Genomic DNA, 140502 nt, shown 5'->3' with positions numbered 1-140502 from the left:
CTTTGGATTTCCTCTTTTGAAAAATGTCTATTGAGGTCCTTGGCCCATCTCTTATGTGGGTTGTTTGTTTTGATGTTGTGGATTTTCTTGATCTCTTTGTAGATTCTGGTTATCAACCCTTTATCTGTTGCATAGTTTGTAAATATTTTTTCCCATTCTGTTGGTTGCCTCTTCACTTTCCTGACTGTATCTTTTGAAGTACAGAAACTTCTCAATTTGATGCAATCCCAAATGTTAATTTTGGCTTTGACTGCCTGTGCTTCTGGGGCCTTTTCCAAGAAGTCTTTGCTGGTACCTATATCTTGCAGGGTTTCTCCAATGCTCTCTAATAATTTGATGGTGTCGGGTCGCAGATTTAAGTCTTTAATCCATGTTGAGTGAATTTTTGTGTAAGGTAAAAGGTAGGGGTCTTGCTTCAGGATTCTGCACGTGGAAATCCAATGTTCCCAGCACCATTTATTGAATAGACTGTCCTTACTCCAGGGATTGGTTTTGGATCCTTGATCAAATATAAGTTGGCTATGGATGTTTGGATTGATTTCTGGTGTTTCTATTCTGTTCCATTGGTCTATCCATCTGTTTCTGTACCAGTACCATGCTGTTTTGATAACAACTGCCCTGAAGTATGTCCTGAAATCTGGTATTGTGATGCCTCCGGCTTTGTTTTTGTTGTACAAGATTGCTTTAGCTATTTGAGGTCTCCTGTGTCTCCATATGAATTTCAGCATCATTTTTTCCAGATCTGAGAAGAAGGTCTTCTGTATCTGGATTGGTATTGCATTGAATGTATAAATTGCTTTTGGGAGAATGGACATTTTGATGATATTGATTCTTCCATTCCATGAACATGGAAGATTTTTCCATTTTTTGGTATCCTCTTCTCTTTCTTTAAGGTTTTGTAATTTTCATCATGGAGATCTTTAACATCCTTGGTTAGGTTTATTCCAAGGTATTTGATTGTTTTTGTAGCTATTGTGAATGGCATTGATCTTAGAAGTTCTTTCTCAGCTGTGGCATTGCCTGTGTATACAAAGACTGTTGATTTTTGTGCATTGATTTTATACCCTGCTACTTTGCCAAACTCTTCTATGAGTTCCAATAGTCTCTTAGTAGAGTTCTTTGGATCTCCTAAATAAACAATCACATCAACTGCAAAGAGGGATAATTTGAGTTCTGCCTTCCCAATTTGTATCCCTTCAATTTCTTTTTCTTGCCTAATAGCTCTGGCTAAAACTTCAAGAACTATATTGAGTAGGAGTGGTGAGAGTGGATATCCCTGTCTGGTACCAGATCTCAGTGGAAATGCTTCCAACTTTTTTTTTTTTCTTTAATGCTTCCAACTTTTCCCCATTCAATAGGATGTTGGCCGTGGGTTTTTCATAAATTGCTTTGCTTGTATTGAGGAATGTTCCTTCCATACTCAGTTTGCTTAGAGTATTCATCATGAAAGGGTGTTGTATTTTATCAAATGCTTTCTCAGCGTCTATTGAGATAATAATATGGTTTTTCTTCTGCAGTATGTCAATGTAGTTTATCAGATTGATTAATTTTGAATGTTGAACCATCCCTGCATACCAGGGATAAATCCCACTTGGTCTGGGTGGATGATCTTTCTGAAGTGTTGTTGCATACTACTGGCCAGAATTTTATTGAGGATTTTTGCATCTATGTTCATCAGGGATAATGGTCTGTAATTCTCTATCAATGCTGCATCGTTTTCCGGCTTAGGAATTTAGGTGATGCTGGCTTCATAGAAAGAATGTGGAAGGATTCCCTCTTTTCGATTGTTCTGAATAGTTTGAGAAGAATTGGAGTTATTTCTTCTTTAAATGTCTGGTAGAATTCAGCAGTGAATATATCTGGTCTTGGGCTTTTCTTTGTTGGGAGGGCCTTTATTACTGTTTCAATTTCTGTCTCAGTTATGGGTCTGTTTAGGTTTTCTATGTCTTTATGGTTCAATTTAGGTAGGTTGCCTGTGTCCAGGAATCTATCCATTTCTTATAGATTTCCCTGTTTGCTGGCATACAAGTCCTTGTAGTAATTTCTGATGATTCTTTTTATTTCTGTGGTGTCTATTGTTATGTTTCCTTTTTCATCTCTGATTTTATTGATTTGGGTCTTTTCTCTTCTTTTTGTAGTTAGTTGGGCCAATAGGGTGTCAATTTTGTTTATTTTTTCAAAAACCAGCTCCTTGTTTGGCTGATTTTTTTGTAATTTTTTTTTTGATTCAATCCTGTTGATTTCTTCTCTGATTTTAATTATTTCTCTTCTCCTACTAGATTTGGGTCTGGTTTGCTGCAGATTTTCTAGATCCTTGAGATGCAGTGAAAGCTCATCTATTTGGCGCTTTTCCAATTTCTTGACGTAGGCACCTATTGATATAAACTTTCCTATTAATACTGCTTTTGCTGTATCCCATAAGTTTTGGTATGTTGTGCTGTTACCCTCATTTACTTCCAGAAAATTTTTGATTTCTCTTTTGATTTCTTCTATGACCCATTGTTCATTCAGGAGCATGTTGTTCAATCTCCATGTGTTTGCATATGCTCTAGGGATTCCTGAGTTGCTAATTTCCATCTTCATTCCTTTATGGTCTGAGAAGCTGCATGGTATGATTCTAATTCTTTTGAATTTGCTTAGACTTGCCTTATGGCCTAGTATGTGGTCAATCCTAGAGAAGGTTCCATGTACTGCTGAGAAGAATGTAAATTCTTTATTGTAGGATGAGAAGTTCTCTAGATATCTGTTAGATCCATTTGGGCTATAGTTTCGATTAAATATGCTGTTTCCTTGTTGATCTTCTGTCCAGTTGATATGTCTATTTCTGAAAGTGGAATATTGAATTCCCCCAATACTATTGTATTGGGGTCTAAGTCTCCCTTTAAGTCCCTTAACAAATCTTTTAAATAAACCGGTGCCCTGTAATTAGGTGCATATACATTGATAATCATTATATCTTCCTGTTGAATTGATCCCTTAATCATTATATAGTGCCCATCTTTGTCTCTCTTAACAGTTTTTGTGTTAAAGTTTATGTTGTCTGATATTAAGATGGCTACGCCGCTCTTCTTTCATTTCTGTTGGCATGGTATATCTTTTTCCAACCTTTCACTTTCAGTCTGCATGCCTCTTTGTTAGAGAGATGTGTTTCTTGTAAGCAGCAAATAGATAGGTTTTGTTCCTTAACCCAATCAGCCAATCTGTGTCTTTTAACTGGACAGTTCAGGCCATTAACGTTCAATGTGACTATTGATAAGTAGTAACTTTGCCCTGCCATTTGCCAAAGATAAGTTCTAATATATGCTTTGAATTCCCTGTGATCTTTTGCTGTGAGCTTTCCTTCCTTTACCTTCTTTCATATTGATGACCGTGTTTCTGTGTTTCTGTGTGTAACACATCTTTAAGCATCTTTGGTAGGGCTGGACGAGTAGCGACAAATTCTTTCAATTTCTGTTTGATGTGAAAGGTCTTTATTTCACCTTCATTCACAAATGATAGCTTTGCAGGATACAATATTCTGGGCTGGCAGTTTTTCTCTCTTAGTACCTGGGATATGTCTTGCCATTCCCTTCTAGCTTATAGGGTTTCTGATGAGAAGTGTGCTGTGAGTCTGAGTGGAGATCCTCTGAGAGTAATCTGATGTTTCTCTCTTGCACATTTTAGAATCTTTTCTTTATGTTTCACTGTGGTGAGTTCGATTACAACGTGTCATGGTGAGGATCTCTTTTGGTCATGTTTACTAGGGGTTCTATGAGCTTCCTGTACTAGGATGTCTCTGTCCTTCTCCAACCCCTGGAAGTTCTCTGCACGTATCTCAGTAAAAAGGCCTTCTAATCCTTTCTTTCTCTCCATGCCTTCAGGAATTCCTAGAACCTGAATGTTGGGTTTTTTAATAGTATCCTGTAGATTCCCAACAATATTTTTTAGATTTCTAATTTCTTCTTCTTTTCTTTGGTTTGACTGTATACTTTCCTATGCTCTGTCTTCTAAGTCTGATATTCTCTCTTCTGTTTCACAGACTCTGTTTTTAAGGCTCTCTAATGTGTTTGTCATTTGATCTATTGAGTTCTTCATTTCATTTTGATTTCTCTTCACTATTACACTTTCCTGTTCTACTAGTTTCTGCATTTCATTTTGATTCCTCCTTAAGATTTCATTTTCTCAAAGGAGATTTTCTATCCTGTCCAGTAAGGAATTCCGTAGCTCAGGTACTTGTTTTTGAAAACTTCTAATTGTTCTTATAATAAATTTTTTGAAATCGTATCTTGCATTTCTTCCATCTCATCATCTTCATAGTCTTGGCTTGGGGTGTCTTGTTCATTTGGGGGTGCCATAATGTCTTCCTTGTTCTTGATTCCTCGGTTTCTGTGTTTGTTGCTTGGCATTGTGGAGATATTCTTTGGATTCTTCTTCCCTCGCTGTGGTGTTTTTCTTGTTATACTATGACTGTATTAAGTGGACTGTCTGCTTTTGGTGGATCATTAGAGGCTTGAGATGGGTGTGGTCTGAGAGCTCTGTTTGGTTCCTCAGGGTTAAGGGTGTGCCAAAGGCGACACTCCCAGATTAGGCATGGTAAATACCTCTTTCTTTCTTTCTTTCTTTCTTTCTTTCTTTCTTTCTTTCTTTCTTTCTCTCTCTCTCTCTCTCTCTCTCTCTCTCTCTTTCTTTCTTTCTTTCGATTCAGAAGGGAAGTAATTCCGCACAGGTGAGCAGAATTGGAGGTAGTTAGCAGGCAAATGATATATCCACAGGAGCCAGAGATCGGGAGCTCTTTCCCAAGGACCACACAGGGAATCAGTTCTGCCCTCAGTGTGGGCTCAAATTCTCCTGCTGTCTCCCACTGGGTTGCCAAGGTTACCGAATTGTAGTGTCTCTGGAGAGTACTCACGTGAATTCCATGAGTTCTCTCCTCCACTGTCTCTTTTTTCACAGTCTCAGTTCATTAGCACCACACATTCACTAGGTCTTAATCTCCTGTTATTTCAACCCCCCACCCACCCACCCAGAGTCAGGTTTTTCTGCTTGGCTGAGGGCGGGTGCAGTCCTGAGGATGCGCCGCTTATGACATATGTGCAAAATGGTTCCTGCTCTTTGTTTTGCTCGCCTTTGAGAGGTGAGTGGAGAGAGAGAAACTTGTGTCCGTACCGGTCACTTTTTTTTTTTTTTCCTCTCTCTTCTAGTTAGCCTGGTGAACTTTTCCCCACAGGGTTTCAAGCCTCATTTCCTCTAGTCTCCTCTTTCCACTTTCCCACTGATGTCTCGGGCTATTGAGATTCGGCTCACCTAGTGTTCCAGCGCTGGTGTGTTGATTCTGCCGCTGGTGTCCTGAGACGTGGGCTCCCATGCCCTCCACGCAGGGCCACCGTGAATCACTAGTTCCAGAAGAGTTTCCTCTGCTGGTTCTTCCCCTACTCTTCCTTGAACCTGCAGAATCTCCACTTTTATTAAACTGTTTCTTCCCAGACTATCAGTGTGCTCCGTTTCTATTCCGCCGTATTGCCCCTCCCAGTTTTCTTTTTTTTTTAAGATTTATTTGAAAAACTGAGTTACAGAGAGAGATAGAAACAGAGGTTTTCCATCCGCTGATTCACTCTCCAAATGACTGCAATGGCCAGAGCTGTGCTGATCCGAAGCCAGGAGCCAGAAGCTTCATCAGGGTCTTCCATGTGGGTGCACGGGCTCAGGGACTTGGGTCATCCTCTGCTGCTTTCCCAGGGGCATTAACAGAGAGCTGGATTGGAAGTGGAGCAGCTGCTGGGATTCGAACCAGCACATACATCCAGTGTTGCAGCAGTGGCTTAACCCACTATGCCACAACGGAGACCCTGCAGAATAGTGTTCTATAAATGTTCATTTAACCAGCTCTGAATAAGTTGATGAATTAATTCACATTGCACATTTGAGGCACTACATGCTAATCAAAGCTTAGAACTGACAAAGTCAGGATGATTTGAATAAAGGAGGAACTTTTCAGGTTTGTCTGTTTTTCATAGCCTCTTTCAAAGGCCTGGTGGTGAGATCCACAAGCAAGTGTCTAATACACAATAACTCTCAACAAATGCTAGCTATTACTTTTAGGCAGATGCCTATAAGGTCTGTGTAAGAGGCACTGCTAGGTCTGATTCCTTCTCCTTTTCAGAGTGCAGACAGATAGCAGTTTTGAGAAACGTCTAGCAAGATGGAAAGTGGTTGCCAGTAGGTGCTAAGCTGTTGCCCAAATGGTCCCTGTTCCTTTTAACAGTGATTATTTCAGCATCAATTGAAAAGACTCAGTCCTACTGGATTTCCCAGTCCATACTGTCCCCACCCCCTGAAAAGTCTTAACATGCTTGTTTCCTGGCAGCACCATTTTGTATTCAATTGGTTCCTGTTGGGGATTTTCATGTACTTTTCCTCTTTATTTTTCTTCCTGTTTCTCAAAATAGGAATGAAAAGATGAAGATGAACAGTTTTAGAGCACTTCAATGACCTTACAGAATTAATATGAATTCTTGAAAGGCTTCCACCCTTACTAATCCTTTACACAACAGTGAGGGAGCTAATGAGAAGAGACTGGAAGAGGCCCTGAGGCTTCCAGGCTGCCACAAGAATGTGTTCCTGCCTGTTCTGACTCCTTTGTGTCCTTGCCCACTATTATTTCCATCACAAGAAGCATTTTCTTCTTGGTTCAATTATTGAGCCCTTGGCCACATGTCTCATCCTACCTGCTGGGTTGCAAATGACTGCTTTATAGATGTGTGATCCTCAGCTTCTTAGACCCCATCTCTAACAATGTTTCAGCTCCACTGAGAGCCACAATCCTTGAGTCTTCCATCCTTTTGCTGTTTCTATACCCCACAATTCTCCCACCTTACTCAACTTACCTTCCACAGCCCATCATTATAATCACCCCTTTGCTGATACCTTCTATTCTGTTCTCTTCTTCTCTTTCTTGATCAAATTTGCTTGGAAAACCCTGGAATCTGGCTAAATCCAATGCTCCACCTACTTTGTGACCACACACACGCAGCTAAATGCACCTGGAAAATAACAACTGCCCCTGTGGCCTGGCCTCACACTATCTCCCACAAGCTTGAACAGAGTCCACAGGGCAGGCAGAAAAGCTGTTACAATTCCGTAGTCCTAAGTTTCTTATCTAATCTCCCATTTGCTTGTGATCCATACTCACTCCTAGCTCCTCAAACCTCTGAGATTGCTTCTTCCCATCTCACTTTTAGCTGATGATCTTCTTACTTCATTTGAATTTCCGTATGTTTCTACTACTACACCTAACATTTTATCCACTTTTGTACTTGAATTTCCTCCAGTTACAAAGACTGAATTTTCGATCTATTCATCTGGTTAAGGTCAGTCTTCAGTTGGGTACCCTGGATCCCACCATTTCTCACCAATCCAGGGACATCCTTCCAGTATTTCACCCTTGTTTCTCCCATGAGTTTCTCCTTTCTACTGGATCATTCACATAAGCATAAAAAATTGCTGTAATACTCACCTTAAAAATAAATATTTCCAGGATGGTATTGTGGCTACCGGTTAAGATGCTGTTATTTTTTTCCATCTTTGTTTATTTTGTTCACTGCCATATTTCTATTATCTAAAACAGGGCTAAAATGCAGCAGCATTCAATAAATATTTGATGAATAAATGAATGGGGATAATGCATTAAATTAATTCTTTGTGTGATGGAATCGATGTTTTGTCGGAGCATTTCCAAGCTTTCCCTAGAACCTCTCTCCCCATCCTTGTAGTTATTCTTGGAGCAGCCAAGCACAATGTAATTCTGACCCCCTGGCTTCTGTTTATGGGCCAGGGATGGACACTTGAAGTCCACTGTTTCATCCTTGGGATTTAGGTACTTGTACTAAGGGCACCGAGCCAGTCATCAGCACTCCAACATATCTTTCTGCAGTTGTTCCAGGCCTTGGTTTCAGCCAAGGGGACCAGATACAGAAGATATCTATCAAAAAGGGGAGACTAAGATGATGATCAGAGAAAAGCAAAAGTGACAGGTGATGAGAGAAGCCCCACAGCACTCTTTTCCCCATTATCAGTTGTTCTGTAGATGCAGGCAGATCCCTGCACCTCTTGCTACATGAAGGAGAATACCAGCTCAAGGTCTGCCGCATTTGCAGGTGATTAACAAGTACTAAGCAATTCTGAATCTGGAGGGGATCATATCTGCTCTGTTTAACGTCAACTTTTTCACAACAAATCAAACCAAGCTAAACTGCAAAAATGAATACATTTTTATAACCTTTTGACATTTAAAACCCATTTAACAAAGAAGGATTCTGTTCTTTATCTTAGAAGGCAGCCTGACACAGTGGAAAGACAATTTGCTTAAAAGCAGGACACCCAGCTCTAGTCCAGCTGTCAACTTGGGATGGTTATCATCCCTCTGAAAACCTCAATTTGCTTATCTGTAAAATGAAGATGCTAGATGGCGTGGCCTACAATCTATATTCCAAGACTAGATTTTAGCAGCTGCAGTCCAGGGCTGGCACTGTGGCATAGCTGATACCAGCTTCCCATATGAGCACTGGTTCCAGTCAGTCACTCCACTTCTGAACCAGCTCCCTGCTAATGCACCTGGGAAAGCAGTGGAAGATGACCCAAATGTTGAGGCCCCTGCCACCCATCTGGGAGACCTGGATGAAATTCCTGGTTCTAGGCTTCAGCCTGGTCCAGCCCCAGCCTTTGTAGCCATTTGGTGAGTGAACCAGTGGATGGAAGATCTCTCTCTTTCTCTCTCTATATGTATGTATATATATATATATATATATATGTAAATAACTCTGCCTTTCAAATAAATAAAATAAATCTTTAAAAATAGAAAGAAGTTGAAGTCCTTTATGACACAGGGAACTCTAAGGAGGCATGTCATTTTCTTTTGGTAAGTTATTTCAAACATTTATCTTTACAGCTGTGACATTATTGAGCCCTTCCATATGTGGGAGGAATCTTCATCTCATAAGTCTTGGTGGGAGATAGAACTTGTTGCCCACTATAGATGTAAAACCACCCATGTAATCACTTTACCATTTCTGTTGTGCTAGAACTAGAGTCTATAATGGCAGCTCAGACCATCAGACCTGGCCTTCAAGAGTGCATTGGGAGCTTGTTGCTCAAAAAACAGACGCTGCAAAAAACCTATTCCAGAGGCAAGTGGCAGCACAGCTGCTGCAGCCTCGTGTTACCAGTTGTGACCTCCTGGGTGAAGGCTGAGGGTGTGTGTGGTGGTGCCAGCTTGGCATCCAGTGTTGGTGGAGGCATCATAACATCTTTGGGGTGCCAGATTGGGAACACGATGGCTTTGATCCTAGCTGGCTCCAGGCTCCATGTCCCCTCCTGCTTCTTTAGTCTTGCTGTGGTTTTCAGCTGCCCACATCCTTTCCATGAGCTCCTTTTTATCTTAAATTGATCCAGTCCTCCATCCATGGCATCCCATCCCCCATTACATGAGGGGAGAAGGGTCCTAAAATGAATTTCCCACCTGAGTCAATGTGGGTGGAGATTAGCAAATGTGGTATAAGGCTGCCTAGGACTTCTGCTGACTTTGCCTCTGTCCAGGTAGAACAGAAGAGCATCACAAGAACAGCAAGGCCAGCAAGGAGCTGGGAGATACATTAGTGCATGGTTCTTGCTTTCAGGAGGCCAAGCTCAGTTATTAAGGAAAACAACTTCTAACCTTCAGACACTCAAGACCAGAGGTGGGAGCACTCACAGCTCTCTGGAGTCATTCTCAGGATTTCTCTTAACTGCATACACTGCCTTTAGTTGGTCTGCACATCATTTTGTTTACATTTTTTTTCAATTTAAATCACGTTTTTTGTACCCATGAGTCCAGGATTCTTATTTGCTATCTCTTTGCCCCACCTAAATATTCTTATTCCTTGTAAGCGAGGGATTTAAGCAGCCTGCATTGGAATCCGTAGGTGTTCTGATATGGGATGCTGGGGTTACAAGCAGCAGCTTAGTCCTCTGTGCCACAACACAGGCCCCAATACTGTAATGTCCTAATTGGTAGAGGAGAAGATCTACAAGCTGTGAGCCCTCTAAGGGAAAACACAAAGCCATCAGAACTCTTTAAGTACTCCCAGAATACATACTCCTAGCTTGTTTCCTCAGAAGCACCAACTTGGCCTCCTTGGCCTTTTGCAGGAAATGGAAAGAGCACCTTTAAGAAAAAACAGCAAGTGAAAACACCTTATGTGGGCTCTAGACAAGTCCAGGACAGTAAGATGCAAATTTTCTCAGCCACTGGGCTCTAGCCCTACTCCAAGAAGCTGACTCTGATCTTTCCAGCCCCATCTAACTCTGTTGCTCATCCAATCACCATTAAACTACAACACATTCCTTAATGGTAAAAACACCAATACCTTTTTATGGGTAGCTTCTCAGTGCCATTTTTTTTCTCTCTTAGAAGAGTCCCATGAAGTGGGCAGAGTAGAAATTACCCTCCTTTCAAGATTCCTTTCATTATTTCAACAAATAGACTATGAATGCTTTTGGCTCGCTGTCAACTCTTCTTGGCAGTGGGGTACAGCAGAAAGGGAGAACATTCCTGCTCATATTAAGTGTTAAAGTGATCATATAGCTAGGATTAAGTGTTAAAGGGATCATATAAATAGCATCAAGTGTCTGCAATAATAATAGATAGAATTAAAAAGGAGAGAATGTTCCAAATGGGAAGCAGTCCACACAGCAGACTCATTGAATGACAATCACTTTGAATAGAATTCTGACCTCAGAATTATCCCTTAAGGCATTGTGGTCTGGCTGAAAATCTCATGAGAGTATTTCAGGTGTGGAAAGCCAAGACACTGCAGCAAAAAATGTCCTACGTTAAGAATCTCTGTGAGTGAGACATCATTGGAAAGAATCAGCCATCAAAGGATGTACGTTTCTCTGAAGGGAGAAGAAAGCTTCCACTTTGCTTATGGCCTTGTCTAAATACTATCAGAAATTGTGGATTCAAAAGGCTTCCATAGCCTTGGCAGCTCATGTCAAGAGCCTTGGATGATTACTGATGTCATACATAAGAGTGCTAATTGTTAAATTAACAGCAGAAGTCACTCTGCAACTTACTTACCATGCAGGACCTCTGTCCTCAAAGAGTTGTATTATGAGAGTTAACTGTAAAATTTGTTCTGTTTTGTGTGCGTGTGTGTGTGTGTGTGCAAATTGTTGAAATCTACTTAGTGTAGAGTTGGCCTTCATGTACAAAGTTAATTGAAAATGAATCTTAATGGAGACTGGGACTGGGAAGGGGACAAGGAGGAGGGGTAGGATTGTGGATGGGAGGGCGGGTATGGTGGAAAGAATCACTATATTCCTAAAGTTGTACTTAAGAAATTTATACTCCTTAAATAAAGGGTTTCTGTGGGGAAAAAGGGTTGCATGCTGTTAAAATAATCAATTTTATGTTATGAATATTTTCACAAGTTTTGAAAAAAATGCTTGATCTAATATTCATTTAACCTAAATGTTTACATTTGGGATACAGTAAACAAGTAAACAAACAGAAGTGATATTAATGTTTATGAAACAGAAAGCTCAGAATGCATGGTAGAGTGCCTGGGGATGGAGTTTAGTAGGGTAACTTTTCGTACATGGATCCAGAAAGTCTTCTGTCAGAAACTGACCTGAAAAAGAAGCTGTCTGACATGTGAAGGATAAATTGTTGCTCAAAGGCATGGAGGCAAGAAGGAACTTGGTCCATGGGAGATGCATGAGGCCAAGTATAAGAGGCCCTGGAGAAGAAGTCAGAGGGCTTGCCCAGTTCACATATCTGGGGACATAACTTGCTATAAAGTCTGTGGTTTTCATGGTAGTATTGGTTTATTGTCTAGTGAGGTCTGACAATACTTGAACTGGGTGCTATGGTTTACTCTTTTTTTTTTCTCCTCTACAGTTGGGACTTGCATAATTTTTTTTTTTTTTGACAGGCATAGTGGACAGTGAGAGAGAGAGAGAGAGAGAGACAGAGAGAAAGGTCTTCCTTTTGCCGTTGGTTCACCCTCCAATGGCCGGCGCGGCCGGCGCACTGCAGCCAGCGCATCACGCTGATCCGAAGCCAGGAGCCAGGTGCTTCTCCTGGTCTCCCATGGGGTGCAGGGCCCAAGCACTTGGGCCATCCTCCACTGCACTCCCAGGCTATAGCAGAGAGCTGGCCTGGAAGAGGGGCAACCGGGACAGAATCCGGCGCCCCAACCGGGACTAGAACCGGGTGTGCCGGCACCGCGAGGCGGAGGATTAGCCTATTGAGCCACAGCGCCAGCCAACTTGCATAATCTTTGGCTAAATAGTCCAGTGATTTGGCTGATTTAATCAGGGATATGAATTCAGGACTTGTTGAACTTAAGGTGACATCAAGGAAAGTAAGTGATTTCTAGGGATCCTTCTATTCCCAGTCCTCAAGATCAGCTGATAAATTCTACATTGATAAGACAGGAAATTAACTAGAGAATTTGCTGTTCTGCCCTAACCCTAGCGGTCTGGTGGGACTGGTTCATCAGCTTCAGAACTTTTTTTTTTTTTTTTTTTGATTTATGTATTTGAAAGGCAGAATTACAGAGAGAGAGGAGAGACAGACAGAGAGATCTTGAATCCACTGGTTCGCTCCAAAAATGGCCACAATGGCTGGAGTTAGACCAATCCAAAGGCAGGAGCCAGAAACTTCTTCTAGGTCTCCCACTTGGGTGCAGGGGCCCATGCACTTGGACCATCTTCCATTGCTTTCCCAGGCACATTAGCAGTGAGCTGGATTGGAAGTGGAGCAGCCGGGACTTGAACCTGCTCCCATATGGGATGCTGGCTCTTCAGGCAGTGGCTTACCTCGCTATAACACAGTGCCGGCCCCCAGAACTTATACTCAGGTTAATGTTGGTGTCAATACATTCTGGAAAAGTACATTAGAATGTATTCCACTCCCTACTGAGGAAATCCCTGAAAAATATTTTAACAGTATAGTTAAATAATGACCCAGATCTCTGCTAATATGCCTGGGAAAGCAGCAGAAGATGGCCCAAGATGCTGGTCCCTTCACATCTACCTGGGAGACCTGAAGGGAGCTCCTGGCTCCTGGGTTCAGCCTGGCCCAGTCCTGGCCATTGTGGCCATTTGGGAAGTGAACCAGTGGATGGAAGATCTCTCTCTTTTAGTCAGGCACGTTTAGATTATTTCTAGCTACTGTGATTATTTACATGGTTGGGTTAACTTGAGTATTTTTTTTTAATTCATTTCTATTTGTTCCAGCTGTTCCCTTTTCCTCCCCTTTCTTTCTCTGCTTCCTGAGTTTTTTTTCTTAAGGTTTTATTTTATTATATCCTTTGTTGGCAAATTAGATATAACTCTTACCTGTTTTATTTTAATGGCTGGGTTTGGGGTTTTTGTATTTGTCTCAATCATATTCAAGTCTTTTTCTAAATGACATTTCACATCAAGTATTTGGATCTTACAAGAGTATATTTCCATTTTTCTGCCCCTGGCTTTTGTGCTTTGTTGTACATTTAATGTTTCTGCATGTTATCAACCCCACAATGCATTGTTATTATTGTTGTTTTAAATAGTCAATTATTTCAACAAAGAATCAAATAGCAGTATAAATGGCTTCATATCTACTATTTACTCTTTTCCCTGCCCAGAGCCTTTCTTGCTCACCAGCTCCTTCAAAGCAGTTTTAAAGAAAGCATAGTTGGGGGCTGGAGCCATGGCTCACTTGGTTAATCCTCTGCCTGCAGCACCGGCATCCTATATGGGTGCCTGGTTCTAGTCCCAGTTGCTCCTCTTCCAGTCCAGCTCTCTGCTGTGGCCCGGGAGGGCAGTGGAGGATGGCCTAAGTGGCTTGGGCCCTGCATCTGCATGGGAGACCAGGAAGAATCACCTGGCTCCTGGCTTTGGATCAGCGCAGCGCCAGCAGTAGTGGCCACTTGGGGAATGAACAACGGAAGAAAGACCTTTCTCTCTGTCTCTCTCTCTCACTGTCTAACTCTGCCTGTCAAATTAAAAAAAAAAAAAAAAAGAAAAAAGAAAGCATAGTTGCAAAACTAAAAGTAAAAACTAAGTAACTCTTGGTAAAACTAACAGTAGGAATTTCTCTTTCTACTCTGGCCAAAATCAGTTTACCTTGCCTTGTTCTCAATGCTGCTGGAGAACAGCTGGCTATTTAGAAGCATATTGAGGGTTGTTAATAGCTCAGTTTTGTAGAAGCAATCAAAAGACATCATTCCTACTGAAAATCAATCACTGAGTGCCTCACAATTTGCTGAATCTTTTCCTCTATTTTCAGAAATGCATGATATTTGTAGAATATAATGCAGCTGGAATAACTTTCCTTTATCCTTCTGCACTGTTACAGTGTCCAAGAGGAGGTGACAAGATAATCTAGACACTTGTCATCCTTTTGGCTCTCAGCATTGCCATTGTACCCTGTCAATATCTTGGCAACTTTGGGATTTGGCTTTTTGAACTGCAGGTGCTATGGACAGACAGATGACCATAATGAACCTGGCAATCAGAGACCAGCTTTTGGAGAGAAGAGAAGATGTAGTCATTTCCTATTCTCCATATTGGCCTTGATGCAAAATGTGAAGCTGGCATATAAAGCTGATCCTGATCTAAGTGGGCCAGGTGCCTGCTACCATCCTTTTCACGTTTGCCAGCAGTTCTTTTCTTGGCTGGCATTACCAGAAAAGCTTGCCCTGATGCCATCAGACATACAGTGGTGTGACGACAAAATGAGACTCACCAAGGCTAACATAGGAGCATAGGTATGGGTCAGGGTGCCCTTTCCACATCCTTCTGCACAGAGAAAGCTAAATGTTGCTGCAGGAGGGCTGCCAGGCTCCTGGCTGAATATCTAATCCCATAGTTTTCAAAGATGACATAAATATATATACATGGACTGATAGGAAATATAATTTTGGCTGAAGCTGAGGAAAAGTTATACCAAACTGAATTACTATTTATGGATTGGCACAAGGTTGGCACAAGGCACAGAGCCTAAAAGAAGTTCAGAGAAGTATGATCCACATCCTGGTCCTCAACAGGTTCAAATCTGGTTGTGGAGACAAGACATAAATAACAAAGTATGATCAAGGGATAAATGAAAATAATAAAATAAATGATAAAAGAGACAACGTATTCATTGCCAAATGAAAATTTTCCATGGTGAATTCATGGAGATCAGAACAAACATAGCAGCAGTGAGGGAATGATTTTTAAGTGGGATAAGGGCTTATGAAGTAGTACAGAAATAGTGAACCAATTTGAAGGATAGAAAACAGTGCACTTAGGATAGAAACAAAGTGTTTGATGCAGAGGGAGACCAAGCTAGAGGCATAGTATTACTACCTTGTTTGTGGAAACTAAGATACTGTTGGGTTAACACAGAAGAGATGGAAAGAATGGGCTCTGAAGCTTTGTTGTTTACTGACTGTATAACCTTGAGCAAGTTATCTCATTCTCCAAATCTCAGTTACTTCATCCGTAAAATAGGAGGAGTAATATTTGCATTCTAGATTCATACATGGGGTTGTTATAAGTATTAAACAAGTGAACGCATAATAATTAAGCACATAACAGTATCTGATGCATAGTAAATCTTTTATAAATATTAGCTAATTGTAGTAGTATCAGGGATAATGAAATTTGTTGGAACCATGTCTTACAATAAAGTCTTTGACCTGAAAAATCTTAGCAGTATCCTCTTTGCAAGCAAAGCACTCAAGGCTGAAAGATTACACAAGCAGCTAATGGCAAGGCCAGTGGGCCAACTGACTCTCTCTCCTACTCTCCCTACCATACTACATTATAGCCTGTGCTTACAAAGCTAGGACAGAGTAGATGAGACCAATTAGGGGAGGAATTAGGCAGATTTGAACTCATTCTTACCTTAATTTGTTCTCATCTTTTGATTCTGGGTAAACTGTGATATTTTGTTTGGGGTTCTTTACAAGTTGCGTGCCAGCATCTGATAACCAGCTGGAGGGGCAGCCGCGAAAGCCTGGCATTTGATGGGGAAACTGCCTACTGCATCTCGCAAGGCTCTGGCAGGCAGCCGGCACCTCAGCCTGGGCCAAGCACGCCCTGGCCAGGTTTCAGGTCAGCAGAAAGTAATTCATTCTTGTGTATTTGAGGAAAGCAGGAGAATCACAGGGCTTTAATGAGCATGCTTAATTAGGGCTTTTTCTGGGGAGAAGAGAATGTGTCCTCTTGATGTCTGTCATAGGAAGAGGAGAGATGAGAATCCTAATGACCCAGGCACAGCAGGGCTCCGTTTCAACCACTGCAGACTTAGCTGTGGGGAAGCTCCATGGTGTCAGGAAGAGCCACTTCCAGTAGGGAGGCTGCCAGAGAAAGGGGGCTCTGTCTTTACAGGAAGCTGTGGCGGGAAGCACGGGTAGAGTATTTTTCCTTCGAGTCAGGATGCATTATTTGTGTTTCAGGTTTTCTAAGCGACCCAAAACACTGCAAGAGGCCTCTTTCCTGTTAGTTGAATGTCACAACTTTCTCATCTTGGCTCAGTAAAATGGGATCAAAGGAAATTGCTGGGGTGATTATTTGTTCCTAGTGGTTAGGACCCCCACATCCCATAAAAGAGTACCTGAGTTTGAATCCCAGCTTCCCCCCCGCCCAATTCCAGCTTTCTGCTAATGCACACCCTGGGAGGCAGCAGGTGTTGGCTCAAGTGCTTGGGCCCTTGCCACCTGCATGGGAAACGGATTCTGTTCTTGGCTCCTGGCTTTAGCCTCGCCCAGCCCCTGCTGTGGTGGGCATTTGGGTAGTGAATCAGTAGATAAGAGATTTTTCTCTATATGACTGTCTCTGTCTCTCTGCCTCTCAAATGAATAAATAAATAAATAGAAATTGCATATTCAATATAATTCAATTCTACAAGCATGTAATGGGTGTATATTACACACAGGGCAATGGAGGTACTTGAATATACTGTCTAAAATGAAATTGACATGGTCCCTGACTTCCTGAAATCCACCCAGAGAGACTTGTAAAGGTATGTAGCACATTCCTCTTGGGGCAGCTATTCTGTTCACAATTTCCTTTTTTCTATATACAGCCCCTAGTGTCCAGAGGAAGGAATCCTCTAGGGAAGCTATACTATGTGGATAACTCTCCAACTTTCATGATAGCAAATTGGTTCAAGGACTGAACCTGGATCTCTCCCTCTTCCTCTTCCTCTCCCTCTCTCCCTCTTCCTCTCCCTCTCCGTCTTCCTCTCCCTCTCCATATCCATCTCCTTCTTTCTCTCCCTTTCTCTCTCCTTCTCTCCTTTCTTACTTAGAAATAAGAACTAAAGAGACACAGACTGGGTGGGTATCACTGGAGTCACATCACATTTATGATAGTATTTTGGGCAGAAGGTCCATGAATTAAAAGCTAATTTTTTCCTTTCCAAATTCAATATTTGCCTATGTAATGGAAGACATGTAGCAATCATTCTCAATAATTACCCTTTACCTGAATTTGTTTGAGTTGACTTCCAGTTACCTACATCCAAAGATGTCTGATTCATATAAGTAATATGATTTAAGAGGGTGATCAGTTGAAAATCTGTGGAAAAAGCAAGAGAGAGGGGGCAGAAGAAGAAAGTAGATCAAATATATCTAAATGCTTTTCACAAATATAAAGAGAAAATACACATATAGTTATATTCATAGAACAGAGCTCAGAAAGCCAAAGATGCCATACATTGATGAGCATCTTGGCAAATATTAACAATATGGTAGAATAAAAGGAATTATACTTGAGAACCAGAGGTGATTTTCTGGTTTAGTTCTAATACTAAAAGCCAATGTGGCCTTGGACATGCTGCTTCCTCTCTCTAGTTCTTAGTTTCAGTATCTATAAAATATAGAAGAAAAATATAACCATTTCCATGGTCTGTTCTAACTTTCTGATCATTGATTGGTAGAAATGATAGATTGTGATATCCAGATAAAAAAGCAATAGTAAAAATAGGTCCAATGCCCCAAAGGATGTAGAACAAAGAAAGGATTAAAAAGGATTTATGTAAAAAAGTTATAATGGTCAACCAATACATTTGCCATAGATTTTTCCAAGTAAAGCTTAATGGGAGAATGCTAATATCTATGCAAACATATTTTGGTGTTATGCTTGATTTGTCCTCATTAAAAGAAAGTGTGGTTCAGTTCAACTCAATAAATATGTAGCACATACTAAGTCCTCAATACTGTGCTAAGCATAAGAGATTGGAAGATGAACCATGAGAATTCCTGCTGTCAATCAGGGGTTGTTTTATATTGTTAACTCTCTCAGATTGTTTCATTCATCTCCTTTTAGTGTACGTATCTGACAATTTTTCAATTGAAGACACCATTGTTGGGGCTGGTGTTGTGTTGTAGCAGGCAAAGTCACTGCCTGCAGTGCCTGCATCCCATATGGGCACCAGTTCTAATCATGGATGCTCCATTTCCGAACCACTTTCTGCTGTGGTCTGAGAAAGCAGTAGAAGATGGCCCAAGATCTTGGGCCCTGCACCCACAAGGGAGACCCAGAAGAAGCTCCTGGCTCCTGGCTTTGGATAGGCCCAGCTCCAGCCATTGTGGCTATTTGGGGAGTGAACCAGTGGATGGAAGACATCTCTCTCTGTCTGTCTCCACCTCTCTCTGTAACCCTGTACTTCAGATAAATAAAATAAATCTTTAAAATAAAGACACCATTACCAGAAATAAATATTAAGGTAATATTAATAATATCTAAATATTTTGGGTGCTCATTTAATGCTCAAAATGCTGTAAGATTAGAGTTACTATACCCATATTTTTATTTTTTTATTTTTAATTAATTTATTTTTTTGACAGGAAGAGTTAGTGAGAGAGAGAAAGAGACAGAGAGAAAGATCTTCCTTCCGTTGGTTCACTCCCCAAATCACTGCTACAGGTAGCGTGCTGCGCCGATCCGAAGCCAGGAGCCAGGTGCTTCCTCCTGGTCTCCCATGCGAGTACAGTGCCCAAACACTTGGGCCATCCTCCACTGCCTTCCCAGGTCACAGCAGAGAGCTGGACTGGAAGAGGAGCAATCAGGACAGAATCCGGCGACCCGACCGGGACTAGAACCTGGTGTGCCATCGCTGCAGGCGGAGGATTAGCCTAGTAAGCTGTTGCGCTGGCCATATACCCATATTTTTAAACAAGATTTACTCATCTTACTCATCTGTTTGAAAGGTAAAGTTATAAAGAAAGAGGCAGAGTCAGAGAGAGAGAAAGATCTTTCAACTGCTGATTCACTCCCTAGATGGCCACAATGGCCAGGACTGGGGCATGTGGCCAAAGCCAGGAGCCAAGAACTGCATCAGGGTCTCCCGTGTGGGTGGCAGTTTGGGCACCTGGATCATTTTCCATTTCCCTCCTAGACACATCAGCAAAAGAGCTGGATGCGAAGTAGAGCATCTGGGACTCGAACGGGTGCTCCATGGGATGCCAGTGCTACATGTAGCAGCCCAACCTGATGCTCTACAATGCCAAGCTTCTTATTATCCACATTTTTAGGATGAGGATAGTGAGGTTTAGAGAATGCTTTACCCAAAGTTACACTTCACCTTAGGCATGCCTGCTTTTGTCATCCATGATGGTAGCAGATAATATGAAATATTTTAGTATAGTAACTGTGTTATATCTACTGTGTATGAAGTTTGTACTATGTATGAGAAGCTGGGCTGAATTTATAGGTTAAGGTAACATTTTAGAGCCGAGAAAGACAGAATTTGGCCTCATAATTCTTTGGAACTTTCTAACCTTTGAAGTTATTTCAGAAATGAAAAATATTGACCCAAGAGGTCATAAATTCCTTACCCCTTAGATGTGTTCCCTTAAATTGGATGATCCTTAGAGAAGTTTTAAGTGGATGTGAATCCTTGTACTGGGAAGAGAGAGTTAACATGAAAACCTGGGAGATCACTTGCATTCCTGAGCTACTATGAAAATGCTGAGGTTGGCTGTTTAAGATGTGGCCTAGGGAAAAAAATAACTCAAACCGATCAGAAAACCTGTCAAGGAACATGGAGTATTACCAGGGTTAGCCACGCAATCACATGACTTTTATCTTGCACAGACTGTAAATCAATAAAATTAATGCAATGAATTTGAGCCTGGTTTCTCATTGAGAAAAGAAGGTGTGCAGTTTATCACATATGGACTGTGCAGTAGAAAGGCCTCCTGGAGCTCAAGTCAGTGATTGATTTTTGCTACTTTGCAATGCAAACTCCAATTCCATTATTTCTTTTGCAACATGACTCTCCTTGAGTGTCAGATAAAACCCAGTGGTTCAGTGTATTTCCTTAGCCAAGATCATGGCTTAAAACAGAAACAGTTGTTTGGCTACTGAACTTCTACCATCAGACTGGATGCTCCCCCAGGAATACTAAAGGCTTCTCCTGCTTAATTCATTGTCAGCCCTGGGACTTGTCATAATGTATCAGGCGAGCAAGCAGCAAGCCATTTTCTACCTTGAAAGGCCATGAAAGGGACTTCTGAATGAGCATCCCTGGGATTGTGCAATCTTAGATGCGAGCAAGTTTGAGTAAGCATGAGATTGTGTGGGGCCTGTTTGAATGATCAAAAGAGACTAAACAAGGACTGAAAAGTTAGCATTTAGTGTTTCTATTATATAAGATGGCATTTCCTTAGCTTGTCAAGTAGATCATGAGATCCAATCAACCACCACACATACAAAGGGAAACGTGGAGAAAATTAAATTGCCAAGGTCACATAGCTGGAGGAGCAGAGCTGGGCCTGGAATGAGGAGCCATGGCGTTCACATTGACTACAGAGCTCTTTTCAGTACTCTGAGGCTCACACATCATGTTCCTGTCTGCTGTGTCATAATGCTGGGGTGGAGTCTGAGCTGTAGAGCTGGGCAGTGACTGGCCTGCATGAGCCCTGGGCTGGGACAGGGAGCAGCAGGTATCTGGGCCTAAGGGACTGCTTGCGCAGTTAATTAGTAATGACTTCTCAGGGGTCCTGAGATTCCCTTTGAAGCTCTACCTTGCTTCTTTCACCAGTCAGTGTAGGATAAGCCAGGGTCCAAAGCAATGAATCCCCTTTTTAGATGCTTTGGGGACACAGCTGAAGTGTGAGTGAGATCTCCAAGCATGGATTTTCCTGAGGAATTTTATTTCTTCCCAAAGGAGAGTGAGAATAGGTTTGCGCACATACTGGAAGAAAAGATGGGGGGAAATGAGGGAACTCCAGGCAGAGTTGAAAGCAATGTTCTCCAGAAGACAAGAACAGAAGCGTCTCCCTTCTTTGCAGTCAAGTGATATGGTGCAAGTTTCCTCAGGCTCTGAGACCCTCTTCTTCCTCCTTCTCCTCCTCCTCGACCATGTCATTGCTTAGGAATGCAACTTCGGGAACCCTCAGAGAAAGAGACTGGAAAGAATCGAGAATCAAGGCAAGAATTGAGACAGTTGTGGCAGAAAGAGGTATACAAGCCCCTCAAGAGGCATTGTGGCCAGAAGTGTGAAAATTCACCTAACATCCTCATTTGGTCATAGTGATAGGGAGGGGAGAATTTTGTAGTGATGGTGAATTCTTGCATTTATTCTGATGGCATGCAGGCGTGCAAGAGCCTGAGAAATATGGATTATTAAGGTTTAGAAAAAGCAAAGAACATAACGTAGGACAAGAGGCACTGCCTCTCCTTGGTTCTTCCTTCCTCAATGTCTCAAGGCTGCTTCTTAGAAATTTTGGCTTTTCAAGACTGTTCTTGATACCTATCGATTTTTCAATAGGTAATTAATGAGCTATGCAGAGGAAAAGTACATACGACTTGACATCGACTTTAAACCTTTTGGTTTATGATATGCTTCCTCTTGAACATTTTAAAAATGCATTTCCTTGCTATCTACAAATTGAAAATCTCGTAATAGATACTGCAAAGCAGGCATCCATGAATAAGATACGGTCCCTGACCGGAGGAGCTAACAACACTAGAGATGGGAGAGAAAATGTATTCAGAGCTGCTGCCATAGAAGGCTGATTGTGGTAAGTGGCTTTAGTGGTACAAAAAAATCGTTTTAAGAACTGAGGCAGGAGGAAATGGATCTGGCGGGAAGAGCTAATATTTTTCATAGAGTTAAAGCCAACCAAGCAGTATGCTTTATTTTCATTGTAATAGAGATATTTTAATGACACACAGTGCACACAAAACTCTAATAATAGCAGAATGTTTATTTCTGTGATAATATTTGTTCAATGAATCCGAAAAAAAAATGCTGTCTTCTGATTTGGGCGCTTCTTAGTCTGCCATCAACATCATGCCCCAGAAGGTCCCCAGTCACTGACGTGAAATCCAATTCCACCAGAGAACTCTGTCTCCATTGTTCCATATGTGAGTGTAGTTATTGGGGTTTGAGGGAGCCAGAAAAACCTGCACCCCTCTTGTCATTTGGGTTCTGAACCAAGGGGATAATAAGGTTTAAGATTGAGGCATATTGGAGACCAGTATGTTATTCATATTATTATTGAGGCTGATATAAGGTAGTGTAGTTTCTTTTAATGGGATAGCAGGCTTACTAACACTGAATCCCAGAAGTAGAAAAACTTAACCATATCAACCCTGCTATGTTGAGAATACATGCACTGTTGAGAATGTAAAGCACAGGGCATGGAGAAATTGAGTAGAATGCATGCTTCCTACAGGTAATTTCAAATCTCATAGCAGGAAAAGGGAGATGAAAGGCCAAGATTGTGCAAGTTCATATCTTAGTCACGAAAAGTCAGGCACATCAGCTGTGCTCTTCCCTAGTGAGGAGTGAGTGAAGAGTGGGGAGGGTACAGGGCCCCTATAGTAACAAAGACCTTTCCTCATGGAAGTGTGGGTGGGGAAACACTTCCACATTCCCCCAGCTCCCCCAACAGTATCCCTGGGAATTAAGTTGGAGTCCATGTAGCAAAGATAATGCTTGTTATCCCCACTTGAAAGAATCAATAGCACATTGGATGAAATGCAATAAAAAAAGAACACTCAAAATCACAGATATACTTCTTTGTTCTTTCCTCTGCCTCCTAGAGGATCTATCTTCTTCTCATGTCCATTAAATCTTAGCCACAGAAAATCCTGCCTTGGTTTACTATTAATTTCTTTACACCTTAAAACTATCATTTAATGAGCAGTCATCACCGTTCAGGGTGTGATGCTGAGGGAAGTCAGATTCTTAGGACATGTGGCTAGTCCATTATTTTATCCTAAATTGTTAGGTCCTCATTCTGTTTGTGTGTGTGTGTGTGTGTGTGTGTGTGAGAGAGAGAGAGAGAGAGAGAGAGAAATAGAGAGACAAAGAGAAATCCCAGGTTCCCATTAGTCTTTTCTGTTCTTACTGAGTTCCTACTTATTCAAGACTCCATAGCTCAATTCAAATCCCCTGGATCTGCCCACTCTTAATTCTTACTGTCACAGCTAGAAAGAACTACGCATCTATTCTTTATGTAGAGACCAGCAGAATACATCTGATCCTCAAAATCCACATTACAGGCAGATACGTAAGGAAACAAAACATTCACATAGGAACAAAACGTGTCAACATGTGTTAAGAGCCAGGCAGCCTACCTTACCAGGAAACTGAGATCAGTCTCAACCAACCATGCAGTCTTGATGAGATACTTCAACCTCTTGGCTCCTTGTCCTATTTCCTGTAAAATATGGGAGCAGAATTTTATTATTTTTGAGATCAGTGGGCATGACTTAGTGGTTAAAATATTATTTTAAACGTAAAATTATGTATTACACATTTTTCTTATAAAAATTCAAGTAATACTCAAGCAGAATAAAAAGCTTAAGTCTTTTTAAAAAAGATTTATTTATTTATTTGGAAGGCAGAGTTACGGGCAGTGAGAGAGAGAGAGAGAGAGAGGTCTTCCATATGCTGATTCACTCCCCAAATGGCTGCAATGGTTGGAGATGAGCTTATCTGAAGCCAGGAGCCAGGAGCTTCTTCTGGGTCTTCCACGAGGGTACAGGGGCCCAAGGACTTGGGTCATCTTCTACTGCTTTCCCAAGCCATAGCAGAGAACTGGATCAGAAGTGGAGAAGCTGGGACATGAACCAGAACCCATATGGGATGCCAGCACTTCAGGCAGTGGCTTTACCCACTCTGCCACAGCACCAGCCCCAAAAATTTAAGCCTTATTCCCTAATCTACCAGATGTATTTTCCTCTCCAGGTGTAATTTTATGGGGCTATATTTCTATGGATTTGCTTATTAGTGTACATATCTTTGTAATACTACATTTCCCATAATCGAGACTAAGATAATATACTATTCTATAATCTTTTTTCACTAAACTATATACAAAGCTTTCTTTTTGTTTTGGCACATGACACCTACCCATCCAATACTGCCAGAGACATTAGATTAAAGATGCCATGTGCTCTATGAATCACTCCTTTTTATGAATCCTTAGGTTGATATCGTTTTTGTTTTCACAAACAAATGCTACAATAAATATCTCCGTGCATGTCTCTTTGTACATGTATGCCTGTATTTCCTAGAAGAGAGATACCCAGAAGTAGAATTTATGTGGCAAGTGTCCACATATTTAAATGTAGATAGACAACTGAATGGGTGAGATTTCAGAAGTGGTGATTGGAACTCACTACTTACTTCCTTGATGTTTTGTCTGTTCTACTAATATTCCAAAGTAATGTCCAAAATACAATTCTCATTTCCCTCTTTGATTCTATTTTTTTAAGATTTGTTTTATTTATTTGAGACAGAGTTTTAGAGAGAAGGAGAGCCAGAGAGAGAGAAAGAGAGAGAGAGAGAGAGAGGTCTTCCATCCTCTGGTTCACTCCCCAAATGGTTGCAATGGTCAGAACTGAACTGATCTGAAGCCAGGAGCCAGGAGCTTCTTCTGAGTCTCCCACATGGGTACAGGGGCCCAAGGACTTGGGCCATCTTCCACTGCTTTCCCAGGTTATAGCATAGAGCTGAATTGGAAGTGGAGCAGCTGGGTCTCGAACCGGCGCCCATATGGGATGCCAGCACAGCAGGCTGGGGCTTTAATCAGCTGTGCCGCAGTGCTGGCCCCATCCTTGAATCTATCTCTTGTTCAGTCTTTCTCACTATATAAAATAGTATACTAGAATTTCAGTTCCCAGCCCACAAGTCAGCCTGCTTTTCTTGTCCTTTGAGACCAATTCTTCTGCAAGAGTTAGTTTAGCCTTCAAAGTATAACTAGGATTCATCTACTTTCTTCAGTCACCACCATTACCACCTTAGTCTAAGCCATTATCCTCTCTGAACTAGTCTATAGCAATAATTCTCTGACAGATCTTCTTACTTCTATTTCTCCCATCCAAAATGCTTTATCTGTATGGCAACCAGAGAAATTTTCTTTTTTTTTAGAAAAAAAATTTTTTTGACAGGCAGAGTGGACAGTGAGAGAGAGAGAGAGAGAGAGAGAGAGAGGGAGAAAGGTCTTCCTTAATGTTGGTTCACCCTCGAATGGCCGTTGCCTCCGGCGGCCGGCACACTGCACTGATCTGAAGCCAGGAGCCAGGTGCTTCTCCTGGTCTCCCATAGGGTGCAGGGCCCAAGCACTTGGGCCATCCTCCACTGCCTTTCTGGGCCACAGGAGAGAGCTGACCTGGAAGAGGAGCAACCGGGACAGAATCTGGCATCCCAACTGGGACTAGAAGCCAGTTTGCCAGAGCTGCAGGCGGAGGATTAGCCTATTGAGCCACAGTGCCGGCCTAGAAAAAATTTTTTTTTATTTGACAGGCAGAGTTGGACAGTGAGAGAGAGACAGAGAGAAAGGTCTTCCTTCCATTGGTTCACCCACCAAATGGTTGCTGCGGCTGGCGCGCTGCGCCGATCTTAAGCTAGCAGCCAGATGCTTCTTCCTGGTCTCCCATGCGGATGCAGGGCCCAAGCACTTGGGCCGTCCTCCATTGTCCTCCTGGGCCACAGCAGAGAGCTGGACTGGAAGAGGAGCAACCAAGCACTTGGGCCATCCTCCATTGTCCTCCTGGGCCACAGCAGAGAGCTGGACTGGAAGAGGAACAACCGGGACTAGAACCCGGTGCCCATATGGGATGCCGGCGCCGCAGGTGGAGGATCAACCAAGTGAGCCACGGTACCGGCCCCGAGAAATATTTTTTTTAAAAAACAAACTTGATTATGTTACTTTTGGGCTTTGAATTTTTCCGTGACTTCCAAATTAATTAAAAATAGAATATAGGGGCTGGTGCTGTGGTGTAGCAGGTTGAGCTGCCATCTGTCATGCCAGCGTCCCATATGGGCACCAGTTCGAGTCCCAGCTGTTCCACTTCTGATCCAGCTCCTTGCTAGTGTACTTGGGAAAGCAGCAGAGATGGCCTCAAGTGCTTGGGCTCCTGACTTATGTGGGAGATCTGGATGAAGCTCCTGGCCCCTGGCTTCGGGCTGGCCCAGCCCCAGCTGTTGCAACCATTTGGGGAGTGAACCAGCAGATGGAAGATCTCTTTCTCTCTCTCTCTCTCTCTCTCTCTGCCTCTCTCTCTGTAATTCTGACTTCCAAATAAGTAAGTGAATCTTAAAAAAAGAAAGAATCTAACCTTCTTTCATAGCCTCCTAGACCATACATGACCTTACTGCAGCTCTCCAACCTCTCCAGCCTCATTTGGGACCACCCACTTATTATATTTTAGCTATTCTTGTTTCCATTTAATGGCCTGACCTTATTCCATTCCCACTTCAGACACTTCACACTCCCCTGACCCCGTCCCTGCTCCAGTAGGGGAGCTCTTTTCCCATTCTTTGCGCAGCAGGCTCCTTTTTATTTTTAGTTCTCAGCTTAATGTGCTGTCTTCAGAGATGCTTTCTCTTGCCTTCCTCAGTCTAGCAGCCCTGTTTCTCTGCCCCAGCTACTTTCTATCAAATCACTTCATTGATTTCCTTCATAACTCTTACTAGAATCCAAAATTACCTCGTTTAGTTATTTGTTTACTTGTTTGTTCACTGGATCTCCCACTTCCAGGTACGTTCTGTTGGGATATGGATGCTGTGGGGCTTGTCCTCCATCCCTTGCATTTTGTAGCTGCTCAGCAGATGGGCTGAATGAGTGAAGGCAGTCCTTCCAGCAGAGACAATACCTGCTACATGCAAGGCCGAGGGACAGGAGAATACTGAGCAAGATCACGACTGGAGAGGATTGAAGGTGACTGGGAAGGGTTGCTGAGCAGCAGATAACGAGAGGAAGGTTGGAAGGAAAATCCCCACCAGGTTGCAGAGGGTCTATGATGAATTTACCTTCCCTGTGCTCTGAACTCTGGTGCGGCTTGCCGTCACATCATATTAAATTGCTACGAGCAAGAACTTGTATTTGAGGGGCTGTGTTGTGCATCCCAGGATTTGACACTAGTTCTAGAGTTCTAGTTTTTGAAAGTTGCTCTTGGCACATCTGCTTTATATTTCACTCCCAAGAAAGCTCAGTATTTCTTTAAATTCACAACTTGTTCTTCTAGATTTGTCATGATTTGATTTTATATTGAAGGCTTTGAGTAGCTTTTAATGATGTAGCTTTTTTGTTTTAAACTGTATCAGTTTGAAATGTTTTGAAACTGATATTTCAGTTTATATTACATCACTTTGATTATTGGTGAATTTGGATGATTTTTAAACTTTTTAATTATATTCTTTTTGGATGAATTTTTCAAAAGATTTATTTATTTATTTGAGAGGTAGAGCTACAGACAGATGGAGAGACAGAGAGAGGTCTTCTGTCTGCTGGTTCACTCCCCAAATGACTGCAATGGCTGGAGCTGAGGTGATCTAAAGCCAGGAGCCAGGAGCTTCTTCCAGGTCTCCCATGTGGGTAGCAGAGGTCCAAGCACCTGGGCCTTCCTCTGCAGCTTTTACAGGTGCATTTTCAAGGAGCTGGATTGGAAGTGGAGCAACCAGGACTCAACCAGTGCCCATATGGGATGCCAGTGCCTCAGGTGGGGGCTTTAACCTGCTGTGCCACAGCACCGGTATCTCATGGAGAAGGCACTGATGCCTCTGAGCTTCTGTATCTGTCTGTCCTCAAGAATGTCAGTCCCCCAGGGGAAGAGTAGGGGATCCCTACTCCAGGCAGAGCGAAGACCAAGGCCTCAGCCCACCTGCCAGGCCTTGGAAGACCTTCCAGTCAGGGCACTCCCCTCCCCTTGTGCTTTGGAATCTGGCAAGAGGGGCAAGAACAGACCGACTTTTGCTATTAATATGGGAATCAAAGAAAAATGTGATGTTTTACATAGAGGGTATCTCACGAGCATTTAACTGCAGCAGAGGTGCCCATATGAACCCTGCTATATATCTAAGTGAGGCTAGTAGAGGACGTCGCGCCATAGAGAACCATTTTATTGTTGTTATGTGAACATTAAGGCAAGCAATGTAAAGCACCAGACTAGCATCAATTTTATAGAGCAGTGAACTTTCTAAACTCTAAAATCTAAGCCACACTTTCCATTCTCATCCTCAAAGTTTGTCCTTTGTTGTTAATATGTCACCATTAGATTAAAGAAGCTCAAAGTGGCTGTAATTGAGCTGTTATTTGCTTCTTATTTTAGCCTTAAGTTAGCATATTAATAAAATAGCATATGAGAATCCTGCTGTGTAAATTGTAAGCTAAATTTTCAGAATGGATTTGTAGCCTGGTAACAGCAGAGACTTTAGTGGAATATCACTAATTTTCTTCTTTATCTAGGCCCTTTGTTATTTTTTCTTTCTAGTATACAAAATAATCTTAAAATGAATTCTTCAGACTGTAATTTTGGAGACTGGAAGGAAAAAAGAGAAAGAAAGGGAAAAATGAAAGAAGGCAGATCAAAAGGAGAAGGAAAGAGAAATAAGGGGAGAATAAATAAAAGAAAAACTGGGGCCAGTACTGTGGCGTAGCAAGTAAAGCTGCTACCTGCAGTGCTGGCATCCCATATGGACTCTAGTTTGAGTCCTGGTTGCTCCACTTCAGATCCAGCACTTTTATATGACCTGGGAAAGCAGTAGAAGATGGCCCAAGACCTTGAGCCCATGCACCCATGTGGGAGACCTGGAAAAAGTGCCAGGCTCCTGGCTTCGGATCAGCCCAGCTCCAGTTGTTGCAGCCAATTGGGGAGTGAACTAGTGGATGGAAGACCTCTCTTTGTCTCTCCTTCTCTCTCTGTCTCTGTGACTTTCACTTTCAAATAAATAAATGAATCTTTTTTTAAAAAAAATAAAAAACCAAGACTTTTTTCCTCTTTTCAAGGTTCTCAATTTCCTTTTGATTCATGATAATGTTAGAATTACAGTTTTTCTTTGATAATAATCTATTTCATCTTATTTTACTAGCTCATATTTAAGGATCATTTTGAGGGGGCCGATGCTGTGGCGTGGTGGACTGAGCTCCCACCTGTGGCACCTGTGTCCCATATAGCCACCAGTTTGTGTTCCAACTGCTCCTCTTCCAATCCAGCTCTCTGTTTGTGGTCTGGGAAAACAATGGAAGATGGCCCAGGTGCTTGGGCCCCTGCACTCACATAGGAGACCTGGAGGAAGCTCCTGGCTCCTGGCTTCGGATCAGCTCAAATCTGTCCATTTCAGCCATCTAGGGAATGAACCAAAAGATGGAAGACTTTTTCTCTGCCTCTCCCTCTCTGTAACTCTACCCCTCAAATAAATAAATAAAATCTTTAAAAAATCATTTTGAAACAGTTAGAGATTGGCATAAAGTTGCAAAAATGTATTTTGAAACAATAGCACAGATTTATATAAGGTTGCACAGAGAAGTCTAGTGTTTCCTTGCCTCAGTTTTCCTCAATGCTGTCTTACTGTTTCACTACAGTCCACAAGCAAAGCCAAGAAAATTGACTTTGGTGCAGTGAGAGTGTACAATTCTGTGCCATTTAGCACACTGTAGACTGATGTGACCCCTGCAGTCAAGATACAGCACCAACCCCGTACCACAATGTTCTCCTCTTTCTACCCCTGTGTGTTCATATCTCCTCCTCATCTCTCTTCCCCATCCTTAACTCTTGAAAACAGCTAATCTGTTTCTCAGTATAATTCTGTCGTTTCAATAATGTTATGTAGATAGTGTCAGTACTCATAATAGTATTTTGAGGTTGGCTTTTTCCACTCAGTGTGATTTTCTTCAGATCCATTCTTCTGGCTCTGTGTATTAATAGTTTGAACCTGAGGAATGTGTTCAGATATTGATGGATGCTAAGATGCCCCTTACTTCAGGAAGGCATTAGTTAGATAACCATATTTCAGTTCTGGGACACAAGGAAACCAAATGGCCTAGTCATTCCCTTTCATTTAGGTCCCTGTTCTATGCACGTGCCAAGTGCTCTCCTACAAGTGCCCACTTCTCCACAACTCCTGTTCAGATCTCTCCTTCACAAAATTTCTTGCTGAATATTGTAGTTGACTGGTTTCCTCCTCTCTTGCATACCTTGTTCAAAGAGTCATTGCATACTTGCCTTCCTCTCTGTGTTTATTACATCTTGTTCTTTCCCTTATTGACTACATTGCCATATTTTTTCTCCTTTTTTAGTGTGAGTGCCTCTTGAGGCAGGGAGAATCTTCTTGCAATTCCTGCAAATAAATGACCTGTTCTCAATAAATGTTTGTTGTATTGATTTTGAGTTTAAGGAAATTAGGTTATGGGTTCTGAGTTTCTTGTCAAATGGAAATCATAAAGGTAGGCTTAAAAACAATTCTGATGCCTGGTTTGACCCTCAGGGTTTTCAATTTACTTGATCTTGAGGTGCAACCAGGCTACTAGAAATTGAAAAGCTTCCCAAATGGTGCTATAGGGCAGATCTTGAACCACTGTTTTGGCCAAGATCAAAAATCCCTGAATTAGAGGGATTGGAGGAGACATTGTTTTAGCTGTACCTGTCCACAATACTTTCTTTTGTTGTCAAAAACAAGTATTTTTTCACATTTTGATGCTTAGAAGCCTTCTACTAGGTGTGTTTTTCTCGCTGCTATGACCTGAAGCCAGGAGGCAGGTACTTCCTCCTGGTCTCTCATGCGGGTGCAGGGACCCAAGCACTTGGGTCATCCTCCGTACCCTCCCAGGCCACAGCAGAGAGCTGGACTGGAAGAGGAGCAACCGGGACTAGTAGCCAGCACCCCAACCAGGACTAGAACCCGGGGTGCTGGCGCCACAGGCAAAGGATTAGCCAAGTGAGCCAAGGCACCAGCTGCCTTCTACCGTTAACAGAAAGGTTTATGTATGAGTCAGAAGATGACTGTGTAAATCTTGCCTGTTATTTTGAGTTTATGGAATATAGTTTGCAAATAGGAAATGTGTGTTCTCTACTCTCCATAAAGTTCAAAGCACATTTCTGAGGTCTCCAAAGTATTCACTAACCAGTGGTCTCACGTTGATCAGCTGGGGAGTTTCAAAGATCCTAATGCCCAGGCCGCACCCCATACCAGGAAGGTGAAATTCTCTTGGGAAACGACCTAGGCATCAGCACTTGGTGAAGCTCCCAAGTGATTCCAACGTGCAAGCTGAGATTGAAGACCCACTGTCCTAAACAAATATGTTCCTGTTTATCTTCAAACACATGCACATTAGGACGTTTGGTTTACACGGATTCATGATTATATTAATCCATTGAAAACATAAGCATCACTTTATGCTCATACTTAAAAAAAACTTGGCTGTCATAAATGTATGCATGACATTGTGCTAGTGGCCCACTGCTTTCATGCCCACTGGTTCATTTGTTTCTCAAAACATAAAGCAAAACAAAAAAGCAAGGAAAAAAACCAGCAGTGATGATTAACTTCATACCCCCATTTTACAGATGTAAAAAGGAAAACCTAGACAGAAAAAGTGATGCAGGGCCTAGGGTGAGGCATGCAAGGCACCTGTAGGTTGAAATTTAAGGAGGCACTTACTCTCAGGGTCAAGTGCAAGTACAGGTTGGCACCTGCGTGGGGGTGCCATTTGAAGGTGTGCCCTGAAAGTGGCTTACTCTGATCATTGCGGTGGGGAAACTTCTGTCTGCCAAGAGCTGTTTGGAAATTTATAGCATCATTTGTGGGCCATGTAAAATTATCAGGTTAGAAATTAGCTTTATTGAATTTTGAGTCCTGCTGAAACCCAACCCCTATAATGTGAAAGCAGGACCCAGTCTCTTGTCTGTCTCTGGTAGCCCAAGATGTCCTTGCCTGTCCTTTCTCAAAAGGAATTCACTGATTTGAGGGAGTGATACAGCTGGCCTTACAAGGTCCTAAACCCTGGACTCAAGGAGTTATTTGCTTCTTTAATAAATAAGAAACTTGGGAGCCGGCACTGTGGCCTAGTGGGTAAGGCCATCGTCTGCAGTGCTGACATCCCATATGGACATTGGTTCGAGTCTTGGCTGCTCCACTTCTGGTCCAGCTCTCTGCTATGGCCTGGGAAAGTATTGGAAGATGGGCCAAGTCCTTGGGCCCCTGCACTGCATGGGAGACCTGGAAGAATTTCCTGGCTCCTGGCTTCAGATCCAGCTCAGCTCCAATGGTTGTGCCCATCTAGGGAGTAAACCAGTGGATGGCAGACCTCTCTCTGTGTCTCTCTGCCTCTGCCTCTCTGTAACTCTGCCTTTCAAATAAATAAATCTTAAAAAAAAATAAGAAACTTGATGACCAACATTGTCCGGAGGGGTTTATTTAGGGGAATCCCAGGTCTGGGCAGAAGGTAACTGCTACCTTCTTGTAACCCTCTAGATCAATTGGAGCCCACCTGGCCATCATAAATTCCCTACAGAGCATAGCACCACTGGCCCCTCAAAAGAAGATCGCGAGCACCACTGACTCATCAGGAACTTGGACATGAGCTGAGCATGTGCCTCTCAGCTGCAGTTTCAGTCTAAGTGAACCTTCACCCTTAGCTCCTCAGGGAACTTGGGAACTAAGCAAGAGCTGTCTGGCTCCTTGCTCTGTGCTTTGCATTACTACCCCAATGTCAGCGATTGGCTCTCTGTGCATCTGGGGTTCTACAGCAATGCCTCCAACTATTAATGCATTGTTCAGTAACACTTTCTGTGATTGCCTTGGCAGGGCCAGACCAAATGATTGTGCAAGACTTACTTGCCTATGGGCCAGACCTTCCTACTTCTGGTAGAAAATACTACAAAAATTTGTTTTAAAAAGTATATTATGAAGGGCCGGTGCTGCGGCGCACTAGGCTAATCCTCCGCCTAGCGGCGCCAGCACACCGGGTTCTAGTCCCGGTTGGGGCGCCGGCCCTGTCCTGGTTGCTCCTCTTCCAGTCCAGCTCTCTGCTGTGGCCCGGGAAGCAGTGAAAAATGGCCCAGGTCCTTGGGCTCTGCACCCGCGTAGGAGACCAAGAGGAAGTACCTGACTACTGGCTTCCGATCAGTGCAGCACGCTGGCTGCAATGCGCCAGCTGTAGTGGCCACGTAGGGGGTGAACCAACGGAAAAGACAGACCTTTCTGTCTCTCTCTCTCTCACTGTCTAACTCTGCCTGTCCAAAAAAAAGTATATTATGAAAAAAAGCTATTCATGGATATCAATTTTTTTGCCCCCAAATAAACTTACCTTTTAACTCCATTTTCTGTGAACTTTTTGAGATACTCATAGTTTGGCAGTACAGGGAGAGGTGCTAAGATCAGAATTTGGGCCACTTGTGCCTTCCTCTTCCAGCATCTTCTAGGTCAGGATATAAACACTTATATTAGAAAATGAAGAACTGTATCTGCTTTAACTTAGTGGTGTAGGCTAAATAACCATGTCTATGAAGAATCCTACACCCTCATTCTCAAATCTGTGCATGTATGATCTTTTTTAAAGAAGATTTTATTTGTTTGAAAGTTATAGAGTTAGAGAGAGAGAGAGAGAGAGAGAGAGAGAGAGAGAGAGAGAGGTCTTCATCCCATGGCTCACTTCCCAAATGACTGCAATGGCCAGAGCTGAGCTGATCTGAAGCCAGGAGCCAGGAGCTTCCTCCAGGTCTCCCATGTGGGTGCAAGGGCCCAAGGACTTGGGCCATCTTCCACTGCTTTCCCAGGCCACAGCAGAGAGCTGGATTGGAAGTGGAGCAGTCAGGACTCGAACCAGTGGCCATATAGAGTGCCGGAACTGCAGGCAGTGGCTTCATCTGGTACACCACAGCGCCGGCCCTGCATGTATGATATTATGTGACAAAAAGGACATTGCAGGTGTGATTAAAGTAAGGCTTTTGAGAAGGAAAAAGTGTCTTGGAGTAGCAGTATTTATGAAGGAGACAGGAGAGTTGGAATCAGAAGGAGACGTAAGGAAAGAGAGTGAATGGATGCTTTTAAAAAAAAAATATTTATTTATTTGAAAGGCAGAGTGACAGAGAGAAGGAACGACAGAGATTCTCTATCTGCTGGTTCACTCCCCAGATGCCTGCAACAGCTGGGGCTAGGTCAGGCTGAAGCTAGAAACCAGGGACTCCATCTGGGTTTCATGGCAGGAACTCAAGTACTTGGGCCACGTCCTCTGCTGCCCCCTAGGTGCGTTAGCAGGCAGTGCGGAGCAGCTGGGGCGCTCTGATACAGGATGCAGGTGTCCCAAGCTGCTGACTCCAAACACCCTCCCTTGCCCCCATCCCTGAAGTGATGCTCTGACCGAAAGGAGGCCTAGTGAAGGGATGCCGAGGCTCGATGCTGGCACAAGCAAGGCATTCTTTCTTCTTGGTGCCTCCTGAAGGGTAGCAGCGCTTTAGAAACCTTTGTTTTGGCCACTGAGACCCACTTTGGGGCTTCTTGCCTCCCAGAACCATGAAATAACAAATTCACGTTGTTTTAATTCAGTAAGGATTGTGGCGATTTGCTACAGCAGCAATAAGAAACCAGTCTACTTAGTTTAAAATGAGCATTTTTTTACTCTCATGAAACCACATCTGACTATAGCGTCTAATAGGATGGCTTGATGCAAACACACACACACACACACACAACCCCAAAACTCACAGATGGGTGTAGAGCTCATTATGGGTATCCTTCTCTTGCTATCTGTCCTATGGTGTTTGAGGGAGGCCTGGTCCTGCTCTGAAGAAACTATAGAACGGGTCTTTATCCGTTCTATCCCCTTAAGATTATGGTGTCTTCTCTCGAGGGAGTGAATGTTAGATAGGAAGCTAGAAACTAGCCTATGTGTGTGTGACAGGAGCCTGAAGAAAACAAGTTTCTGGGGCTGGTCTGTGGTGCAGTGGGTTAACGCCCTGGCCTGAACGACCACATCCCATATGGGCGCCAGTTCGAGTGCCGGCTGCTCCACTTCCAATCCAGCTCTCTGCTGTGGCCTGGAAAAGCAGTGGAAGATGGCCCAAGTCCTTGGGTCCTTGCACCCATGTGGGAGACCTGGAAGAAGCTCCTGGCTCCTGGCTTCAGATCAGTGCAGCTCTGTCTGCTGCGGCATACTGGGTAGTGAACCATGGGATGGAAGACCTCTCTCTCTCTCCCTGCCTCTCCTTCTCTCTGTTGAAAGTCTCACTCTGACTTTCAAGTAAATAAATAAAGCTTTTTAAAAAAAGAGAACAAGTTTCTTCAGAGAAGAAGGCAACAGCCTCAGACACAGGTCAGTAGTTTACATGGCGAAGTCCCACCCAGACCCTGAGAACTTCACAGGAGGTCTCAGCCCTCCCCCAGGGCAAGCTCCACAGGAGAATCCTCTCTCCTCTCTCCTCAGCACCAAATTGGGTATCTGGCCTGGTAACATCCTTCCTCCAAGGCAGGCACCCTAGGGGAGGCTCCTCAGTCTGATAGCACTGAGTAGGGCTCCTTGGGAGGAATTTCACCCAATTCACACTCAGCAGACCCTTTGTCCTGGAGGAGGAGGAGGAGGAGGAGGAGGAGGGGAAGGAGAACTGGCAGGAAGAACTCAGCTGCTTTCCCGTGTAAGCCCTGGTCTGAACACAGAGTGTGCACTCAGCACTCAGCTCTCTGCTGAGGCTCCCGCCTGGCCTGCCGGGTGTGTTCTCTCCATTTAACCATGTAACCTTACTTTCCCCAGTCTGAGCAACTAGCACTCTCTCCAGGCTCTGTCTGGAGAGGTACCCCCATGAAATCTTTTTTTTTTTTTTTTGACAGGCAGAGTTAGACAGAGAGAGAGAGACAGAGAGAAAGGTCTTTCTTTTTCCGTTGGTTCACCCCCCAAGTGGCTGCTAGGGCCAGTGCTGTGCGGCTGGTGTGTTGCAGCAGGTATGCTGCACTGATCCGAAGCCAGGAGCCAGGTGCTTCTCCTGGTCTCCCATGAGGTGCAGGGCCCAAGCACTTGGGCCATCCTCCACTGCACTCCCGGGCCACAGCAGAGAGCTGGACTGGAAGAAGAGCAACCGGGACAGAATCCGGCGCCCCGACTGGGACTAGAACCCAGGGTGCTGGTGCTGCAGCCAGAGGATTAGCCTAGTGAGCCGTGGCGCTGGCCCCCCATGAAATCTTGCTACCTTGCTTACCACTGCAAAAAGATAAATAAATAAATAAATAAATAGCCTAATGATTGTATTTAGCCAAAGAAGAGGGAGCTGAATGGATGTGGTTGCTAATAGGGAAGCTCATAGAAAACACCTTGGTCCTTCTCCATTACCAAGGTCTGTAATTGCTCTGGCTCTCTGATAAGGCTCTGATTAGCTTTTCACCTTCAAACCTGATTAATCAATACCCTCTAAGGAATTGGAGAAGCAGTATGGCTTGGGTCAAGTCTTAGGTCAAGCATGCTTTAATCATATGTGTTTTCCTGCCAAGCAACACAAATTGTTAAATCCATGGAAGTGGCAAGTTTGAAGTGAGGAAGACTTCTTTATTTCCTTCTAAGAAAGAGAAATTGAGAGATTAGCTGTAATGGACACCCTGGAATAATGTCTGTGCACACAGGAAAAGACACAAGGAGTACATCCTGCATTCAATTTGGCACTGGGCCCCATTCACACACAGCCAAGTTTTCTCTTCACAATTCCTTAGGAAAGCTTCAGGTTGCTTTCTCGATAGTTCTAATGCAGTAAGTTTTTCCTCCTTGGTTAGAAATGATTGCTATTTCCTAATGTATAGTCAAATAAAGTAGTTGGCTCATGTTTAGGTACTACTGTACCAAAACCAAGAAAGAATCATTGTAAATACTTAAAGCATGCTCAATACGGTAAGGCACCTACATTGTGAGAGGCATCTGGGAACTGATTCGGCACTGAAAATAGGTCCTCACTTTATCCTAGGTGTACCCTCACAGGGCAGATGGTAGACAGAGTCATTAGCATTATTACTTTTCCTTTGGTTTGCTTTTCTCTCTTTCTCCGTCTTTCTCTGATAAGCACGTGATTGAGTTTGAAAGCAATTGAAAATTAAATGGATGACTTTACTCTTTCATCAAATTAAATGTTTCCATTGGGAACTGTAAAATCTCGTTCACCAATACAGCATTCAAGATGTTAGAAGGGAGAATTTAGAGAGATTAAGAGCTAGGAAGATGATGAGATAGACTTATTTTGTGAGACAGTAAGAGTTGGAACTACAGTCATGTGCTGCATAGTAGCATTACAGGAGTGATGCATCACAGATGTGATGGTGGTCTCGTAGGGTTGTAATGGTGGGGCAGGCATTGTGGCATACAGGTTAAGTTGCCATCTGTGATACTGGCATCCCATATGGGCACCGGTTTGAGTACTGGCTGCTCTGCTTCCAATCCAGCTCCCTGCAAGACGCACCTGGGAAAGTAGCAGAAGATTGCTGAAGCACTTGGGTCCCTGCCACCCATGTGGGAGACCTGGATAGAGTTCCAGGCTCTTGGCTTCAGCCTGGCCCAGCCCTGGCCATCTCTTTAAAGATTTATTTGACAGAGAGAGGTAGAGAGAGAGAGAGAGAGAGAGAGAGAGATCTTCCATCTGCAGGATCACTCCCCAAATGGCCACAACGGCCAGAATTGAGCCAATCCGAAGCCAGGAGCCAGGAGCTTCTTCTGGGTCTCTCATGTGAGTGCAGGGCCCAAGGACTTGGACCATCTTCTACTGCTTTCCTAGGCCATCACAGAGAGCTGAATTGGAAGTGGTGCAGCTGGGATTTGAACCAGCGCCCATTTGGGATACCGGTGCTTCAGGCCAGGGCTTTAACCCACCGTACCACAGCACCAACGCCTCTCTCTCTCTTACACACTTTCTGTCTCTTCTTCTCTTTGTAACTCTGCCTTTCAAATAAAATAAAAAATCTTTTTATAATATAAAAAATAATACTGGTGCTGAATAATTCCTGTCACTTTGTGAGTTCATAACTCTCATAACATTGTCATTGCACAATGCATTCCTTATATGTTCATGGTGATGCTACTGTAAACAAACTTGTTCAGATATGTAGAAATACACAAGCACTTACCATTGAGTTACATTTTTCTATAGTATTCAGTATAGTAATATGGTGGACAGGATTGTAGCTTAGAAATAATAGGGGCTGGCACCGCGGCTCACTTGGCTAATCCTCTGCTGTGGCGCCGGCACCCTGGATTCTAGTCCCGGTTGGGGTGCCGGATTCTGTCCCAGTTGCTCCTCTTCCATTCCAGCTCTCTGCTGTGGCCCGGGAAGGCAGTGGGTGATGGCCCAAGTCCTTGGGCCCTGCACCAGCATGGGAGACCAGGAGGAAGCACCTGGCTCCTGGTTTCTGATCTGCGCAGTGTGCCGGCCGTGGCAGCCATTTGGGGGGGTGAACCAATGGAAGGAAGACATTTCTCTCTGTCTCTCTCTCTCACTCTCTAACTCTGCCTGTCAAAAAAAAAAAAAAAAAAAAAAAAAAAAAAAAAAAAGAAGAAGAAGAAGAAAGAAAGAAATAACAGGATACATGATATAGCCTAGAAGTGTTGTAGGTAATCTCATCTAGATTTGATTGAGTACCTTCAATGATGTTTGTATCTAATGACATATTTCTCAGAATCTATACCTGGTACGAGACTGTAGTACCAGTGGGTGGGCACTGGAGACAGAGTCAACATGTACAAGAACTTTCTTACAGTCCAAGTCTTTGAGAAGCTAGAAGAAATTTTTCTGAAACTGGTGATCTCCCCAGTGTACAAGTATTCACACTGAGATTAGCCAGGCACATGTGGGAAGGAGATTAAAGCACTGGACTGTAGATTCCTTTTAAGATGAAAATTCTCCATTATGATATTTATCATCTTCCATTTCCCCTCAATATTTGGTTCTCTCTTTTCAAGGAGATAAAGTTGCCATAAGATTATTTGCTTGCCATAGAAATTCCAAAATACTACAGCAACCTTCTTTCTTCTTGTGTAAGATACAACACCTTGTTAAATGACAGCTTTTCTGTAAAGTGGATTTTAATACCGGGTATGTTATTGTGGGCCCTTCCAATAAAGTCTTGTATGAATTCCACCAAAGTCCCTCTGTTATGAGTTCTAAATTCTGATATCGTGAAGAGCAAAGGAAAGTATTATGGAGAGGCTGTTGGTGTTACTAGTTTTTCTTCTTCTAGAAATGGGTGCCATGGTATTTTCCAAGCACTGGGTTTTGTGTTTAAGAGACCATGAAGGAGAACCCTTCTTGGATCCCATCTGGGGCTGGCTGCGGTCCACACCTGTCAGGGTCCTGCCATGTGTAAATCATGCACCCAAATACATCCAGAAAGAGCCCATCCATCATGCGCCTGCAGTGATGGGGGCCGCACTGTCTGTAAATCTGGGGAAAATAATGTATGTGTGCTGCAAGATGACATTCCATAATGAGATTTTGATATTCCATAGCATGGGATTTGCTATGTGTGACAGAGATGAATTTCACAGTGAGCGTGGCTGCGGAGAGGCTGCTGAGCCTGGCGGACACACGCGAAGTAAAACCCCTCTCAGGCCATCAAGTTACAGCTCCTCTCCACTGGAAGTAATTGCTCAGGGCTGCCAAGAAAGGGCTGCCAGACTGAATCTTCTTGAAAGGGTAGCTGAGTGTTTAGGCAAAGCAAAATCTCTAATCTCTCTCTCTCCTCTCTCTCTCTCTCTCTCTCTCTCTCTCTCTCTCTCAATATATATATGAGATGGTCAACCACAATATGGGGAAGAAAATTGGATTAAAATTGGATTCTAGATTCCTTTCTTTTTAAAAATTAAGATTTTTTGCAAGATTGTTTTTAAAGGAATTTATTGATACATTAGAGTCCCAGGATCACAAGTACACAATAATTACAACACAATTTTCATTAATTCTCATGTTTACATGATATTAATATAGACATCAATGTCAGTGTATTTCATAGATACAATTCTAAGAATATAATAATATTCACTCCATTCCTCCCCTCTCCCTCCCTCCTTTTTTTTTTAATTTTTGAGATATCATATTTTTAATTTACATTATAGTCAAAAGCTTAATGCTCCACCCAACTAGAAATTGGCTTGCCATATGATCCAGCAATCCCACTATTGGGTATATACTCAAAAAGCACAAATACATTCCATCAAAGAGATACCTACACCACCATGTTTATAGTAGCACTATTCACAACAGCCAAAATATGGAATCAACCATGGTGTCCTTCATTAGATGAATGGAAAAAGAAAATGTGACATATATGCACAATGGAATATTAGTCAGTTATAAAAAGAATACAATTCTACCAGTTGCATAAAAATGGATGCAATGGGAGGGCATCATGTTGAAAGAAATAAGCTGAACACAGAAAGACAAACACCACGTTTTCTTCCTAATACATGGGAGCTAAGATTAGAAAAAAAAATTAGAAAACAGAAACAAAAAAGAAAGAAATGCCTGTGTATATCTGTATTGCTGAAAACACAGTTCTGTCAAACTTTGTTTTATGTCTGTGTCAAACAAATGGTTAAGAATGATGTACTACTGTAGTTTTAATGACCTGTGATCATTTTCAAATTTACTGTATATGAGTGAAATAGATTACTTTTTAAAAAAAATTTAGGGACTGGTCCTCTGGCATAGTAGGTTAAGCCTCCACCTCTGGCGCCGGCATCCCATATGGGCACTTATTTGAATCCTGGCTGCTCTACTTCCGATCCAGCTCCCTGCTAATGGCCTGGGAAAGCAAGAAGATGGCCCAAGTGCTTGGGCCCATGCACTCACATGGGAGACCAGAAGAAGCTCCTGGCTTCTGGCTTCTGGCTTCGGATTGGTCTATCTCTGGATCTCTGGCTGTTGTGGCCATTTGGGGAATGAACCAGTGGATGGAAGATCTCTCTCTCTCTCTCTCTCTCTCTCTCTCTCTCTCCCTTTTTCTGTAACTCTGCCCCTCCAATAAATAAGTAAATCTTAAATTTTTTTAAAGATTTATTTATGTGAAAGGCAGAGTTACACACAGAGAGAAGGAGAAATAGAGAGAAAGAGATCTTCCATCTGCTAGTTCACTAACCAAATGGCCACATCAAAGACCAGGGCTGGGCCAGGCTGAAGCCAGGAGCTTCCTCTGGGTCTCATGTGGGTGTAGGGGCCCAAGCACTTGGGCCATCCTCCATCACTTTCGGGCACATTAGCAGGGAGCTAGTTTGGAAATGGAGCAAATGGTGCCCATTTGGGATGACAGCATTCCAGGTGACAGCTTAACCTGTTCTGTTATGTCAAAATGCTGGCCCTAGATTCCTTTTAACTGAAAATTTTCCACTATATTTATAATCACTTTTAAAAAAAGATTTATTTATTTACTTGAAAGTCAGAGTTACAGAGAGAGAGAAGAGAGGCAGAGAGAGAGAGGCCTTCCATTTGCTGGTTCACTCCCTAATTGGCCACAACAGCTGGAGCTGTGCCAATCGGAAGCCAGGAGCCAGGAGCTTCTTCTGGGTCTCTCACATGGATGCAGGGGCCCAAAGACCTGGGCCATCTTCTACTGCTTTCCCAAACCATCGCAGAGAGCTGGATTGGAAGTGGAGCTGCCAGGACCTGCACCGGCGCCCATATGGGATGCCAGCACTGCAGGCAATGGCTTAACCTGCTATGCCACAGCACTATCCCCTATTCATGTATGCTATACACACATGTACATATACATGGCATTAAACAACATTCCTTGACCACATTTATTACTTATGGTAATAGAACCCAACAGTATGTGACACGATTTTTTTTTAGGATTTATTCATTTATTTGAGAGACAGAGTTTGAGAGAGAGAGAGAGAGGAGAGAGGAGAGAGGAGAGAGGAGAGAGAGAGAGAGAGAGAGAGAGAGAGAGAGAAGAGACAAAGAGAAATGGCTTCAATCCACTGGTTTACTCCCCAAATGGCTACAATGGCCAGACAGAACTGGGCTGATCCAAAGCCAAGAGCCTGGAGCTTCTGGGTCTCCCACATGAGTGCAGGTGCCCAAGCACTTGGCCCATTTTCCACTGTTTTCCCAGGCCATAACAGAGAGCTGGATCAGAAGTGGAGCAGCCAGGACTTGAACCAGTGCCCATGTGGGATGCCAGTGCTGCAGGCAGAAGCTTAATCTACTACACCACAGAACTGGCCCCAATTATGTGACACTCTTGTGTCCCCTGCACATGACGTGGATGCAAAATAAAGATTGCCTTTGAGTTCAGAATAATATAAGTAACCTAAAATGGTCAGATTCTTACTCCCACAGCCACATATAGAGCCATTTTATACCTTCATCATTTTTAATGGTCCTAGAGGTAAACCAAGTCCTCGCTACATAAAGTGTGGCTAGACTAACATGTTGTTAGTCTAGTTGTTAGCACTTATTAGAAATCACTATTGGAGGGGCCGGCGCTGTGGCATAGCAGCTGTGGTGCTGGCATCTGATGTGGGCACTGGTTCGTGTCTCAGCTGCTCCACTTCTGGTTCAGCTCTCTTCTATGGCCTGGGAAAGCATAGAAGATGGCCCAAGTTTTTGGGCCCTTGTACCTGTGTGGGAGACCCAGAGGAGGCTCCTGGCTGGTGGCTTTGGATCAGCACAGCTCCAGCCAATGTGGCCATCTGGGGAGTGACTCAGCAGATGGAAGACCTCTCTCTCTCTCTCTCTCTCTCTCTCTCTCTCTCTCTCCCTCTCTCTCTGCCTCTGCCTCTCTATACCTCTGCCTTTCAAATGAATAAATAAATTTTTTTTAAAAAGAAATTACTATTGGAAACTTGTAAACACTCTTGGGTCCCTTGACCTACTGTATCAGAACCTGCAAATAGCAAGATCACCAGGTGGTTTTTGTATGCATTAAAACTTTAGAAGCACTGTGTTAAGTGATGTTTGAGATGTTCCCCTATGATCAGCAGCATTAATATTAATACTATAATACAAATAATTCCATACATGTGTGTCTAACTTCTGCATTTTACAAAAATTCTCACAATCTTTACCAAATTTGAGCTTTCCCACAAGTTTGTAAAGTAGGTAGGTGCCATTATCTTCATTTGATAGGTTATAGTGATTAAGAATTTTTCCTGAGATACCTGCAGGTGAATAGGGAGCCTAAATTCAAACTCAGGAGCTGTGGTCCCAGGTCCACATTTCTTTCTCATCGTTGCAGAGCTTGTGCTATGGATTTGCTTTTGTCTTCAGGAGTGATGAAAGATTCTATCATCATTCACACAGTCTCAGATATCCCCACGCTGAACAGGCACCGGCATCTGTACATGACTGGCTACACCTTGAGTTACTGTTCGTGGCTGAGTCTGTGCAGAACTTTCTGAATCCAGTGGGATCACACATGACCTCAGTCACATTAGGTCTACATTCTGACAGCCTTGCAATAGCCGCTCCACTTGGGCTTGATTTCAGATTGATCCCCCAGGTCAACTTGGTGATCCTAGACCTGTGTCTGATTATTAACCACAATTACTTTAAGGACCTATGACTACAGAGCAATTTCCCAGGCCAGTCATTGACACACAGATTGATGTAGCATGCACTCTTGTATTATGTGTCACCTCTGGCAAGAGATGCTCAAAATACTTTTGATGATGAGAGAATAACCTAATCATGACATCCTGTGTAATGGAATCATTGCTCTAGGGGCTTCAGGTGTGGCCCTGGAATTCACAGAGGGACTTGTGCCAGTGTGAAGCCAACAAGATGTTAACGTCTTGCTAACGAGACCAAGCTAAAAGAGTTCTCCAGCCTATCTAAAAATTTAGTACCTCTGAGGACCAAGAGGATCTTAAAAAATCTCATGGGTTGGAAATGTAGGGATGGTGGAATTAAGAAGGAATGTTTCAGTGCAGAGGGTCAATGAAGGTTATGTGTATTGGACACATGTCGTTTGTTAGTCTAGTGCATAAAGATATTCATAACATGTTTTTATATAATCTTAATATGAACTTTTTAGCAAAGAAGGCTTCATTAATATCAAAGCAAAGAAAATGATGTACATATTTGAGGGATTTTCAGCAGAGAAATAAATTCATTGAGTTACATAGTTAATGTTCTTAACAAAAATTGCTTGAAAATTGAATTACCTATGCATATACTGGACTAGGTGGGCCCTTAAAGAGAATTTAAAATGAAATAAGAAAGAAAGAGCTGTTGACATCTCTGAATTTTTGCCTGGGCTGAAGAATGGATATTGCAGAATAAATAAGAACAATAAAGAAAAACAAACTAATGCTAATTCAGAACTTAACCCATATTCTTTAGGACCAGTGAATCTCCCATTTAGATTTCGGAAGATGCAGTTCCCAAGTGCAACATTCACATAAGGTACTTCCTTAATTGCATGCAATCTATATGGTTTTTTCTAAACATAAAGCACTCCCTTGGAATATTGAAACACTTATTCTCGTGCTCTATTGGCTCCACACTTTTCTGCAATTCTGAGATGATAAAAATCAAATTCTGGCTGCATTTCTCTCTTCTTCTCTCCTCCTTCTCCCAAAGCCTCATCATGCAAAAACTCAAAGGCAGCCTCCCTGGGTTATGGAATCACATTTGGCCATGATGTTATTCATGCCCACATTCTTGTTGAAATATTAATCAGGATTCCTGACTTCCGTTCACCTGCAGCCATGCTGGGACAAAGCCTGCCTTCTTATCTGGGGAAGATTTTTCTTGTTGGGAGCTTACTTGCCTTACACATTCTCATCTCTCCTTTTTGCTCATTCCCTTCAGCGAAGAGAGCAAGGGCCTGATCTAGAGCAAGTCAGAAAGAGGCAATGCTGCCGAGGCTGCTCTATGATGATCTTCCTGAGCATCAGGGACGCGCCCCCGCGCCGTGCGATGTGTGCATTTGCCTAGTGCAGACTCTAAGCGCGCTGGGTGCATTGGTGTTCCATCACGTGGCGTCTGGGGAAGGAGTTCAGCAAAGACATAATTTATATAAACACAACAATTCTTTCTGTGATGGAAAATCATGAAATATGGCATTTTCCCCAAATTTCATATTACAAAAGGTAAGAATGGGCGCCTCTGCTTTATGTTGTCCTCTCCTTTTTGGTTTTAGTGCGCTAAGCCATTACTGCAAATCACATGTTATTATCAGCTCAGCTTTAGAGATGAGAAAATGGCAGCCCAGAGAGGTTGTGAAGCTTGTCCAAGGCCACACAGCTAGCTATTGGCAAAGTTGAGATTCAAATCCACAGCTGAGACCTGAAACCACTGCTGTGAGGTGCTTCCTTAAATGTACTTTGTAAATTACAACACACAGCAGACCTGCCACTTCTCTTGTTGGACATATTCTGTGGATTTGTCTCCACTCTGGAGTGCTTGCATGGCCTGCCCCTGTTGAGAACCTCCGCCTCATCGTAAGGGCTGCTCTTTGAAACTCCTCTCCCCTACGCTCCCCTCATTTTCCTCCTTGATATTAATATCTCTTGCAAGTGATGGCCATATACATGTTACTGGAAGAAATTCTAGGAACATACAAAAAGCAGTCCTTAGTCCCTTCCCTGAGGTAACCAGATTAGTTTTGTCAAGACTTCACTCGTATACACGGGTATTTTCCTTTCATATTATTTTGCAGTTTCTTTCTTTCTTTTTTTTTTTAGTCCTATTGTCATGTTTAATCCCAGTGAGAGTCAAGTTGGGAATTGATAATTCCTTTTTTTTTTTTTTATTTTGCAGTTTCTTGTCTGTGTGTGTGTGTGTGTCTGTGTTTCACTTAACAAAAACATCCTGAAACTCGGTGCATGTCAGTGTACTTGAAGCTGCCTTGCTCTAACTACTAGCAGCCTAGCTTCCGTACAAAGCTGTGTCTCCTGGAAATACTGCTTATCTTTTCATTTATCCAGGTCATTGTTGACAGATTTTAGTAAATCGCATAGTCCTTGCATTTCCAGATAATTTTAAGTGTTGGTTGCTACTGTGACTGTGATCTTCCAATTTGTCTTCTACTTGGCTTTGTGGATGTTTAGGACAGCTACCGATCTTGGCTCTTGTCATATCGCTGATCTTCCATTCACTGTGATTTTCTTAGAGATATTCTAGACAGATGAGCATGGTATCTACAGATAAAGAGTTTTCACCCCTTTGTCCATAACTAACAGATTTGTCTTTTTTAAATGTTTTCTTATGCTCTTGGGGAAGGTCTGTAGTATAATATCTAATAAGAGTGATGATTGTGGGGGCATCTTTAGCTTGCTTTGTATTTAACTGGCTATGTTTCTAATGTTCTGATGACGTGTGTTTTTGGTTCCTGGTAAATGGATTCTTTCTTCCATGAGGAGTCTCTGGGGAATATTTTCTGCTGGCATTTAATAAAAAATAGCTGCTGAATAAGTGGTTTTTTTTTTCTCTACTATTTTCTGTACCTATTGTGATTACTTTATGGTCTAACTTACTTTCTCTGGTAAAGTGAATTACATGAATGGAGTTTCTATTCATGCAATTTTTTTTCTACTTTTCCATATCAGTTTGCCAGTTTTTTTATAAGATTTATTTATTTATTTGAGAGGCAGAGTTACAGAGAGGCAGTGGCAGAGAGAGGGATAGAGAGGTCTTCCATCCACTGGTTCACTCCACAAATGGCTGCAATGGCCAGAGCTACACCATTCCAAAGCCAAGAGCCAGGAGCTTCTTCCAGGTCTCCCATGAAGGTGCAGAGACCCAAGGACGTGGGCCACCTTCTAATGCCTTCCCAGGCCATAGCAGAGAGCTAGATCAGAAGGGGAACAGCTGGGACTCAAACTAGCGCTCGTATGGGATGCTGACACTGCAGGCAGCGGTTTTACCTGCTGTACCACAGAGTCAGCCCCTCAACTTAACATGTTTTAAACTTTAAAAATTTTACTTATTGAATTAACAAATTGACACTCTTGTTTATTTGTTAAGTCAACAACAGGAGTCACTGTGCACTTACTCCTCATGTAGGATCTCTGTCCTTAATGTGCTGTACACTGAGGCTTAATGCTATAACGAGTACTCAAACAATATATTTCACTTTGTGTTTCTATGGGGGTGCAAACGATTGAAATCTTTACTTAATGTACACTAAACTGATCTTCTGTATATAAAGAGAATTGAAAATGAATCTTGATGTGAATGGAAGGGGGGAGGGAGTGGGAGAGGGGAGCGTTGCGGGTGGGAGGGAAGTTATGGGGAGGGGAAGCCATTGTAATCCATAAGCTGTACTTTGGAAATTTATATTCATTAAATAAAACTTAAAAAGAAAAAAAAATTTACTTGTTGGGGCCAGTGCTGTGGCATACCAGGTAAAACTGCCACTTGTGGTGCTGGCATTCCATATAGGCACTGGTTCAAGTCCTAGCTGCTCTACTTCTGATCCAGTTCTCTGCTAGTGCCCCTAGGAAAGCAGTGGAAGATGGCCCAGTTAGATGACCCCTGCCCCTGTGGGATACTCAGAAGAAGCTCCTGGCTCCTGGCTTTGGCCAAGCCCTGAGGAGTGAACCAGCAGATGGAAGATTCTCTTTCTCTCTCTGTCTTTCAAATAAGTAAATAAATCTTTTAAAAGATTTACCTATTTATGCACCTGCCATCTTCCTATTATCTCTAGAAAACAAACAGACAAACAAACCCTGAAAGGTCCTTGAAAACTATTTCATTTTAATATTGTGGATTTTCAATTAATGTCGAAAGATACTTCTTTGTAAAAATCATGCCTGTGTTCACCTGCATGACACCATGGCTGTGCAGAGAGATGTTATTCTTAGGTTTATGTAAATATGTATAAAATGAAGATCAGGTCTGAGATTCAAACCAAGCTAGGATCAGAGTTAATCTTAAATTTAAGTTTTATTACTCAAAGGCAAATGCTCTTTTTGTCATCCCGTGGATGGTAGCATTCATTGTCAGAGACAGCACCCATATGTTCCATGTTTTTGGAGAAACTGAGAAGCTCAAAAATGATATTTGCACTGTCTGGGTGGTATTGAATGTAGGGGATGCTGCTTCCTAACTGGAGGGCAATGAGTTTATATGGTGGAAACTTTCATATTAGGGCCTATTATTGCCGGTGCTGAGGCTCAATAGGCTAATCCTATGCCTGCGGCACCGGCAGCCAGGGTTCTAGTCCCAGTCGGGATGCCGGGTTCTGTCCCGGTTGCTCCTCTTCCAGTCCTGCTCTCTGCTGTGGCCTGGGAGTGCAGTGGAGGATGACCCAGGTCATTGGGCCCTGCACCCGCAGGGGAGACCAGGAGGAAGCACCTGGCTCCTGGCTTCGGATCGGCGCAGTGCACCGGCCACAATGCGCTGGCTGTAGCAGCCACTTTGGGGGTGAACCAACAGAAAAGGAAGACCTTTCTCTCTGTCTCTCTCTCTCATGGTCTAACTCTGCCTGTCAAAAAAAAAGGCCCTATTATTGACCAATACCCAGTTAAGCAACCTTCACCTTTCTCAGAATCACAGGTCAAATCTGAAAGCGTTTGGAGCTAATTCTCTCTCTCTCTCTAATTAGATAAACAACATAAAATTCAAGAGAGAGAAATGACTTTCACCAGTCAAGCTGTGTGTTACCAAATTTCTCAGGAGAGCTAAGACCACTTTTATTTAGCACGGTTTAATTATTTGAACTTACAGACTAAAAGAAAAAAAAAGCTTGCCTAGATAAATCTTTACTCCTTATTCTGAGATAGCAGGCTGCTACTAAAATTGGGTATTAGACCACAATCTGGGAGATTTTAAAATAAATTTGGGAATAAAAATGGTAGCAGTGACCATTGTACGTTCCATGAGCTGCAGGGGAAGCTCATGGCTCCACATACCATCCTACCCTCTGTCTGCAAAGTGCCGTGGTCACTGTTTGAAGCCCAAGGGGGGCTTGGCCTCTTTCTCCATGAAACCAAAGCCCATGCCCTGTGAATTGACTGGGGACCCACAATAATAAACTCTGTGCCTCATACCACTGCATCAATAATTAGTTACTAAAATTGAAAACATTTCATTGTCCCAAGATTTGATAAAATGAGAAACATCAGTTGGATTGCAGGTTCCTGTTGACTTGGGTTTCATCTCAGCACCAGCAATGCTGTGTTATCATCAAGGTGAAGATGAAAAGCAAGGCCAGCTCCAGGAATCACTTTGCTTGTCTGAGTATTGAAAAAAATTTTTTAAAAAGATGAATAAAACTGTTGCTGGATCTGGCAGATATTAAATCATTATATTATCAATAAAGTTATTTGCCACAAACCTATTTAGTTTTATTAGACTCACTACAGAGATACTTAAATAGTGTAGTTCCTGTGCTCTGAAGCCTCAATTTTGAGACATATCCCGATGACCATCACCTCATTATAAGAAGTAATGGGAAATAATATTACTTTCACAAACTCAAAAGTAAATAGTATTGTAAGAACATACTTGCAGAGAACTTCAGAAAGTTCACAGAAAACTGAAAAACCTGTGCATGAATTCCAAAATTTGTTTTCACCAAAATAAAATGTTTATAAGTTCCATTTTCCATGGACTTCTCAAAGCACCCTCAGACATAGACTTCCAGAGAGCACTTTTAGGAATGATGGTGAACCGGGTGCATTGGCTCTATCTGGTGAGAAAGATTGTTTAGGACTTGAAATCCTAGGCGGAATGTATTTCCTCCTGAAAGCCTTGCTACCTTCTTCTAACTCTGGCCAGTTTTTGCATCTGCAGGACCTCCAAAGTTCACTCAGGGCCACCTTGGCTTGCTCACAATGCTGTGCTATTGCTCGACTGTTCTCATGCCCTGTCATGCTTGCTCTGCCCAGTAAGACGGGGGAGGATCCCAAAGGGTCTGCCTATTTTTGCAATTGTGTCTGGATCATCTCTGCAGCCAGGAGGTGCTCATTGAGTGCCTGTGTTGGAGTCTGGTGACGCGGATGAACATGTGGAGACACGGAGACAATCAGATAAGGACAAAATCAGTGCCAAAGCGTAAGGTGCTGCTTTACACGCAAGGCAACAATAAAAACGCATTTTATTTTATTTTATTTATTTATTTATTTTTTATTTTTTGACAGGCAGAGTGGACAGTGAGAGAGAGAGACAGAGAGAAAGGTCTTCCTTTGCCGTTGGTTCACCCTCCAATGGCCGCCGCGGCCGGCGCGCTGCGGCCGGCGCACCGCGCTGATCCGATGGCAGGAGCCAGGAGCCAGGTGCTTTTCCTGGTCTCCCATGGGGTGCAGGGCCCAAGCACCTGGGCCATCCTCCACTGCACTCCCGGGCCACAGCAGAGGGCTGGCCTGGAAGAGGGGCAACCGGGACAGAATCCGGCGCCCTGACCGGGACTAGAACCCGGTGTGCCGGCGCCGCTAGGCGGAGGATTAGCCTATTGAGCCGCGGCGCCGGCCCAAAAACGCATTTTAAAAGGCCAGGAGCACACTGAGGCTGAGGCCCTGACCCACACTGCAAGTGTGGGCCAGAACAAGGAATTTCTCCTTAAGGAGCGTCTGAGACTTGAAACTTTTCTAAGTATCAATCTCCCCGTAGTTTAAATCCAAACAAACACAGAAAAGGAAAATATGGGTATCAGCTCCTAATACCTTCCCATGACATTTCCTTGACTGCTTGAAGAGGTCTCTGGAAAATACCCGCTAGCGTTAATAAAGGATCTACCCAACAAACAAAATGCTGCCACCTTCTGGTAAAATAGTACAGAATATTTTCTTCCCTGTCATTCCCACACACGTCTGCATGCACGCACACACACACACACACACATACACAAATTATTCTAGTAAGAAAAGCATTTGCATAACACATTATAGCTAACCAGTGTGCATTCTCTCATTGAACATTTCTTATGAGGTAGCTTTTATTGCCTGTATTAGACAGAAAAGAAAACCAAGGTTCAGAGAGGGTGTGCAGCTTCCAGAATGTCACACAGTGATCTGCAGATGCAGTGTTATCAAGTGAAGACGCATTATGCTTCCAACACCTTTGTTCTTGCATTGACCGATGTGCTTCCTGTCTGCACGACTCTCAGAAGAGCTTTGTCGTATGTGGCTGACATGGAGCCTTTCCGGCTCTGCAGAGTGCAGCAGTGTCCTTCTGAACTGAGATTTGAGAGATGGGATAGCCTGGGGTAGGGAGCAAAGCTTTCTTCTTAGTAAGAGACGCTGTGTATATATTTTTTTCTGTTTATTTCCGTTTACAATTTTCTCAGTAATCTTAAAATGCAAATTGAACAAAAAATGTTGCTGACTTCCCAGTAATCTGAATCCACACTACTGGCCTTACATCCCCACGCACCCTGTGTCACACATGGCCCCGGAACATTCCTTTTCGAATGTTAGGTGCTTAGTTCTTCCGTCCGTCTCTGCTTAGCAATACCTTATTTATCCTTCAATGCCCCCTCCTGTATTAATGCTTCCCTGGTCTCTTTCACGTTCAGTGTTTTGCAGGCCACCATTAAGAGTCCTTTCCTTCCGTCTTTATGGTAGTTCACTCTTTCCCCTTCCATGTGTTTGTCTCACTAGTTTGTCGTCCTGAGAGTGAGGAACTCTCCCTGATGAATTTCTGTAACCCCTATCAAAACCTGCATGGGTGCCCAGTAAATATTTAACTTTAACTGTCACACATACAGCAAACCCTGGGAAGCCCAGTCCAATTATATGAGCCCGAGTAAATCTCATTGATAACATGGGGGACATAGCACCATGTGACCATGATCATTGCTTATAAAATCAAGGAAAAGACTGGCGAAGTTGAGGAGCCCACCTCTTCTCTTTCATCTGTTCTTCTCTATGCTGGAGCAATCACTTTTAGAAAGATATTTTCTGTGTAGCATTCTTCCCTACCATGCCTGGCTGTGCACCAAATTGTCAAGTTCCTGCTAGTGGAAAGCATTTGTGTTAGGATCCCCTGTTTGATTGATGGTGTTTGTAATCAGAATATTAATCTCCAGGAAGGCATTTTGGTTCCAGTGCCTAAACAGTATTGGCTGCTGGATAACACTTGTATCAATATTTGTTTGCCATTCTATTCCTGTTGTGGGGGTGGGGGGACTCTTTCTTGCTCTCTTTAACTTTTATTTTGAAGTAATTTTAAACTCAGAAAAATTGCAAAAATAGTATAAATATCTCCTTTCATTTATATTATGATCCTTTCGGAGAGCATTTCGCATCTAAACCATGATTTGTCAACATACAAAGATATTAAAAGTTTTATTTATTACAGTAAAACTTGAGAATGACCTAAATATTCCCCTGAAAGAGGACTGATTACAGAATTGTGTCAAATAGTGAATCTATAGAAAATCAAATTTTGGGACCAGCGCTGTGGTGTAGCCGATAAAGCTGCCGCTTGCAGTGCAGGCATCCCATATGGGTACTGGTTAGAGTCCCGGCTGCTCCACTTCTGAGCCAGATCCCTGCTAATGTGCCTAGGAACACAGCTGAAGATGTCCAAGTCCTTGGGTCACTGCACTCATGTGGGAAACCCGGAAGAAATTTCTGGCTCCTGATTTCAGATCAGCCCAACTCTGGCCACTGTGACCATTTAGGGAATGAACCAGCAGATGGAAGACCTCTCTCTCTCTCTTTCTCTCTCTGCCTCTGCGTCTCTGTAACTCTGCCTTTAAAATAAATAAATACATCTGAAAAAAAAGAAAATCAAATTCTTTTAAAGTATTTAAAGAGAAATGTTCCATGTATTAGTTTGCTGGAGCGGCCACCATAAAAATACCAGGCTTGGGGACTTCAGTGGCAGAAATTTCTTGCTCAGTGCTTTGGAGACTGGAGGCCCAGGCTCAAGGTGCCACCAGGCAGCTTTCTTCCGCGGCCCCTGTTTTTGGCTCACAGATGGCGGCCTTCTTGCTGAGTCCTTACGTGGCCTTCTCCTCTGCTTGTACTTCTTCGGCGTCTCTCCTTCGTCTCATAGGTGCATCAGTCATATTGGAATAGAGATCCACCTTTATGACCTCATTTAACTTTAATTATGCCTTTCAAGGCACTGACTCCAAATATAGTCACATTGTGGATTGTGGCCTCAATGTATAAATTTTGGGGGAACACAATGCAGGGCTTCAGCATGTGAATTTTTGGGGAACAATTCAGTCCATAACACTCCAAGTATCTTAAGTAAAAAAAGATTATTAGTTGTATTAACTACCCCCGACTTTATTGCATTTTTCAATTTTCCTCAGTAAACTATCATAACTTATAAAATCAGAAAAATGTATTATAAGTAACACAAAAGAATTCTGTAGGAGCTTGCAAATTCTTTTATGTATGCTAATATATTTGATCTTTGTAACTGCTCCACAAGGCAGAAACAGGAATAACATTTTTCAAATTATAGATAACAAAATTGAGGTTTAGAAGAATGAAGTCATATAATTTGTCAGAATAGCTCTTCTGACTCTTAATCCAATCAATAATCTTTCCACTACAATTCTCAATGATGTCTCTCTTCAGTAAACAGAGAGAAGTTCAACAATGGTCTATGATTATCCCAACAATTTAAGAGTATTTATGAAAGTGGAGGGAGTTACAATAACAGCAACAACAATATCTGCAATATTTGAGCAAATGTTTCATGGGAATCACTTAAGCTTAGTCTTCTGTAGAAAGACTTGGGATACAAATAAATATAAATAAGTAATAACCTGAGATGGAAATTGTCACTGACTTGGTTTTCTATTCTAGGCCTTATCCTTATTATCTTCATATATTCATGAAGAGCACGCATAATTGTCAGAGTGGAGACTCCACCGGGGGTTTCAGGAGACGTGGTTGCCTGTAATGAAGTGTGCATGAACCAGTCCTCTGGTTAGAAGCATCTCACTGGAGGGCTGCAGAGAAAGTCTGGGAGACTGGAAATTATTACAAGAGTTTGCCGACAATCGTGAGTATGGAAATGCTTTGCTATTCCATGAATATAAAAAAGTGTGGTCATTGCTATGTGTGTAGGTTGGGGAGTGGAGGAGAAAGGTATGGGACATGGTTTGAATATGAGGTGTCTTTTAGTTAAAAAGGTTGGGAATGATTGCTTTAGGTCAGTAAGAACAGTCCCACTTATAATATATCATTTCCTACTCTCCAATCCTGTAATAAAGTCAACCATCACTATGATTGCAATAGAAGTGGATAATTTCTGAGGTGATCTCTATTTTATACTTGTGAGCGATCTGAACTCAACCAGGACGTCAGGCAGTTTCTATCTGCAGTCTTGTTGCAACCGTTTTTTTTTTCAGGGGAAGCAGGGGGTAGCAGAGAATACAGAACTCTAATGTAATGTGGCCAGAGAATGTCTCCTCCAATTCAAGGGGCGATGTTTGCTCAGGGCCTCCCACAGCCACAGGTTGTATGCGGTGAAAGTCTTCATACCTGTGGCTTGCAGACAGAGCCTTGGGGCCAGACATCAATACCTGTTTTAACACTCAGTGTCTCTGTGCTCTGTTAAACTTCCTCCAGCCTTTTGTGGGAAGACTGACAACTGGAACAAAAAGAAGGATAAAATGAGTTTCAAAATTTTCAAAACGCTTCAAAACTTGATGACAATGATCTTGAGGTGAGTGGCTGGGCATTCCCTCTCGGGCGGGCTGCTGTGCAGCTGTCAGGCCTAATCTGGGTGAGAGATGAAAGAGTGACCCCGGGGTTAAAGGCTCCAGTGGCTGCTGCAAATCCCGGAGTTATCTATCTGTCCAGCGACACAGGCTTTCTGCAAAGGAAGCATTATTTTACAGCTGACCCTTTAACAAAGGGGAAATAGCAACTGTTAGAAAATGCAGTAAGTACTTGTCTTGAGATAACTCTGCTTGGGGAAATCCTATGGGGTGTTTTTTTCTAAACTTCAAAAGGACACATAATCATCTGGAAAGCCCACATGAGTGCGTAGCAGGCAACACATTGTGGTGTATTGCCTGGGTTCCACCCCCCCCCCCCCCCCACACACACACAGAGTCTCAAATCTTGTAGTTTGACTTGCTGCCTCTAACTAAAACTCTGCCTGGGAGAATCAGTGTCTCTGCAGTATTTGTGCAAATTTGATGTGTCTTTCTCTGGCTTTCAGTATTCTCATCTGTAAAACCAAACAAACAGCTGAAAACGAAAAAGAGGCAATTTGGACTAGATGGTAAACCTTGGCATTCCATCATTCTTCACTGCTGTTCCCATAACAGACATAATTAATTGGCCAAAGCATTTCCTGCCAACCCTCAAGCAGCCTCAGAATTCCCAGTGGCAATTGGTTGCAGTTAGCATGTGGCGGAAACCCATTACTTGCAAGTTGGTGATGCCTCTGGCCCTTTCATCAGCTGTCTCAGCAGGCTTAGTGGCTTTGGCTCACGTGGCACCTTGCACACAACTTAGTGTAATTGGCTTAGCAGGACACAGCAACAAGAGTAGTGCCTATGTATCTTTGGGAGAACATCTCAGATTTCAGGGATGTCACTTGGCACTCCTGAGAAGGGGGCACATCGGAAGCAGAACCTGAGCAAAAGAGGATAAAAGTACTGGGGCTGTGAGCAGTCGGAGAGTCATGGTAGCAGAAAGGAAGAGTTATAGAAAAGTTCTCTCCATTGCTAGTGGTATCTCCCCTCACTTTTATTTTTTTATTTTAAAAATCATTTATTTGAAGTTCAGAGAAAAAGGGAGGGAGGGAGAGAGAGAATCTTCCAACTGCTAGTTCACTCTCCAAATGGTCACGATATCCAGATCTGAAGCCAGGAGCCAAGAACTCTATCTTGGTGTCTCACATGGATGGCAGGGGCCCAAGTACTCAGAGCATCTTCTGTTGCCTGGCAGGTACATTAGCAGAAAACTGGGTTATAAGCGGAGGAGCTGGGCTTAAACTGGTTCTCTGATATGAGATGCTGGTGTTGCAAACTGCAGTTTACCCTGCTATGCCCCAATGCCAGACCCACCCCTGCACCTCACCCTACTGTTAACTCTAGGCTGGTTTATTTTGATAAAGTAGATACATTTTTATGACTATTTGCATAAGTACTAAGATAAGAATCGCAAAACAAAATTCTTAGCAGAATTTTAAGAGCTGGGAAAAGACCACACACACATCTCATCCTTTGGTTCCTGAATGCTTCTGCTTATGCCAGCTCCAGGCTGGTTTCACAAGATCCCTTGAGAGCTTGTGAGTAATCTGATTCCCGAGTCCGGTTCCTAAAGCTTCAGATTCAGGAGGCGTGGCGTGGTTTTAACAAGTTTCCTAAGTGAGTGATTATGCAGGTTTGAAAATCAATTACCTAATCCAGCTTGGTCATTTTCAAGTGAGAAAACTGAAGAAAAATTAGAAGAAACACTTACCCAATATCCCATAGCAACTTAGTGATGTGTTTAGAAATAGATTCAGGTCTCCTGGCTGCCAGCCCCATGCCAAAGGCCAGGCTAATTCTTCTGATGTTTTACTTTTTAAAAATATTTATTTGCTTATTTGAAAAGCAGCGTCACACACACACACACACACACACACACACACACAGAGAGAGAGAGAGAGAGAGAGAGAGAGAGAGAGAGAAATCTTCCACCCACTGGTTCACTAGCCAAATGGCTACATTGGCTGGGCCTGGGCCAGGCTGAAGCCAGAAGCCTAGAATTCATTTGGGTTTTCCACCTGAGTGCCAAGTACTTGGTTCTTCTTCCACTGCTTTCCCGGGCACGTTAACAGGGCATTGGATCATAATGTGAGCAGCTAGAACTTGAACAAGTGCCCACATGGGATGTTGGTGTCACAGGCAGCTGGTCAACCCACTGTACCACAACACCTTCCCTCTTTTGAGGTATCTTGAAACAAATGGTCGTTTTTGCCCCTGAGGCCTGTAACTCAATAATGCCAATCACATCTGTGTGGCACAGGCTGGCTTCAAAGTTAGTGCAGAGAGTTAAGCACATGCCAAACACGACCTAAATGGAAACCTCTGAATAAATACATTAGATGGGTAGTTAGAGTCTAGCTTCTAGTCCTATGTAAATCTATTCTTTGCCAAGCCACTCATTGGGAAATAGTGAAGAACTGAGGCTGTATTCCTCAAAATCAAAAAATTGATCTCTGGTTGAATTATGAAAGGGCAGCTGGAGACAAGGGTAGGTGACCATGGAGATGATTTGTGCCTGTGGCCAGCTGTTGCTCTCTTGTCTTACTCTTCAGCTCCTCATGCCTCATAGTTGTCGCACCAGCCTTCCAACTGGGCTCCATCCCATTGATTTTTACCTCACAGTATATGCCCCATACTGCTGCCAGAAAGTTCTTCCAATTGCGCTGACTCCACTTATGATTCTGCCACAAAACCTACAGCGACTCCCCAATGGGAAAACACCTAACGACCACATTGGCAGTCAAGAGTCCTTTTAAAAAGGACTCTTAGGTTTCTCATTTTCTCTGTTACTATGCTGAGCACCAACCCTGTTTGAGTCTGAAGTTTTTGCCATTGTTTCTGCTTTCATTCGCAATGCAACATATTTTCCAATTGTCCACCCAAATGCCACCTTCCTGAAAACGTCTATTTCATATCAGGTAATCATTCAGGAGCTCTTATTGTACCCCGGCTCTGTGCTGGCACTGGGTATTCTTAGGTGACTCACTCAGATGCCGTCTGGATCTCACAGTCCGGAGGAAAAAGCTGATGTTGCGTAAGTCATTACCAATGATGTGAGGAGTGCTCCTACAAGTCTGCTCCTACCAGAGAGGCGTGACTCGGCCGTAAGCACTTCCCTCAGGGCCCTGTGACCTCACCGTCTTCTAAATGCTTTTCACTTTCTTTCATTGCCTACTTATTATTGCATACCGACATGCATGCCTGCTCTTTCACTATTCCTTTGTGTTGATTTTTCCCCCCCAGATAGACAGAAACCTCTAACAGGAAAGACACATTTCTTAAATGCTTGTTATAGCTTGGTTAAATGCTAGTGTGGTCTAAGTCATGAGACTCAGAGAATGGTTGGTAAAGATGGCGTTTCATTATGCTTTACAACTTTAATGTGTTTTTACTTCCTTTGCTTTATCTGAACCTCCCAATAATTCAATGGGGGGTAGGTACAGTGATCCCTGATTTGCAGATAAGAAAACTGAAGGCAGAGAATTTGAGTGACTTGTCTAAAGTCAAACAGCTAATAATTTATGGAACCTTTCCTTTTTGTTATTTTTAAAGATTTATTCGTTTGAAGGCAGAATTTCACAGATAGAGGGAGAGACAGAGACCTCAAAACAGCTGGTTTACTCACCAATTGGCGGCAAAAGCCAGGGCTGGGCCAGGCTGAAGCCAGGAGCCAGGAACTCCATCCTGGTCTCCCATTTGCGTGGCAGGGGCCCAAGTACTTGGGCCATCATCTGCTGGCTTCCCAGGTGCATTACCAGGAAGTTGGATTGGAAGCAAAGCAACTACAAACTGCAGCTTAACCCCCTGCACCACAGTATTGGCTTTATGAACCTTTGTCATTTAAAACTTTTTCTAGTGCAATATGATAGATACCAAGTGAGTAAATAAATGAATGATCCTCATAATTTTTTGGCAAATAGTATTCCTCCCACTTTCTTTCCCTTTTCTCTGTCCTCTTTGTATGCATCCATCTGCTGCAAATTCTTCCTTTGTCTCTAACTCTGTTGCCAGCAGTTTGGTTACAACCCATCTTATTGCTAAGCTGTGATCAGTATTGTTTTTTTAAGAATTTCAGGGGCAAAGAAAGAGACTGCTGACCCATCCTGTTGGCATTGAGTTTGCAGTTGTCTCAGGGCAGGTCTCCTGGAAGGAGAAGCCATGTGTGTGTGTGTGGTTGAGTTATTCAGGAAAGTCCAGGAAGATAGTGAGGAAGCAGCCAGTGGGAAGGGAAGAAGCCAGTCTCTGGTGTAGCTGCCACTTCTGTCCCATTCCACAGTGTGTGCCGGAGCATGCATTACTCATTAGGCTGCCCCCTTTGAGGCGGGGAGCTGGCTTTTCATGCTTTTTCTTTTTTTTTATTTAATGTTAATTTACAAAGTGCAACTTTTGTATTGTTGTGGCTTCCCCCCCAACCTCCCTCCCTCCTGTGGCCCTCCCCTCTCCCACTCCCTCTCCCATCCCACCCTTCATCGAGTTTCATTTTCAATTACCTTCATATACAGAAGATCAACTTAGTATACACTAAACAAGGGTTTCAACAGGCTGCACTCACACAACCGCACAAGGTATAGGGTATTGTTCGACTGGTAGTGTTGTCTTTAAGTTTCATAGTAAAACACATTAAGGACAGAGATCCTATGTGGGGAGCATGTACACAGTGACTCCTGTTGTTGATTTAACAGTTGGTACTCTTATTTATGACGTCAGCAATCCCCCGAGGCCCTTGCCATGAGCTGTCTAGGCTATGGAAGCCCCTTGAGTTCACCAATTCTGAACTTGTTTAGTCAAGGCCATATACAGTGGAGGTTCCCTCCTCCCTTTGGAGAAAGGCGCCTCCCTCCTTGATGGCCTGTTCCTTCTGCTGGGGTCTTGTTCACCAGGATCTTTCATTTAGGTTGTTTTTGCCATCATGTCATGGCTTTCCATGCCTGTGAGACTCTCATGGACCTTTTAGCCAGATCCAAATGCCCCAAGGGTTGATTCTGAGGCCAGAGTGCTGTTTGGGGCGTTTGCCATTCTATGAGTCTGCTGTGTGTCCTGCTTCTCCCGCAGGATCGTTCTCTCCCTTTTAATTCTTTTTTTTTTTAATTTTTTTGACAGGCAGAGTGGGCAGTGAGAGAGAGAGACAGAGAGAAAGGTCTTCCTTTTGCCATTGGTTCACCCTCCAATGGCCGCTGCGGCCGGCACGCTGCGGCCAGCGCACCACGCTGATCTGAAGGCAGGAGCCAGGTGCTTCTCCTGGTCTCCCATGGGGTGCAGGGCCCAAGTACTTGGGCCATCCTCCACTGCACTCCCTGGCCACAGCAGAGAGCTGGCCTGGAAGAGGGGCAACCGGGACAGAATCCAACGCCCCGATAGGGACTAGAACCCAGGGTGCGGGTGCTGCAAGGCGGAGGATTAGCCTAGTGAGCCGCAGCGCCGGCCTCCCTTTTAATTCTATCCTTCATTATTTGCAGACACTGGTCTTATTTGTGAAATCTCTTCGACACTTACCCTATCTTTTTGATCGGTTATGTACTTATTCTTATCACTTTACCAAGTGCGCTGGCATTGGTACATGCCTCCTTGATAAGATTGAGTTGAAATCCCCTATCATTGCCACGGGTAGAGGGCAAGCTCCCGAGAGTCTGCTTTCTGCAAGGCTGCTCAGAATCATCAAGTCACGGGTGTGAGGCTCTAAAGGCAAAAGAACGCTGGAATTGAGGCAAGAGTATGCTGAGACATGAAAGCAATAGCTAAGGGAATCTGGCCACAGCACCCTCAATATTTGCTCCAGTAGATCTAGGAATGATGATGGAAGGGATTTTTACATTTTAGGCATCATACGTACTTTTAACAACCTGATGTGTGCATCAGACTTTCACTTCAGAAAAACGCAGGTGCTTACAGGAGTATGTGTAGGACCCCACGCCCATGGATCCTGTGTGGAAAATTGCAGTTCTAATAATCTGAGGATATTCAATAACACTGTTCCATCTAAGGATCAAGAATTCCTAAGAAATCTTAAGCCTTCATTCCCAAGAATCTGGTCTCCAAGGGCATGTCACAGGCCAAGCTGCATAATCTCACGTTTCTTCATTACTCTAGTAGCTGCAGTTTTCCAGCATGCCTGGTTCTAAGACGGAGCAGCACTGCCACATGACCTCAGAAAGCCCTCAGTCCTATTAGCCAGAATGACATAAGGATAATGAGTAATAAACTCCTGTAGCTGACAAACGTCCCCGGGGGAGGAGGCACACAGAGGGGAGGTGCGGGCGACACGGGTTAGAGTTCTCCTTGGAAAGTGGGGTGTGAACTCGGACAATCAAATCCAATCCAGGGGGCCTGCCGCACACCTGGGGAAGATTTCACCTGCTGCCTCTTTGAGGGTCGCCTATGGATTCCTGGGGCTCCACATCCAGTTAATTAAAGAGAGAGGTGACTTTTTCTTCCTTTTGTCCACTGGGCCTTGTCTTGACAGCTCAGGCACAAAATGACAGATGGGGCTGAAGTCGCATTCCCTTCCCTTCACATCATCAGAATTCCTCTACTGCCCTCCCTCTGCGTGTGGAGGGCAAGGCCTTCTTGTGGGACTGCTGCGTGTGAGGAAATGTTGGGCAGCACCTGGGAGCACTCTCGATGGCAATTAAGGAAAAGACCATGTCTGTCATCTGTATTTGATTTCTAGAATTCTCTCCAAATGGATTACTTATCCTTTATTATTTTGAGACTTTATAAGCTTATATTGTTTCTACTGTCATAAGAAACTATTAATATTAATATTAAAAACAATCTGGTTGTAAAACAGAATGCAGAATGTGGTCCTGCTTATGGAGAAATATGTTTGAGAATGCTTATAAATGAATTAAAAATCTGGAAGTATTCCAGTAACCTGCTGAAAATCATTACCTCTTTTGGAAGTGAGATCATATAAGGAGTTCTTATATTATCTGTATGGCTTGAAGATATAACAATAAGGAAAAAGCATAATGATATTTTCATTAGAAAAATAATTCATCACTAAATCAGCTTTACAAGGTATTATCTTTATTCTCTTTACCTAAATAACTATTTTCATCTTAGGTCTATTGTAAATCTTTCCACATATGGCTATTTAAATAATTATAGTGTATATAATTTTTGTTTTACTTTCCTCTTAGTGTTATTTCATTTGCACTGTTCTAAGAATATAGTCTGCATACTTTCATTAGTGAATACTTTATTGTTCTTTGGTTCAGTGTCTACTTTTATGGCTTTACTGTACAATTTTCAGGGGAAACTTACTGTCACTAAAATGTGACAAGAATAACTTCTGGGAACAGCATCTCCAATCTCCAGCAAGTTCCCCTGACTTGCTACTAGAAAAAGATGTGTGAGATGATTTGGAAAATTCCCTTGGCTTGGCCCAATGACATCTTCCCAGATTATCAGTAGACATATACTATACATCAACTGTGTGTCAGTGTTGTGCTTGGCATGTAATCTATATTTCTTAAACTGTGACATCATGGGAATCTCCCCTGGAATTCCAGTGGGTGGACATCACCTGAGTCCAGGCAGCCTACCAAGCAGCCCCAAGAAGTAGCTGGATGGTGGACTTTGGTGCAGTGGTTAGGGTGCCTGCTTCCCCTATGGTAGTGCCTGGTATCTGGTCCAGGCTCCACCCCCAGATTCCAGATTTCTACTAATGTGAACTTTCAGAAGCTCCAGATTGTATGGCTTGAATAGTTGGGTTCCTAGCAGCAATTGGGAGACCCAAATGGAGTTCCTGTCTCCTGGATTCAGCCTGGCCCAACCCCGGCTGCTGTGGGCATTTGGAGAGTGAATCAACAGATGGGAGATCTCAGTCTCTCTCTGTTCCTTTGAAATAAAGTTTCTTTCAAAGTAATCTGAATTTGAAGAGCAGCTTGCTGCCACCTTTTGCTATGTAAACTGTTAGTGAAATGATGGCTATGAGTACGGTTTGCCAAAAGGTAGGGGTAAGATAGACATCAAGCATTATCATCAACTGGCTATGTGAGAGCTCTTCCCAAGACCTGTCTTCTAAGTTTGTGGAAGAGCTTCCATCTTCGTTCAGCTCTTTCAAGCCCACTCACCCTCCCTCTGCAACAGTTGCTCAGGTGTACACTAGGGTTCATCAAACAGTTCTTGGGAAATGAAATTACCAAATAAATTGACTTTTGTGCAAAACTGAAAATTGAAATACAGGCATTTGTAGAATCTTCAAAAAGCTCATGGAAAATGCATATTATTGAAAAAATGGCAAGGATTGGCAAGGATTTCCTTTTGTTTTGCACCCAAAAAAGGGAGAGAATGATCCAACATGGGAAGTGGGATACACAGCAGACTCATGGAATGGCAGATGTCCTAAACAGCACTCTGGCCTCAGAATTAGCCCTTAAGGCATTTGGATCTGGCTGAAGAGCCCATGAGAGTATGTTAGGCATGGAAAGCCAAGACACTATGGCAAAACAAAAACAAAAACAAAAACAAAAATAAATAAATTTACCTCTTAATTCAACTTTTCCATAAACTTTTTGGAAGAGAGCAGATTTCTCTCCCCTCCCATGGATTGCTTTTCTCTTTGGTTCTTAATCCAATTGTAATCTGAACATAGAGTGAGTATTCAATGTCATTTCTTTTCATTTACAGAGGACATGTTCAAAGAGAGAATATAGCTTGCTCACAGACATACATTATCACCAGCCCTGTGAGTGGAGGCTAGGGAAATCTCCCCAAATGAATAATTGTGCGTGAGTATCCATGTTTTCTTTGCCAGTGTGCATCTCCACTTCTTTTTTTCTAAGTTAGGTTATATCTGGCCTGTATTCAAGACAGTTTTCTGATCTCTCCAGCTGGAAGTTAATTCGGTATCAAATTAACTCTATCTGTACTTCTTTTGTGATGCTTAACGGATTTTTGCTGTTATGATTATTTTTGCATCTCTAAAATCTGTATTCTCAGATCCCAAGTTCCTTGAGCAAAAGGATCCATGTTTTCCTATGTACTTCATAAAGAGATAAAACTTCTTGCTAGTTAATGATGCTTGGAAGAAAGTGTGTAGCTTTTCTTCTTGAAGGACTTGCAAAAAAAATTCTGTTGTAGAACAGAGTAATATAAAGGTATAGGAAAATGGTTTCTCATATTACCTTAATTAAGGTTTTGAAGTCTCCAAGGCCTGTGTTGAAATTCAAGCTTCATATTGTGTTGTCATTGTCATATCACCAAAGGTAAGTTACTTAGCTCTGTGAGCCTCAGTGACCTAATAGCTGAAGTGGATGTTACAACTGATTTAAATTAAGCAATATATATAATTAGCACACTTATTTACATATAGTATGTTCTTGTTAAATCATGCTTATTCATTAGTGGAGGGTGATGGTGTCAGTAACATGGTTTGTTGGCAAGCAAACAACATTAGACTCAAATGTCCAAAACAGTAAAAAGAGAACAAGTTGCTTCCACACTAATTCACCTGTTGCTCCCCATCTTGGTTAATTCCTTTGATCCTCACTCAGACACTAAAGTAATGGTAGAACCAACAACTAGACTGACCACTTGGCAGGAAGAAAAAATATGTTTTCCCCTCTACTCCTTGTTCCACTACATAAAATGCATGTGGGTTGAAATGTTACCAAGGACAGAGATGAAATGATTCCTCTTTGGTTGACTAAAAATACTGGAAAGTATTTGTGGTGCAATGAGTTAAACTGCCATTTGGGTGACCCACATGTTAGAGTGCCAGCTCTAGTCTCAGCTCTTCTGATTCAGATCCAGCTTGCTATTAAGATGCATGGGATGCAGTGGATGATAGCTCAAGTGCTTGGATCCCTGCCAACCCACATGGGACACCCGGGTGGAGTTCCCGGCTCCCGGTTTCTGGCAGGTTCAGCCTTGATTGTTGTGGGAATTTAGGGAGTGAACCAGTGGATGGAAGATCTCTCTCTCTGTCTCTCTGTCTCATGTCCTCCCACTCTGTGTCACTTTGCCTTTCAAATCAATCAATCAATCTATCTTGTTTAAAATGCTGGAAAATTCTTATAAGAAGTTGAGTTTGATAATAGAGTCTTATGCTTTACCCCTCTCTTTTTCCTTAAACAGACTGCCTGCTTAATGATAAATGAGCATACGCCTCATCACTCCAATCACTCCAATGTGAGAGAAGCATACATTTCATTCTAAAAATATAGGTAAAATTATCAAAGTGAAAATGTATTCCCTGGGGGAATAGAGATAAGAATGCTGATGCTCACGAAAGTGCTGTTGCTTGTGGATTTGTAAAGCTGATGGAATACTGATGTTTACATTAAGAACAGCTTGCAATTGTATTGGAAACAAATGCTTACCCTTGCATTACTGAAATGAAGACATATGCAATAAAAATGGTCTGCATAGGGACATAAAGATGCATAACAATTATTATCCTAGTGAGAATTTAACAGCATGATTATGAAATTCCAAGTTTCAATAGACAATGAGAATAGGAAGCATTGCCATTGCAATAAGCAATAATATTAGATATTAAAACATACAAGCAAAAAGATTCCAATTTAGCTAGCCTAAATGATACAAAATATTTCATTATATAACAATCTAAAAAATACTGATCTTTATATATATATAAATAATTTAAATCATCCTAATAAATTATGATGACACAGAAGAACGGAAGTTGACTTGAAACACAGGATCTTCAAATTTTGACTTCTTGGAGCCCTCTCCCCCATCTTCTCCGGATTATCTGATAAGTTTCCCAACAGTATTTGTAAAAAGACAACAGGGTCACCTGTTTTATTACCAGGAGCATTTTATTCTAAACCTCAATGTCATTTTTTGTGATGTTTATCTAGATTTGAAGTAGAATGAAACTGTGCCCTTTTAATCTTAGTATCAGCAAACTTTTCATGGGTATCAGTGCAAAAACAGCACTCTGTAAATATCCTTTAAATAATGTAAATAGGCCGGCACCGCAGCTCACTAGGCTAATCCTCCACCTAGCGGCGCCGGCACACCGGGTTCTAGTCCCGGTTGGGGCGCTGGATTCTGTCCCGGTTGCCCCTCTTCCAGGCCAGCTCTCTGCTGTGGCCAGGGAGTGCCGTGGAGGATGGCCCAAGTGCTTGGGCCCTGCACCCTATGGGAGACCAGGAGAAGTACCTGGCTCCTGCCATCGGATCAGCGCGGTGCACCGGCCACAGGGCATCGGTCACGGCGGCCATTGGAGGGTGAACCAACGGCAAAAGGAAGACCTTTCTCTCTCTGTCTCTCTCTCACTGTCCACTCTGCCTGGCAAAAAAAAAATGTAAATATAAGATATAATATTTAAAGATTAATATTTCTTGTTTCTTGTCAATTTAAAGGACTATACAGGTTTTTATCTTTCACCAAAGTAGTGATACCTGGATACTTGACTCTACAACGAAAATACCTTGAAATACCAGTCATGATGCACAGCCACTTGCTTTATTTTCTTCAGTCTTTTGCAAAATTAAAGTAGAAAATTCTAATGTACCAATATAGTTCTTTAAAAATCGGATCAAGGGTTTGGTGAGTCTCTGAGATAATTATGATATAAACACCCAAGCAGATCCCGGGAAAGATGGAGAGATATTCCAGTGAGGTGACTTCAACATCCTGTCACATACCATTCTGGAATGCCATATCCAAAGCTGGAAGGCTGAATGTTTTACCTTGAGAGACTGCAGGAAATGGATTAATTATTTACTCTACAGTTATGGATACAGTGTCTTGTATAGATATAAGAATTTATATTCTGCTGTGACATCTAGATGTATTTCTAGAAGGTGCTCAATTGTCTGTTATTTATTGTTCTGATGGGAAAATAAAACTCATCAAATTCTGAGAAAGATCCAAATTCCTGATGTCAAGCTGCCTTCACCATAATTCAGTCTTCTTAACATCATAGTATGATATATTTTCCTAAACATTAAAAGTTATATCTTATCTTGGGATGCTAGATTCCACCTGTTCAGGCAATGACAATAATGCTGAAACATTCCATTTGAGCAAGTCACTTAACATTGTGGAGATGGTCTTCATTTTAACCTTGAATTCACCACTCCTTGTAAAGCCCTTCTGCCCTTGAGATGGCCAGCTTACCTATTGAGAGTCTCCCAGTGGCTGCTTATTTCTCTGAACAGCAGGCTGAAAAGACATGCTCTCAGGATCACAATAGAATCATAGTCACAGGTTTCACAATTTCTTTCAACACTGCATCAGGATCAGGAGGTACACTGGTGACTGCCACCTGCTTCCTGTGAACACACAGCATGGGGACCGGCATTGCGCAGCCTCTTGTTCTGCTTCTAGTAAAGCTGGTTTTTGCTGCACACAGAGCTGGGGCGCCTTCAGCTCTGACCCCCACGCACCATTTCCTGTCTACCTCATAGCTCACAAAACAGGTGTAATCTAAATGAGAAATCTCCCTCCTGTAATGTGTTTTCAGGGAGAAGCAAAATAAGAAGTCAGTGGATATTTTTCCTTATTTAAAGTGTATTTGCCAAAAGCTGATCTACATTCTGCATAAGAAATGCTTTCATCTCACTGTAAAGTGCAGCATTTCCCAGCAGGCCCAGGGGATGCTGACTGCTCAATCATATCACATGCTATTGAGAATGTGAAACATCTAAAAGGTGCCATTTGCCAGGTTTTCCAATGACTCATTCTTGTCTCCAAATAAAAGATTATTAATGACTTTGTCTCTGGTTTTACATACTTCCTGGAAATAGAGTATCTTATTCCAATTTTTGGCATATATAATAAAAAATGACTTATTGTGATACCGAGTGGTTTAGGCATATAAGTAATTGGCCCATATCTAACTCTGATAATAAAATTAATCAATTTTCTACTCAAAATGCTATTTGGTGCTCACTCAAAAGAATCCAAGTGGTGTACTAGAGAGGCTACTGTTCTCTGTTTCACAATGACACGAGATCACATGGCTTCATGCCATTATTTTATCACTGATATCATTTTAAAGATTTATTTCTATTTATTGGAAAGGCAGAGTGACAGAGAGAGAGGGAGAGACAGAAAGAGAGAGAGAAATCTTCCATCTGCCAATTCACTCCCTGGATGGCCACAATGGCTTGGCTAGGCCAGGCTGGAGCCACAAGTCTAGTGGCAGGGACCCAAGCTCATGGACCATCTGCTGTTGCTCTCCCAGGAACCTTAGCAGGAAGTTGGATCAGAAGTGGAATAGCTGGGGATTCTAATCAGTGCTCTGATATGTGCTTCAACGCCATTAATGCCAGCTTCAAAGACAATGGAACTGGGAGCAGGGACCAAATGGATCACTTTTTCGGTAATGTCTAATATTTGCTATTTACTTCCTATATGCATTTCCTTTTCCAGATGCATGTGCAAAATCATCACCCCCTCAAATTCTCTTGAATTTTACTTGTTCACTTTTTGAATGACTCTTCCAATGTTTTAATGACCCACTATGGAGCCAATATTGGAGTAAGAATATAATACAGAGGCTGGCATTATGGTCCAAGCACATGGGCCCCTCCACCTACATGGGAGACCCTGATGGAGTTCTAGGTCCCTGGCTTCAGCCTGGCCCAGCCTCAGCCGTCACAGCCATTTGCGGAGTGAACCAGCAGGTGGAAAGTCTCTCTTGTCTTTCTGCCTTTCCCTCTCTCTTTGTAAGTCTGCCTTTCAAATAAAAATTTTTTAAAAAAATGAATGTAATGAAAACAGGAAGAATAATTAAAACTCAATTTTATTGAAACAACATGAAAAATAATAGGGAAATATTTTTTCTGAACACAGAGCACATTGTCAGAAGCAAACAAGCAATTTAGCCATTAGAGCTCATTGAGAAACTTTTTTTTTTTTTTTGACAGGCAGAGTTAGACAGTGAGAGAAAGAGACAGAGAGAAAGGTCTTCCTTTTCCGTTGGTTCACCCCACAATAGCCGCTGCGGCTGGCGCACTGCGCTGATCCGAAGCCAGGAGCCAGGTGCTTCTCCTGGTCTCCCATGTGGGTGCAGGGCTCAAGCGCTTGGGCCATCCTCCACTGCACTCCCTGGCCACAGCAGAGAGCTGGCCTGGAAGAGGGGCAACGGTAGAAACATTTAAGAATGGAACTAGAGGGATGCAATAAAATTTCTGGGAAAAATAGTTTTTTCAAGTTTATGAAAAGGGCATTGCTTTATCTCTTTCCCCTTGAAACTGACAGCTTAATAGATCTGAGCAGCTAGAGGCAAGCCATGGTCTAAGGACCATAATTTGCTCTGCCCTGAGGCCTTCTGATGTCCCACTACTCCAGGAAGAGGAAAGCAAGCCAAGGAAGAGAATCTCTCCTCCTGTCGCAGAGGAGGACTGCCTAGAGGTGCCTGGAGGGCAGAGCACAGGGAGCATTCAGTCCGCCCCTCCTAGCGTGGGGGCAGTATATGATACATTGTTTAGAATTGCTGGTATATGGTGCTGATAAACAGATTGTGGGTATTTTTATTTTTACTCTTCGATTATTTTTTTTTTTTTTTGGACAGGCAGAGTTAGACAGTGAGAGAGAGAGAGAGAGAGAGAGAGAGAGAGAGAGAAAGAGAAAGGTCTTCCTTCCGTTGGTTCACTCCCCAAATGGCCACCACAGTGCGCTGCACCAATATGAAGCCAGGAGCTTCCTCCTGGTCTCCCATGCGGGTGCAGGGCCCAAGCACTTGGGCCATCCTCCACTGCACTCCCGGGCCACAGCAGAGAGCTGGACTGGAAGAGGAGCAACCGGGACAGAATCCAGCACCCCGACCGGGACTAGAACCTGGGGTGCTGGTGCCGCAGGCGGAGGATTAGCCTAGTGAGCCGCAGCGCAGGCCTACTCTTCAATTCTTTAGACTTCTTTGGGTATTCTTGGGGAAGATCATTAGTGGCCCCATCATTTGGCCCAATAGGAATGCTGCAGGCTAAGAGAGAAATGTGTATCATATGAATGCACATATACACAACCATGCACACACACACACACACACACACAGGGAATTGGGAAGGAGAAGGAGATTGAGACTGTCATAACTAGCACAGGGTCTGGTGGATGATCTGGACTTTGAGCTATTTCTGCTTACTTCCGGAGGGGAGTGGGGTAATGACTGGGAGTCCAGGGAAAGAAGGTGAACAAAGAGGATTCTGATTCCCTGAACCATAGTAGGAGGAAGTCTCCACGTATTGTTTGATTACCATGGCTCTCAGACAAAGTGTAGGCACTGATTCGTTTTTCATGTTTTCAGAGACAGAATGCCAAATTTACTGAAGTTTATGGTGCTGAGAATGTGCTTAGTCAACAGAGAGTACCTACATCCTCTTTGGATGAAACAGGCATGTCAGGAAAGCAGTGTGGTACGTGGGCAAGGCTGCTAGGAGAGTAGCCATTTGAAACTTGAGTGAATCGAGCCACAAGTATGCTTGTGTGTCATCCCAACACCTGGCACAACACATATGACCAGGATAAATTGTGAAGTGCTAACAATGTATCAGAACTCCAACTCACAAATTTCAATTTTTAGAAAGCTGTTTAAGTTGAGCTATCTCTAACATAAGGTTTTCTTACAGTGAGTAAACCTATACTGTGGGAGCATTGGGCTTCACCAGTAAGTAAGTGAAGCAGAAGTAACACGCATTCTTTGTATTTTAGAGACGATGTAGGAAATTGTTCAATGATGACTAGGGAGGTATTCTGCCCACTTTGTGGAAGTGTACCCACCCTGCAGTTAGCACACTTTATATCAGAATCTCTGAACACCAGGTATGGTGGCCTCACTAGTATTCTGCCTTTATTTTTAAGAAAATTTGACTAATTTAATTCTGTCTTCCCACCTCCCAAATGGATGCAATTGGAGACCATTATGCTTAATGAAATAAACCAGTCCCCAAAAGACAAATATCATATGTTTTCCCTGACTTGTGGTAACCAATATACAGAGTACAAAAATTTTGTAATATATTTGAGCAAAATTGCCATTTTCAGATTTGATTATTGTTTATAGTCCTTGTCTATACTCCTGAGGGACAGTGTTTTTTCTACTTACTACTTGTTGAATTCTTTATTTAGTAGAGGATTAAGTTTCTGCTTATAAGCAAATTAAAAGTGTGTCATTGCAAAAATTAAAAGAAAAATAAGAAAGAAGAGAGAGTGCGAGTGAGAGAAGGAGGGTGGAGTGGGAAGTATCATTATATTCTTAATACTGTATATATGAAATACATGAAATTTGTTCCCATCATAACAAGAGTGGCAAAAATATATAAATAAATGTTCACTGAGTGCCTATCATGAGTCAGATCCTAGGCCAAGAGCTGGACTAATACAAATGTATCTCACAAAGGCACACAATTAACTCTGTTAAGAGGTGAAAATCTACCAGTAAAGTAAGAAAGATAAAAGCAAAAGCCACTGGATTTTTTTTTGACAGGCAGAGTGGATAGTGAGAGACAGAGAGAAAGGTCTTCCTTTGCCGTTGGTTCACCCTCCAATGGCAGCCGCGGCCGGCGTGCTGTGGCTGGCGCACCGCGCTGATCCGATGGCAGGAGCCAGGTACTTATTCTGGTCTCCATGGGGTGCAGGGCACAAGCACTTGGCCCATACTCCACTGCACTCCCTGGCCACAGCAGAGAGTTGGCCTGGAAGAGGGGCAACCCGGACAGAATCTGGCGCCCCGACCGGGACTAGAACCCGGTGTGCTGGCGCCACAAGGTGGAGGATTAGCCTAGTGAGCCGCGGCGCCAGCCAAAGCCACTGGATTAAGGGTATGTGTGCGCTGGGTAGAGACATGGATTCCTTCCTGGTCTGGGTAATTTATTTGACCCCTCTATGGTCACTTTTATTAATATGCAAGTAAGTATAATGAATTTTGTAAAGTTTAAGTGCTTGAAATATCAGCTCATAAGAAAATGCTTTCTCACCCTTATATCCTCCCCTCCCATACTACAAACTTATTATAGCCAGGGCCTAAGTCTTGCTTGTCACTGCATCCCATACAGTAGCTGTTCTAGTGCTCTGCTTAAATCATATTCAATACCCATACAGAGACTTGAGTGAATAGTTCATTGATTGGGTTAGGAAAATATCAGAAATGACAAAAAAAATTAAAAAGAAAAAAGGGAAGAGTTGATTTAAACACTCTTGGTGAAAGACAAATAAACAAGGTACATAGGCCCAGTGGAGGCATTTAAGCAGCTGGAAGAAGAAATTCAATGGGAGTACAAGACAACTATTGGTTATCAACATGAAATGCTGCTCTTTGCTTCTCCCCTGTCAGTTTTCGGCCAGCTGGTACTACTGCAAGCACACTAATAACATGCAATCAGAAACCACATTTTATAGAGGTTCTACAATTTGAGGTGTGGATGTTACCACATTTTTCAGGGGGTGCTCCACACCTTTCTTAATCCTGACTGCTTTCTCTTGAGGTACCACATGAGTCCAAGTCTTTAGTGAAGTCTCCTAATGTCACCAAATGATCAAAATGAAAGAATTGGCAAAAACTGAATCTTTAGCCCAACAGTAACTTTTATTTCTTTTTTAAAAATGTGGCACCAAATAGTTAATCTGGGTGATTTTATCTGGAGAATAAACTCATTATAGAATAAGTATTTAATAGACCTATTACTTCAGTGCTGGGTAGACCCACTGGAAGAGAATACTATCTTTCTTAGTAAATATTACAACCATCACCAAACCCATACCAGCCTGGATTATCCACACCAATGTTGTGAAAAACCAATCAAAGCGTCTCTAGACAGAAAGGCAGATGCTGGTGAATCTTTCTCATTTGACCAGTGGTATAAGTGAGGTCAACATTTAACCCTCTCCAATTGCATCTTTAAGAATGTATGTAAGCTGATGAAAAAAAAATTGTCTTACTGATTGATGAGACTGGAAGCTTATATCAACTTCTTTTTAATTTTTTTTCAGCATTTAACATCCACTTGGTCTGCAGTTCTGCCCAAACTGCTCTAACCCTCACCAAGTGGCTGAATCCGAATATTGAAATAACTCCTTTCCATCCTCCCTGCAACACTCTTTCATCCTAGTTCCAGCCTTGAGACTGCTCACTTCCACCTGCCATCCATTTAGCAATCCCTTTGTCCAGCTGTCTTGAATTATTTATGTATTTGCATTCCTGACCAGAATATAAATTCTTTAGAGAGCAAAGATCACATCTCATTCACCTTTATATTCCCTAATTGCCCTTTGCACAGAGATTTTGAGATATGATAAGGTTTTTCTAAATAAATATTCAATACAATAGGCCAAGTCACTTACCGGGAATGAGAATCAGATTCCCAATTATATACAAGAGCATTCACTGTCAACTATTTTGCCATTCTAAAATTAATCCTAATTCAAGTTTGGCTATTGTAATTTGAAAAACACTCAGAAGAGAAATGTATCTGAAATTATATACATATTGGGTATATCTCTATGTATCCCATATTGTTGAATATGACTTCCTGGTTCAGAGCCCTTATTTTCGTGTTAATTTTAAAGGAAAGGGTTTTCTAAAATGATTTATTTATTTGAAAGAGAATGGAGACAGCAGAGAGAGAGAGAGAGAGAGAGAATATCTTTCATCTACTGGTTCACTGCCCAAATGACCATAATGGCCAGGGCTTGACCATGTCAAAATCAGGAGCCAGGAGCTTCACCAGGTCTGTCACATATGTCCAGGGGCCCAAGCACTGGGACCATCTTCTGCTGCTTTTCCATGCCAATAGGAGGAAGCTGGATCAGAAAAAGAGCATCTGGGACATGAATTGGGACCCACAAGGATGCTGGTGTTGCAGGCAGCAGCTTAATACACTGTACCACAATGCCAGCCCCAAGGAGAGACTTCTTGAAAAAGAATTAGACATTGCAATCTGTATTAACAAGATAACATTAAACTGCTATAAGCATGTTTCATTAGATAGAAGTAAATCCCTAATCAGTTTAAAACTGTAACATGTTAAACAAATTATAATATTTGTATTGTCAGATAATACCATACTACAGAAAAATTATCCGTGTTAGCCAGATAAAAGTACTGCATATATTACTCAATTTCAGGGATTTAATATACAAGAGTTAAAAAGCCCCTGAGCATCACCAAGTGCAGGAATCAGAAGCTTATTGGCCAGGCCAGCAAGCTGAATGGGTGTGGGTGAGGGGAGTGCAAGGCACAGGGAAGGCCTCCTTCTTTACTGGGAGCAGCTGGGTGCTGCACAGAGATGGAGGCTGGATGTTATCATGGAAGAAGAGAAGCTGCAAGTCTAAAAGGCACAAATCTTGAAATTTGTGGGAAACCTCTAGAGTTTAAGTGGCTGCATTGTTTTTTTGGTTTGTTTTGCTTTATTTTTGTAAAAATCGAGTGTAAGCCACAGAAAACCTATCTGCAGGACAGATTTAGCTCCATAATCTTTTGTTCCTCGACGAACCACACAATCATCTGCATGATCTGTAAGGTACCTGCTGACCTTGACACTGGACTCCATTGCCTAGGACATAATTCATTTAACCAGTTAATTTAGTTCGTAAGAATTCATTTATACTTCCTTCCAGATGTTGCTCATTTTACTCTGATTAAAATCATCAAGTCATTATAATACATTGTAAGGTTTGTTTGAAAAAAATAAGAAAGTAAAAAAATAATTGAGAGGAGTTGGCACTGTGGCGCCACCTGCAGTGCCGGCATCCCATATGGGCGCTGGTTCAAGAACTGACTGCTCCACTTCTGCTCCAGCTCTTTGCTATGGCCTGGGAAAGCAGTAGAAGATGGCCCAAGTGCTTGGGACCCTGCACCCACGTGGGAGACCTGGAAGAAGCTTCTGGCTCCTGGCTTCAGATCAGAGCAGCTCCAGCTATTGCAGACAACTGAGGGGTGAAACAGCAGATGGAAGACCTTTCTCTCTCTCTCTCTCTCTCTCTCTCTCTCTCTCTCTGTATAACTCTTTGAAATAAAATAAATAAACTTTAAAAAAATAATTGAGAAAAAACTCTTGGGATTCACCATGTAGAAACTGCCAAATTTCAAGCACCTCTCTGGAATCACTCACACATTTTCATCTCAATATTTTGTGCTTTCCAAGGCTAGATCCATTTGTTGGGAATGTTAAATGACATTTTAAAAACAAAAAAATCCAAGTTGAAATTCTTTATTTAGGTTTCATATTTTCTTTGGGTCTTTGACAGAAATGTCACAATTATACTTGTGCAGTTGGAAATGGTATCTGGTAGCTTTAGTACAAGAATCACTAATTTATTGGGACTCTGATACATTCACTTCTCCATACTTATATTAAGAAGACTATTTCTAAAAACAGATGTCAACCAGCAATTTGTGTCCTTAGATGCAATTACATTTTAAAGCCACCCTGGAGCCAGTGCCATGACGCAATGGGTTAATCCTCTGCCTGAGGCACCAGCATCCCATATGGGTGCCGATTCTAGTCCCGGCTGCTCCTCTTCCAATCCATAGCCCTCTGCTCTGTCCTGGGAAAGCAGTAGAAGATGGCCCAAATCCTTGGGCCCTTGCACCTGCGTGGAAGACTGGGCAGAAGCACCTGGCTCTTGGCTTCGGATCGGCACAGCTCCGGCTATTGAGGCCATTTGGGGAGTGAACTGACAGAAGGAAGACCTTTCTATTTGTCTCTTCTGTCTACTATCTGTAACTCTATCTTTCAAATAAATAAATAAATCTTTTTTTAAACAAAGCCACCCTAACATGTCCTATTTTGGTTACTGGCTTATTGTTTTACACACACACACACACACACACACACATACATACATAATAGGAAGAATTTCCTCTGATGTCTTAGGAAGTTCAAATTCCAGAGTTCAGAAAAGAAACTCTGAGCATAGATTTAATAGCATAAATTAATTTAGGTGTTATGCATGATTTGACCAGTCAAGTTAGTTGGAAAAATAGATGTAAAACAAATCCTCAATCTTCCTTCAGATTGTTAAAGACTTAACTTCCTGACTTCTCTCCACAACGTAACAGCCTCTCAGAACATATCAACCCTTTCCATACCTTTCTATTAAGTTGACATAATTAAGTAATAACTTGGCGTTCTTTCAGTAAGTAGTCTCAGGGTGCCTGCTATGTGGAGTGCTCTGTACTAGGCAGTGGGAAGAAGGGGTTAGATGTCACGCGTGTCCTCAAGCACCTTAGAGAGAAAGGGAAGATTTCTGGAATGAAATGGAAGGTTCCTGGTGCTCTATACCCTTCTTAATCAAAACACCTGTGTCATGCTTGACTATAAAGAAGACAGGCCACGACCGACCTTGTCTTTACATAGAACATAAAATGTCTCACAAAATAGGACAAATTAAACTCTAATATACATTAAATTAAATAACAAAGGCATTTTCAAGTCTCCAAAGAAACTGAGGAATTTACCAGAGTTTCTTTGTTATCTTTCAGCTTTATCTCTTGTCATTACCTCCTTACTTTTTATATTCTGTCAAAAAAGAACTGCTCATGGTGCTCTCTATGCTAACCATTCCACACCTTGGTGTCTTTCTTTGGTGTCTCTCTACCTGGAACCACAGTGTGTCTACCAGGCAATTCTTGTTCATCTTTTCAAAGCCCCCTGAATCAGCTGTCTCCTGTATACCACTTCAAAATCTCTCAGCCCCACCTGTCTCATTGTAATTAGCGCAGTGGTTCTGTGCAGGCTTTGACCAGCTTCCTGCAGGTGCATTCCACCAGTGGCACGCCCCCACCATATGCCTCTCACTTTCCATACTCAGTGCCCACATATGCAAGATGCAGAAGTTAATGATCTGAGGGACAAACCTTGGGCAATTGTAGGATGGTTTGTCCTGCTTCTTGGAAGGATCTTCTAAGGAAAAAAGAAAGGAAATGAAGGGACAAAATAAAGGAAGCAGGAGGAAAGAAGGGAGAAGGGGAGAAGGACAGAAAATGATATAAACATGTATAACTTAATAAGTCAAGCCAAGGCATATAAATGCTATCAGAAAGAGATAAATTCAGAATGTAAACTGAGGATACAAAAATAAGTCAGAGTTGGGGCCAGTGGTATGGTACAGCAGGTTAAGCTGCCACCTGCAGCGTCTACCCATATGGCTGCCGAATCCAGTCCCTGCTGTTCCACTTCTGATTCAGCTCCCTGCTCATGTGCTTGGGAGAGCAGCAGGAGATGGCCCATGAAACCCATGTGGGAGACCCTGATGTAATTACATATTATTTTATTTTTTAAAGATTTATTTATTTATTATTTGAAAGGCAGAGTTTAGAGATAGGCAGAGGCAGAAGCAGAGTGAGAGAGAGAGAGAGAGAGAGAGAGTCTTCCATCTGCTGGTCCACTCCCCAGATGACTGCAATGGCCTGAGAGAGAGAGAGAGAGAGAGAGAGTCTTCCATCTGCTGGTCCACTCCCCAGATGACTGCAATGGCCTGAGCTGCGCCGATCCGAAGCCAGGAGCCAGGAGCTTCTTCTGGGTCTCCCACAAGGATGCAGGGGCCCAAGGATTTGGGCCATCTTCTACTGTTTTCCCAGGCTATAGCAGAGAGCTAGATTGGAAGTGGAGCAGCTGGGTCTCGAACCCGTGCCCATATGGGATGCTGGCGCTTCAGGCAGTGGCTTTACCTGCAAATACATTTTAAAATCATATTAACATGTTCAATCTTGATTACTGCTTATTGTTAAATACACACACACACACACACACACACGTGTAACAGGAAGAACTCTCTCTGATGCCTTGGGAAGTTCATATGTCAGAGTCCAGAAAAGAAACTCTGAGTCTAGGTCTAAGAGTATAAATTAGTTTAGGGTTATGCATGATTTGACTGGTTTGAGAAATAGTTGTAAAACAAAATTCCTCAATCTTCCCCTGGCTCCTGGCTTCCAACTGGCACAGTCCTGGCTGTTGAGGCCACTTGGGGAGTGAACAAGCGGATGGTAGATCCTTCTCTCTTTGTCTGTCTCACCCTCTCTCTGTAATTCAGCCTTGCGAATAACTAAATAAATCTTTAAAATAAAAATAAAAAATTCAGAGTGAACATGTGAATCTAATAAGATAACAGATACGAGTAAAACATCCTAGTAAAATAAGAGTAGCAATTGGTAAATACTGATGACTGGATGGATACTCGAAGTTTAAGAGAAAACGTACCCTCCCATTGTGTGAATACATCTGGTCTGGCCAAAGGGTCAGAGAACAGATAGGGATAGGCAGGTATCGGTTCTCAAGTTTTGCAGAGTGGAAATGTTTCGCTGACCTCTTTGGGAGTTGTGTCGAGGATGACACAGTGACAGAAGTTTAGGAGTCAGCCACTGGAGCAAGGGCATTTGCAGGACTTGTTTCCAATCCTGTCTCAAGGGTTATTGCAGTTCTGTAAAGGAGGCTAAGTCCACAGTGGCCAGCAACTCAATATAAATTCAAATGCTTTCATTGTACTGGAAAAAAATTCTTCTTGCATTTTCAAGGTTTTGATTTTGTATTTACATAGAAGACACCAGTGTTTAAGCTGTGAGCATCTACAGTGAGTGAAAAAGCTGTGAATTTTTTTAGTGATAAATATCCAACAGATGGAGGAGTCTCTGGCAGTGATTCTCAAACTTGTCGACATAATAAGTAGCAACAAGGAGCTTATTAAAATGCAGATTTCTGAGCACTAACCTAGACCTTCTAAATCAGAATTCCAGGGGTTTGACCCAGGAATATCCATTTTTAATATGTACATAATGTTACTGTGATATAATCCTAAATCCTTGGAAGTGTGAAAACACTGGCTTGAATAAAAAGGTGTAATGACTATCAGTCAATCAAACGTGTATGTGTGTGTGTGTGTGTGTGTGTATAGTCTGTTAAAAATAAATACATACAAAGACCAACATATAATTACTTTTACTATCCATCACATTAGTCCAGTAAGTGAAATACTTAGGTTTCCAATGACAGGAAATATCTTTTCTGATTCTAGCATTAAAGAGTGGCTATTCATTTTGACATATTATCTAATGGAATGAAAAACTGAAAAAAAGCCATTCATTTTAAACAAAAACTTATCATTGTTGCAAAAGAAAAAAAATTTAAAAGCTCACATGTGAAGCATAAGATATTTGTTTATTTTCACTCCACGGTTTGATAATTTAACTACAAAAGTTCTTTTTTTCTGTGTGTATTCACATGTCCCCAAACTCCCCAGTGTGGGAGACCGCTGTTTTAACACCCAAATCACACAGTGAAGGGGCTCCATTACATTTCTATGAGAAGTTGAGACCTAACAAGCCTGCTCTTTCCAGAGGCTCCTGGGAGTGGTTAGGTGTACCACCCCAGCCAGATTGCTGCCAGCTGTCCAGTCCCTGCTTTGAAGCAATGCTTCCTGTTATCATGAGAGCTGCTCAGGCTTTGGCTGTCTTTGTCGAGCCAACTGCATCCAGACCATGATGTATGCAGACGGTCTATCAAGAAGTGAGAGCTGAGGCCACACTGTAGCACTTGGATTTCACTGGAGGCTTGATGATAATGGTAGGAAAGGAACACAGAGAACATAAATATGGATATGCTGCTGTTGCAAAGACACCAGGGCCCCAGGACCCTCTTCATTGATCTAGTAAGGAACTTCCCATCCAGCTGCCTGTGGTCTCACTGTTTACGGATCAGCCAGGCTGCTTTGTGTCTCTGCATTGTGCTGGGATAGGGTGCGGACAGCTTTCTCCAGTGGGAACCCTCACGATTATACCCCCCTTTTCAGAATTCCAGCCCCAGTTCCTTAAATCCCAGAAAGAAAATACTTTCCCCCTTCTCTTAATCAAAGTCTCAACACCTACAGTCAGTCTCACTCAAAATGTATGATTTGCCAGGTTAACTGTCATTGAGAATATTATTTTCTTTAGGAGGGAATTTTACCTCTACACACATTGATATATTCGTAGTCCTTTCAAATCAGAGTATATTGGCCCACAAGATATCCTATAATTCTCATCAGTATAGGTCTCCAATATGTTTATTTAGTTTCAGCATAATTCTGAAAATCTGGGCTAATCAATCTTGAAAAACACCATCTGTAAGACTTTGGTCCTTTAGCAATGTTAAGCAAAATATATTTCCAGATCAAAGACTATTCTCCAGTATCATAGTGTGACTAGAAGTGGTTAACATTCTATCTCTTTTTGAGATCTTATCTTGATCTACCCCAATGCAGCAATACTATGTAAGCATAAATTACACTAATGTAATCTAGAATAACCAATAACTAAATATTAAATAACTAAATATTAAATAACTAAATAACTAAAGATTAATCCTACTAACATTTACTAAACAGAATTTTGACTTCTCAGTCTGAAGCTTCAGGACATGGGTTACTGTTCTGTTCATGAGAAGTCCTCCCCCATCACAATGAGCAAATGTTTGTCCTTTCTACTGTACCTTCTCCACTTGAGGGGCTGGTGCTGGAGTACAGCAGATTAAACTGTCACTTGCGACACCAGCATGGCATATCTGAGCCCTGATTCAAGTCCTGGCTGCTCTGCTTCCTATCCAGCTACCTGCTAATGTGCTTGGGAAAGCACTGGAAAATGGCCCAAATACTTGGGCCCCTGCATCCCATGTGGGAAACCCAGAGGGAGTCCCAGGTTCCTGGTTGTGGCCATTTGGGGAGTGAACTGGTGGATGAAAGATCTCCCCTGCTGTGTGTGTGTGTGTGTGAGAGAGACTCTGTCATAGAAATAGATTGATAAATATTAAATACCTTTAAAAGGTTTTCCATGTGCTCCCTCTCTTCAACTAAGGAGATCATAGCCCAGAAGTTGAAGCCTTCATCCTTTGCAAGACAGAAATGGTCATCTTACAAATATCATTTTCCTCCCTGTAGAAAGCTTCAAAACCGTTTCTCTACGAATTTGTTAAACATGAGTTATTTATTTACTTGGTTAGTTGCTTTGGATTGATGATTTGGTGTAGTTTGGGATAGCAAATGCATCCTAGAAGAGATTTGATTATTCAAGCACACTTCTTTAAGCAACTGCCGCTTATTCTCCTCTATAGCTAATCTTTCGTTGTCTCCATTTTCCCAATTGTTAAATGACAATAAGATAATTCTTGCAAGGAGTGCATTAATCTATGTAAAGCACTAGTCAGTGCTAAGTACTTTTACTCTTGCTACTTATCTTCAATAAGAAATTATCTTAATGCTGCGTAGGTGACAGCAATTTGTTGAAATCTGGTGAGAAATAGCATAATAATGCATGAACCTGACATGAAACACTAATAAAAATGTCATGGCCCATTCCATACAGCTTGTGTATTTGTATTGGAGATATTTGTTGAAACTCTCAGATGATATGTGGAGAGTGATTTGACATCTAATTAACGTGATTATTGCTGATTAATAAAGACATTATTTTGAAAGTTTTGTAAATTTCCATTCTTCATGGAAAAATTAGGAGTTTGAAATATTTCTTTTATGTTTCATTTCTTTTCTTTTAAAGATTTATTTCGTTATTTGAAAGGCAGAGTTGCAGAGAGAGAGGAGAGACATACACAGAGAGATCTTCAATCTACTGGTTCACTCCTCAGATGGCGACAATGACCAGGACTGGGCCAGTCCTAAGCCAGAGCCAAAAGCTTCTTCCGGGTCTTCCATGTGGTTGGCAAGGGCCCAAGTACTTGGGCCATCTTCCACTGCTTTCCTAGGCTCATTAGCAGAGAGCTGGACCAGAAATGGAGCAGCCCTGACTGGTCTTCCATCTGCCTGTTCATTCCCCAATTGGCTGCAATGGTCAGAGCTGCTCAGATCTGAAGTCAGGAACCAGGAGCTTCTTCCATGTCTCCTACGTGGGTGCAGGGGCCCAAGCAATTGTGCCATCTTTTTTTTTTTTTTTTTTTTTTTTTTGACAGGCAGAGTGGACAGTGAGAGAGAGAGACAGAGAGAGAAAGGTCTTCCTTTGCCGCTGGTTCACCCTCCAATGGCCGCCGCTGCAGCCGGCGCACCGCGCTGATCCTGGCAGGAGCCAGGAGCCAGGTGCTTTTCCTGGTCTCCCCTGGGGTGCAGGGCCCAAGCACCTGGGCCATCCTCCACTGCACTCCCTGGCCATAGCAGAGAGCTGGCCTGGAAGAGGGGCAACCGGGACAGAATCCGGCGCCCCAACCGGGACTAGAACCCGGTGTGCCGGCGCCGCAAGGTGGAGGATTAGCCTATTGAGCCACGGCGCCGGCTTCAATTGTGCCATCTTCTACTGCTTTCCCAGGCCATCATCAGGGAGCTGGATCAGAAGTGGAGCAGGTGGGACTTGAACCAGCAATGCAGACGGCAGCTTTACCCACTACTCCACAGCGCCGGCCCCAGTGCTTCATTTCTTATGTCTCCATTCCTCCCATCTATCTGTCTGTCTGTCTATATATCTACCTATGTTAGCATTTAATCTTGGATATTGTAGAAGCAGGGAAACATAAGGTACAACAATACTGACGCTACTAGAGCTATGGTCTTGCTACCCACAGCTGACTTATTTCAATTTTTTAACTACCTTTATAATAACTACTTGAGGTGAATATATCCAAGGCATTCTTTACTATTTTAGTCTAAATCTATTTTTAAATCCCCCATTTGTATCTATGTTATATTCAGTAAAATGGATTTATTGAGTAAATGTACAGTTTGGGCAGGTAGGCTTTTGTTGTTCAAATAGTTCCTAAAGGAAATTAATTTGAGTTTAGGAAGTAAATTAAATGAAGTGGATAGAAGACAGAAGAATAACTCACCTGCAATATGACTTTCTCATCAGCAGAAGTTTTTCTAATTATATAATGTTATCACTAAAAAGGATGTATGTCTTGCACTTGTGCATTAGTTCTCACTCACAATTCAGAAAACAAAGAGTGCACTACTGCTTCTATATAAAAAGGAGTAGCTTTCATCAGACTACACTCCTGCTGAAAACAACTATAAAAGCTGAGTAAAATACACAGTGCAGATGTTCAAACTCAGCAGGGAGAAAGCAAAGAGCAATGACGTGAGGGGTCATGATAATGGAGAAAAGGGAACTTTAGAGAAGCAAGCTCAACATTCTATGCAACATTCCATGGAGGCATTTGCTATTCCTAACGTGTGTGTGTGTGTGTATGTGAAGAAAAAGGCAAAACACAAAGCAGTTGTTCAAAGGCTAAAATGCTAAGCAAAGCTTTTGGCAGTCTTACTGGGTTGGGTGTGCTATGGACGGAATGTTTGTGTACCTCTCAAATTCATATGTTGAATCCAAAACTTCTTGTCTTGGAAAATGGGGGCTGTAAGAAGTAACACAAAGGGACTGGTGCTGTGGTATAGCAGGTAAAGACGCTGCCTGCGGTGCCGGCATTCCAAATGGGCACCAGTTCTAGTCCTGGCTGTTCCACTTCCGATCCAGCTCTCTGCTATGGCCTGGGAAAGCAGTAGAAGATGGCCCAAGTCCTTCAATCCCTGCACCTGCATAGGAGACCATGAAGAATCTCCTGGCTCCTGGCTTCAGATCGGTGCAGCTCTGGCCGTTGCAACCATCTGGGGAGTGAACCAGTGGATGGAAGATCTCTCTGCCTCTCCTTATCTCTCTGTGCAACTCTTTCAAATCAATAAATAAATCTTAAAAAAAGTAATACTACGAGATAAGGTCGTGGAAGTGGGTCCTTCATGATGGGATTAGTGACCTCATAAGAAAAGGAAGCAAGAAGTCAGTGTCTGCATTCATGCCTCAAGGAAATACCGTGACGCAGAGCAAGAAGGTGACCATTTGCAAGCTGAGAAGAGAGCCATCATCAGAACTCACCCATGTTGGCCCATGTTGGCCCCTGATCTCGGACTTCCAGACTCCAGAACAGCCACCAATTTATGATATTCCATGCGCAAAGAGTGATGGATTATGTCCCAGTATAAAGACAAACTAAGAATGAACAGATTTTCAAAACACCTGGAACACACCTTAAAACATCTGAACCTCAGATTGGGAGACACAGATTGATTGTAGCGTGCCCAGCCTCTCTGCCCATTCCCCTACAGTTTCTTCTGCTCCCCTCGTGGAGCTTTAAACTCAGTTAACCAAGTTTCTCCTCCCTCCACTGTCTGTAGCTTCATGGATTTGCAACAACCTCTCACCTGGCTCGCTGGGGGTGGTGGGGAGAGGGTTGGTGCCAATCTCCTTTTTTGGTCCCTCTGCTGCTCCTTCGTTTCATGTCTGCCCCTTCTCCCTCCAATTTCTCCCCCAGTGTGGATCTGAGCAGTCTCTGGTGGACTCCTGGGCCATTCTCCATGAACTTTTTGCAATTCCGCTGCCACTTGTATCCCCCTTGCTCACTAACTATTTTTCGCCGCATGACTCAGAACATCCTGCTGCTATACCGCCATCTTGGCCCCTCCTGCAAATGCGTTTGTAATGGTCGCATCTCGTTGAATTGATCCCTTCATCATTACATGGTGCCCTTCTTTGTCTCTTTTAATAGTTTTTGTGTTAAAGTCTATTTTGTCTGATAGTAGGATGGCTACATCAACTTTCTTTTGGTTTCTATTGGCATGGATTATCTTTTTCCATCCTTTCACTTTCAGTCTGTGTGTGTCTTTGTTGGTAAGGTGTTTTTCTTGTAGGCAGCAGATGGGTTTCCTTTTTCAATCCATTCAACCAGTTTGTGCCTTTTAAATGGAGAATTGAGGCCATTTACATTCAGAGTGACTATTATTAAGTAACGACTTTGCCCTGCCGTATTTCCATTAATAGTCCTATTTTTTATTTTGGATTTTCTTTGTACTTTTACTGGGCAATTTTCTGCCTTCACCTTTTGTAGTGATGTCTCTGTTTCTGTGTTTTTGTGTACACCACATCCTTGAGCATCTCTTTTAGGGCTGGACAGGTAGTGATAAATTATTTCAATTTCTGTTTGTTATGCAAAGTCTTTATTTCACCTTCATTCATAAATGAGAGCTTTTCAGGGTACAGTGTTCTGGTTTGACAAATTTTTTTTTCTCTTAAGACTTGGAATATATTGCCATTCTCTTCCAGCCTGTATGGTTCCTGATGAGATGGCTGCTGTGAGTCACCTGGGGTTCCTCTGAATGTAATCTGGCACTTCTCTCATGCACATTTTAGAATCTTTTCTCTATGCTTTATTTACTGTGGAGAGTTTTACTACAATGTGTCAGAAGATCTTTTCTGGTCATGTGTACTAGGAGTTCCTTGTGCTTCCTGTACTTGGATGTCCCTTTCTCCAAATTGGGGAAGTTTTCTGTTATTATTTCACTAAAAGGACCTTCTAATCCTTTCTCTCTTTCCACTCCTTCAGGAACTCCTAGGACCCATATGTTGGGTCATTTGATAGTATCTTGTAGATCTCCAATAGTGCTTTTCAGTTTTCTAAATTTTTTTCTTCTGGTTTTTGTTCTGACTGTAAATTCCAGATATTTGTGTTCTAGTTCAGATATTCTTTCTTCTGCCTCACCTACTCTGTTGTTAAGACTTTCCACTACAGGTTTTATTTAATCTATTGAATTCTTCATTTCTAATATTTCATTTTGATTTCTCTTTAATATCTCAATTTCATGGGAACGTTTTTCATTTTTGTGAATTTGCTTCTGAGCAATGTGATGATTAGTTTTCTGAGTTCTGTTTCTGGCATTTGCTCAATTTCTTCATCTTCACCTTCTAATATTTAAATATTGTAGTGTTCCTTTGAGGGGCTCATAGTGTCTTCTTTTTTCTTATTTCTTAAATTATTCCCATGTTTTTTTTGGCGTTTGTGTAGTTTTTCTTTTCTTTTCTTTTTCTTTTTTTTTTTTTGGTCTGGGGGCTTTTATCTTTGGTCTGTGTTTCTGTGGCTTAGTGGGGCATCTATATTTTCAGTGAATACCAAGAGACGTGTGCTGGATATGGCCAGGGTGCTCTGTTCAGTATTCTAGGGTGGGTCAAGTATCCAAGGTAAGACCCCTGTTGGGCTTGGTAGCTCTCCTCTGGTTAACCAAATGGAGAGGAATGGTCACCTCTGTTGGTGTGACCAGCCTCTCTCCTCACAGCTGCAGGATGCCCTGATGTTAGTCTCAGGTGTGCTCAACCCTCATCCACACTGCTCAATGAACTGCACATTTGATCTGTGGAGTCTTCCCTGTGAGCATGGTTCCCTCTGCTATGAGCTGCTATAGGTAATCAAAGAGCTCAGGGGGTTGCAGAGAAGTGCTCTGTAGTTGCCTAGGGCCCAACCACACTCTCCTCTTATGCAGTCACTGCTTTCTCAGACTCAGCTCCCAGGGCTCTCTGGGCTGTAGAGTGTCAGTGGGATCACTCCACCAGCTAGCAGTCCTGTCTATAAACAAAGCTAAGCTGTTTCCAGAGCTGCTGTCTGCGTGTGGTGCTCCCATCCAGCTTAGGTGTCGCGGGGGTGGTTCTCTAGTTAGGTCTGTGGATATCAGGCGTGCAGAGCCCCTGCCCACTGCAGCCCCACTCACTTCTGGAAGGTGCTGGGCACCCATAGGTGCATAGGTGGGTCTTCCCCTCCCTTCCCATTGCCAGGCAACTGGCTCAGTATAGCTTGCAGGGAGGGGGAAGGACTTCTTCTGAATTGTTTTGGCCCTCGCTGTTTGGGTGGGTAGTGAGGTGATCCCCACTGTTGCTGGGCACAGGCACTGGTAGTTGGAGCGGTAGCCACCTGCCTGTGTCCAGAAAAAAAAATGATGTGACCCTTCTCCAGGCTGGCTGCAGGTCTCTGTTGTAGAGAGTGGGGAGGGGAGGGAGGAGGTGAGCTATTTTTTTTCTCTTAGTGCCTCTGCTGTCCCAGGGAGCTCACATGGAACTTCAAAAGCAGTTCACCAAGCTCTCCCTCCTGCTGTTCTCTGCAGTGCTGTGGGCCCACAGATTTCCCTCACATCTGGTCTGCCAGGGCTGGTGTCCTCCTCCCCGGGTCCAAGATTTGTTGCTTTTTGTTGAATATTTGTTCTTTCAGTGCAGGCCTGGACTACCTCTATTGTTTTTCTGGGTGTCCTGCTGGGGATTTCCCGTGGCTTTATCTTAGGAGTGTACTTTCTCCCCTTTTCAAATATTAATTTCACCACCATGAGTTGGACCATCCTATTGCTAATCTGCCATCTTGGAACACCCCCTATAACTCATGTTTTAAAGAGAAAATACTAATGTATACTAGAAAATATTTAAATGAGTAGCAAAGGAAGTATAATGTATTAAAACTTGTGTGATTACGTTAAAACAGTGCTTAGAAATTTATGACTCATGATGCATATAATAAAGGAGATTGAAAAATCAATGTTCTAACTTAGACATAGAATTTCATACTGTACTCATCGAGTCTGTAAAATTTTATATATCAGCTAAAAATAAAGTAGATGCAAAATAGAAAATCACCACCACCACACAAAGCCAAAGTTCTTTAAAAAATTAATGCAATTGATCAGCCCATAGCAAGTCTAGAAAGAGAGGAAATACAAATTACTGAGAGGAGGAATAAAAATGAATACAGACTCCTAAACTTCACAACATTAAACAGAGTAAAAATTGTGAATAATTTTTCCAATTTGAGAATTTCACTGAAATAGACAAATATTTTGAAAAATATAACTTATCAAAACTAATCCAAGAAGAAATGACACAAATCCTCTTATATCTATCAAGAAAATAGGATTTATTTTCAAAACCTTTGCCACAAAAATATTTTTCAAAGGAAAAAAGAGAGCACTATTCCAAACTCATTTTTATGACAGAATGGAAATTTATAGATGCATTTCCTCATACAGAAACAAACATCCTAGACAGTTCATTACCAAATCACATAGAATAAACACAAAGGATAATCATGACCTTGTAGGATTTGTTTAGGACTGAGTGGGTAGTTTAACAACAGGAAATCAATCAGTACTATTTACAACATTGTTGCAATCACAGAGGGAGATTCTAGCAAAATGTTTTCAGAAGTTAAGTGCTCCTGCAGATTTCATTGGCTTTGGTATAAAGTGATAGTTTGGTGATATGTATTCCACCAACCCAAGGCAGTACCTATACAGCACATACCATGAAACGATATAGTACCTAAATTATTTTCAAGCATACTCACACAAAAAACATTCTGCCAAACTGACCTATTCTAATGGCACAATGGGTCTCCCAACAGGTTCCAAAGATTTGATAACATACAGAATACATTGAATATCAAAAATAATTCATTAAGGAATTAATTAAAACAAAGCTTATTTGAAAGCAAGGCAACTTTTAACACACTTGTAAGTTAGAAAGGTACTCATAATGAGTGTGAAATATAGAATATTTAATTTTGAATAAAGGAACTGTGAATAAAAATTGTATGATAGGAAGTTGCTATGGTGGCATAGAGGTTTAGGCTATCACTTGTGATGCCAGTATCCCATATTGGAATGCCAGTTGGAATTATAACTGGTCTTCTTGGAATCTGGCTTCCTGCTAATGTGCTTGGCACAGTGGAAGATGGCCCATTTATATGAGCCCTTATCACTCATGTGGGAGCAGAGTGGAGTTCCTGGCTAATGCTTTGGCCTGGCACGGACTAGCTGTTGGGATACTTTGGGGAGTGAATCAGAGGATGGAAGATCTTTATTTCTGTCTCTCCCTCTCTCTCTGTCACTCTGCATTTCAAATCAGTCATCCAATCTTAAAAATATGACACATTTCTTTTTAAAGAGTACTGAAAGTAAATGGGGGCTGGCGCCGTGGCTCAATAGGCTAATCCTCCACCTAGCGGCACCGACACACTGGGTTCTAGTCCTGGTCGGGGCGCCAGATTCTGTCCCGGTTGCCCCTCTTCCAAGCCAGCTCTCTGCTGTGGCCCGGGAGTGCAGTGGAGGATGGCCCAAGTACTTGGGCCCTGCACCCCATGGGAGACCAGGATAAGTACCTGGCTCCTGCCATTGGATCAGCGCGGTGCGCCGGCCACAGCGCGCCAGCCGTGGCGGCCATTGGAGGGTGAACCAACGGCAAAAGGAAGACCTTTCTCTCTGTCTCTCTCTCTTACTATCCACTCTGCCTGTCAAAAAAAAAAAAAAAAAAAAAAAAAAAAAAAAAAAAAAAAGAAAGTAAATGGGATAAGGTATCAACTTAAGGAGCTAGAACATAAAATATCAGAGCAAGTAGAAGGGTAGAAGGAAGTAAAAAAAGATAAAATCAGAAATTAATGAAATTAAATATAAGAAAGAAATGATGAAAAGTAAACAGTTAAATAATGAATAAAACAGACACATCTGGCAACACTGAGACAAGGAAAGAAATCATGAATAAGTAATGAATAGGATATTAAAAGGAAAGTACTAGAAATACATTTGAATTGTTAAACTTTCTTGTAAGGATACATGAATAACTTTTGCCAACAAATTAAGAAATTTCAATGAGATAGAAAATATAAATAATACATATGGTAAAACTGATTTAAGAAGACATTTAAAATTTGAAATATTGAAAACTTAAAAAAAATAAGTTAATAATAAAAGTCTCCCCAGTATAAGACAGTGTCATAGGTGAATTTCTTCAGTTAAGTGGAAAAGATAATTCGTTTCATACACAACTCTTTCAGAAAGTAGAAGAAAAAGATGAGTTCCCTAACTGATTTTTTAAGGCTTTGGTACAGTCCAATACTCCTAAAGAATGTAAATGCACAAATTCTAAACGACATCACATTCAACAGGATTTTACAGAGACCTATATGTATAAAGATTTGGGCAAATAAGCTTTCTTCTAATGAAGTAGCAATAATTCAGCATTAAGAATCTATTAATGTGATTTAATGGAACTGTGCAGCAAAAAAAGCAGAAATTAACTTTATAAGTAATATTTGATTTAGTTTATATTTTAAAAATATTGAAAGATAAAATCTTATCCCATGTGGATACAAATACATTGTGTTTATTATATGACTTCCCGTACTTTACTGAGTTTGAAATTATACACCCAATTCTGTATTAGATTGCAGCCAAGGTTTCCTATATCATCATTATATAAAGCTATTTCTTATCAAAAAAAACCTATAAAAATGAGCCTCCTATCCTTTGGGTTCATTAGTTACAGTGGGGCTTTTGTCACGACTTATCTAAAAAAGTTAAAACCCACCTGCATTGCTGCGAAGAAGAGAATCAGAGGTCGTGAGTGACTTTCTCTGAGGTTTCTTTGTTCTAGGTCAGTTCGGGGATTTGAGATGACACCTGCGTTTCTGTGAGAAGCTAGTGCTGCTTTCGGTGGGGTGCAAAGAGCAGTCCTTAGCAACCTGGTCAGAGTGGGAGGTGAGAAGCTGCAACTCCGTGACAGGGCAGTGCCCTCTGACCGTCCTCTGAATGTCACTGTTTGATTCCATTCAAGGCCACTGGTCACATCTGAAACTGACCAGGAGCCCGTGTCACAGATACTTGTCTCCGCATGCTGTTCTTTCACCTGACACACAAAGCTGTCTCTCTCCCTGAAGAGACTGGAGAAGCAAAGGTGGAATTTAATCACTGGAGGTCCCTAGGCTACTGAGCTTCCAACTTCCTGAGATTCTGTGAAGTGCTTAACTCTCTATACTTGAGGAAGAAGTAAGAGGTATTTTTTTGTGCACTGAAGCTAAACTGTATCTATTTTTTAATGATTGATTCCCACATCCATATCATTATTATCATCATCAAATTAGAATGAAACGATGCTATTGATGGCAATATTAATTTCAGCACAAAGTTTTCATCTTTTTCCTGTCTTTAGATCTAGATTTCTTTTCTTTTCTTTTCTTTTTTTTTTGACAGGCAGACTTAGACAGTGAGAGAGAGGGACAGAGAGAAAGGTGATCAGAAGCCAGGAGCCAGGTCCTTCCTCCTGGTCTCCCATATGGGTGCAGCACTTGGGCCATCATCCACTGCCCTCCTGGGCCACAGCGGAGAGCTGAACTGGAAGAGGAGCAACCAGGACAGAATCCGGCTCCCCAACCGGGACTAGAACCTGGTGTGCCGGCGCTGCAGGGCGGAGGATTAGCCTAGTGAGCTGTGGCACTGGCCAAGATCTAGATTTCTATTCTTGACTTGATATGACCTCAAAACACTGGAAATGATCACATATATTATACATTTAGCACAGTGGTTGACTCAAAGTAGGGTAGATCAAAAAGTTCACAGGAAACTGAATTAAAGGATAAGTATATTTTGGTGCAAAAAATGAAATCCAGGGGCCAGCACTGTAGTGAAGTGGATAAGGCCATTGTCTGCAGTGCTGGCATCCCATATGGGTGCCAGTGAGTCCCAGCTTCTCCACTTCCGATCTAGCTCTCTGCTATGGCCTGAGAAAGCAGCAGAAGATGGTCCAAGTCCTTGGGCCCCTGCACTATGTGGGAGACTTGGAAGAAGCTCCTGGCTCCTGGCTTTGGATCAGCACAGCTTTGGTGGTTGTGGCCATCTGGGGAGTGGACCAGAGGATGGAAGACCTCTCTGTCTCTCTCTCTACCTCTGCCTCTCTGTAACTCTGCCTTTCAAGTAAATAAATCTTTTTTTTTTTTTTTTTTTTTTGGACAGGCAGAGTGAACAGTGAGAGACAGAGACAGAGAGAAAGGTCTTCCTTTTGCCGTTGGTTCACCCTCCAATGGCCGCCACGGCCGGCACACCGCGCTGATCCGATGGCAGGAGCCAGGTACTTATCCTGGTCTCCCATGGGGTGCAGGGCCCAAGCACCTGGGCCATCCTCCACTGCACTCCCGGGCCACAGCAGAGAGCTGGCCTGGAAGAGGGGCAACCGGGACAGAATCCGGCGCCCTGACCAGGATTAGAACCCGGTGTGCCGGTGCCGCAAGGCAGAGGATTAGCCTATTGAGCCGTGGCGCCAGCCCTCAAGTAAATAAATCTTAAAAAATAAAATCCATGCATAATTTTTCATAATATGATTTTCCATGACTTTATTTGAATCCTTCTTTGCATATTAATTTACCTTTGGTTTATGCTCCTAACCTCATCTAAAAGCTCTTCGATTTAGAGAAGACTGCAAAATGTGAAATTAAAGGACAATTTCTAGGGTTGTTTAGGGATATGAGAGGAGGCAAGTAGGCTTTGAATTGGTTCCATGATAGTTCCAGAAAGATCTAGGTTTTTCTAGGATTTCCTGTCCTCAGGCCTGAGTAAGAGGGAAGGCTCCCTTGGGCCCTAGAACAGGGTAGGCAAACCTTTCCTGTAGAAAGAAAAATAGTGCCTATGTTGGGCTCTGTGGCCACTGAGGGTCTCTATAACCTACTCTTTTCATAGAAATCAAGTTATTTAATTTTCTAATTTTGTGTATGGCTTCTTTCACACAGCATAATATTTTTGAGCTTTGTGCATTTGTAACACTTCGCTCCTTTTTACTTCTGAATAGTATTCATGGATATACCACATTTTGCTTACTCATTCATCAGTTGTTGGACATTAAGATTGTTTCCACTTTTTGGTTGGTGAGAAGGGTGCTGTTACAAGAGCACATGAGTAAGTCTTCCTGGGACAGAAAGTCAGTCTTTACTTTATGGTTAAAAACATCATAAGAGTGAAATCGACATGTTATAATTTGGTTATTGCTGATAGCCCCGTGGAACGATGATCTTTCTACTTTTTACTTGTTGAACACTGTATCTAGTGGGCTATTAAATCTGTGATTATAAAGTAAGTTGAAAGTATGTTATCTCAGGGCAGTGCTTGGTATACTAGGCTAAGCCTCTGCCTGTGGCACCAACATCTCATTTGGGTGCCAGTTCCTACCCTGGCTACTCCTCTTTTGATCTGGCTCCCTGATATGGCCTGGGAAAGCAGTGGAAGACAGCCCAAGTGCTTGGGCCCCTGCACGCATGTGGGAGACCTGGGGGAAGCTCCTGGCTCCTGGCTTTGGATCGGCCCAGTTCCTGCTGTTGGAGGCCATTTGGGCAGTGAGCATGCAGGTGGAAGACCTCTCTATCTCTCTGTCTCTCTTTCTCTTTCTCTGTAACTCTGCCTCTCAAATAAATAAATAAATCTTAAAAAAAGAAAGTATGTTATCTCAAAAATTAAAAGGAAAAAAAAAGGAAGGGAGAGGGAAATATCGTTCTTAGAGTTCTCTTTGAAATATATGAAATCTGTTCTCTTTGTATTAATAAGAATGTTTTTAAGAAAGTAGTGAGATGTGAAGAAATTGACTCTTTGACCATCTAACAAATTTGAGGAAAATCAATGTGTATATGCACATAATAACGCTCTCTCACTTTCATCCTGTGTGTGAGTGAGAAGAATGAGTTTCCAGAAAGCAAACGGGCTGTGAGGAGGAGACTGAGCGGTGCTCACAGGAGTCGGCCAGGCGTGCAAGCGTCATTTGTCAAGTATGCTGTAGAAGAGAAAGTTTCTATTCAGCCAGCAACTCGGTGCCACTCACTTCTGAAGGACTTCTTTGAACAGACGAGAGTTTTTTTCATAGTTACTCTTTCAAAATGTGTTTTCTTTTTTTTTTTTTAAGATTTATTTATTTGTTTGAGAGTTAGAATTACGGAGAGCAGAAGAGATAGAAGGAGAGGTCTTCCATCCACTGTTTCACTCCCCAGGTGGCTGACACTGCCAGTGCTGGGCCAGGGTGAAGCTAAGAACTGTGATCTCTCTCTGCATTTTCCACGCAGGTGGCAGGGGCCCAAGCACTTCTGCTGCTACTTTCCCAGGCCACAAGCAGGGAGCTGGATCAGAAGTGGAGCAGCTGGGACTTGGACTGGTGCCCACATGGGACATTGGCTTCTCTGGTGGTGGCTTAACCCCTTGAGCCCCAGTGCCAGTTAGTTGACAAGAGGGTTTTTAAGTGGGTCCACGTGGGGAATACCTTGGTTTGCCTGCACCTTTTTCTCTTCCTTGGAAACCAGGGCTAAGGCCTGTATTTTCTCTTTTTATGGCTCAAGGAAGCTCTTATTCTATTACCAATTTTTACAGATACTACTTGGAGATTTTACTTTCAAACCACTGCCCTCCCTAATCTAGTGACGACACCGTCTCACTGGTTTTTCTCCCCTGCCTGTGGCTTTGGGCTATATGGTGAACTTCACCAAACAAACGAAATAAACAAAGCAACACCAGCTGTGGCAGAGTTCCCTCAGAGCACCCAGCACTGAGGCAGTTATTCCCTGACATACACAGTGGCTCTCTTTCCCAGCCTATTCTGACCTATCTCGGGCAGCTCAAGTTAGCGTTCTTTCTTCTATGATTTCTGGCTGCTGTTCTTATCCGTACGTGTGTGTGTGTGTGTGTGTGTGTGTGTGTGTGTGTGCCTGGAACAGCACTCTGTCTTCCTGCTGCTCTTTCATCCCTTCCGGGTAATTTCTCTCTTTGACAATCAGCACTGAAAAAGATAGGAGAAAGGCGGTGTATGAATTAGCCTGAGATTTCTCAGCTCACATGGGCTGATCGCAGCTCAGGTGAACCTCAGTCCTCCGGCTTCATTATTCATCCTGCCCACGCCTGCTGCTTCTCCAGTAAACACAGGAGACACCAAATGGGATTGATCTCTGACTGCAGTACTAACTGTGCCTGTCCAATTGTCAGCCTTCGCTCTGAACACTGCCAGAGCTTTCAGAGATTTTATGTATTTATTTAAAATAGTTATTCATTCATTTATTTAATTTATTCATTTATTATTTCCAGGAGAGAGAGAGCGAGAGAGAGAGCACCCATCTGCTTACTCACTCCTAAAATGCTTACAATGGCTGTGGCCAAAGCTGGGAGCCTGGAGCTCAGTCTCTGTGGCAGGATCTCAATTAGCTGAGCCATCATTGCTGTCTCCCAAGGTCTGTATTAGCAAAAAGCTGGGGTCAGGAGCCAGAGCTGGGAGTTGAACCCAGGCACTCTGATGTGGGACATATCTTAATGTTAGGCTTGAAGCTCACTCCAATTTTTTTTTCAACGATTTTTCAAACCATAGATTTCTCTCCTAAAGTCTTTGGATGAAAACTCATTATAGTCCTGATACTCAATGTGTGGGATCATTGTCTGTTGCTTCTTTCCTGTGCTTCATGGCCATTATGGACACAACACGTAAGTCAGGCATTTGTCTTTGCTTTGGAAAAACAAACTTTCCAGAATACTCACTGTCATAATGACATCTTTAAAGGGACTGAGACTATATGACATACAAGATTAAATAAATTTTAAATATAGCCCTGAACTGTAGTGGGAGATATTACATTAATACCACCTTATGATTATTCAGTGGCACCAGCAGAGAGGTTTCATGGCCACTTGGGTCTTTTTCATATTCATTCAATAAGATCCAAGTTTGAATCTTGGCTCTATTTTGTCACTGCATAAATTTGTAAGAGCTATTAATCAGTAGGGCCCCCAGGTCTCCTGATTTCAACAGTTTCCTGGGACATGGCACTTGCAGTGCCAGAAGTAACAGTTCCACCCAAGCCACAAGAAGTTTGTTATCCTACTAAAACATGAAAGGTTAACTAACAGCTTTCTCAAGGTTACTGTGAGGACGCCAAGGCAGCAGAAGAAAGTCGAGTAAAGTAAGTTTTAAAGAAATTGAAATTATATTTATTCACTTTACTTTGATAGTTTTTGACTTGATTTTATCTATATTTGACATCTGCTTTAGTTCATGCATCAGATCTAGAAAATTGACACAGATTAGTGCTGCTTCTTTTTTTGTATGGAAGGGATGATTTAAAAAATGAAATTTTAAGTGTGGTAACATTTACATAAAGTTGATAACTTTATACATTTTAAGTGTGTAGTTCAACGGTGTTAAAAGTACATTTACTCTGTTGTGTAGCCAATCTCCAGAACTCTTTTCATCTCACAAAACTAAATGTTTATGTCCATTAAGCCATAACGCCCCATTACCCTCTCCACTAAGCCCTTGAAAATCCCCATTCTGCTTCCTTTCCCTGTGAATTTGACTCCTGGTACTTTAAATAAGTAGAACTACGCAGCAATTATCTTTTTGTTCTACTAGACATGTCACCGAGATTCACCCATATTATTGCATGTTTCTGAATTTCCTTCCTTTTGAAGGCTGAATAATATTCCATAATATATACACACCATATTTTGCTTATTCATTAATCCATAAATGAGTAATACTGTTGTTTCCACCACTTAGCTATTATGAATGATATAGCTATGGACAAGAGTGCTCAAATATTTTTTGAGATTCAGCTTTCAATTCTTTTGAGTTAATACACAAAAGTAGAATTGCTGGATGGATTATGTTTCTTAATCTTAAAGAAGCATGCCAATCACTTCAGGATACATCAGGAGTGGCTAATGCAATTCTATATTTCTAAAAATTTCCAGGTGATGACAATGTGACTATGGTACTGGTGGGAAGATTATACTCTGAGATTATAAAGGCTTAGAAAAAAGTAAAATAGCTTGAACATAAAGAGACTGGTGTTACACACAGTCCTGGTTCTTCTAATTGAAAGTGTGATTATGGATAAGATTTCTAAACTCTCTGGACCATTATATAACATTTACAAACTAAGGGGTTTAGGCCAGATGTCTTGTAGGGTTATTTTCTTCTTGAATGTCTATATCTCTATGTCTATCTAGGGTAAGTTTTACTTATTTATTTTTATAAACATGCAATAGAACAAACAGAAAACAATAATTCCTGTGCTGTTGAGATGGAATGATTGCTGATAGGTCTGGGGAGTCATGAAAATTAGATCAATAGATATAAACTATCAGATCAATAAGGAAATAAGGGTAAACATACTTGCATAGAGTGTGGAACCTTCTCAACTCTGTCAGTTCACTTTATTGAAAGTATTCATCCCTTTCACCCTGGGCTATGGTGTAAGAGAGGGGAAGCTGAGCAATTTCACGGTATACTATAGGAGAAAAACCTTCATCTGGAGCAATATTAAATGGATAAGACTTCTAGTTCCATAGTTTCTAATTCAGGGACAAGCAAGGTGAAAGGAAGTGAACTGCAGACGAGAGCGGTGCCATGGTGGTAAATCGCTGCTGATCAGCTGGAGGGGGAACAGTGCTCTGTAACACATGGTGAAGCATAGGTCTTCCCACCTGCTCCTCTTCCATTTACCAAGATGGCACCGACTGCTTAACAAAATCTCTGAAAATTTAACAATCAACTTTCTTCCCCTCCCGCTCCCCCTCCCCCTCCCCCTCCCCCTTCTTCTTCTTCTTCTTCTTCTTCTTCTTCTTCTTCTTCTTCTTCTTCTTCTTCTTCTTTTTTGACAGGCAGATTTAGACAGTGAGAGAGAGAGAGAGAGAGAGAAAGAGAAAGGTCTTCCTTCCATTGGTTCACCCCCCAAATGGCCGCTACGGCCTTTGCGCTGCGGCCGGTGCACTGAGCCGATCCGATGGTAGGAGCCAGGTACTTCTCCTGGTCTCCCATGGGGTGCAGGGCCCAAGCACTTGGGCCATCCTCCACTGCCTTCCCGGGCCACAGCAGAGAGCTGGACTGGAAGGGGGGTAACCGGGACAGAATCCGGCGCCCCGACCGGGACTAGAACCTGGGTGCTGGCACTGCAGGCGGAGGATAAGCCAAGTGAGCTGCAGCGCCAGCCAACAATCAGCTTTCATAAGCGTCTATAATCTAGTTCCTGTAAGTGGCTTACTGGGTTAAGATAGAAGGAACTGATCAAATAATGCCCTCCTTCCCACTATTGCAATTGTTCTCAACAATAGCTGAATATTACAATCATGGGAAACATATAAAAATAATTATGGTCAGATCCCATCACAACCCAATAAAACCAGAATTTCTTTTTCTAAAAAAAGATTTATTATTTATTTGAATGACAGAAATACAGAGAGAGAAGGAGAGAAAGAGATCTTCCATCTGTTGGTTCACCCTCCAGATGACTGCAATGGCCACGGCTGGGCCAGGCTGAAACCAGGACCCAGGAGATTCTTCCAGGTCTTCTACAGGGCCCCAACCACTTGGGCCATCTTCTACTGCTTTCCCAGGCCATTTGCAGGGAGCTGGATTGGAAGTGGAGCAACTAGGACTTGAAATGGTGACCATATGGGATGCCAGTACTGCAGCTGGAGGCTGAACCTTCTACACCACAGTGCCAGCCCCAGAAGAAATTCTTAAAGTACAAGAAGAGGCAAAAAAGTTCCTCATGGCATTCAATGTGCAGCCAGGGATAAAAGCAGTAATATTCTTGCTATCATTATAGCATGAAATGATCTGATTACATTCAAATTTTCAGATTCTTCTTCCTGCTGAGAGAGTATTGAGAGTCAAAGAGTAAGACTTTTAGAAGTGAATGGTGCTTTCCCCATCTACCAGATATATTTTGTGTGGGATATGAGGATTTCCAATCCATTTAGGGATACTTGTGTCTTGATTAGGCAGCAGCTGATCACCTGTGCCTGAGTAGACTTTGGGTCTTATTTTAAAGCTGAGTATTTAAAAAGAATCAAGAGGTTAAGAAAGACAAATACTGATGAGGCTGGTGGTGATGTCTGCAGAACACTGCCATGCTTTTCTTAATCCTACTCTTTAAAACAAGGTCTAGGAGATACTTGTGCAGTGCAGGAAGTTGAGACTAAACCAGGAGATGTGGGTGGAAAGGAGCTTGTTACTAAGAGGTAGAATAAAGAGTTTAAACCTTTAGAAGACAATTGCATCCAGGAAATTACTCAGTACAACTTAGTGCTGAGGGTAGGTAGGGGTTTCTTCTCCAAGGCCAGAGGATTTAATGGAACAAGTGATGTGTAGGTTATCAAAAGTTATCTCTTGGCCATAGCAGGGATGGGTAGATGAAAGAGATTAGAAAACAGAGAAATAATAGAACATGCAGTATTTATGGGGACTCTGCCACGTGCCACGTGCAAAGTCTCTCAGAAAGTACTTTGGATGCACATTATTATCTAATTCTCAAATGAATCTTATGAGATATCATTTAGACTTTTAAATTATTTTTAAAAAAGATTTCTAGAATTTCCAAAGGTAAATATCATACTTCTAAATAACCCTCAGGTCAAATAAAAATAGCATGTAAGAAACAAAAAGATATTTCCAACTGAATGAGAAAGACGACAAAAAACAGATATATCAAAGTTGTAGGATGGGCCGGCGCCACGGCTCACTAGGCTAATCCTCCGCCTAGCAGCGCCGGCACACCGGGTTCTAGTCCTGGTTGGGGCGCCGGATTCTGTCCCGGTTGCCCCTCTTCCAAGTCAGCTCTCTGCTGTGGCCCGGGAGTGCAGTGGAGGATGGCCCAAGTGCTTGGGCCCTGCAGCTGCATGGGAGACCAGGAGAAGCACCTGGCTCCTGCCTTTGGATCAGCGCGATGTGCCGGCCACAGCGTGCCAGCCGCAGTGGCCATTGGAGGGTGAACCAATGACAAAAGGAAGACCTTTCTCTCTGTCTCTCTCTCACTGTCCACTCTGCCTGTCAAAAAAATAAAATAAAATAAAAAAAAAGTTGTAGGATGAGGCTAAAGCAGTGCTTAGAGGGAAACTTCTAGCTTTAAGTACTAGATAAGCCAATAATTTTTTTGGGGGGGATGAGTGACCAAGGTGGCATTTAATTTTATTTTAATCATATAACACAATACAGATGAATTTCAAAACACTGTATTGACCTAAAGAAGTTCAACACAAAATATTATAAATTATATTATTCCAATGATAAATTTTGACACACACACATACACATCTGTACACACACATAATATGGGTACTTCAAAAAGTTTGTGAAACAATAGAATTAAATGATGTTTATTTGGTGCAAAAAATCTTCAAAATCCACAGGTACCTTTTGATAATACACATTTTCTATGAATTTTTGAAGATACCTTGTATATATCAGTCACCTGCTACCCACGAAACCACCACCATGACCAAGATAATGAACACATGAATGATTACCCAAAGTTTTCTGAAATTCCTGTCCCATCACTTCCTCAGATAATCACTGGTCTTTTTGTCACTATATGGTAGTTTGCATTTTCTAGAATATTACACATACAACACTGGACCCATACAACACATGCATTTTAAGATAAATTGGCTTCCTTTAAGCATAATAATAATTTGAAGATTTACCCACGTTGCTGCATGTGTTCACAAACATGTTCTTTCTTATTGCTGAGTACTTCGCCATTGTACGGCTCTATCATCATTTGTCTACTCACACCCTTTCACTGCGCAGACTCTTGGTCACTCTCTGACAATCCCAGGCTGTCTCCCTCTCTGCGGTGCTCTCCTCTCTATTCTCTGCTTGGTTGACTCCAGCACTCACCCCCTCTACAGCCCCAGCTCAGGAAGTGTGCAGGGCTCTGCCTGGGTTGTCTGACCTGTGCCACTGCCAAGACACTCTCCAGGGTGAAAAATATTAGCAATCACAGAGCTCACTCTCAGGGATCACCGTGGTTGGCACCTACGGTCCAATTCTTTGAAAACCATTCCTTCATTTATTTAGGTCTGCTTTTGTTTTTGGGAGCAGAATCAATTGGTTCCTATCATTTCACCTTGGCTAGCAGCGAGTGTCCTCTCAACATGCAATGGAGGGGGCTGGCGCCATGGCTCACTTGGTTAATCCTCCACCTGCAGCACCCCTATCCCATATGGGTACTGGGTTCTAGTCCTGGTTGCTCCTCTTCCAGTCCAGCTCTCTGCTGTGGCCTGGGAAGGCAGTGAAGGATGGCCCAAGTGCTTGGGCCCTGCGCCTGCATGGGAGACCAGGAAGAAGCACCTGGCTCCTGGTTTTGAATTGGCGCAGCGAGCCAGCTGTAGTGGCCACTTGGGGAGTGAACCAATGGAAGGAAGACCTTACTCTCTGTCTCTCTCTCTCTCACTGTCTATAACTCTACCTGTCAAAAAATTAAAAAAAATATGCAATGGATCAGAGCTATTCTTTTCTAACTTGGCAGCTGGGTCTCAGTTAAGCAATCAATGGTAGTTTTTATCCCAGGAAGTCTGCAAAATCTTCCAGTTTGGTAGAAAGCCATGTTGTTATCCAGGCCCCTAGTTTATGTATCAATCATGTTTGTGGAAGCATCAATGTCTGGAAGCTCTGTGTTTGGCATCCTTAGCTGTATACGGCTTGCTTCTGCTTCTTGTCCAGTTCTGCTCCACCTGACAAGAAGGTGCACCCAGTTTTGGACCAGGAAGAGAGTCACAAATTCCAGTTCCAGTGCTGCCTGTACAGCCTGACCTTGGGTGATTTCCTTTGCTTCGCTCAGCCTCAGATTTCCTATGTATAACAGAGTTTGAAATAGGGAGAAGAATGAACTTTAATTTCTCTTCTAGGGCTAAGATCCTTTGTTCCTAATTTGTGTCGTGTCTCAGTCACTTTGACGTGGCTTGTGAAACATGAGGGCTCTGGTCATCTCACTGCTCTACTCTGCTGTGAGACAGGCTGGGACTTCTGGAAGGACACAGGGTGATTCAATCCATCCTTGTTTCTTCTACTCTCTTCTGTCTGCAAGGAATTGTGCTTTATGGCAGCTTTTACCCTCATGGTCCTCCAGGGACAGAAACAGCAGAGTCTGGAGTTAGTAGAAATGATCTCTTTTGTGGCTGCTTTATTGAGAGAGACTAGTTCTCCATTTGTCTTTGTTGAAAGAGCCAATCAGCAGGCTCTGGACCCTGGGTTCTTTCACGGTCTTCCTTGGCTGAAAGTGATTCATAGAGTCCATTAAAATGCCTGGATGACCAAGAGCTCAATTCCCCCAGATGAAGCGGGCTTGGCAGGGAGGAGGCTATTTCTTGCCCCTAGAAACCCCTGAAGAGTCAGTAGTTGTGGTCACAGGGGAAGTAAGTCTCAGCAGTCTGTGTTAACGGCTGTGGCACTGCCTGGAGGCCCTGGTCTGGGAGCCAGCCAGTCAGCCTTGGGGTTGCTGGTGCTCCAGCCTCGGTGATGAGTGACCGTGCTGACGGTGCTGAAGTGTTTAGGAGAGGGAGCCTCATGCTTCTGGGCTCTCTGTAAGAATGTGAGAAAGCTATTGATTGTGAGTCCTTTGCCTCAGTTTGGCAGTCGGGCAGGTACATGCTTCCTCTTCCCACTAAGTAGTCCATAAACACACAGGAGTGATGTCTGAGTGTGAGGGTTATACATGTATGTGATCAGTGGCGTTTGCAGCTTTTCTAAATCGCTAGGAAGTGTGACTAAAGGATATTAAACGGATAAACTGGGTCTCCCTCACTATGTGAATGCGCTTGGTAACCTGCCAAGTGCCCAGGTGAGAAGTTTGCAGCATTGCCCCCTCCCTAATTCACAGTTTTCCCTAGTTTCTGATTCTGCTAAGGGAAAATGTCCTTTGTCATGCCTTTCTCAGTTGCCCAGCACCCGATTCAATTACATTTTTGATACTGATTTGGTTTTTCTCATTCCTGTGTTTCCCCTCCTGTCATTTCGGGGATTCTGCCCCAGCCTCTCCTTTCTTCCTCCTCCCTGTCTCCTCCTTGATGATCCCATCCCCCTGCAGGGTGTGGCTTCTGAGAGTGCCCTACTACAGTGTTCTCTGTGGCCCTCAGCTGCTACTGTACAAGCACTCCAGAGTCAAACATGTCACTGCTGGCTGTGACAGGTCAGTTCTAGGCATGCCCTAACAGAGACAGCAACAGCTACCATTAACTGGTCATCTGCCATGAACAAGAACTATGTGCTCCCTCCCTCTAAGCCTTACAGTAACACTAGGCAGTAGGTACTCTTAACATAGCCATTGAATGACTCAGGAAACAAAAAAGAATAGTCCAGGGAGAGGAAATTATGACCTGGAAATATTTTAACAATAAAGATAAACCCTATTTTATGAGCACAGATAGGCAAACTTAAGGGGGAATTTCCTGTATAGTTAATGCAGATGAGCTGGGATTTACTTTATTTGTGTGTGATGTAGTTCTCATCTATTTAAGCATGTTGTTAGCATTGTTAGAATTACTTATACGTGGGGCTGGTGCTGTGGCGCAGCGGGTTAATACCCTGGCCTGAAGTGCCAGCATCCTATGTGGGTGCCGGTTCAAGACCTGGCTGCTCCACGTCCAATCCAGCTCTCTGCTATGGCCTGGGAAAGCAGTAGAAGATGGTCCAAGTCCTTGGGCCCCTGCACCCACGTGGGAGACCTGGAAGAAGCTTCTGGCTCCTGGCTTCGGAGAGGTGCAGCTCCAGCCATTGAGCCAACTGGGGAGTGAACCATCGGATAGAAGACTCTCTCTCTCTCTCTGCCTCTCCTCTTTCTGTGTAACTCTGACTTTCAAATAAATAAATAAATCTTAAAAAAAAGAATTACTTATGTGAGGTAGGTACTACAGTGGAAAGTTTTATATATAAACCATGCTTTTAAAAAAGTACTACTAAGATGTGTGTATACTATTAGACTAGAATGGTGTACATGGGACTCTCAACATCATTCAATAATGGAAAACATTTCAATTATGGTTCAGCAGAAGACATAGAAAGTTTTGAATTAAAAATTGATAAATATAGGCATGTTCTCATTATTTAAATAAAAATCACCAAGTGGCTTATTCAAGGCACTTCAAACTGTGACCTTAGGATGACATATTGTATTCTAGTCAGCAATTCAAGTAGAGACCTTAAGCTCCTATCTTGATTTTGCATACAGGAAGTATCTCAGAAATGTGCTATTAATAGCTAGAGCCAGGGAAATGACAATAAAATTTCCATAACTATATTTTTATGGCACCTCTCACAAGGGCATTTTTGTTTACTTAAAAGAGCTATTACTCAGATTATTTGGGGATAGGTCAAACTCTCTTGACAAAAGGGCTCTTAGAGGTGAGTCCCCCAGTGGGACAGTTTCCTGCTAAATCTGTGAGTTTCCTTTTGACAGCAATTTGACATCATATTATGACCTTGATTCTGAATTCCTCAGGATGAAATTTTCTGGGGGAGGTGAACTGTTTAATGATGAACATAAGGATGTTTACTTATCTGAGTGGTGCACAATACCTATGAACAAAATATTTGTTTTTTCTGTTCCTATTATCCAATGGACATTTTCCAAAAGGTCGACAGTAACATTCAAGGAGCTATTTTCTCTGCATATCTCTATCCCTGGATAGAAAGCACAAAACATTTTTCTTTAATCCTTAACCAAACCCAGTCCAAATCAGCTTTTTATATTTTAAAAATTATTCTGATCAGATTTTCAGAACACTTTAAGCACTCTATTATCCCCATCATCTTCCTCAAGTCACTCCAAATGAACTTAAAATTTTAGTAGAAATAGTGTGTTTGCTGTTTAAATTCAGCTTCAGGATTAAGACTGACAATTTTTTTTTTTTTTTTTGACAGGCAGAGTGGACAGTGAGAGAGAGAGACAGAGAGAAAGGTCTTCCTTTGCCGTTGGTTCACCCTCCAATGGCCGCCGCGGCCGGCGCGCTGCGGCCGGCGCACCGCGCTGATCCGATGGCAGGAGCCAGGAGCCAGGTGCTTTTCCTGGTCTCCCATGGGGTGCAGGGCCCAAGCACCTGGGCCATCCTCCACTGCACTCCCGGGCCACAGCAGAGGGCTGGCCTGGAAGGGGGCAACCGGGACAGAATCCGGCGCCCCAACCGGGACTAGAACCCGGTGTGCCGGCGCCGCTAGGCGGAGGATTAGCCTAGTGAGCCGCGGCGCCGGCCGAAGACTGACAAATTGTTTTGTTGTAATACAAACTTTGGAGCTGCTACCAATCATATCAACTCATATGTATATATGCCTTTGAAAAGCTTATTTTTTTTTTTTTTTAAACTTTTATTTAATGCATATAAATTTCCAAAGTACGACTTATGGATTACAATGGCTTTCCCCCCATACCGTCCCTCCCACCCACAACCCTCCCCTTTCCCACTCCCTCTCCCCTTCCATTCACATCAAGATTCATTTTCGATTATCTTAATATACAGAAGATCAGCTTAGTATACATTAAGTATGGATTTCAACAGTTTGCTCCCACACAGAAACATAAAGTGAAAAATAATAGATGATTTTTTAAAATGATGATGAAATCAGAGCAGACCTATTGTCATGTTTAATCCCAGTGAGAGTCAAGTTGGGAATTGATAATTTCTTTCTTTCTTTTTTTTTTTTTTTACAGAGGATCAGTTTAGTATGCATTAAGTAAGGATTTCAACAGTTTGCACCCCCATAGAAACACAAAGTGAAATATATTGTTTGAGTACTCGTTATAGCATTAAATCTCAATGTACAGCACATTAAGGATAGAGATCCTACATGAGGAGTAAGTGCACAGTGACTCCTGTTGTTGACTTTACCAATTGACACTCCTGTCTATGGCATCAGTAATCTCCCTATGCTCCAGTCATGAGTTTCCAAGGCTATGGAAGCCCTCTGAGTTCTCCGACTCTTATCTTGTTTAGACAAGCTCATAGTCAAAGTGGAGGTTCTCTCCTCCCTTCAGAGAAAGGTACCTCCTTCTTTGATGGCCTGTTCTTTCCACTGGGATCTCACTCGCAGAGATCTTTTGCCAGAGTGTCTTGGCTTTCCATGCCTGAAATACTCTCATGGGCTTTTCAGCCAGCTCCGAATGCCTTTAGGGCTGATTCTGAGGCCAGAGTGCTATTTAGGACATCTGCCATTCTATGAAAAGCTTATTAACATTCATTTATAACAATGTGGTCCTTATCTGCAATCAATATGTCTACAGTTGGAAGCAATGATATAGCATCCAAAACAACAAAAATATATCCAAGGTAATGAGCCACTCGTTTTAAAGCATTATTGTATACACCTTATTTGTGTATTCAAAGCTCTCCACAGCTGACTCCAATCTGGCTTTCTAGCACAATATCCCATGTTTTCACATGTTTCACACTAAGCTTCTTCTCTCTGTGTTCCTTCCTCATAAAATATACTTTCATGTTCATACTGCACCACTAGCAGTCAAACTTCTGTGATATCCATGGCTCCATTCCAAGTCCACATCAAACACCTCCAAAATGAAAGGATTCCTTCCTTGGGTTTCCAAAGTTGTTCATTTCCTTGTTTGTGCCTCTTTTGGACATAGGGTTTTTTCTATTACCAAGTAATAACTTTATTGTGATAAGGACTCTGTCATGAGCATCATCTTACCCACTCAGGCCCTGGTAAAGAGCAGTTAAACATGAGTTGAGTTGATGACACAGCTTCTAGTGTGATTGCCAATGAAGAAGTATTCCCAGATAACAGCACAGAAGCACCTTATAAAGATCTGGTGGATTACTCTTGGTTTGTTAGTCAAATTTCTCTGTGTAAAGCACATAATCTATAAAGTCAGATTCCTTCACTTGAAAGTTCTATAGTAAGTATGATAATTAGGTAGTTCCTAATTGGCCTGTCATTGAAAAGGTCGCTCCCAAAACAAAAAGCCTTATCATAATTAAATCTATTAAGACTTCATTTCTGAAGTTGTTAACCTTCCTATAATCTGCCCTTGTTTTGTATTGTAATATTTTTAACTCTTTGAAAACACAACATAGCATTGTCAGTCTCACATATAAGGAAGCCTTTCATTGACAACACCACTCAACCCAGTTAGGGCTGAAAGGGAATTTACCTTCTGGTCATCGCACTGGTGGGGCTGTGGTTTGCTGCAGGATGAGTAATCCATTATCAGAAATGTTTTTTACATTCTCCTTTTGATATTATTTTTACAGATATAACCTTCACTTCAGACATTCTTCCTTAATTCCCTTGGGTACTTCCTCCAATTCTTAACTGGGAATGATTTTGCCTGGGACTTCTAAACTCCAGAATTCTGTTCCAGTTTATCCTTTCTTCTTCTTTCCTGACTCCATGTTGTCAACTTCATCTACCCACTCACCAAACAGGTGGCATCTATGAGCTTTCCACTCTGAATGTTCCCAGGCAATAACTGGAGACAATTATGACTATCACAATGAGTGGATGTTGCTACTGGCAGAGTTTAAGGATACTGCTATACATCCTAGAGTGCACATGACAGCCCTCCCAGCCTCAGGTTGATGGGAATTTGCAATTCTTCTACATGCCTGGGAAGTAGAGACCTAGAATTACTGGTGAATATCACAAATGAATACTAGCATTAGATATGTTACAATTGATTTTTCTAATCTCCACAGCTTTTTAAACTATTTCTAACATATTTCAACAAATATCTTTGTACACATGTGCCAAAATTTCTCTAAAATATTTACTAGATATTGAATTGCCCAAGCATAAGAAATACATAATTATAGTAATTAGATGCTATAAATTATTTTCTAAAATTGTTTGTTGGTTTGTACTCCTATCTGTCATGTTTAGGGTTCCTATTCCTCTACATTCTCCCTAAATTTTCATATTTTAAAGTATATCAGCCGGCGCCGTGGCTCAATAGGCTAATCCTCCACCTTGCGGCGCCAGCACACCGGGTTCTAGTCCCGGTTGGGGCGCCGGATTCTGTCCCGGTTGCCCCTCTTCCAGGCCAGCTCTCTGCTATGGCCAGGGAGTGCAGTGGAGGATGGCCCAGGTGCTTGGGCCCTGCACCCCATGGGAGACCAGGAAAAAGCACCTGGCTCCTGGCTCCTGCTAGGATCAGCGCGGTGCGCCGGCTGCAGCGGCGGCCATTGGAGGGTGAACCAGCGGCAAAGGAAGACCTTTCTCTCTCTGTCTCTCTCTCTCACTGTCCACTCTGCCTGTCAAAAAAAAAAAAAAAAAAAAATAAATAAATAAAGTATATCAATATTCCAATGTAAGAGTCTTATGCTTATTTTTATTTTAACTCACATTTTTCTGATTACTTGTAGTCAAGCAAATTTTCTTACATTTATTGGCCAATCAAATTTCCTTTTTTGAATTTTGTGTTCTTTGCATATTTTTTATCTTAAACATCTTATTGTGCTATAATTTTAATATTTCTTTAAATCTATCTTATATTACATTAATTTACTATTCTTCATGTCTAATAAGTTATTTCAACCCCTCTCAAACTTAAATATTTGATTACCTTATAATTTTTATGTTGTTTTATTTCCAAGTCTCCAAAATATATTTTGAAAAATGCACTTTTTTCTATATTGAAGTCTTATTGAGACTGCTAATTTTGTCTTCTATGCTGAACAATCTTCTGTTCCATTTGAAAAAGTTTTGTGAACACTTCTTCTGAAGGGTCTTTTTATTGTTTTTGTTTGTTGAAGGTAGATCTGTACTTGCTTCACCAGGTGCTGCAGGATATTTTATATTAGTTCTGGTTTTATTTTACCATTTAGCTTGGAGAGTCACATATGATATAAGTGGAGTAGATTAAAGCTTCAGATAGGCGCTTTACTAATAAGTTTTGATTACTATGACAATAATCTGCCTCTCACAGCTCCCAATATAGACAAGCTTACTTTGTTTGGTCCCCTTTATATTTTTTCTATGGTCCTTCATTAGTAAACATTCCCCTAATTGAAATAGCTTCATTAAACCATAACCTAAACTGTTTGGGGGCATTTTGCCTTTGATAATTTGTTGATGTGACTCAGATAAGATTAAATGTCGCCTTCATATTCTTGTTAACTCTATCTCTATTATGAGGCCTCTCAGAGACCTTTTCACCTCTCTCCTGACTGGTGACCCAGACACCCACTGAGAGTGTGTGTCTGATTCTTCATCCTGTGTTCCAGATTCTAATCTATTGATAACATGATGAGGATTTGATTTTGGTTATTTTTAAGTACATGCTTGATTTCTGGTGCTGCTCCTTTTGATGTCACGGTCTGACCCTGATGGTTCCTGTAAATGGATTAATGGTTTATAGAGATATTATTTCTTTTGAGTGATAGAAAGCAGATTATTTATGACTGCCTTTGATTTGTTGGTCTCTTTTGAACTCTCAATTAAGAATTCATACCAATCTGCACAGACATCTGGCATAGCTGTTGAAACACTCCTTGGGATGGCCAGTGTCCCAAAGCAGTGTCTGAATTGAGTCCTGGCTCCTCTGCTTTGGATCCAGCTTCCTGCTAATGCAAACCCTTGGAGGCAACAGATGATGGCTCAAGTACTTGAATTTCTACCACCCATCCAGATTGAGTTCTGAGGTCCTGGCTTCAGCCAGGGCCAGTCCTGGATTTTGCTGGCATTTGGAGAATGAGTCAACAGATAGAGGAACTCTCCCTACCTCTCTGACTTTCAAATGACATGAAAATAAATAAGAATTAAAAAAAATAATTTATATATAGTTGGAAAAGAACAGCTATTTGATATGAAATGATGCATTTGTAAGTCTGTGTTCATTTTGATTCAGAGCTGAAATTTTTAGAATGGAATCTATCTGCATGTTTATTTTTTCTGTAATTCAGAAATGCCTTTCTCTCTTCATCATATGATTGTATATTATTTTTATGTATCTGGATAATATTAATAAATTAGATTATAAAATTTCTCAAAAGAGCTCTAGTCTAAGTATCTTAAGAATAAATAAATATTTACACAAACTTTCCAGAAATTAAGGAAACTGAACTTCAAATTGTATCAGCATGCTAAAAAATTCTTATAGAATCTTATGTAAATGTTTTAAGAAATCAAGGCTGAGAACTTAATACTTTACCCTTTTAGTATTTTTTATGTTCTACTTAAAACTATTGGTTGAACTCTGTAATTAATACACAATTACTCTTAGGTGTTTAATTAATGTTATAACTAGTACTCAAATAGTATTTTACACTTTGTGTTTCTGTGTGGGTGCAAACTGTTGAAATCTTTACTTAATATATGCTAAATTGATCTTCTGTATATAAAGATAATTGAAAAGTAATCTTGATGTGAATGGAAGAGGAGAGGGAGTTTGGAGAGGGGAGTGTTGTAGGTGGAAGGGAAGTTATGGGGGGGAGCTATTGTAATCCATAAGCTGTACTTTGGAAATTTATGTTCATTAAATAAAATAAAAAAAAAAAAAGAAATCAAGGCTGGTGCCGTGGCAAAATAGGCTAATCCTCCGCCTTGCGGCACTGGCACACCGGGTTCTAGTCCCGGTCGGGGCGCTGGATTCTGTCCCAGTTGCCCCTCTTCCAGGCCAGCTCTCTGCTGTGGCCCGGGAGTGCAGAGGAGGATGGCCCAAGTGCTTGGGCCCTGCACCCCATGGGAGATCAGGAGAAGCACCTGGCTCCTGGCTTCGGATCAGTGTGGTGCGCCAGTCGCAGCGTGCCGGCTGCAGCGGCCATTGGAGGGTGAACCAACGGTAAAGGAAGACCTTTCTCTCTCTCTCTCTCTCTCTCTCACTGTCCACTCTGCGTGTCAAAAAATAAAAAATAATAAAGAAATCAAGCTTACAAAATTTGTGGAAATATTGTCAAATAAAACTACCTTAGTTTTTTGGTCTAATTTTTTAAAAAAGATTTATTTATTTCAAAGGTAGAATGACAGCAACAGAGGGAGAAACAGAGACAGAAAGAGATTTTTTCCATCTGCTAGTTCACTCCCCAAATGACCCAACAGTTGGAACTGGGCCAGGTCAAAGTCAGGAACCTGGTGCACCACCTGGGTCTCCCTTGTGAGTTTCAGGGGCACAAGTTTTTGGGTCATTTTTGACTCCCTTCCTAGGCACATTAGCAGACAACTGAATCACAAGCAGAGCAGCCAGGACTCTAACTGGGATGCTTGTGTGAAAAGTGTTGGCTTAAACCACAGCATCACAATGCTGGCTTCCACTTTATTTTTTTTCCCCTAGTTTAACTTTTTAAAAAACTTTTGGCTCTTCTTATTTATCAATGTAAATTGTGATATATGTGTAGATTTTTAAAAAAGATTTATTTATTTATTTGCAAGGCAGAGTTACAGATAGAGAGAGGGAGAGACAGAGAGAGAGAGGTCTTCCATCCACTAGTTCACCCCTCAAATGGCTGCAATGACCAGAGCTGGGTGGATCCAAGCCAGGAGCCAGGAGCTTCTTCCAGGTCTCCCACAAAGGTGCAGGTACCCAAGCACTTGGGCCATCCTCTGCTTCCTTCCCAGGTACATTAACAGGGAGCTGGATCAGAAGTAGAACAGCCAGGGCTATAGTGCTGGCCTCCATATGCATAGATTTTATTCTGTTTCAATATCTTCTTCCAGTTTGCTGGTCAAATTAGTTAGCTTCACTTCTATTTAATGTTTGAGATTATGCAAAATGTAAATTTGTTTTTACCAAATTGAATCATTACTCTGACAAACTTTATTTCTACAGTAATTACACTTTATAGCATATAAATTGAAGATAATTTCCAAGATCTTTTGGTAATTTAAAATCTTGGACTGATCCTAAATTGAGTTAATTAATGGATATTCATTAGATACTTAGATCATGTCTAAATAGGGTAGAATACTAAGACATATTTCCTAAGCACGACTTTAGGCTTATACTTTCTGTTTGTAATTTTCTGTGACACAGACAAGTTAAATATTTGGGTTTTTTTTTTTCTTTATTTGACAGATAGAATTAGACAGTGAGAGAGAGTCAGAGAGAAAGATCTTCCTTCTGTTGGTTCACCCCCAAAATGGCCGCCACGCCCGGAGCTACACCAATCAGAAGCCAGGAGCCAGGTGCCTCCTCCTGGTCTCCCATGCGGGTGCCAGGCCCAAGCACTTGGGCCATTCTCCACTGCCTTCCCGGGCCACAGCACAGAACTGGACTGGAGAGGAGCAACTGGGACTAGAACCTGGCACCCATATGGGATGCCAGCACTGCAGGTGGAGGATTAACCAAGTGAGCCACAGCACCGGCCCCAAAATATTTGGGTCTTAATGGAAGTGCTTGTTGTGCTGTTCCAAGAAGCTGTTCTTTAGGATGAGTATGGATACAGAAGGTGGCAGAATTCTCAGGGAAAGAGAACTTTGAGTGATCAAACTTAAGGTTTGATGGGTTGGAGCCAGCTGTGTGGCATAGTAGGCTAAATCTCCGCTGTAGCACTGGCATCCTATATGGGTGTTGTTTTGTGTCCTAGCTGCTGCACTTCCAATCCAGCTCCTGGGTAATGGCCTGGGAAAGTGGTGGAAGATGGCCCAAGTTCTTGGGACCCTATATCCACATGGAAGAACCTGAAGAAGCTCCCAGCTCCTTGCTTCGGCTGGGGCCCAGCCATTGCAACCATTTGGGGAGTGAATCAGTGGATGGATGATCTCTCCCGCTCGCTCTCTTTCTCTCTCTCTGTAACTCTGCCTTTCAAATACATAAATAAATCTTTTTTAAAAAATATACTCTTATCAGCCATTAACTTTGGTTGTTTTTTTTTTAAATTTTTTTATTTAGTAAATATAAATTTCCGAAGTACAGTTTATGGATTATAATGCCCCCCCATAATTTCCCTCCCAATCGCACCCTTCCCATCTCCCGCTCCCTCTCCCATTCCATTCACATCAAGATTCATTTTCAATTATCTTTATATACAGAAGATCGATTTAGTATATATTAAGTAAAACTTTGGTTGTTTTTAAAATGTTAACTTGATTTCAATTTTATTTCTTCTTTTAAAAAATTATTTGAAATAGAGAGACACCACTAGATAGTTTCATTATTTCTGCAATGAACATTCTCCAGATCTTTCATTTTAAAAAAAATCATCAGTAACAAGTTCACTATAACCACTTAATGTTTCTTGTCATTTATGGACAGTGTTGTGTTTTGTCCTAATGCTTCACTGAAAGCCCTGGCATCAACTCCAGGTCAGAGAGCCTTGCCTTTAAAACAGTAGGACTGTCTCCAAGCCCTGGTAGAAGAACAATGTACTTTGGGGTCCAGGTTTCTCCTACTGTCACTTCAACAATTTTGTTGACATATGAGTGAACTAAGTCAGGATTTTCAGAACTTTAGTTGAGAAACAAGTGAGTTTCTGAGACTGCCAACCCAAGATCAAGCAAAAAAGAGGTAATTAAACAACAGTGAAATGATGAAGGATAATTGTGGCTTTTGTTGGAATATCTCTCATGTTTTGATGTTCTGTGTTCTGGATATGTAAGGAAATAGTTTCTGCCTGAGATTTCACTCATGTTTCAAAGTTTCTGTGAAATGGGTATATAAAGAATCTTTTTTCTCTTCAGTTCATATATCATATCATATCATATTCATATCTTTAATTCATAAAAATGTAGTAGACTATGCCTTTGTAAATGGAAAAGAAGGAAAAGAACAATTATAAATGTTTCTTTCTCTTATTAACTCTACTGTTTCATTTTTATCTCTCATTTTTTAAAATTTATTTAGTAAATATAAATTTCCAAAGTACAGTTGATAGATTACAATGGCTTTTCCCCCCATAACATCCCTCCAACCCGCAGCCCTCCCATCTCCTGCTCCCTCTCCCATTCCATTCATATCAAGATACATTTTCAATTATCTTTATATACAGAAGATCGATTTAGTATATATTATTATTATTATTATTATTATTGACAGGCAGAGTGGACAGTGAGAGACAGAGACAGAGAGAAAGGTCTTCCTTTGCCATTGGTTCACCCTCCAATGGCCGCCGCGGTTGACACGCTGCGGCCGGCGCACCGTGCTGTTCCGATGGCAAGAGCCAGGTGCTTCTCCTGGTCTCCCATGGGGTACAGGGCCCAAGCACTTGGGCCATCCTCCACTGCACTCCCAGGCCACAGCAGAGAGCTGGCCTGGAAGAGGGGCAACCGGGACAGAATCCAGCGCCCCGACCGGGACTAGAACCCGGTGTGCCAGCGCTGCAAGGCGGAGGATTAGCCTAGTGAGCCATGGCGCCGGCTGATTTAGTATATATTAAGTAAAGATTTCATCTGTTTGCACCCACACAGAATAAAAAGTGTAAAATACTGTTTCAGTACTAGTTACAGCATTAATTCACATTGAACAACACATTAAGAACAGAGATCCTACATGAGGCGTAAGAACACAGTGACTCCTGTTGTTGATTTAACAGTTTGACACTCTTGTTTATGTTTATTTCACTCAGCATGATGTGTTCCAGATTCCTCCATTTTGTTGCGAATGACCGGATTTCATTGTTTTTTACTGCTGTATAGTATTCTATAGAGTACATGTCCCATAATTTCTTTATCCAGTCTACTGTTGATGGGCATTTGGGTTGATTCCAGGTCTTAGCTATTGTGAATTGAACTGCAATAAGCATTGAGGTGCAGACAGCTCTTTTATTTGCCAAATTAATTTCCTTTGGGTAAATTCCAAGGAGTGGTATGGCTGGGTTGTATGGTAGAGTTATATTCAAGTTTCTGAGGAATCTCCAGCTGACTTCCATAGTGGCTTTACCAGTTTGCATTCCCACCATCAGTGGGTTAGTGTCCCTTTTTCTCCACATCCTCACCAGCATATGTTGTTGGTAGATTTGTGTATGTGAGCCATTCTAACCAGGGTGAGGTGAAACCTCATTGTGGTTTTGATTTGCATTTCCCTGATTGCTAGTGATCCTGAACATTTTTTCATGTGTCTGTTGGCCATTTGGATTTCCTCTTTTGAAAAATATCTATTGAGGTCCTTGGCCCATCTCTTAAGTGGGTTGTTTGTTTTGAAATTGTGGAGTTTCTTGATCTCTTTGTAGATTCTGGTTATTAACCCTTTATCTGTTGCATAGTTTGCAAATATTTTTTCCCATTCTGTTGGTTGCCGCTTCACTTTCCTGACTGTTTCTTTTGCAGTACAGAAATTTCTCAATTTGATGCAATCCCAAATGTTAATTTTGGCTCTGACTACCTGTGCCTCTGGGGTCTTTTCCAAGAAGTCTTTGCCTGTGCCTATATCTTGCAGGGTTTCTCCAATGCTCTCTAATAATTTGATGGTGTTGGGTCATAGATTCAAGTCTTTAATCCATGTTGAGTGAATTTTTGTGTAAGGTGTAAGGTAGGGGTCTTGCTTCATGATTTTTCACGTGGAAATCCAATTTTCCCAGCACCATTTATTGAATAGATTGTCCATACTCCAGGGATTGGTTTTGGATCCTTGATCAAATATAAGTTGGCTGTAGATGTTTGGATTGATTTCTGGAGTTTCTGTTCTGTTCCATTGGTCTATCCATCTGTTTCTGTACCAGTATCATGCAACTGCCCTGTAGTATGTCCTGAAATCTGGTATTGTGATGTCTCCGGCTTTGTTTTTGTTGTACAAGATCGCTTTAGCTATTTGAGGTCTCCTGTGTCTCCATATGAATTTCAGCATCATATTTCCCATATCTGAGAAGAATGTGTTTGGTATTTTGATTGGTATCACATTGAATCTATAAATTGTTTTTGGGAGAATGGACATTTTGATGATATTGATTCTTCCAATCCATGGGCATGGAAGATTTTTCCATTTTTTGTTATCCTCTTCTATTTCTTTCTTTAAGATTTTATAATTTTCATCGTGGAGGTCTTTAACGTCCTTGGTTAAGTTTATTCCAAGATATTTGATAGTTTTTGTAGCTATTGTGAATGGGATTGATTTTAGAAGTTCTTCTTTAACATCCTTGGTTAAGTTTATTCCAAGGTATTTGATTGTTTTTGTAGCTATTGTGAATGGAATTGACCTTAGAAGTTCTTCCTCAACTGTGGCATTGCCTGTGTACACAAAGGCTGTTGATTTTTGTGCATTGATCTTATATCCTGCTACTTTGCCAAACTCTCCTATGAGTTCCAATAGTCTCTTAGTAGAGTTCTTTGGATCCCTTAAATAAAGAATCACATCAACTGCAAAGAGGGATAATTTGAGTTCTTCCTTCCCAATTTGTATCCCTTTAATTTCTTTTTCTTGCCTAATAGCTCTGGCTAAAACTTCGAGAACTATATTGAATAGCAGTGGTGAGAGTGGGCATCCCTGTCTGGTACCAGATCTCAGTGGAAATGCTTCCAACTTTTCCCCATTCAATAGGATGCTGGCCGTGGGTTTTTCATAGATTGCTTTGATTATATTGAGGAATGTTCCTTCTATACCCAATTTGCTTAGAGTTTTCATCATGAAAGGGTGTTGAATTTTATCGAATGCTTTCTCTGCATCTATTGAGATAATCATATGGTTTTTCTTCTGCAGTCTGTTAATGTAGTGTATCACATTGATTGGTTTGCGAACATTGAACCATCCCTGCATACCAGGGATAAATCCCACTTGGTCTGGGTGGATGATCTTTCTGATGTGTTGTTGCTTTCTATTAGCCAGAATTTTATTGAGGATTTTTGTGTCTATGTTCATCAGGGATATTGATCTGTAATTTTCTTTCATACTGCACCTTTCTCTGGCTTAGGGATTAATGTGATGCTGGCTTTATAGAAAGAATTTCGGGGATTCCCTCCTTTTCGATTGTTCTGAATAGATTGAGAAGAATTGGAGTTAGTTCTTATTTAAATGTCTGGTAGAATTCAGCAGTGAATCCATCTGGTCCTGGGCTTTTCTTTGTTGGGAGGGCCTTTATTACTGTTTCAATTTCTGTCTCAGTTATGGGTCTGTTTAGGTTTCCTATATCTTCCTGGTTCAATGTAGGTAGGTTACATGTGTCCAGGAATCTATCCATTTCTGATAGATTTCCCTGTTTGCTGGAATACAACTCTTTGTAGTAATTTCTGGTGGTTCTTTTTATTTCTGTGGTGTCTCTTGTTATGCTTCCTTTTTTATCTCTGATTTTATTGATTTGGGTCTTTTCTTTTTTTAGTTAGTTGTGCCAATGGTGTCTCAATTTTGTTTATTTTTTCAAAAAATCAGCTCTTGGTTTGGCTGATCTTTTGTCATTTTTTTTTTTGGATTCAATCCTCTTGATTTCTTCTCTGATTTTAATTATTTCTCTTCTCCTACTAGATTTGGGTCTGGTTTGCTGAACTTTTTCTAGATCCTTGAGATGCATTGAAAGCTCATCTGTTTGGTGCCTTTACAATTTCTTGATGTAGGCACCTATTGCTATAAACTTTCCTATTAGCACTTCTTTTGCTGTATCCCATAAGTTTTGATATGTTGTGTTGTTATCCTCATTTACTTCCAGAAAGTTTTTGATTTCTTCTATGACCCATTGTTCATTCAGGAGCATGTTGTTCAATCTCCATGTGTTTGCATATGCTTTAGAGATTCCTGAGTTGCTAATTTCCAGCTTCATTCCACTGTGGTCTGATAAGCTGCATGGTATGATTCTAATTCTTTTGAATTTGCTGAGACTTGCCTTATGGCCTAGTATGTGGTCAATCCTAGAGTGGGTTCCATGCACTGCTGAGAAGAATGTAAATTCTTTAAGAGTAGGATGAAAAGTTCTCTAGATATCTGTTAGATCCATTTGGGCTATAGTTTTGATTAAATCTGCTGTTTCCTTGTTGATCTTCTGTCCAGTTGATCTGTCTATTTCTGAAAGTGGAATATTGATTCCCCCAATACTATTGTATTGGGGTCTAAGTTTCCCTTTAAGTCCCTTAACAAATCTTTTAAATAAACCGGTGCCCTGTAATTAGGTGCATATGCATTGATAATCATTATATCTTCCTGTTGAATTGATCCCTTAATCATTATATAGTGCCCCTCTTTGTCTCTCCTAACAGTTTTTGTGGTAAAGTTTATGTTGTCTAATATTAAGCTGGCTACACCAGCTCTTTTTTGGTTTCTGTTGGCATGAAATATCTTTTTCCAAACTTTCACTTTCAGTCTCCATGCATCTTTGTTGGAAAGATGTGTTTCTTGTAAGCAGCAAATAGATGGGTTTTGTTCCTTAATCCATTCAACCAGTCAGTGTGTTTTAGCTAGAAATTTGAGGCCATTAACATTCAATGTAACTATTGAGAAGTAGTAACTTTGCCTTGCATTTTCCAAAAAATATTTCTTTTTTTTAACAGGCAGAGTTAGACAGCGAGAGAGAGAGACAGAGAGAATGGTCTTCCTTTTTCTGTTGGTTCACCCCACAAATGGCTGCTAGGGCCAGCGCACTGCACCGTTCTGAAGCCAGGAGCCAGGTGCTTCCTCCTGGTCTCCTATGAGGGTGCAGGGTCCAAGCACTTGGGCCATCCTCCACTGCCTTCCCGGGCCAGAGAAGAGAGCTGGACTGGACGAGGAACAACCGGGACAGAATCTGGTGCCCCAACCGGGACAAGAACCTGCGGTGCCAGTGCTGCAAGAGGAGGATTAGGCAAGTGAGCCATGGTGCCAGCCCCCAAAGATATTTCTAATATATGCTTTGAACTTCCTGTGATCTTTCACAGGGAGGTTTTCTTCTTTTACCTTCTTTCATATTGATGGCTGTGTTTCTGTGTTTCTGTGTGTAACACATGTTTAAGCATCTTTTGCAGGGCTGGATGAGCAGTGACAAATTCTTTCAATTTCTGTTTGCTATGAAAGGACTTTATTTCACCTTCAATCACAAATGAGAGCTTTGCAGGATATAATATTCTGGGCTGGCAGTTTTTCTCTCTTAGTACCTAGGATATGTCTTGCTATTCCCTCCTACCTGCAGGGTTTCTGATGAGAAGTCTATTGTGAGTGTAATTGGAGATCCTCTGAGAGTAATCTGATGTTTCTCTCTTGTACATTTTAGGATCTTTTATTTACGTTTCACTGCGGTGAGTTTGATTACAATGTGACGTGGTGAGGATCTCTTTTGGTCACATTTATTAGGGGTTCTATGAGCTCCCTATACTTGGATATCTCTGTCCTTCTCCAAACCCAGCAAGTTTTCTGCTTGTATCTCACTAAAAAGGCCTTCTAATACTTTCTCTATCTCCATGCCTTCAGGAACTCCTAGAACCTGAATGTTGTTTTTTTTAATAGTATCCTGTAGATTCCCAACAGTATTTTTTAGATTTCTAATTTCCTCTTCTTGTCTTTGGTTTGACTGTATACTTTCCTATGCTCTGTCTTCTAAGTTCGATATTCTCTCTTCTGTTTCACTGATTCTGTTTTTAAGGCTCTCAAATGCATTTGTCATTTTATCTATTGAATTCTTCATTTCATTTTGATTTCTCTTCACTATCACCCTTTTCTGTTCTACTAGATTCTTCATTTCATTTTGATTCCTCCTTATTGTCGCTCCCCCTCTTCGTGGAGGAATGACACAGGACCCTGCGCTGTTCTTTCGTCTGCTCGGCCCTCCCCGGGTTTGCTGCTGGTTCTTCCCGGGTTGGCTACTATCCCTTCCACCTCCGTGGAAGGGCAGTTCCCCCTGGCCACATTCCCCACTTCCGCAGGGGAGCGGCACACCGCCGGCCGGCTCTTCTCGGGGGCTGCACAGGTGTTCCCTCAGCTAGATGTTCCCCTTAGATGTTCCTGGTGCATGCCGTCTCTCTCCTCCTTTATAGTCCTCCTCCGCCAATCCCAACTCGGCTGCCCACACGCCGAGTACGCTGCTCTCCTCCAATCAGGAGCAAGTCCTACAGTTTATTAGTTGAACTGGAGGCAGCTGTGCGGAAGCTGTTTACTTCTCTCCCAGCGCCATATTGTGGGAGAGCAGATGCATAGAATAAGTCCTAATTCCAGTAACTCAGTCCAGTCCGGATTGCTCCCCACAGATCCCCCTTTCTTTTTATTTTTGGCGTTGATATGCGCCTGTCTTCGGTGTCCCGCGGCACACACTCTGCTGTACTTGCTAGAGTTGCCACAGGCTCTTACAAGTCCTATCAGGCAAACCGAATCCGGGTCCTCTCTTCGCCATGTTGTGAGGAGGTTTTTAGGCGCTGATGCGTGCCTGTATTCGGTGCCCTGCAGCGCATGCTCTGCTCTGCCTGCAGGGGCTTGCAAAACCTAGCAATCAGGCAAACCGAATCCAAGCCTTCTCATTGCCTTTTTGTGGGGAGGCCTTACTGATGTTAATTCGTGCCTGTCTTCGGTGACCTGCGGCACATAAGCTGCTAGCCGCCCAGGTGCTCATCGCCTCACTAATCGGGCAGACCGAATCCAAGCCTTCTAATTGCCATGTTGAGTGGAGGCCTTTCTATTTCTCTATTTCTCTATCTCCGGGCATTCCTATTTCTCCCATTCCACTTCTATCTTCCAGCATTCCTATTTCTCTCACTTTACTTCTAAAACTTCTGTTTCTCTTATCCCCGCAGCTTCCCGGCGCCTCGCCCTGCCGGCAGGCTCCGCCCCGAGGCTATTTCTCCGGGGCTTTCCAGCTGAGCCGCTTCAGCCCGCGCCTCTTTCATCTGCGCAGCTTCCCGGCTTTGCGCGGCTTGGCTTCCCGCGCTCCGCGGTCTCCACGCCCTTCGCGTCTGCACCACGGCCTCGCGCCAGCCCCGTTCCCTATCTATTCACGCCCCGTGCTCTCTCTGCACGCGGCGGCTTCCGCGAGTAACACAGCGTAGCTTACGTGTCCGCCACTAGCATTCAATCTAAGTTCCCCGGGCTAGCCTGGCGAATTCAACCCAGCATACGTCTCCGCCCCACGGTTTGGCTTCCCGTCCTTTGCTCCCCGGGCTAATCAGACGGATCCCAATCTGGCTTGCGTTTCAGCTTCTGGTTTCAACTTTTCGCCCCCCATTCCCGGGCTAACTTGAGAATCCCAAAGTGGCTTTCGTATCCGCCTCGGCCTGCCCCCCGCGGCTTCAATTTCCCTAACATTTTTCTCTACCCGGTATGTTTCCCCAAGCTTTCCTCCAACAATACTCCTCCCTCATTTCTCCTGGCCTCTCCCCACAGTCCGCGTCCGAGTCTGTTTGTTCTAGCTTTCACTTTCGCTTTCGACCTTAGAGATTTCTCCCAGCTTCCCCCCGTAGTCCGTATCTGAGTCTATGCCTAGGCTTTCAATAGCTTCTTCCGGCACCCTTTTCGTCCGGCTTTTCCCTAGGCTGTTTGCTAGTCTCTCTCTCCAGTATTTTCCCAGTTCTTCCCGTTTCTTCCCTCCTAAGTTTGCTATCCGTTCTAGGTTTCCTATCCGAGTTAAGTTTCCTATCCGAGTCACGGCACCATTATGTCGCTCCCCCTCTTCGTGGAGGAGCAACACAAGACCCTGCGCTGTTCTTTCTGTCTGCTCGGCCCTCCCCGGGTTTGCTGCTGGTTCTTCCCGGGTTGGCTACTATCCCTTCCACCTCCGTGGAAGGGCAGTTCCCCCTGGCCACATTCCCCACTTCCGCAGGGGAGCGGCACACCGCCGGCCGGCTCTTCTCGGGGGCTGCACAGGTGTTCCCTCAGCTAGATGTTCCCCTTAGATGTTCCTGGTGCATGCCGTCTCTCTCCTCCTTTATAGTCCTCCTCCGCCAATCCCAACTCGGCTGCCCACACGCCGAGTACGCTGCTCTCCTCCAATCAGGAGCAAGTCCTACAGTTTATTAGTTGAACTGGAGGCAGCTGTGCGGAAGCTGTTTACTTCTCTCCCAGCGCCATATTGTGGGAGAGCAGATGCATAGAATAAGTCCTAATTCCAGTAACTCAGTCCAGCCCGGATTGCTCCCCACACTTATTATTTCATTTTCATGAGAGAGATTTTCTATCCTGTCCAGTGAGGATTTCTGCAGTTCAAGAATTTGTTTTTGAGAGCTTCTATATGCTCTTATCATAAAAATTTTGAAATCCGTATCTTGCATTTCTTCTATCTCATCATCTTCATAATCTTGGCTTGTGGTGTCTTGTTCATTTGGGGGCGTCATAATGTCTTCCTTGTTCTTGTTTCCTTGGTTTCTGCATTTGTTGCTTGGCATTGTGGAGATATTCTTTTGTTTCTTCTTCTTTTTTTCCCTCACTGTGGTGGCTTTTCTCGTTATACTATCACTCTAGATTAAGTGGACTGTCTGCTTTTGGTGGATCTTTAGAAGCTTGTGATGCATGTGGCCAGAGAGCTCTGTTCAGTTCTTCAGGGTTAAGGGTGTGCCAAAGGTGACACACCCATGTTTGGTGTGGTAAATCTACTCTCTCTCTCTCTCTTTTTTTATTCAGAAAGGAAGTAATTCCACACAGCTGAGCTATTCTCCTTGAAGGCAGTCAGTGAGCCCTGGCCCCTGTGTGTATAATGTTTGTCTGCTTTGTCCCAAGGACCACACAAAGGATCTGTGCAGTCCTCAGTGTAAGCTCAGATTCCCCTGCAATCTCCCACTGGGTTGCCAAGGTTACTGATTGTGGCGTCTCCTACCGAGTACTCACATCTTAGGCACTCTGTGAGTTCTTTCATACACCTTCAGTTTTTTTTTTTTTCACAGTCTCAGTTCATTAGCTTTACCCATTCACTAGGTCTTAACCTCCTGTTATTTCTCCCCACCAGAGTCAGGTTTTTCTGCTTGGCTGAGGGTGGGTGCAGCCCTGAGGTGGCTCAGCTGTTATGTATGTCCAAAATAGCGCCTGCTCTTTGTCTTGCTTGCCTTTGTAAGGTGAGCGGAGAGAGAATTGTATCCTTACCAGTCCCATTTATCTATCTATCTATCTATCTATCTATCTATCTATCTATCTATCTATCTCCTCTAGTTAGCTTGGTGAACTTTCCCCCACGGGGTTTCAAGCCTCATTCCTTCTAGGCTCTTCCTGCCACTTTTCCCGTCAGTGTCTCAGGCTACTGAGGCTTTGCCTCACCTTCTTTTCCAGTGCTGGTGTGTAGACTCGGCGGCTGGGGTCCCGAGCCGTGGGCACTCGTGCCCTCCACGTAGGTCCACCATGTCCCACTAGTTCTGGAAGAGTTTCCTCTGCAGTTTTTTTTCCCTAACTCTTCCCAGAAACTACAGTATTTTCACTTTCATTAAACTATCTTTTCCCAGACTATCAGTGCGCTCCCTCCCTATTCTGCCATCTTGGAGGACTCCTCACCTATGATTTCTTCCAGCATTTTGATGGCTTACATTTCTTTATTTAATCCATTTGAGTTGATTTTGTATATAGTGAGACTAGGGATCAAGTTTCATTCTTTTGCAGGTGTATATCCATTTTTTCCCAGCACCATCATGGAAGACACTGTCCTTTCCTCTGTGCATGTTCTTAGCACCTTTGCTAAAGATCAGCTGGTTGTAGATGCGTGAGTTTAGTTCTAGGTTTCCTATTGTGTTCTAGTTGATATTGGTTTTGATTAGAATAACCTTAGCTGCAGAGAAAGATTTTGGATTTTGATGGGAAGCTTTTGTCTGTAACAATGTCAACTTTTCAGGTTGTCGTATTCTGCTCTATTTGTTATTTTGAGCTATTTTGCAACTCTTCAAATTGTGGTAGCTAGTGGATATATAATCTGTCTTTTATCTTGTCTGATAAAGATTATCTTCCATCCCCCTTTGTGGAAAACTGTTTTGTTCCAACATCCAAATTGAACTTGATCTTATTACCTGGCCTACATTGTTGATGCTAGCCAAATTTTCAGTTTTTCCATTCTTATTCAATATCTAATTAATATGCCAAACTAATGTTTCCAACTTCCCTCCTTCCCTTGCTGTCATTGTAGACAAGGACTAAAACCTGAATTCCCAAATTCCTCTTGTGATTCTAGGTGGGCCTGCAGGTGATTCTCTTCTTTAGGATCTGAAGAATTTCTGTGAAGCCTCATGAACTGATAGAAACCTCCCTACTGCAGCAAACCAGGTGTGGGACAAATGTGTCCCTGAATAAGTCACTGTTTGGCCAGGCAAGTCCAGTGATGTGTTTGGGTCATTCATGCCCTTATAGGAAAGGTAACCAAGGCTCATCGCCAAGACTGTGAACATCCTAGATTGAAAGCTTCCAGAAACTTGGTGAGTACTGCTGCAGAACTAAGATTTTCTTCTACTGGCTTTTTGGGATCTACTTGACATTACCTTTAGAGTTGAACTCTCTGCTTTCATTCAATCATTTGTATTTATATTTCTCCTATCCCTTTGAGGCATCCTTTTTTAAGATGTCATGTTCCTAAAGCAACTGACCTTTGCTATCACCTGTCAAAACTGTTTCAGATTTACACGAACAAAACCAATAATCTGAGACTATTTCTTAGATCCTATTTCAGCCAATCAGGAAGTTTATAATTGCTTTTTTCAAGTTTTATTTATTTACTTGAGAGGGAGAGCAGGAGCATGGAGTCAGGAGTCAGAGCTGAGTATATCACCCAGGTATTCCAATATGAGCTGGGAATCTTAATCAGCATTGTAACCGCTAGTCTAAACACTCACTGTTGTATATGCTTTGACTGCTTCAGAAATTAAGTGCTGCTAATATTGACTTTACTATAGCCCAGAAACCAATGACAGTTAAGAAATCACTGACCGTTTTGTTTTCTGAGAGAAAGGATAACTTTAACTAGCTAATAGCAAACAACTACCAGGTGCCAACTATTTCAAGATATCCCCACCTCTCCTCATTGATTCAAATAAGACCATGTTGCACCCTTCCCCATGGCTCCCTGACTCAAAATTGTGGTCTGAATGTATCCTCCCAAATTTCTGTGTCGAAACATAATCCCCAGTGCAATGGTATTGGGAGGTGGAACCTAAATAGGAGGTATTAATTAATGAATTAATAGCATTATATGAAGGGCTCATGGGAGTGGGCTCTTTCTCTGGCTTTTCTGAAGTGTAAGGAAGCAGCATTCCTCCTCTCCTGAACTTCTACCTTCCACAGTGTGAGGATGCAGTAAGAAAGCACATCAGATACTGCAACCCTGGTCTTGCACTACTCAGCCTTCAGAACTGAAAGGGAAAAGTTTCCAATTTTCTTTTTTATAGATTGCTCAGTCTCAGGTATGCTATGACAACAGCAAAAAAATGGACTAAGATATTCAGGAATAAGTCCTTTGCTTACTTGCTGCTAAAAATCCCTAGGCCTCCTTTCTTCTCTTTTCTTTTTTTTATATTCCTCATTAATAAACACTCTCTGTATTGCAATAGACTGAATAAAATCCTCTTCTTTTCTGGTGCGTTTTGTCTTTGATGCTTGTCTGATTTTGAGTTCTCACTTTGTTTCTGAATGTTGGAAAGTACACTTTATTTTTTTCCCAGCTCAGCTACATATTAGAAAATTTAAATTTACATAATATTTTCATGTGCTTTTAGCAGGAGAGATATCCTCAATAACCCAGTCCTTATAGCAGGAAACTAATGCCATTTCTATTCTCTTTCCAGTCTTTTGTTGATGGAGATATTTTGTACTCAGCTCCTTTAGGGCTTTGCCTTTTGATTTACAAAAACCTCTCTTTCCTTTAAAATAAAAAGCTTCAAGCTTTGGCTTTCATAATTTTTGCTTCTGAAAGGGGACATCAAGAACCCTTCTTGGAACTCAAAATATGAGCACCAACTGTTCTTTGCATTTTTATTACAATTATATCAATCTTCCCCAGCAGTGGATGTCTCTGGATGAATAAAGGGAAGGTTTTGTATGAGGAAATGTAATAGAAGAAGGACCTTGATTAATTTCAAGAAGTTATCTCTCCATAGTCTCAAGGATTCATACCTATTATCCAGTGGAATATGACCCCTGAAGCTGTTGTGCCTTTGTACCATTCTGGGCTTGGAACCACAGGGAAAAAAGAGATCCGTGTCATACACACAATGGCTCCCCCTTGATTTCACCAGCACTTCAGGCTGTTTTTCCGCCAACTTCAGTTGCTTTACTGCTTCCATAACACATTTGCATTGTTCCTTGAACTTCACTCTGTTGTCACCTGTGCTATGATTTTGACTTATTCCCAATGTTATCCAACATCAGTCAACTCAGATAAGATCCATCTTGGATCACCCTTAGGACAAAGCAAGTCAGACGTTTTCATCAAAACACTTAGTAGGACCTTGACACCCCCTACCCACAAAGAGGAGGATTTAATGACCATTTCCAGGGGGGAAATTCTGATCATCAGAAGGAAAGTGTCACCTTTGAAATGGCTGTGACAGGCTAAGGGCAGGAATGACCAAGAACACAATCTCCGTGGGAGAAGAAAAGAAGCCATAATTTTAGTACTTTCTAAGGAAATTTCACCACCCAAGTAACATACTACCATTGTAGAAAAATTAGAAAGGAAAAAGAAGAAATGTTCTCTAGAGATAACTGAAATTAAGATGAAGATTTTATGTTCATATACATCATCTTAAATTTTAATTATACATCCAAGTGCATGTGTGCATGTATAATTTATTGGGAAAAACTCTGATATTGGACATTTGGGTTCTTCCTAATTGTTGCCATTATGCTAATCATCCCTGCAGGCAATCTGTGGTATTCACATTTTGATGCTTTAGTTACATGCTTCTGCGTTATCCTCCATAAATATAAAGCAATTATTATGCTCATTACTTGTTTGTTATACATAACAAACTTTTGATAATATTTTTTCAGAAATTATTATGAACTGAATGTTTTATATAGATTACTTCAGCCAATCTTCCACACTAATTACATAAGAGAGATATTCTAATATTATCTTTACACGTGAGGAAACTGAATATTTAAAAGGCTAAGAAAGTTGTTCAAGGTCATGCATCTGCCAAGTGGCAAAGACTATTCCCTGGTTCCAGAGACTGAATTCGTTGTCATTGTATTCTAGCACATTTGAGTGTACAAGGGTACAAGGGTATAAGATGTCCACAGTGTCACTAGCTCTGGAAACTCTGTGTGTATATGTTAACAAATTGATATTTTTCTTTCCATAGCAATTTTCACAACAAACACTGATGAGTCATTTAACATTTCACAGAATTCTTCGTAATCTTGCAACCAATAATGTCAAGTCAGCAATAAACATGATCAGGGCCAGTTTAACGTCTTTGAAATCATTCAGCTCTCAAAATTGAAGGTACTCAATATTTCCCCCATTCTCACATGGCTTGTAGAAGGAAAACATTCATAAGTAATATGGTGTGTATCAGAGTATCTATATAACAAGTTCTGAATTTTTTCATTATTATTACATTGATATTTCCCTGTAAAATCAAATATTTACCCCTGCCTCTCCGTCTGTCTGTTTCTCTCTCCCTCTTTACCACTGTCTCAAGTACCTTTGATACTTGGGTCTTCACATGTAGGGACTTTGTATCAGGTACAATTATTGATATTTTAGAGACAATCAGACACTGAGAAAAGTTCATCCCCTAGCCAGACTTTCTCACTTGGAAAGAGAGCTAGGACAGGATGGAGCTCCCTTCTTTCCTGCCCAGTGCTTTAAGAAAGTACTCCATGGACTAATGCCAGCTTGCATCATTTTTTAAAACTGATCATCAATATCAGATATGCAGAACTAGAGAGTGTTTGGAAACTTTTATAGGAGTCTGATATTGTCATGCCACCCAAGAACATGACCTATGGACTGATCTCAATTAAAGAGGGAGTATGGAGACAATGTTCTGGGGTAGTGGGTAAAGCAGCTACCAGTGATGCTGGCATCCCATACAGGTACTGCTTCAAGTCACAGTTACTCCACTTCCAATCCAGTTCTCTGCTAATGCACCTGAGAAAGAAGTGGAAGATGGCTCAAGTGCTCAGGCTCTGCTCCCACATGGGAGTCCTGGAAAAAGCTCCTGGCTCCTGACTTTGGTCTGGCTCAGTCCTGGCCATTGCAGCCTTTGGGGAGTGAACCAGTGGATGGAAGAGCTATCTCTTTCTGTAACTCTGCCTATCGAATAAATAAAAATTACAAAAAAAATAAAGAGGGAGTAGACCAACTGTCCAACTCAGTGGGGCGGCTCCTTTAGCAGGGCCTTCTTCTAGCTATGTACTTCCATCTCACCATTGCCAGTATTGCTCTATGATGGACTGGGGAAGGAACTACCCCACCACATAAAATACAGGATGCCAAGTTCCATTAGAACTGCAGACAACAATGAATAATACGATTTGGAGGAACTATCCTCCAAATACTTTATAGGGAATATTTATTTCAATTAAACTTATTACTGGTTTGCTTGATATTCAAATCAAACTATGTATCCTTATTTTTTATTTGTTAAATATGGAAACCTTAAGGGGGAAGGTGCAGGCTGAGGCTAGATCATTTTGTTCTACCACCTACACAGGTTACACAGGCTCAATCCATCTGTACTCTTTTTTTTTTTTTTTTTTTTTTTTTTTTTTTTTTTTTTTGCTGGTCTACTTTACTTAGTTGTTTTTCAAACATAGATACACATGGTAATATTCTTTCTTTCTCTTGACCTTCAGTGGATTTAGAAGAGTAAGTGTTTCTGAATAAGATTTTTGCACTACTTTGAGGATTAATGAGTTAATGCCTAACAGCGCTTTAAGGAATGCAAAAGTGCTTTCTCCACAGTTCACTAGACAATAAAATTGTTTCTAGGGCACTTTATTGTTATTGTCATCTAAGTTGTTTTGCTGTGTTTTCCACCATTGTTTAAATCCTTCTTGAAAGTGCTCTACTTAAACATTTATGACAAATTACCCACTTTTATCTTGTCCAGTAATCTGTGTGCAGGCACGGTGAGCATGTTCTGTTTAGAAAGAACATCTGAGGCAGCCTAGAGGGGTGAGTGACCTCAATTTTCTCATTTATAAAATTAGGTTGTTGGGTTAGGTGATCTCTGGGTTTCTTCTGCAGCTGGGATGTTCTGTGATTTACAAAGGCACCACTGAAAGCCAGAGTGTGTGCAAAGAGCACCAGCAGATCGCCCACTTTCCTGCTGATAAGGAGAGAATTCACAGGCTGGGAAGTGCCCATAAGTGCAGATGCCTCCCTCGCCACCACCTTTCTGAACCCACCTTCCAGAGTAAGGCTCTCCCAGTTTATGGACTGCTTCAGGTGTACTAATCCCAGTGGGGAAGTACTGCACCGAGAGTCGGAAGAGCTGGCTTTGACTCTTAGCTTTGTGATTCTTATGTCGGGGCACAATTCCTATCAAAATTGGCAGATCCTGTGGAGGGAAAAATCCTGAGGATTTCAACAGGACTTTTTGGTTTGGGCTATTTTGGGTGGAATAAGTTTGTCTGAAAGAGGCTTAGTTCATCTGAGCTGTGGTAACAAAAATACCACAAACTGGGCGGTTTATAAACAACAACAATCTATTTCTCATAGTTCTGGAGGCTAGGAGGTCCAAGGTCAAGGAGTCTGCTGAGGGTCTGCTCTCTGTTTCATCATTGACACCACCTCGCTGTGTCCTCACATGGTAGGAAGAATTAGCCAGCTCTCCAGTGTCTGTTTTATATAAGGGCACAAGTCCAGCTCAAGAGAGCTCTGCCGTCATGACCCATGGCCTCTACCCCTTATCCACCTTTGGGTGAGAATTTCAGCATGTGCATTTTTTTTTTTTTTTGACAGGCAGAGTGGACAATGAGAGAGAGAGACAGAGAGAAAGGTCTTCCTTTGCCGTTGGTTCACCCTCCAATGGCCGCCGCAGCTGGCACGCTGCGGCTGGCGCACCGCACTGATCTGATGGCAGGAGCCAGGTACTTCTCCTGGTCTCCCATGGGGTGCAGGGCCCAAGTACTCGGGCCATCCTCCACTGCACTCCTGGGCCACAGCAGAGAGCTGGCCTGGAAGAGGGACAACCTGGACAGAATCCGGCGCCCCAACCGGGACTAGAACCCGGTGTGCCGGCGCCGCAAGGCGGAGGATTAGCCTAGTGAGCCACGGCGCCGGCCACAACATGTGCATTTGATAGGGGGGTGGGGTGGAGGACATACACACTCAGACCACAGCACAGGCAAATGATCTACAAGATAGAGGAATAATAGAATCCTTTGTTGTTGCTTAGAGAAAGTAAACAGACCCTTCAAAAATAAAAAAAAAATAAATAAATTCAAGCAGGTGCTGTGGTGTAGCAGGCTAAGTCTCCACCTGCGGCTCCAGCATCCCATATGGGCAACTGGTTTGAGTTCCAGCTGCTCCTCTTCAGATCCAGCTCTCAGCTTATGGCCTGGAGAAGTAGTGAAAGATGGCCCAAGTGCTTGGGCCCCAGCACCCATGTGGGAGACCTGGAAGAAGCTCCTGGCTCCTAGCTTCAGATCAGCCTAGCTCTGGCCATTGCGACCAATTGGGGAGTGAACCAGTGGATGGAAGACTTTAATCTTGGTTTCTCCCTCTCTCTATTTGTAACTCTGCCTTCAAATAAATAAATAAAATCTTTAAAAAAGAAAAGAAATTGTGTTAAGCAAAACATAGCAGCCACGCAGAGCCCTTGCAGGTAACACAGCTGGAAGCCAACGAGGAGAGGGGTGATGGTATGCAGAGGGCAGGGCCTGAGCCAAGGACACTGCTGCCCTGCTTCAGCCAGGCATTGCCCTCAGTAAGTAAAGACACAGCACCATCAGATCTTCCAGTCTTTCAAGAAAGGTCAATAGGCGTATTTTGAAATGCTGGAAACTAACCCAAATTTTACTTAACTGCTATGCTAGCCAAACAAAATATGTCTGTGTGTGTATTTGATCCACATACTGCCATTTTAGAATACCTTGTCTCAAAAGAAAGGTCTGAGTGAGGAAAAAAGAGTAATTTGAGTAAAGAAGGCTTTCCTGAGCTGGCCTACTTTGTGTTTGCCCTGTAATCATAGGTTACTGCAAATTCTTAGTAATAACATGGTAGATACAATGGCTTGAATCTGTGATGATTTAAGGGGACAAAGGAAGAAGGATGTTGCCTGGATAGAGCAAAGTAGCATAAGAGGGGCCCCAAGTTGCAGGAGTGAGATAAGAGTTCAAATGGTGTCTGGTGTTGTGGAGCAGCAGATTAAGCCACGTCTTGTGATGCCGGCATTGCATGTTGAAGTGCCGTTCAAGTCCCGGTTGCTCCTCTTCAGAGCCAGCTCTCCATTAAAGCTCCAGGGAAGCAGCGGTTGATGGTCCACTCAGGTCCTCGCCACACACATGGGAGACCTGGATGGACTTCCTGGCTCTTGGCTTCAGCCTGGCCCAGTCCTGGCTATTGCAGTCATTTGGGGATTTAGGGAGTGAGCTAGTAGTTGGACTCTCTCTCACCTGTGTGTGTGTGCACACGTCTCCCTCTCTTTCTGTCATTCTGCCTTGTCAAATAATATTACAAAAGAATATTCAGCAAAAGGGAGAAGTCAGAAGAGGCAAAGGAGAGAAGCAAAGTCCTGAGGGCCACTGAGAGAAGGTAAGCCCCTCCCTGCGGCAGGCACGTCAGGGCGAGTGCAATGAGGAATGGGGCCCAGTGTTTCTAGGTGATACCAGGAAGCTGGAGACCACAGAGGTACTCAACAGCAGGCGACTAATCTACAAAAGGAATCAATTGATATAAAAGCTCTCAAGAGTGATGTCATACACATACAGTAATTGCTATTGGAAACTGGAGGCAAAAGGAGAGAAGGGGTTTCTGAGAGGGGTTGGAACAAGGGGGAGGAGCTGAGCAGAGACAACACAGGAAACCCGCCCCTCTGTGACAGGAGGGCTGCTGAGCCTCCCCAGGACTGAGTGTCCCCCAAAACATAACACAAGTAGAGAACACCTGTAGTTGTCAGCACAAGGCTTGAAGAACCTGAGAGAAGGGAGCAGGGTGGAGGTACAGAGCCAGATGAAAACTCAGAATCTCCGTGGCTTCGAGGCAAGCCCCTATCTGTGTGCTTGAGATGTGGGTCTATGGAGTTTCATTTGTATTCATGGCATTCTGGAGAAGTGAGGCATGCAGGGCATGAAAAAATGAGAATATCTTTCCTTGGGCGTGTTCCAGGCACTCGGCAACTCTGAAGGCAGCTGGTTCCTCTTTCCTTTGGTGAAGCGCATGGGGCGTAACATCATTAACACTCCCAGAGCCAAGGCATATTTGTCTTTCTCCTGCAGCACACATTTCAGCCTCATTGAGCCTGCAAGAATTTTCACGGCTAGCAGCTTTAGAGAAATCAGCATCCCTATTCCCTGAGGGAGTCTGGGTTCTGGACAGCTTGTGGGCTAGCCATCCTGTTCAGCACCACCAGTTTGCAGAGACAGAGAGATGCCCTGGCTGCTCTTTCCTTGAGTGTGTCTCTCTCATTGCCAGCAAGGAGAATAATGACTGTGTCACTTCAACTGGCCACAAGATAATTAACATGGATCAAATGGCAGCCCCTTGCTCTGCAGCATATAGGAAGCTGGAAGAACACACTGCCCGGTTGCTGACCACCAAGTGGGCTGGACAGGGCAGCTATAGGCAGTGCTAGGATTCATGAAGCACTGCGTGAACACTTTATGTGAATCACTTTATTTCCTCCTTTGCAACATCTTGATGAAATGGCTGTAATCAACATTTTGTAGTAGAGGACATCCAGGTAACGGAGATCAGTAAAATACCCAAGGTCTCACAGATGAGTCATTGACAAGGCAGACTTGCATGCAGCTTTGCCTGAGCCAAAGTCGAGGCACTCAGATCCACAGCAACGCCATGGTGGGTGACCACTGACCTGCACATGGCCAGGGATAGTGGATTCTAGTCTCGGTGGCAGGACAGAGGCCGAATCCACAAAGACACAGTTTTGGAAATAAAGGCTCTTAAATTGTCACTAGGCCATCAACATCAACTTTATAATATTAAACCTGGCTGTCACCAAGTAAGGCCACCACCAGTGGACATTTCCTCTTAAATTCTTCTGGAAAGACAGTTTTATGGTTTGTTATCTACACTGCTTGAACTTCCAGATTTGGATTTTACAACAGGCACTGACATGAGTAGGAACGAGATTATGTCTTGTTCTAATCTTCTGTGCTTCTTGACACATCTCACACTGGCCCACTACACACCCTGGAATCTTCAGCCTGTGCTGAGCTGGACTGCACACACTATGCTGAATGAGAGGATGGAGAGCCCAGCAATGAGGACATTCAAGGATAAACAAACCAATCTTGTCATCTGGTACATGATTCCACAGGGACATCCTTTCCAGTATCTCCATAACCAAGCCATCGATCCATCTCTTCTGTTTTTTAAATTTTTAATTACAATTATTAAAATTTTATCTTGTTCAGAGTAATCCATGCACCCAGTTAAAGAAAAAAAAAGACCTAAATGAAAGATCTCCGCAAGTGAGATCCCAGTGGAAAGAACAGGTCATCAAAGAAGGAGGTACCTTTCTCTGAAGGGAGGAGAGAACTTCCACTTTGACTACGACCTTGTCTAAATATGATCAGAGTCGGTGAACTCAAAAGGCTTCCATAGACTTGGCAACTCATGACAAGAGCCTAGGGTGATTACTGATGCCATAAACAAGAGTGTCAATTTGTTAAGTCAACAACAGGAGTCACTGTGCACTTACTCCTCATGTAGGATCTCTGTCCTTAATGTGCTGTACAGTGTGATTTAATGCTATAACTAGTACTCAAACAGTATTTTTCACTTTGTGTTTCTATGTGGGTGCAAACTGATGAAATCTTTACTTAATATATGCTAAACTGATCTTCTGTATATAAAGATACTTGAAAATGAATCTTGATGTGAATGGAAGGGGAGAGAGAAAGGGAAAGGGGAGGGTTGCGGGTGGGAGGGAAGTTATGGGGGGGGGGAAGCCATTGTAATCCATATTCTGTACTTTGGAAATTTATATTCATTAAATAAAAGTTTAAAAAATGATGCAACAGACAGCTTTCTTTGGTTGTTTTTCTAAAAAAAAAAAAAAAAAGAAACACACTGGCTCAGTTTTGATGAGAAGTTTTGACACCTCCCCTAGAACTTCAACACTCTGTAAAGGAATGTTTTTACCCTATTTAGTGGTTTTCTCTGGTAGTCCTTTATTGTGGTGAATATGTTGACACTGAAAATTTCTTCATTTCTCTATTTTAGACATTAACTCTTATCTTTCTAGTATTGTGGATAAGCGTTCCATGCTCTTATACTCTCTACACCTTCCAACCCCATGTTTTTTAATGTAGTTTTGTCATGTATATGGTTAAAAACAACCTCTAGGATGAGTCATGGTTAAAAGAACCACTATGAAGATTTAAGTTTTGACTCTATGCAGTAGACCATTTTTCAAACATCCCAACAAGCCTGATGCCATTTCACACTTCTGAGTACCCATCCACACCTCCCTCTTCCTGAAGACCACCCCACTCCAAAGGTTTACACATTCTGTGCCAGTGTGAACTGTTTGCACACAAACCTACTACACAACTGCCATCCTGGGACTTGCTTGTGTCCCACTCCTGATTCCTGAGTCTCTTTTTCTTCCTTCTCAAGGTTCTTCCCTTATTTGCCAATAGAACATCCTGTAGTGACTTAATGGTTTCTCAGAAAGGAGAGCATGTAGTCCATCTTTGAGCTTGTCAACTGAGATATCAGAGTCCAGTTGGAGAACCAAATTTAAGGTTTATTGCACTAGTAAAACTGAGGATTTAAACTTGGAGGTAATATGAATTGGTGACTTTGCAGGCTTCTGCTGGGTTATAATTTTCTTACAGGGTGGGCATATGTATTGAGACAGATTTATTTGTAGTTGTCAATCACATTAAAAATCAAGAGAAGTATACTTGTTAAGTACTGTCATCTTGGTTATTGATTAAGGAGCTACATTACATTCCTGCCCTTGTATATTATCTAAATACAGGGAGACACAAACAATGAAGTAGGTAATCATTCAGACAATGGTGTCATTGATCATTTTCCCTTTAATAGCCCTCAGACATAAAGCTTATTCCATCTTGAGTACAGCAAATGTTTCCTTGAAAAGTCATATTATGTGGGAAATTGACTGCATGATGCTTTCATAGTATGGATGGTATCACAGCTAACTCAAGCCACTATAGTCACCATTCCACTCTCAAGTTCACAAACTTTAACCAAAACCTCTGCCATGAGAGAGGGATAATTTGCTCTCTGTTATATCTCTGTCACTATTATATCTCAGTGACATTCTGGCTAGTCCACCTAAATGCTAAAATGTTTTCTTTCATTCCCAAAATAATAGCATTTGTAACTGTCTGTTATCCAGATATTTGCCCCTGTGAGTTTCCAAATTGTCTAGTTTCTACTGTCAGTTTTGCGGTGGCTCAATAGGCTAATCCTCCATCTGTGGTGCCAGCACACCGGGTTCTAGTCCTGGTCAGGGTGCTGGATTCTGTCCTGGTTGCTCCTCTTCCAGTCCAGCTCTCTGCTGTGGCCGGGGAGTGCAGTGGAGGATGATCCAAGTGCTTGGGCCCTGCACCCGCATGGGAGACCAGGAGAGGTACCTGGCTCCTGGCTTCGGATCAGTGCAGTGCTCTGGCCGCAGCAGCCTTTGGGGGGTGAACCAATGGAAAAGGAAGACCTTTCTCTCTGTCTCTCTCTCTCACTGTCCACTCTGACAGTAAAAAAAAAAAAAAAAAGCTTCAGTTTCTGCCAGAGTGTTGCATGGAGCTGTAGTAAGCTCAATATATTCTTTGGCCACTTGATCCCCTTGAAACTCTACTTTCAGGCTTTTTATCTCAGCTCTTGATAATGAATTTCAGAGTCACCTCTCTGCTGGCTTCTCTGTCCCTTCTCTTGGAATCAACTAGGGGACAGCATACCAATGTATCAATAACTTCCCTCCTATAACCAGTTGAAGTAGACTTAATCTCGGCACAACAGTTTAGTAGTACTCCGAAGCAGAAATCTCTCTAACTCCCTAAAATTTCCAGTCTCCTGGGTATCAGGTTTTTTTTTTTTTTTCCATTTCCTCCAAAGTAGTGGGGACTAAAATAAATCTTCCCTATACTTGATTCAGTTGACAGGGCCTCTAATGCCAACTCACTCCTGAGCACCAATTCCCATCATTCCCTCTCTCCTGTCTGAAGTCTTTGAATGACTCTGTCTGCCCCAATCTCTTCCCATTAGTTAGTCCTCTTAGTTCTACCTCACACCTTTGAACTAAACAGAATTCATGGCCCATTTCTCTTTATAAGATGTCTAACCCCATCTCTGAAATCTCTACTTCTGTCTCCATTTTCCCCAAGATTCTACCAATTCTTCTCTGTCATTGACTGGGTCTAGGTGGTAGAATGCTTTAAACTTATTTCTAAAAATAACAGTAAGCTTAATTGTCCTTTAAGAAATACCTGAGAAATAAAACACAAAGTCTTTCATGTTAGGCCATATAAACCTTCAGGGAACTTTATTTAGAATATAGGCAAAGTAAAGAGTTATTCACAAGATACGGTTTTTTGAGGTCCCAGAAAAAGAGGCTTATCCAAAGAAATGGTAACTACTCAGTATCTAAGATTCCCCAGATCCCAAACAGCCCTTATTCAGGCAGTAGTTGCCAAACTTGGTTCAAGTTTTCAAATTTCTGGGGAGGCAATGTCAGTGTTCAGCTCCATGCTCTGAGTTTCAGACTTAATGAGTCGTGATGGGACTTGGGCATCAGTAATTCTAGAAAGACTCCTAGGTGATTCTAATGCACGGCCAGGGCTGTGAATCACTGTGCTATAGGATAAGAGCGAGGCTTACAATGTAAATCTCTCTTGTAGAGAAACACACTGCCAGAGATGCTGTAGTTCAAGTGATTGATGTGTCTTCTGACTGAGGACAGTGATACAGGCAGAGGAACACAAAACAGAAAGTATCCTCAAGAATGATCTTCACCAAGGAGGGAGGAAAGAGGAAAGTGTCATTCCTAGAATTGTATCTATGAACTTCATTGAATCCATTCTGTTTGTATTAATATCACATTAATACAAAATATGTTAATGTATTAATACAAAAATGTATTAATATCACATTAAGATGAGAATTATGCTGTATTGTGCATGTGCTGTGACCTAGAGAATCTAATATATTAATAAATTCCTTTAAAAAGTATTACTCAGAAAAAAATGGACACATTTTTAACCAGCACAAGGTGTGTACCTCTGATGCTAGCTTTTAGGGCTTCAGTAATTGGTTAAGGAGAAAGAGAGTGAGCTGGGACTGTGATAGAGGTAAACATGGCCTTATGAGGGAACTTCAGAAGTTCTTGAAAAATGAAATTAAAATAAATTTATTTTGGAGCAACAATTTTTGAAATCTGAACATAATTTTTTTCACAATATACATTTTCCAAGAATTTTTTGAAATACCTTCAAAGGTTTAATCTTTGGGCATGAGAGAGCAGGCCCAGAGCATGAATATAATATCTAGTGTGTGACAAATTCATGTAAATTAGAACTAAAACATCTCTGTAGGTCATAAATGGTGCTTGTGATGGAGCGTAGAGGTTTGATTCATGATTCAAAGGAATAGGACATTTTTGAAACTGGTTCCTAATGTTGATTGAGAAAATAGGGCAGAGTTGTTTTAGGCCTTGCCCTGGCCCCAGGTGGGTCTTAAGGGTAAATTGATTCTCTGGACTCTAGCCAAATGGGCTAGGGTTCAGGAAGAGGGTGCAAATAATGCAGATAACTCTCATGTCATATAATCTGGGCAAACCTAAGGAGAGCAGGGGAGTTAATGTTCTGGATGAAGGATGGTTAGGGGAAATGAATAACAGAATTTGGGATGGCAGGACAAACCTAGATAATATTCTTACAAGCACCCCTTTATTTAGATTTTTTCATGCACATGGAAAACTTATTTTTCTCCACAATTTCAGTTTATAGAAGTTCTAGTGGTTATTTTCGATCTATACCTAAGTTTCTTCAGTGTGCAATGGTGATATGTTCTGATAATTTCTAAGGTTCCTTCAAATACAGCCTTCTAAAACTTTGAGTACTAGCAAAACATGATGACATAACACAGGAAAGGTTACGGTCACCATCAGTTGTGACTGTTCACAGATTTCTCCCATTCAGCTATTATGCATTATTAGCCATTTTTAGTCTTGCTTTTTAAAACCACAGAATGCAGTAAAAATACACGCTGCTTAAGTTTTGTGGGAAAAATATCAGGGACTTGATTCTGCAGAGAAAGCTAAGCAATCAAAAGACCAATGAATCATTAATTGTGTGTGTGTGTGTGTGTGAGAGAGAGAGAGAGAGAGAGAGAGAGAAATTCTCAGTAGCACTGGTGATTTATCCTCTTCTGAACAAAATTCATGAGAGTCGGAAGCAGGTTAGGCAAAGGAAGAGGGATCCAGTTTCAGAGGAAAAGATTTTTGAAAGGGAAAGTGTAGAGATCTTGAACATAAAGGAGGATGGCACCTTCAGCAGAAGGAGACAACTAAGAACCTATCTGTTTTCTTTCCCCAGTGTCTCTGAGGATCATTAAGACCGAGTGGTAAACAGGACCAAAGATGAGACTGCACTTTTCTGCTCCAACTCCAATAATTTTGTACAAGCGGATTCAGTTTAAAGGAAGCAATGAGAACAAAAGGTGGCACAAGAAGAGATGGTGAGTCTGGAAGCTAAGAGGAGACCACTGGGCTGTTAGAGCCTTAAGGTCCCAACTATGTGACATTAATATACCCAAAACCTCATAGAGCACTCAGTCTGTAGAGCAGTGGACACTCCGTGAACGAATGAATGAATGAATGATCTCATGTAAATGGCCTCAGGGAGAAAGAGGAGGAGGGAACTGTTGGCAACAGAGATGCTCTACGTGCCTTATGACTGAGCAAGGTTTTAGGATCTACTGCAAGGACCGTTTATGCCTCAGCCAGCCACACTGTGGATTGTCATCCCTGATCGGCAGTACAGGTGGGAGGAAAGGGTGGAAAGAGAATGGTGCTTGTGGCTTGATGACTGTTACAGTTTTTCATCCCCCTAGTTTTGGCTTTGCTGACTACTTTCCCAAAGCAATCTATCAAGCAAACCAGGCTTTCTAGGAAATTCAATAATGCTAAATATTCAATAATAACTTCAATAGACTATTTCATCAACCTGAGACAAAAGGCCCTCAGAGATTTGGAAATGCCTTCCAGATGGACCCAAATAGTTGTGAGACTTGCTGTAATAAGTGTGCTCGTGGATCTGCCCTGGAAAGTCATCATTTATACTCAAGTATTAGTCACATGAGGCCCTGGTATCGTGCTCCTTTGAGACTTTTTTCCATTTACACCTTCAGTAGATAGGACTTACGCCTAGACTGGGACCCTGGGGTTTTTTCGAATATTCATTATGTGTTTGTAGGTACATATTTGATATTCTCAAGGTTTCTGATTTTTAAACAAGGATAACACTTCCATTATGGATTATTGTGGGAAATAAATGTTCTTAAAATCCTGCCAAGTCATCTCATATCAATTAGAATTCAATCCTAATAAGTGGCCTGAAGATGCTTTTTGTTTTAGCTCCTGTTTATCTCTTTACTATCATCTTCTATTTCTCTCATTTTGCTTACATGGTTCTTGTACCAGGAGCTTTCTTTCCACCTCTCAGATTTCTCTCCCACTTCAGGAATGGAGGGATCATCCTCCTGATATTCCCTGCTTGCTCTCTGTCAGCCTTGCCTCGGCTCATCTGATGCCTTTTTCTCTTCAAAGAATTTTTCTACTCCATCAAATATTTCACACCTGCCCACTCCATTGTAACAGTCAACTGGTCCCAGCTGATCACATTTTACTATTTTATTTTATTTGTAGTAATTATCTTGATTTGAATTTATGTCATTGATTTGTTTGCTTCCTTGTTAATTAGTTGTCTCCATCCAACCAGTAATATAAAAGCTAATAGGGCAAGTTCCTTATATCTTGTGTCTTTGGAAAAATGTTTGGCAGGCACAAAGTAGATGACTACTAAATCCTTGAATTGAAACACTTGAATGAAAGGAATTTTTAATCTATGAAGTATCATATACATGGAAAGTAGCATTTGCTTCCATCAAGGGAGAGGTAAGGCATGAACAGTGATGGATTCAAATTTTACGTTTACTAATTTTTAGTCTGGAGTAGGACAAGCCACTCATTTGCTTCTCTGTACATTAGGCTACTCATTTGTAACATGAGAAAAATGTTGTTTATCTCATGTATTCTTTGGAGGCTGAGTTTTAATAAGGGAAAAATGGTGTATACATTTTAAATTATTCATGTGCTTTTTTATCATTCTCCTACATATGTTACTAAGCTAGGGGAATGAAGAAACTTTACATGTCCTTTATTTCAAAACAGCAAGAGTTTTGGATGACATTGGTGAAACATTTCAGAAGGAGTTTATTTTACCCAAACTGTTCCTCAATTCATCAAAATTCTGTGGCCCATGGTTTCATTTGCATACATATATTTGCATGTTCTAATTAGAACCATTGGCAAGACTCCTTGGGAAGGAATTTAGCCTTTTGCCCTTAAGAAAGAAGTTAATTCTTTAGAAAAACAGCCACCTTATTGTTTATGCTGCACAAGACAGGGTGCAAAGGCATTGATGTTGCTTCCAGAAATTAGACTGAGCATTCAGATTAACATCAATTTACAAATGAAGCATGATATGCTGTTTCCAATAAAGTTCACTGTATTTTATTTGGAGACAACTCTTTGCCTTTTCCAGTTCTGTCTAATGACAACAGAGCAAAAGCTTTCACAAAGGCTGGCTGACAAGGAAGAACAAAAAGGATGAGAGTGCCCCTACTGCCTGTGAGGGAGGGTTTGCTGTGTTTCTCTATGGAGATTTGCACATTCTTCAGAGGCTGCACAAATCTAATCTGAACATTTCAGTGCCATCCTTTTGCAAAATGTATTTTATTAGCAGTAGTTGTACATATTAATGGGAGATAGCAGCTACAAAGTAGGTAGGGATGGGAAAAATTAGATGTATTCCTAGATAGGAAAAATCCTTTGAAAAGGGAAAAGTACTATATAAATGTCCTACATTTAAAATTACGCCCTCCTTCATCTCTGCTAAGAGGAATTATAATGCTGCTTTTCTAGGCAGATGGGTTTGCAACACTCAAGGCCCTGAGTGCTCATGGGGAAGGTAAACACATGGCACAAATGCAGTTTTTATCAGCCCCGAGCCCACAGCCAGCATTCTTAATCAAGAACAACCTGTTTTTCCTACCAAGGTTAGACTCATTCTCACAATCCTTACCATAACTTTGCAACACTCCCTCAAATGTTGGATTTGGCATGGGAGATAAAGCTGACCGTCCATTCCTATTAAGCCTCAAAGATCTGTGACTAAAGACCCACACTCCCTTTTTCCTTGTCAGGCCTTAGGATTCAGGAGATGAGACACAGTGTAGAAACACTATGTCCTTCAGTGACAAAACCACTTCACAGTCAAAAGGCACACACACAGGCAGAGCTTGCTCAAAAATTCATTTGTCACATCTGAGTT

The 140502-nt window shown here is 42.2% G+C and overlaps 1 long non-coding RNA gene across 3 annotated transcripts; it reads left to right on the top strand.

The window, feature by feature from the left end:
- Nucleotides 1-18884: 18884 nt before the first annotated feature.
- On the top strand, nt 18885-68132 carry LOC103350482 (uncharacterized). Of its 3 annotated transcripts, XR_011387995.1 has the most exons (8): nt 18885-22022; nt 26997-27176; nt 44542-44604; nt 53916-54114; nt 54684-54780; nt 61608-61837; nt 63452-63552; nt 64901-68132. It is a non-coding gene; the product is annotated as an uncharacterized lncRNA (long non-coding RNA). The 3 variants fall into 3 exon arrangements; XR_007908847.2 differs by lacking the exon at nt 44542-44604 and having other exon boundaries at nt 18890-22022; XR_001794583.3 differs by lacking the exons at nt 44542-44604; nt 61608-61837 and having other exon boundaries at nt 18898-22022.
- The last annotated feature ends 72370 nt before the right edge of the window (nt 68133-140502 follow it).

This window comes from Oryctolagus cuniculus, chromosome 4, assembly GCF_964237555.1.
Source record: "Oryctolagus cuniculus chromosome 4, mOryCun1.1, whole genome shotgun sequence".
NCBI classification, from domain to species: domain Eukaryota; kingdom Metazoa; phylum Chordata; class Mammalia; order Lagomorpha; family Leporidae; genus Oryctolagus; species Oryctolagus cuniculus.
This window is presented reverse-complemented; position numbering and strand designations above follow the sequence as displayed.